Source organism: Capricornis sumatraensis, chromosome 10 (genome assembly GCF_032405125.1).
Source record: "Capricornis sumatraensis isolate serow.1 chromosome 10, serow.2, whole genome shotgun sequence".
NCBI classification, from domain to species: Eukaryota; Metazoa; Chordata; class Mammalia; order Artiodactyla; family Bovidae; genus Capricornis; species Capricornis sumatraensis.
Window position 1 is genome coordinate 31,943,415 of NC_091078.1, and position 144,179 is coordinate 32,087,593.

Sequence of the window (144,179 nt, forward strand, 5' to 3'; positions counted from 1 at the left end):
AGTGCACCAGAGTACTCTTTTCCTCACCAGCACTTGTTAACTGTCTTTTGGAACCCATACCCCTTGCAGTGAAAGCATGGATTCTTAACTGCTGGACTACCAGGGAAGGCCCTGAAATGTCTTTTTGATAAGAGTTATTACTGTGAGGTGATATACCATTGTCATTTTGACTTAATTTTCCTTGATGATTAGTGATGTTATTTCAACATCATTTATGTCTTTTTTGAAGGTATGTCTGTTCAGTTCCTCTGCTCATTTTAAAACAGAATTATTTCAGGTTTATTATTTTTTTGCCTTTGTGTTGTGTGGTGAATTCCTAATATATTTTGGATATCAACCCCTTACCACTTATATTATTTGCAAATATTTGCTTCTTTTTTTGTGCAGCTTTTTAGCTTGATGCAGTCCTACCTGTGATTTTTGCCTTTGTTGCTGGTTATTCAGGTGTCATCCAAAAAATAATTGCCAATGTCAAGGAGCTCTTTATGTATTCACCTGGGAGTTTTATCATTTCAGATCTTATGTTTAAGACTTTAATCCATTTTAATTTTTGTGAGTGATGTAACACAGAGGTCTAGTTTCATTCTTTTGCATATAAACAGTCCAATTTCATTCTTTTGCATAAAGTATACTTTGATTCCCCTTTCTTGAGTGAATCTACTATAGGTTTTTATTTTCTGGTTACCATGAGGCTTATTTGAAACATTTTACTGACCAAACAGTTTAAGCTCAAAACAGCTTCCATCACATACAAAATCTGTGCTTTTTTAAATCCCCCCATTTTATGCTGCTGATTTACATATGTTTGTATTGTATATCCATTTACTATTATAGCTATAGTTATTTTAATGCTTTTGTCCTTTTAGGTTTATACTGATACTAGAATTAAATGTAGTACCTAGTATCTATTAAATACTATCTATTAAATCTAGTATCTATTAACTACTAGAATAATATGTGGTGTATACTGATACACCACATATTATAGTATTAGAGTATTCCAAGTCTGACTTAGAATACCTATATTTACCAGTCTGTTGTATATTTTCATGTTATTAATTAGCATCTTTTTGTTTCTACTTGAATAACTCCTCCAGCATTTCTCGTAAGGGCGATCTGTGAGTGAGTGGTAGTCACTCAGTCGTGTCCAACTCTTTGTGACCCCACGGACTAGAGCCTGCCTGGTTCCTCTGTCCATGGAATTCTTCAGGCAAGAATACTGGAGTGGGTTGCCATTTCCTTCTCCAGGGTATTTTCCTGACCCAGGGATTGAACCCTGGACTCCTGCATTTCAGGCAGATTCCTTACCATCTGAGTCACCAGGGAAGCCTACTATTAAAGAGACTTTTCTAAGTATAAAGACAGGGCAACTCAGAAAGTATCAGCAGATATATACTTGACTTTATCTTATAATCTATAGACAATATATTAGAATATGTAATGAATCCATACATCTTTTCCAAAGGAATACCCAAGACAGAAGTAGCAATAAAGTTATAAGTGACAATCATTAATCAGATGAAATAATTTAGACGAAGGCCAATCTAGTGGTGATGAATTCCTTCAGCTTTTGTTTGGGAAAGTGAAGGACGACTTTGCTGGGTAAAGCATTCTTGACTAGCAGTTCTTTTCTTTCAGCACTTCAAACGTAACCTGGCTTGCAAGATTGCTGTTGAAAGATCCACTGATAGCTTCATGAGGGTTTCTCTTGCTGCTTATCTGTCTTTGAATTCAGATAGTTTTATTAAAACGTATCTTGGAAAAGATTATTTTGGATTGAAATGATTGGGTGATTTATTGGTTTCATGTACCTGGCTGTCCAAATCTTTCTCTTGGTTTGTTAAGTTTCCAGCCATTATTTACTTAAATAAATTTTCTGTCTTCCTCCCTCTTTTTCTGGGTCTACATGATACATATATTGTTTCACTTAATGGTGTCACATTAGTCCCATAGTCTTTCTTCATTCCTTTTTTCTCCTCCTGTCTGGATAAATTATAAGTGATCTTTTTGTGGGGTTCACTCATTCTTTATTCTTTAAGGTACAGTCTGCTGGTGAAGTTATTTTTCATTGTGTTGTTCAGCTAAAATCTTGTTTTTTTGTTTTTAATGCTTTCTCCTCATTGAACTTATTTTGTTTTTGTGTTTTCCTGATTTCATGAAATTCTTAATCTGTGTTCTCTTGTAGCTCTCTGAGCATATTTAGAACAAGCATTCTGAATTATCAAGCAATTCATGAATCTCTATTTCTTTGTGGTCAGTTAAGGGAAAGGCTACCCAATCCAGTATTTTGGCCTGGAGAATTCCATGGACTGTATAGTCCATGGGATTGCAAAGAGTCAGACACGACTGAGTGACTTTCACTTTCACCATAAGTTTACTGTTTCTTTGCTACTGTCATATTTCCCTAATTTTTCGTAATCCCTGTATCCTTGCATAGGTGTTCATACAGGGGTTGGTTGCAGACACACAGTGGTGAGGACCAGGGCCAGCAACAAGGCCCTGCACCAGCTGTGGGCACACTGGCTGCTGTGGGGGCCCTGGCTGTTGGTGTGTACCCCTGTGGCTGCAGGGTGTCTCCACAGGCACTTACTTTCATGACAGCGAAGCCAGTTAAGGGAGTCAGGTTAGGAACATGCAGGTGCACAGTTGCAAGGGTAGTTGCAGGTGAGTGCAGTGATGCAGACCAGTGACAAGAGACAGGGCTGAATCTGGGTCTAGATGCAGTTAATGGGGCCCTATTGCCAAAAATGGTCCATCTAGTCAAAGCTATGGTTTTTCCAGTAGTCATGTATGGATGTGAGAATTGGACTATAAAGAAAGCTGAGCACCAAAGAATTGATTCTTTTGAACTGTGGTGTTGGAGAAGACTCTTGAGAGTCTCCTGGACTGCAAGGAGATCCAACCAGTCAATCTCGAAGGAAATCAGTCCTGAATGTTCATTGAAAAGACTGATGCTGAAGCTGAAACTCCAATACTTTGGGCACTTGATGTGAAGAACCAACTCATTGGACAAGACCCTGATGCTGGGAAAGATTGAAGGTGGGAGGAGAAAGGGACAACAGAGGAGGAGATGGTTGGATGGCATCACTGACATGATGGACATGAGTTTGAGTAGGCTCTGGAAGTTGGTGATGGACAGGGAAGCCTGGTGTGCTGCAGACCATGGGGTTGCAGAGTTGGATATGACTGAGCAACTGAACTGAACTGATTGCCATGCACTCCTATGGCTGTAAGGTATAGCCACAGGCACACAGCAGTAGATGTTAGTGACATCGTTCAGGCCAGAGGAATGCAGTGCACAGCTGGCAGTGTGTTAGCTGCCAGTGAGTTGAGAGATACAGTGCAGTGACTTGAGATATGGCTGAATCCAGGCCCACAAGCATTTATGGGGAACTTGGCTGACAGCATGCACTTCCATGGCCACAGGACAGCACAACAGGTATGAACATGGCAAAAGAAATTGGTGACAAGAGTCAGGCTGGCAAGGACTTCCGTGGCAGTTCAGTAGTTAAGACTTTGCCTTCCAGTGAAGGGAGTGTGGGTTTGATCCCTAGTTGGCGAGCTAAGATCCCAGTGCTTTGTGGCTAAAAAACCAAAACATATAAAACAGAAACAATACTGTAACACATTCAATAAAGACTGAAAAAAAAAAAAAAAGAGGCTGGCAGTATGCAAATGCACAGCTAAAGGAGCTAACCTCAAGGGTGCCTATGGTGCTAGAGGTTAGTGTGGGGTCTAGGCTGGTGTCTTACACTCTCCCAGCTGCAGAGGTCTTCACTATGTGCTCTTGTGGATCCCAGGCTCTGGAGGAGGGGGTGGAGCTGAAAGGAGTAAAGAAGCACTCAGGCAGCTGGTGTCTGTAAATGCAAATATCTGTTGGGCAAAAACTGGTGAAATCTGCAGGGACTCTGTGGCTGTGCTGGCTGTTGGTTTCTTCAGTGGGAAAGCTGCCGAGATCCTCTGCAGAACAGGTGACTCAGAACCATGGTTATTCCCACTGTGTGATTGATACTGGTGGCCCCTGCTCTTCCTTGTTCCTAGCTACCTCTGTTCACCTCAGCTGTGCCAGTTTCTGGGTGGAGTGAAACCTAAGTGAGTCCTTCATGTGATGCCCTGAAAGGCTGGGGAGGCTGGCTGCTTGCCTGCTCCTCCTTTTTCAAGAAAACTTTCTAGCTGGGTTGTCCCGTCTGGCAGTGAGCCTTGCTGGCCAGGGTGAGTGGGATGATGCAGACAAAATGAAGCGGTACTTCCTTTCCTTTTTGAGTTCTTCTCAGGTTTCTTGTTTTGCTCTGTTACTCAGGCTTAACTGGACTCCTGAGATCTCCCAGAGCTGTTTTTGTTCCTGTATAATTATTTTTTGATCTTTGTTGGGGGATGCTGGGGTCTCCTACTTCACCATCTTGGTTACGTAAGTCTCCAAAGACTTTTTTGTTTGATTTTCAAATAACTCCTAATCAATTGTAAAATTGTCTGACTCCTATCTATTGATTGAATGAATAAATTTAAAATTTACTTGCTTATTTAAGTCCTATAACTCTATAAAGTAGGTACCGCTGTCATTCACATTTTAGAGAGGGATAAACTTAGGTTTTCAGTGGCTCAGTGTAGAATGCCTATGTAGAATCACAGATGTATTATTAAGTAGTAGAATCTGGACATGTATGCAGACATGACTCCAAAGTCCATGCTTGTGAACAGTGTGCTTTACTACACACCACTAACACCCCATAGCCTCAGCTTTTACCAGACAGCCTTTAACAACTCTTCTCAATAACAGGCATAGAGCTCATGCCCTGGCATGTACAGCTCTAGAAAGATCTTCTGGAATTAAGATGTATATATTTTACTGCACACATCTGGCTGATGACATAAGGAGCTTTCCTCAAGCAAAGTAACAAATGCAACCACAGCCCATCCCCTGTTTAATTCCAGTCTTCATCCTCTCTCTTTGCATTGTCCCCATTATGCTGAAACACAGACCCTGGAGCACAGCCTGTCTTCAGAGGCCTTTATCTGAAGGTAAGTCCAGGGCAGGCACAAAAATATTATGGGCATAAATTAAAATGTAAATGGACCCAACTGAGAAGCATCTGGAGAAATTTTGGGATCTATCCACTGTAAAATAATCTTCTTTTCTGACTGTCAAACTCCACAGAACCCCAAAGTGCACAAACTTCCTTTCCAGTTCTCTGCCCCAGCCAGGTCTCTGAAGGTGAGACACTGGAACCTTAGGAGGCTGGAGGCAGTGAACTGCACATGTGCAGAGCAGAAGGCTGCACCTTGCCTTCCCAGTGTCAGAGGCCCAGTTCGTCACTTTTCTGGATTCAGTGGACATTAGCCTCTATGGTCCCTCCCTTCAGTGCTTCCTAAATAACTAACCTCTTCTCTCAGGAGATGCTCCTCTTTTATAATCCCAAGAAGATGGTTCAGAAATGGGCTATAATCACACCTTGACTCTATACTAACATAAAACTACCCCAGATGTATGTCACCAATATATCTACTTCATTTATGAATACAGGTACAACATTTAAATGAAGCTGAAAACAGAGGCCAACAATTTAAAAGTGTCATATCTATGGTAATCGGGGTTTCTCCTGGGTTGCAAATTATGTTAAATTGGAAAAATTACACAATTATGAAACAAAAATGAAAACATACAAAAAAACAAATATTACTCAAAAGAAACCCCCTTCTCTCAAAGTTAACTTTAAGTACCAGCTCTTTTTTTTTTTTTAACAAATGCTTTGTGACTATCTTTTCATTGAGCATACAGTGAAAATCTTTATTGGTAAATAAATTTTAATAATTAAAGTGTCCTTCTTATGTCCACAATAATACAGTCAAGAGGTTTACAAGTTCAAAGAAAAATATGTAGACATAAATAACAAATATGAAGAATCTATATGAAGGAAATGAACTTTATTAAACAACCATTTAAAAGATTTGAGTAATTAGAGGTACAAATCATTTTTCTGAATAAAAAATGAAGTATATTATGGCACAACATTCCCAACAAAATCTCAAGTTACTTATTTCTTTTGGTTTCATTGCTAGAACAAATGTAAATTTTATGTGTAATATTGGGAAGAGCCAAACATTTTGTGAAAATGGAGACCAATGCTTATCTGAAAATGTATCTTTAACAACTATAATAATCTAAATATTTTAGCTTTGAGTGGGGAAATATACATGTTAAGTCCTAAGATTGTGATAAGAATTTAGTCTATGATAGTGTTTCAAATGTGGAGAGAAATGGGCCTATTTAATTAGTGGTGTTGGGATGGCAGAGTAAGATAGTGTGAAAATAACAGGGATTCAACAGGATAAGCCTTCCCCAAAAAACACAGATAAAGGTTCAGGGCAACCTACCAATTGGAAGATGCAGTCTCCAATTGGAAGCAATAAACAGGGGTAGTGGCTGAAGACATATAGTTTACCCATGAGTTGAACCCTCCCAGAGTCTATGGCTCTGCAAAGTATACCTTCCCTGTCAAGTATAGACTGGATATGAAGTGATAGGTCGTATCAGGCAAGAGGAGGTCAAGTTCAAGATAGAAAATGGGCCCAATGCCAAAACAAAACAGGTTATACATATATATGCATTATATATACACAGCTTCTTCCAGATACTCAAATGGCTCCTTCCCTCCATGCTGGCCTCCCCACTGAGGTCTTTCCCTTTCCACACTACATAAAATCACTTGTTCTGACAACTTTTCCCATTGTATATAAGTGGGAAAATTTTATACTTATCATCATGTTCTCCCATGGAGATGTATTTTCTTGATATGGCTGCTGACAGCAAGAAGAACACAAGCTATCTGGTCATGATGACTTTTCAATAAAAATACTCTAGAATGGGTTCTCATTGGCTTATTTTTAACAAAGGATTATTCCTGCATGAATACAGACATGGGGCCAGAAGAGATGGTATCATCTGAGGTAAATGCCAACTCCATGTACACAAAAATAGGTTATATTACTAGAAGAATGTATAAGAGTTGCAGTAGCCACTACATAATCTTTTAAAGTACATAATCTCAAATTCCTTCCTTTTGTCTGAGGAACTAAGTCTCCCCTTTCCCAGCCTGCCCCTCCTTTCACACTCAGGCTTATGAGAAACTGGTGTCTACTCTTAGACACACACTGTTTGAGAGCAGATTCCCCTCAGATACTTGGGGAGGTGGAGAAGTGAGGCTTAATATTTTTCATGCCACCCTGAACATGTTTGGAGTCTAGAGTATGGGATGGTTGATCCTCTCTGGGTTCAGAATCCTTATCCACAAAATAGGGGAGGTTATCCCTATGTAAAAGAGGTGATCTTATCCTGAATTTACTTCCAGTAACACACAGGCCAAACGTTCTCAGTTGTCTAACCCCTCAAAAAAGGCTCAAGTCCTTAGAGAATAAAGAGGGTTTTCAGAATTCCTTGAAGGCCCTAGTGATGACAAGCTCTGCTCTTGTCAGTCTTTAATTATATTTCTTAAAATGGAAGAACTTGGTGAAGTATGGCAGTGATGATTTGTGACCATTGGGTAGTGCAATTTCCTAAGCTTTCCTAGGACTATGCTGATTATGCCAGGGCCCATACTGTGAGAAGAGGGCATACATACTCTTTGGAGTATAACAGAAGAGTGTTCTTCAATCTTTACATGTAATAGTTATTGCCCCTAAAATAACAATTGGCTTTTAGATCAGCATGTATCCTGGGTCTTTTGCCATGTAATTTAACACATATATGGGTGCCCCTAGTGGCTCAGATGGTAAAGAATCTGCCTGCAATGCAGGAGACTGGGGTTCGGTTGGGAAGATTCCCTGGAGAAGGGAGTGGCTACCCATGCTAGTATTCTTGCCTGGAGAATTCCATGGACAGAGGAGCCTGGTGGGCTACAGTCCATAGGGTCACAAAGAGTCAGACACACTGAGCAACTAATACTTTCACTTTCTTAACCTTATGTATCTACCTACAGAGAATTTATAACACCCCAGTGTCTTATTTTATGGGCATTTGAATTTTACCAATCAGAAATACTGTCAAAATATTATATTTCAATTAAAAATCCCATAAAATGTATTTATTATAATATGTGAGTAAACATCTGCTATTATGCCACCTAGAGAGGTAACCAGTTACCCCAGTGGTCATATCAAGCCAACAAGAAAAAGAACGAATTAATCAAACAGTGCAGAGAGGACTTGCTATTTATTTGGAAGAACACAGAGCTGCTAACCTCACACCACATATGACAAGAAATATGTGGGGTTATATGAATAATCAAGTTAACAGGTCTGCTTCACATATATCAAACGAGAGACATACCTGCCACAGTGCTCAGTTCCAAAAGGAATTTACTTATGACAGCATAAAAGCACAATGAAGCAGAAATACTTAACTTTCAACTAGAAGAATAATTTTATTTCTAATACTGAGCCATTATATAGGAGTTTACAGGAATAAAAAACACTGTGCTGCTTATTCTCCAATGGCTCCACCCAGACATTCCCCTCTACGTTCTCTGTGCCCATGTGGGCTCACTTGCAGATGGCATCTGATTGGGTTCCAGGAATGTGGTCCATAATTTTGGAGATGACAATATCTCCCATGAGACTGCCCCTCCTCCACAAGAGCAGCAGCTCTTATTGGGCTCTGGTTAACACCTGCTTTCATCCTTTGCCCTTATGGACTTAGAAGGGTAATGGCCTCCTGGGGACACTAATCTCCAGGTGCTTCAATATCCCTTGTTTCTGGCAAACCACTGTAGTTAAGTCTCCCATGAAAGTCTTCTTAGTTGGACTTAGAATTGTTTTGCACTAGAACCATGGCTGATACAAACATCCCTCCCTATATTAATTTGTTAAAGAAAATAATTCATCTCTAAAACTGCTGTATAGAATATTAACACTTCTATTAGAAAAGAATTCATCTGAATCAGGTGAATGCCTTCAGTGCTAAATAACAGACATCTCCAACAATAAACAATAAGCCTCTTTTGTCCCAGTAATACAAACTCCTAGCAGATAGCAGGTCCAGAAAGAGTTGTGCAGTTCAGTGACAGTACCTCTGAGTCAGGTTTTTCCCATCTTGTGTACTGTTCTCTTCAGGCTATTGCCCTACCAGGCCACAACTGTAATCTAGTATAACATACAGCCATGAAAAAGTTCAGCAGATGAGAGAGAATCTCTTCCATGTCATGACAATATTTTATCACTGAGTTCTTTCCCCAAAGCACTGAGAATATTTTCCAAGTATCTCATTATTCACCTGCCCATCCCAACAAAATCACTAGAACAGAATATTCATGATTAACTTAAGACTAATGTGGCTGCTACTGCTGCTGCTAAGTCACTGCAGTCGTGTCCGACTCTGTGTGACCCCACCAGGCTCCCCCGTCCCTGGGATTCTCCAGGCAAGAACACTGGAGTGGGTTGCCATTTCCTTCTCCAATGCATGAACGTGAAAAGTGAGAGTGAAGTCACTCAGTCGTGTCCAACCCTCAGCGACCCCATGGACTGCAGCCTTCCAGGCTCCTCCATCCATGGGATTTTCCAGGCAGGAGTCCTGGAGTGGGGTGCCATTGCCTTCTCCGACTAATGTGGATTTACCCCTAAATCATCCGGGGAAAGGATGGACAAAAAGACAAAACATGGCCCAACAAGGAAGAAGCAGGGAATGGCTATTTGGTGGGCAGTGTTTCTTGGAACTTCTTATCAGTGTTTTCCAAAGAAGCAAAGAAAACAGTAGGACAAAGGAGAGAGAGACAGTATATTACATTCTATTAAAGTAAATACATAGTTCCTGAGTTACATACAACTTGGGTTACACATATCATGCCCAAATAGATACAGCAATAAAGCACCAAGAGTAGGACAGAAGCATTTCATTATACAACACTACTTTTTATTTGCTGAATACTGTGAGCATTACTGTTCATAACTGATGTTAACCTTTGCAAAATTTATGTAATTATCATTGTTATTAACAGCATTCACATTATTGACTGACCCAAGGCAGCTGAATAACCTCAGGAAAATATTGTTTGGCCTTTTTATCGAAGTGGAAGCTCAGTAATAATGGCCATACTCATTCACATATGCCAGCAAAATTAGAAGAAAGGTAAGCAACAGGCAGTAAAACAGCATATACTGGCGACATTACAGAGTCTCTGGTAGTACTGAAAATAGGATTGATGCATAGGTAGTTAAAAACCTCCCCAAAAACATATTTTGGCTTCTTTTTTGAAGAGGCCATTCAGCAGTAATGGACAGAGTCATTTATCTATGGAAATGGGAGAAGGGGTATGTGGCTAGTATTTTAAATTTGCCAAACGTATTTTCATATATACACAGTGATGTACCACTGTAAATACTCCCACTAATGCCACACTACCAACACGATGGCACTGAACATAGGGCTGGTCACAGATGTATAGTACTACATCATTATATAATATTCACCATGCTGATTTAATAATATAGATAACCTAAAGAACAAAGATAATAGCAAAACGCTGTGAAATAATTAGGAAATGATGAGTGTTGAGTATGTATTACCTTTGTTTTTTTAATATTATTTAACTGTAAATTAATACTTTAACTTTAAAATAATGACTGTGTTTAACAACTGGCTCATAAAATTCCTGAAAATTTATCAGAGTGCTTGCAAGTTAGTATAAACTTACTGCAGCACATCACTGTGTATTGTTAAGTGTGTATAAATACATTTACATATACATATATACATAATTATTACAACCTAAAAAGACATTGATGCTATCTAGTGTGGGAAATGTTAATATAGACTATAACAGTTAATTAAGAGTTTAGATTTTCTCTTCATAAGCATGTTAGGCTCTAATATACCAATCAAGAATACCTCAAATTTCTATGATATTAGCATACCCACAAAAGGCCTGCAAACATCAAGGACTCTTCATATAAATGTTTAATGCTGTTGTCATTTAACGTCTTTAAACTTCAGATTCCACTGTGAATATGACTGTAAATGAGTATCATCTATTTATTAACAACAATAAAATTTTTGTATCACATCCAGAATATGGCACTACTACACAACATAAATTCTAGACAAAGGTGTTTTTTTCCACCATATTATGTAATTGAATTTCCCTTCAATATAAATTTTCTGATGAAAAGTTTTACTTTTTTTGGAAAGCTTTTACATATTCAAAACATGAATAAGGTTTTATTCTAGTACTAATTATCTGAATTACAACAAAACCTCACTCTCTAAAGGAATTTGTGATATTCTTTGGGTTTCATTCATCTCATTTTAAAAACCTGTATAACATATTTGAAAGCGTGGATGAAGGCTTCTTAATGTTCAGGATGCTGAAAGAGCTTTCACCCTTGTGTGAATTCTCTGATGTTTAGTGAGTACTGACCTCTGACTAAAGGTTTTCCCACATCCATTACATTCATAGGGTTTCTCCCCTGTGTGAGTCCTCTGATGTTTAGTGAGAGCTGATTTCTCACAGAAGGTTTTCCCACACTCATTACATTTGTAGGGTTTCTCTCCTGTGTGAGTTCTTTGATGTACAATGAGGTTTGATTTCACACAGAAGGATTTACCACATTCATTACATATAAAGGGTTTCTCTCCTGTGTGTGTTCTCTGATGTACAGTTAGGGCTGACCTGTGGCAGAAGGATTTTCCACATGCATTACATTCATAGGGTTTCTCCCCTGTGTGTGTTCTCTGATGTTCGGTGAGGTTTGACTTCACACAGAATGTTTTCCCACACTGCTTACATTCATAGGGTTTTTCTCCTGTATGTGTTCGCTGATGGTTGGTAAGATGTGGTTTCTGACAAAAGGATTTCCCACATTCAGTACATTCATAGGGTTTCTCTCCTGTGTGTGTTCTCTGATGCTGAGTGAGGTTTGACTTCTCCCAGAATGTTTTCCCACATTCACCACACTCAAAAGTTTTTTCTCCTGAGTGAGCTCTTCGAAGTTGGGTGAGATGTGACTTCTTGTTGAAAGTATTTCCATTTTCATTGTGCTCATAAGGTTTTCCCATGTGTACTATCTGATGTTTAAAGAGAGCCGACTTTTCCCAAGTTTTGTGACTGACTTTATATTCATGGGGAATCTTTCTTGTGTAAGTTCCTTGATGGATAACGAAAGCTGAATTGTCGCAGAAAATTTGCCCATATTCATTATATTCATAAGGATTGTCCCCCATAAGAGCTCTCTGATGTCCCAATCTTAAATCCATATAGAAGGACTTACCACAAATGCTGCATTCACATGGCTCCATTTCAAAATGAGTTCTCTGAGATAAACTGAGCTTCAAACTTTGGATGAAGGTTCTTCCACATTCATTATATTTACAGTGTGTCTCTCCTATCTGAACTTTGTTATTTGTGAAAAAGGCTGCCTCTCCATGTTTGCCTCTTCCATCTTCATTATACTCAAAAGGCTGGTCAAAAATTGACTGAGTGAGATCCTGTCCATGATTGAGGACATTCTTTTTTTGATTATAAGATTTCCCTCCAGGAGGAGTTTTGTCATGCCCAATATCAAGGAGCAATTTCTCATATACATTAAACTCATCAGGCTTCTTTCTAGAATAGTTTTTTCTGTTAATAATTAAGCCTGAAATATTTTTCAAACTCACTTCACATGAATCACATATTTTATAGAGAAAATTGCTTGAAGGAATGGAGTCTGTACCTAGATTTAAAGTTTTCCTTACTCTGTCACCACTATCTGTACTTAATGTTTTGTTGCTGGTGAAAGCAAGTTGCCAAAAATGTTCATCTTGATTTTCCTGGGTGCTCTCTATTAGGTCATCAACTTTCCAGTCTTCTAGAAATGAGAAAAATAATCACATCTTATGAATCCTAGTACACTTCTAATGGAATTTGACTTTTACACAAATGCCCTATTACACAGTCAGTTCTTTTGCTTTAGGCTCAGTTTTCTGGTGTGAACTAAAATCCAGCATACATTTTCTTTACTTTTCTGGTTTGAGTGGAAAATAAAAACATGCTTCAGTAAAAATAGGGGAAGGAAACTGGCAATAACATTTAATACTTTATTAATACACACTTTAAAACTAGACAGAAAAAGGTGAAATACATTCAAAACACAGGGAACCAGAGAGTGGCTGATTCAGAAATCAAGAATCTCAAGAGAATGGAGTGAGCCCAACAGAGACATTGAACACTGAATATCATTACACTGAAGATTAGTAGACAAGGGCTTTCAGAAAATGAACTATGTTTGGTGGAAACAAAACAGTCCTAACCCCCTCAGACACTGATTACCTGGTGTGATTCCTACTAGAGTACTCGCTTCTACTCTACACATCAACACCAGACTAAAGTTCTGAAAACACCAACTACCTCAGGTTCAGAAGAATAGTCTGATAGCCCAGGATTCCTTTAAGTCACATGGAATAATTATAATAAGACATGGTAAGCAAGAGATGGAGATTTTGTAAGAGTTATTCATTTAGGGAACAGCAAACTCCAAGAACTGGATGAGTTTAACGAGAGGTTTTTTGTTTTGTTCATTTGTTTTTAAAGAAAACTAGACTGTTTAAGAAACATATTAGAGGATGAACTCAGTTTGACAGAGGCAGATCATGCTTTCTTGTCCTTACCTTCCCACAGCTTGATTACTGTCGTAGGATCCTCACTAATGTGCATGTTGCTATTCCTTTTCCCCATTTGATATTTGAACATCAAAACAAATTTCTGAAGGTACCTACTTCCTCATGCTCTAAAGGATTTAATCCAGACTCTAACTCTCTATCAAGCTGTGATTCACAACAACACAAATGCCCAACAGGAAATACAAAACAGACGATGGACAGACCATCTCTGCAAAAGGACCAGGCTTATTCTGTTTGCTCACAGCTGTTAATGAAGTTGCCCCAACCACAAGACATATGCTTCTTTATTTCAATCTGCTGCCTTACTTTCCCCCAAAACAATTTTGTTCCTGAACCAATACTGATCTTTAAGTCTGCTTTCATATCTAAGTTTTTCATTTACGTCAAGGGTTTTCTGCTTTCATATCTAGACTCATCTGTGGCTTTTACTTACAGATGAGACCTATAACGATCGTATTTTTCTATTAATACATGGTTCTGAGGCCTTCAACAAACTTTATTGTAAAAATTCTTGGCTATTCTTTACTGTCATTACTCAATGAAACTGGCTTCCCAGGTGGCTCAGATGGTAAAGAATCTGCCTGAAAAGGAGGAGACCCAGGTTCGACTGCTGAGTCGGGAAGATCCCCTGGAGAAGGAAATGGTTACCCACTCCAGTATTCTTGCCTGGAGAATTCCATGGACAGAGGCCTGGTGGGCTACAGTCCATGGGGTCACAAAGAGTTGGACATGACTGAGTGACTAACTAGGTGAAACAATATTAATCATATGTTAAAAAAAATCTAAGACAGTCCTGAGCCCATGGCTCCAAAGACTGATAATAGTTACTATCTTGACAAACACAAATTAAAACAAAAACTGAATTCATATTATGAGTTCAAGTCACAATTCTATAAGTCCATTAAAAAATATTTGTGCAGTTCTAGCTGGATATTTAAGAAATTACTCATTCTGAACAACACACCTTTTATGTAATTAGTTACACTCCAGCCTTGGCTCTCCTTGGGACCTGAACATCCTCCAGGAAATGCTACTTTAATTTAAAACAACAAACCACAAAAGTAATAATAAAATAACAAAGCCAACAAACTGTACAACATCCCTATCATTTTCAGTCTCTACCTGCTGCCTTTAGAAGTTACTACCTGTTTAATTCACTGTAAGATGAAACAAGTCCATTGGTCAATGATACACCCTGTGTCATGACCACAGTCTAGGCAGGTGTTAGCAAAATTCTATTTCCTCTAACTTCACTAAGGAGACAGGACATTTATGATTCTTAAAAACTGATGTGCATACGCATTATTTTCAACCTGTACTTCAGGATAAAATAAGGGAATGTGCATTTAGTAAAAATACTATAGAATGCTTTCTGAATGGATGAAAAAGAGTGATCTCTTCTAAACTTGGTTCAACAAAGTAATTATTAAAACATCAGAATCAGGAGAAGTATGAAAGGAAAGTACGGATACTTCTAGTTCTGGCCTCAACTATGTACTTTATACCATATATGGTGTGTACGTATATATATGTGTGTGTGTGTGTATGTATAGATATAGATGTATATCTGTACACACACACACACACACATATTACATATATATCTATATATAATGAAAGTGAAAGTCGCTCAGTTGTGTCCGACTCTTTGTGACCTCATGGGCTATACAGTCTATGAAATTCTCCAGGCCAGAATACTGGCGTGGGTAACTGTTCCCTTCTCTAGGGGATCTTCCCAACCCAGGGATTAAACCCAGGTCTCCCACACTGCAGGCAGATAGATTCTTTACCAACTGAGCCGTGAGGGAAGCCCAAGAATCCTGGAGTAATGTATATATGAAACCTCCTATTCCATCTCAGATTCTAATAATTATCTCAAGCTTCTCTTTGGGAAAACAAAATCTCAGCAATGATAGAAACCCTAAGCAACAATCATATCATCAGGTATGAGTTTTGGGGCTACAGATGCTAGTGGGTTAGGGTTATAAAACAGACTATTTAAGTTACAGCAAAAAAATTGATCACTAACTTAAAATAAGTGAAATAATAACGCTTTACCCTCTGAGCCACCAGAGAAGCCCAAAATAATAACAAGAAGCCATTGTTATAAACCATGCAATGTTTAAACACTTTGCATACCCAATTTTAATTAAGTTACTTAAAAGGCAAAATAAACCAAAGTGAAAATTATAGAAAAAAGAGAAAATATTTAAGAGTGAAATTTAATACATAAGATAGCATGAAGTTTAAAATGAACTCTGAAGAACAGTAAAAAAGATACAGATATGTAAAACAGTGCTAGACTGTGACAGTCACTGAAAGGAGACTCTGATTTCAATTATTAATAAGGATCAACTTTGTTAGGCTAGTGAAAGATTAATTGGATGCTTTAGGTAGAAGAAAACAACAACTAGGAAGATCAAGTCAGGTATCAGTGACAAGTGAGAAAATGAAGAGATGAAGATGAAGAAGATGGAAAAGGAAATAACATTAGGAATTTGAAAAAACTAGTAACGGGATAAAAGGTTTAGGACACTGAACCCATGGTTGCCATTTAAGGTAGTAATGGATGGCTGAATGTTCCTTATTTGACCCCTGGGAAACCAGGCTCTCTAATTTTCAAGTGACTCAGGCTGTTCCCCTCAATCTCCTCTAATGACAAGATTTAGTGGATTTACACACCTTGTAAAAGCACTACTGCACCACAACTACCTCTCTCATTTACAAACAACCACTCTCTAGAAAAGGGGTCAGCAAACTCTGACTGCAAGGTTGTGGGCCTAGAACTAAGGATGTTTTTAAGTTTTCAGAGGGAAATATACAGAAAAGGCAGCAGAGAGGAGTGAGGAGGAAGAGAAAGAAGAGAAAGATGTAAGAGGAGGAAGAGCAGCAGCAACTGAGACCATGTGTGGCCCACAAAGCCTAAAATATTTACTGTGTGGTCTTTTACAAAGAAATTCTATGTATGTGTCTCCCAGAATCTAGCAGTTATCCCAAGCTTCTTGTGACCAACTGTACTAACTCTCCTCTAATCTCTCCTCCAAGTTTTTTCTCTCAGTAAATGGTACTCTAAGTTATCAGAATCATTGGAATTCATGCTCAATTCCTCCTTCTCTCACACTCTATATCTAACCTAGTAACAAATCCTCTTGGCCTCATGTTCAAGATATATGTACAAATCCACTGTTTTTCAGCATTTCCAACATAGCCTGAGCTACTAGCTTCTCTCCTCTGGGTATACAATAGTATCCTAACTGGTATTCTTTCCTTGCTTGTGCCTAAGCACCATCCACCCATCACAACAGAGAAGTCAGAGAGATTCTTTTAAACTGTAAATCCAATCTGCTAGCTTAATTTGGTTTATATATACTGAAAAAAGCCTGAGGATTTCCCACATCACTCAAAATCAAATTAATATATCATACCACAGTCCATGCTACTTATGACATCATCTCCTACCAATATCCCCCATGCCCACTCACCTCCATCTACCATGACATCCTTATCATTCCCCAGATACTCTAATAGCACACTAGTCTGACAAGTTTAACACCAGGACCTGATGTTCCCTCTGCCTGGAGTATTCAGAATCCACAGAGCTCACACTTTAATTTATTAGAGACTCATATCTATTATGTACCTCATAAAATATATTTTCTCTTGAAATGAAGTGAAAGTTGCTCAGTCGTGTCCAACTCTTTGCAACCCCATGGACTATACAGTGCATGGAATTCTCCAGGCCAGAATACTGGCGTGGGTAGCTGTTCCCCTCTGCAGGGGATCATCCCAACCCAGGGATTGAACCCAGGTCTCCTGCTTTGTAGGCGGTTTCTTTACCAGCTGAGCCACGAGGGAAGCCCATTTTCTCTTGAATTCTGTACCAAATAGCATGTTATCATTCTCTAATCCCCTTTTCACTGCTTCAGCTCTTCACAGTACTTACCACCACCCAACACCATGTGTGTGTATACATGCACATACATCTTCATACATACACATGTATGCTTTTCGTCTCTCACTGTAATACACACTCTGATAATAGGGACATTCTTTTAATTATGTATAAACATAATTGGATCATATTGAATGCTCACCATGTATTTGTTAAATTAATATATGAAAGTATTACATGAATCATACCATCTAACAAAAGATGTCCAAAGACAATAGATGGAAGGTGGACAATTTTAAAATAATCAAGAAAAATTATCTCAGATGGAGCCAAATGAGTTTGGATTATGGATATAGGTAGATGACTCTAAAATGTCAAAGAACAAAGGGAAGCATTTATGAGTGAAAGTGACATACAGAAGAATGTGATTAAGGACACATAAGTATGTGGGCCAACTGTCAATCACTTTCAAAGGTCAGGGGTTGGAACCATATACCAATGGCCTAAGATCTCATTTCCTCTGGCTTCCGTCTGCCTGTGAACTCACTAACTCACCTGAGCGGCACTGTTTTGGGAATCTCTCCTCTAGTATCCAAGGCTCTTCTCCTTGCTCGATCTTGAAGATCACTTCTGGCTTAGCAATACAATTCCCTGTAAAGAGAGTAACACAGGACTATGGCTGAACAATCTGGCTTCAGGAACTCTAAAAAAATGATGGGGAAGAAAGGTACAGCTTTGGGAGCTATCTAAAAGAGGTGCCTAAATAAACCAATTCCCAAGGGAGGTAAGACTACAGCATACTTTATAGTGGCCAAAAGGGACCAGTCATCTAAGGCCTTGAATCTCCATCAGAAAATTTCACAGGGAGTTTTTACAATTCATCAGCTAAGAAATGCATGCTACTGGTAATCATGTGGAAAAGAATTCTTACCTACTGAGACAAGGTGGCTATAATTTTCTAGGATCACGTCTCTGTATAATATCTTCTGAGCAGGATCCAGCAGGTACCACTCTTCCTGGGTGAAGTCCACACATACATCTTTGAATGACACTTGCTCCTGTAACAGTACATTCCTTTTCTATAAGAAATTATACGAGTGGAAAATCTTTAAAAGAATGACTTTGCCAACAAAGGTCCGTCTAGTCAAAGCTATGGTTTTCTAGTAGTCAGGTATGGATGAGAGAGTTGGACTATAAAGAAAGCAGAGCACTGAAGAATTGATGCTTTTGAATTGTGGTGTTGGAGAAGACTCTTGAGTCCCCTGGACTGCAAGGAGATAAAATCAGATAAAATCTGAAAGGAAATTAATCCTGAATACTCATTGCAAGGACTGATGCTGAGGCTGAAGCTCCAATAAGCTGGCCACCAGATGTGAAGAACCGACATTAAAAAAGACCCTCATGCTGGGAAAGATCGAAGGCAGGAGGAGACGGGGATGACAGAGGATGAGATGGTTGGATGGCATCATGGATGCAATGGATATGAGTTTGAGCAAGCTCCGGGAGTCGGAGATAGACAGGGAAGCCTGGCATGCTGCAGTCCATAGGGTCACAGAGTTGGACATGACTGAGCAACTGAACTGAAATGAATCTCTTTAAATTTAGGACTGCTTTCTTTAATGCTGGGCTTCCCTGGTAGCTCAGCTGGTGAAGAAACTGTCTGAGATGTGGGAGACCTGCGTTCAATCCCTGGGTTGGGAAGATCCCCTGGAAAAGGGAACAGCTACCAACTCCAACATTCTGGCCTAGAGAATTCCATGGACTTGCAAAGAGTTGGACACAACTGAATGACTTTTGCTTTTGCTTTTGCTTTTCTTTAATGCTATACTATGTAGGATAAAAGTAGTATCTTGTATAAATTGAGTTTCCATGAGAGGGTGGAAGGGTGGTCCTAGTTGCTACAAATATTATTCTTAATGAGGAGACATATACATTAATATGTATTAAACTGGAAACTGTAGGAGCTAGCACTATACAAAAAGTAGAATGGGATGACCAAGAAAAGGTTATTTCATATTATCTTTTGTATTATAAAGTTAACTTTCACTAAGGAAGTAAAACTTTCAGTTGTTAAAATGAAAAGAAGGGTTAAAACTAATATGTTATGGGCCCTAACCAAGCTCACTCATGTCTGATTAAAGTGACAGGTTCTGTATTCTACCTGCCCAGCAGAGAAAAGGATGAATCCTCTCTACTTGAGATAACTTTTGGAGCCTCTCCTAATATCTGTGTTGTTAGATATAACGCTCACCATCCAACAGAAAATTTCATGTTATATGAAGAGACAAGGCCAAAGGAAAAGGACAATAAAAGCATAATCACAATGGTTGTTTGAGGAGGCCTTACAAAAAGCTGAGAAAAGAATAGAAGCAAAAGGCAAAGGAAAAAAGGAGAGATATACCCATTGAATGCAGAGTTTCAAAGAAAAGCAAGGAGAGATAAGAAAGCCTCCCTAAGTGAACAATGCAAAGAAATAAGAGGAAAACAACAGAATGGGAAAGACTAGAGATCTCTTCAAAAAAATTAAGAGAAACCAAGGGAACATTTCATGCAAAGATGGGCACAATAAAGGACAGAAATGGTATGGATCTAACAGAAACAGAAGGTATTAAGAAGAGGTGGCAACAATACACAGAAGAACTATACAAAAATATCTAAGTGACCCAGATAATCACAGTGGTGTGACCACTCACCTAGAGCCAGTCAAGTGGGCCTTAGGAAGCATCACTATTAACAAAGCTAATGGAGGTGATGGAATTCCAGTTGAGCTATTTCAAATCCTGAAAGATGATGCTGTGAAAGTGCTGCACTCAATATGCCAGCAAATTTGGAAAACTCAGCAATGGCCACAGGACTGGAAAAGGTCAGTTTTCATTCCAATCCCAAAGAAAGGCAATGCCAAAGAATTCTCAAACTACAGCACAACTGCACTCATCTCACATGCTAGTAAAGTACTCCAAATTCTCTAAGCAAGGCTTCAACAGTACATGAACCATGAACTTCTGGAATTAAAGCTGGATTTAGAAAAGGCAGAGGAACCAGAGATCAAATTGCCAACATCTGTTGGATCATAGAAAAAGCAAAGGAATTCCAGAAAAACATCTACTTCTGCTTCACTACGCCAAAGCTTTTGACTGTGTGGATCACAATAAACTGTGAAAAATTCTTAGAAAGATGGGAATACCAGACCACCTGACCTGCCTCCTGAGAAACCTGTATGCAGGTCGATAAGCAACAATTAGAACTGGACATGGAATAATGGACTGGTTCAAAATTGGGAAAGGAGTATGTCAAGGCTGTATATTGTTACCCTGCTTATTTAATTTATATTCAGAGTACATCATGAGAAATGCCAGGCTGGATGAAGCACAAGCTGGAATCAAGATTGCCAGGAGAAATATCAATAACCTCAGATACGCAGATGACACCACCCTTATGGCAGAAAACAAACAGGAACTATAGAGCTTCTTGATGAAAGTGAAAGAGGAGAGTGAAAAAGCTGGATTAAAACTCAACATTCAAAAAACGAAGATCATGGCATTTGGTCCCGTCACTTTATGACAAATAGATGGAGAAACAATGGAAACAGTGACAGACTTTATTTTCTTGGGCTTCAAAATCACTGCAGATGGTGACTGCAGCCATGAAATTAAAAGACACTTGCTCCTTGGAAGAAAAGCTATGACAAACCTAGACAGCATATTAAAAAGCAGACATATTACTTAGCCTACAAAAGGTCTGTATAGTTAAAGCTATGGTTTTTTCCAGTAGTCATGTATGGATGTGAGAGTTGGACTGTGAAGAAGGATAAGCATTGAAAGACTGATGCTTTCAAATTATGGTTTTGAAGAAGATTTAAAGTCCCTTGGACTGCAAGGAGATCAAAGCAGTCAATCCTAAAGGAAATCAACTCTGAATATTCACTGGAAAGATGCTGAAGCTGAAACTCTAATACTTTGGCCATCTGATGCAAAGAGCTGACTCATTAGAAAAGACCCTAATGCTGGGAAACATTGAAGGCAGGAGGAGAAGGGGACAACAGATGAGATGGTTAGATGGCATCACAGACTCAATGGACATGAGTTTCAGCAAGCTCCGGAAGATGGTGAAGGACAAGGAAGCCTGGCATGCTGCAGTCCATGGGGTCACAAAGAGTCAGACATGACTGAGTGAATAACAACATAGAGACTCAGATATTGTAACACAAAAGAACTTCAGAATGAATTACAATTAATATAAAGGAGGAAAATATGAACAAAATAAATGAAAGGATGGGAGAAGTCAACAGATACATTTTATGTCTGTTGTAGATAAAGAATTAATAGAGCAGGCCTGAGACTGCTGTCTTCTGAAAGATCTGCTACAAGCGTGTCTTGTGGCTGGTATCTGGGAATTTGGAGTTCATGATGGTTCTTACCAGTTCTTGGTAAGAATGGTTCACTGAGCCTGAACTGTTCGTGTGAAGTATATGGTTTTTTCTGCTCATGCACATTCCTTCTGGAGTCTGAGATTTTGCTATATGTTAAGCAAACAGTACCTACGTGACTAGCCCCTAATAAACTGAAGAATCAAAGCTACTCCATTTTGTAAGGTTCCGGGAAAAGAGCCTTTGGAAATCCCCTGACCTCACCCCACCACCTGCGAACCAATCAGAACCCTTGGCCAGCCCAGGAAATTCGAGTCAAGCCCGGGAAAGGAGAACCAATCAGAACTCAACACCTAACCCTTCACCAGAAGGTGACCAATCAGACCCGGAGACTCCCGTTTTTTCAATTTTTCACGCAATAATACCCTATATAAGCAATGTAACCCAGAGCTCAGGGCTCCTCCCTATAGCTGCTGCGTCGGCATCAGTGGGAGCCCCAGCTCGAGCTTGGTAATAAAAACTCTCTTGCTTTTGCATCGGATATCGGCTCCCTGGTGATCATTGGGAAATTTCACGACTTGGGGATAACATTTGGGGGCTCGTCCGGGATCTCCCACCGGCTCCACGGGAAGACCGATCCGGAGAGTCATCTGCAGCCGGTAAGCTTTTTTCTGTCTTTCTTTTCACTCCTGGTAGGGCCTGGTATCTGAGACCGGTATATGACTCAGGTGGACGCGCCGGAGAGTCACCGGTGGGGGTCGCTGGGAGACGTCCCCGACCCCGGCGTGGGGGGACGGAGTGCCCCTGTTCTCTGTAGACGATAGCGGGTCACTCCTGCTGAATGGCCGGAGGCCGTCGTCATTCAGTTTTACCTCCGGATTCCCGGAGGTGTATTTCTCCTGTCTCTCTGTTCGTGTGGCTGTTCTTATTGTCTGTGTTAATTTACCAACATCTGACTGATCCAGGGACGATGGGGCAACACCATTCTAGCCCCACACCTCTATCCTTGGTTACTGATAATTTTAAGGAGGTCAAGATGCGCGCTCATGACGTCAGTGTAGAAATTAAAAGGAATAAATTAATCACTTTTTGCAGCGCAGAATGGCAGACCTTCCATGTAGGCTGGCACTCAGAAGGCACCTCTGACTTTGGAACTTTACACTGGGTTCTGACCGCGGATCGGACACCCTGACCAAGTTCCCTTTGTCAGCACATGTGTCTCCTCGGACAATTCATTTCCGAGTGTTAGACAAGAGCCCAGTTTCGGGCCCTGGAAGGGGTCCCTCTTCCTGCAACAAATGGCGACTCTGGCGGGGACTCTTCTTCGCCGAGACTGACATCCTGACCACTCGGGGTACTCAGGGGCCAGCTTGCCTGCCAATGAACCAGACCCAGTGGCCGCAACTGGGACCCTTTTGTCCCTGGTCTCCTCCTGATGCGGACAACTGGCCAGAGTGCCCCGACCGGTAAGGAACAAGAGACTTTATTGATCTCTCTCCCCTTCCCTCTCTGTCTCCTCTCCTTAACCCTTCCTATCCTTCCCTGTTTTTCTAGTCCCCCAGTCCTGGATGCAGGAATCTGGTCAAAGGGCCCTCAGCCTGAGCTGAGGATTGGAGACTGATCACCTCCTCTTGGCAGAGAATTTGAATTCTGGTTCTGATTTCTGGTAGGGCCGAGTTCCAGTCCTCCCTTCTCTGGAGGCCCAGGGAAAAGTCCCGTAATGCCTGGCTATCTGTAGGTGGCAGGAGATGTCTGTAAGGCCACCCCTTTTGCCCCCCCTGCTCCTGCCTCCTCTCCCTTCTTCTTCAACCTGGCTTCCTTTCCTTCCTTGAAATCTTTGATGTTAGTACTTGGATCTGAAGTTCTGTGTCTCTATAGAATGTTTTCTGAGAGACTGTATTTAATGGCTTCTCTGGTGGAGCCGAGGTTAAAGCGTCTGCCTGCAATATGGGAGACGTGGGTTTGATCCCTGGGTCGAGAAGATCCCCTGGAAAAGGAAATTTTGCTTTGTCTGGCAACCATGTGGTTTAGACCTGCCGCCATTTTGTTAAAACTTGATTTTCTTTCCCTGTGCCTTGAGACCAGGGCTCTCAGGAACACTTATCTAGACCATCTCTAACTCCTGACACTGAAAAAAAAAAAAAAGACTTAAAGCTAGATCTTACACTGTGTCTGTCTAAATATGTCTTGGTAATATTTTTGTATATGATCTCTATTTATTTGGCTTAAAAAAAAGGTAAGCACTTACAAATCAAGTAATTCTAAATTAAACAATAAATTCCAGGTTTATGTGAACTGGGAAATATTCAGTGTTAAATACCTGATATTAATGTTTGTTTGTTGACCTATTTAATATAGACATGTCTTAGAGTACTTAACGTTAAGTAAAATATTTTCATTGTACCTAGGTTTAATATGAGTTAAATATTATATCTGTTACAAGTCTGTCAACAAGAAAATTACCTCAAGTAAGACAAACTTCTAAAAAATGTAAATGAGATATGAGCATTTAGATAAACTCTATTAAGAATAATTATGCTTTAGGAATGTCTGTCTGAAATAGTCTGTCCAAATTGGGGTAACTTGAATTGGGTTGTGCTAAACTAAGTGATGGAACTTCACTGACTAGCTAGCTCATTTCCAAATAGAGTAAAATTTTGAAACATTTATTACTAAACATTAATTTCCTCTTACAAAGAAGCTAAAAAATTTGGGACTGTTAATGACTAAAAATAAGCTGGTGCAAAAACTTAAATTTGGCTTTTCTCTCTGTTAAAAGGACACACTTTCTTCAGATGTTGAACTGCATTTGACAATAGATTTAAGTTCATTTGCTTCTTAAATGGTCTGTTCTGTATTCGCCTCTGAAATCCCATATTGTTACTTTGGCTGAGTGAATAGCTATTGTTTCACAGTGACCTATAGTTCCATCTGACTGAGTGCTCAAAACCTTTCTGATATTTGTTGACAAAACTTCCTAAATCATTCTATGAAGCACTTTTGGCTTCTAGCTAACTTTGGGGTGCTTCAGAGGGCCCCTGAAGCATCCCAGAGATATTAAACTGTGTTTATTTGGTTGGTTAAATTACATTAAAAAAAGATTATCAAATGAGTAATAAATCTGCTCATATTATAATGTAGGGTAAAGTTACTAATACAGATATCCTAAAAATTATATGGAGTTTTTAACATTCTGATATGTCCTGGTATTTTAATGAAAAACCTGATGACTTCACAAAAGTTAGCAAAAGGACTAAATGAACCAGTAAATATGCTTATAACCTTTATGGTTTCTATCTAAAAAATTATGGGGTTGAATCTTATGTTTTCAGGGAGTAGCGGAAATCTTCCTCTCAAACTAATTATGACAATACTTTGGTAAAATTAAACGTTATAAACAAAACAATTATATTTTCTATCTGACTCCTCCAAAGATTAGAAGTTCTTAGGTTTCCAGTTAAGTTTATCAAATGAGTTAGGAAGGTTTTCTAATGGATACAAAAATCTCAAGAAATTTTTGAGACCTTAAAAGGGAAAAATTCACCTAGATTTGTTATGCAAAATCTGTGATAAGCCTTTGGTGTGAGTTTCCCAGCCCTGTTTTATTCTGAAAGTTCAATCTGAGACTCTATAAATGTTTCAGCAAAATAGAAAGTCTATAATCAATTATGGTTATAGAAATCATCAGACCAAAATTAGTAAGAACAGACCTATTTTGCAAACAAACTAGCCTTAATTTGGTTATATTTAATAAAAATAAGGGTAACTTTAAGGAAAAAAAGATATTTCGAAATGTTAAATACCAGTTTGTTAATGGAGGTCTGCATCTAGTAAGACTCATCTCTTAGTTCTTTACTGTTATGTAATGTTAATGTAAAATTTAATTGAATTCTTGAAGAACACCCTAAAGTTTGTTTCTGAAGCTTATCTCCGTAATCTATCTTTGGATGAAGATCAGATGCCTCATGACCTGCAACCAGGACTGGAAAAAGACATAATTTAAGGGACTGTCGTCTCCAACATGGATGGAAGGACTTTTTTTATCAGGAGAAACTACACTACACCAGGATGAGAAGACAATGACATCAGAGGTAGACAGCTTCCCCAAGATGCGGGACCTGATTCGTATGATCATTTATGTTTTCTTGACTTCTTAGACCTTTGCATATAAGTCAAATGCTTTTCTATCATAGGCCTGATCCTATGCTAGTTTCAAAATCAATCCAATTGTTGGGTTTGTGGCCAATAACCTGTGTCTAGTTCTGGGTTACCTTGGTAAATTTCTCTATTACCAGACTCTAACTGGTTGGCCCTGAGAAAATTTACTTAAAAAATTAAATCAAACTAAAGATAATCAGTCTAGTGACACTAGAAAACTGGGCTATGTTCCTTATAGATGGTGCCAATATATAATTTCCCTGGAAGATAAAGATTCTACAGGGCAGACTAAGTCAGATAACCTGAAGATATACTGGGCTACATCTAATGGAAGTTCTTAACATAAGTCTTACTTGTGACTTTACTAATACTGCTGGCTATGTTATTTGTATTTCACCTGTTTTACAAAATTGCTGTTTCTTACACTGTATGTGTATGAGACCTCTAATAGAATAATATATAGTCCCGTATGAGATCAATGATGGTAACAGTGTAACTCTAGATATGGCAAGAAGCAACAAGAGGGAATATTCTCCTGGACCAAAAAGCTAGTAAGACAGGTGGTCCAGAGAATTTTAGATACTGTTTTATGGGCTAGTCCAGTAACAGCACATTGAGTGGCCTGTTTACCTGAGAATGGACACTCTCAGCACCATGGAATAAAATGGTCATGAACTGCCCCCCTCATAATCACGATCAAGTTTATGAGCAAAAAGGGGCTCTGCCAACTGAAGACTGACACTCGCCATCTGCATCTACAAAGATTAAACCATGGTCGCTGCAACTGCTGACTTTCAACGCCCCTGAGAAAGGAGTTCAGGGTGAAAATCAAGAATGAGGCACTCTGTGCTCTGGGAAAAACTGGCAGAACAGGCCTTCAGATAGTTAGACCTTTTCAGGAAAAGATTTTATGAGTCCCAATTCTTGCATCTTCTCATACCTAGAGAAACTGACGTCATTAACAGTGAAATCTGCTTTGGCTATTAAGGAAAAGTTTACAATTAAAAGTCAAAATAGAATAGCTATGGTTCAGATAATCCTGGGAAATAACTAGGTGATGCTATGAGTGTACTTTCAGATTAGACCTTGTGTTGCTAAACCCTTGAGTTTTCTGAGTCGTGTCAGGCTTGGATGCCACCATTTTCAAAACAATGTCTGCTGGAAGCTACTAACCTGACTTTTTATAAAACTAGGCAACTGGCTACATGGCTACAAGTCTCCCTGATGTGCCAGGTCCAGACTGGGTTTCAGACCTATTCTTCTAAAAAGAAATGAGATTAAGATTTTAATCATACAAAACTCAGATCTAAAACTTGGAACTCAGAAATACTTCCAATTCAGTGTCTATACTCCAAGCTGGGGCAGTCCTATGCCCCATTTTGACAGGAAGTTATCACAGTCACAGTTGCCTAGTTCCCTAAAATTAAAACTGAGCGGGACTCTGGGGCTCTGGAGTGCAGATCTGTTCTGTGTTCTCTATTTCTTATCTGTAGGATATAGACTTTGTTCAGCCTCCTTGGCCTTCGCTGAATTCCAAAGCATGGATTCAAACAATTGCTAAGCAGGGAAGGGAGGGTCTACAAAAACAGAAACAATCAAAGGTTGGTACAGCCTCCAGACAGAGTCCTGGTTCCTACTCAAAGAAATATGCATAACAATGTCTTTGAGCCCCCATTCAGGTGGAAGATGGTAACTTCAGACTGAACACAAGATTCCTGGAGCACAGCTGTTGCCTCACCACCAACCTATCAGAAGGGGTCACAAAGCCTGCAACCCTCACCCCAAATGTTGCCTTCTGTTTCCGGGGACCAGAGATGACCATCCTGTTAGGTCTCCTGTTTGGCCCTTGTCTATTTCATCTCTGAGAGGGGCCAACTAAATTGCTGTTACAAGGGTAGAAGCTGGTTTCAGATGTGGAAAACCCCAACTTAGATCAGGTACAGAGAGACTTCTGCTCTATTAGGCAGGCCTATGCCCATGCACAGCAGGAAGAAGTTACAGAAGAAAGAGACCTCCGCCCCAATTCCCAAAAAGTATCTTGAGTATGAAGTCTCTCAGAGGGCCTATGTGCTGTGTTAGGGGAAGAACGTTGTTTTTATGTGAATCACTCAGGGGTAGTCAAGGAGTCCCTGGCCAAGATAAGAAAAGGGCTGAGTTAAAAAAAAAAAAAAAAAGAGAGAGAAAAATGTCTCAAAATTGGTTTGAATCCTGGTTCAACTCATTCCCCTGGTTCACAACTCTCATATCCTCCTTGGTGGGGCCCCTGATTATCTTGTTACTGCTACTCACCTTCAGGCCATGCTTACTAAACTAACTAGTGGCCTTCATTAAAAACTGCATCAACACAGTGCAGCTCAGGGTACTCAGATCCCAATATGCGGCCCTGCCAACGGTCCCCTTAGCAGGAGACAATATAGAGCTGACCTCAGACCCATGATTGGGTCTGTCCTTGATCCTAGAGAAGGGAATGAAGAATCAAAGCTACTCCATTTTGTAAGGTTCCGGGAAAAGAGCCTTTGGAAATCCCCTGACCTCACCCCACCACCTGCGAACCAATAAGAACCCTTGGCCAGCCCAGGAAATTCGAGTCAAGCCCGGGAAAGGAGAACCAATCAGAACTCAACACCTAACCCTTCACCAGAAGGTGACCAATCAGACCTGGAGACTCTCGTTTTTTCAATTTTTTGTGCAATAATACCCTATATAAGCAATGTAACCCAGAGCTCAGGGCTCCTCCCTATAGCTGCTGCGTCGGTATCGGTGGGAGCCCCAGCTCGAGCTTGGTAATAGAAACTCTCTTGCTTTTGCATCGGATATCGGCTCCCTGGTGGTCATTGGGAGATTTCGCGACTTGGGCATAACAAAACATTTTGAACGCTGAGTGTCTAATGAGCTTCCCTGGCAGACATTTCACATTTGTCATCACATCTCATTGCTATAGGACTTAAAAGCCTGTCCTGGGAAAAGTCTTAGGAGCTTATGCCTGGCATCCTCTACCTGGGACTAAACCCCAAGTATCTTTTCCCTTTGCTGACTGTGCTTTGTATCCTTTCACTTTAATAAGTCACAGCCTTAAGTACAACTACATGCTGAGTCATCCCAGAAAATCACTGCACCTAGTGATGGTCTTGGGGACCTCTGATAAATGTGTATGCAAACATGTACATGTACATACATACATGCATAAAATGGGCATTCCAAAGTAGAAAATTATAATATCTGAAATTAAGAACTCATTAGATGGCTTCGTATGTATCCAACAAAAGTATCAAAATACATACAGCAAAAAGTGACAGAACTGAAAGGAGAAACAGACAAATCTATAACCACAGCTGGAGACTTCAATACCCCTCCAATTGTCCTGAGAAATCAAGCAGGCAGAAAAGCAGTAAGTATATAGATGACCTGACCAGTACTGTCAAGCAACATGATCTGAAATTTCTAGAATATTCCATCCAAAAAAATAAACCACACATTCTATCATTCTATTCTACCTCTTATGAACATTCACCTACATAGGTTATAGCCTAGGACACAAAACACACTGTAACAAATTTAAAACAATAGCTATCATAAATAATATATTCTCAGACCACAATGGAATTAAAGAGAAATCAATAAGCAACAGATAGCTGAAAAATCCCCCAAATACTTGAAAATTAAATAGCATTTAGGTCAAAAAAGAAGTTGCAAAGAAAATTTTAAACTACTTTAAATGAAATGGAATAAAAATGGAAATATGATGTATCAAAATTTGTGGGATGCAGTGAAAGCAGTACACAGAGGGAAATTTATAGCATCAAATGTATATATTAGAAAAGATTTTAAATCAATAATCTAACCTTCTATCTTAGTAAACTAAAGGGAAAAAAAGGCAAACTGAGCCCAAGCAAGCAAAATAAAGGAATTTTTATTAAAATAAATCAGTTAAATTGAAAATGTGAAAAAAATAGAAAAAGTCAATAAACTGAAAGTTGCTTGAAAGATCAATGAAAATTTTAAAAGCCTCCAATCTAACCAAGAAAAAAAGAAGCAAACTGTGAATCTCAGAAATGAAAGACAGATTGATGCTACTAATTCTAATGACATTAAAAAATAATAACAGAATACTACAAACAATTCTGTCCCTGAAAAATTGGTAACATAGATGAAATTAAAAGACACAGCTATGAAATTCACACAAAGGAGATACAGATAATGTGAAAAGATTCATTTCTGCTAAAAAAATTAAATCAATAATTAAAATACTTCCAAAATAGAAAGCACCAACCCAGACAGTGTCACTAGTGAATTCTAATAAACATTTAAGGAAAAACTAATACAATTCTCCATAATCTCCTCCAGGAAATAACACTTTCAAACTCATTATATGAGGCCAACATTACCCTAATACCAAACTAGATAAGGATATTATGAGAAAAATAAAGATCAGATTATCTTTCAATAACAGAGATGCAAAAATCCTCAAACATGGGTAAATCAAATCTGACAATGTATAAAAAGAAATATAAACACAGCCAAGTGGAATTTATTGCAGGTATGAAAGGCTGGGTCAACATTAAAAAAAACACAAGACAAGAACAACATGATGCAACATATCAGGAAGTCAAAGAAGCAAAATGACACAATAATAGCAACTAATGAAGAAAAAACAGTCATTTATGTTAATGAAAAACAAAAACCAACCTCTCAGTAAACTAGGAATAGAGGGGAACTTCATGAAGAAGAGAACATCATACTGAAAGGTTATTGCTGAACCATGAAAGATGCCGGGATTCTTGGCCTCTGGAGGAGAAGAATTCAATCCGGGGCCAGAGATGAGGCTTGATCGCTCAGAGCTTTTGTGTAATAAAGTTTTATTAAAGTATAAAAGGGATAGAGAAAGCTTTTGTCATAGACATCAGAAGGGGGCAGAAAGATACTTGCCTGTTAGTCTTTAGCTGGATGTTATATAGTTACTAGCAGTCTGTTAATGAAAGAAAGCAATGTCTCAAAACTCAGAGAATGACACCAGGCCCCTCACCCACAGGATGCATTTTGAGATAATCTTGGCACCAGGGGGCTCATCGGGGCCATAAAATGATTGACTTGAATCTTGTATAAAGGCAGATTATCATACAAATAGTTTCATTTACATAGATTAGGAGAACAATGTATGAGGATAGCATAGTGGTTTGTCAAGTCAGTTCTAAGCCTTTAGGTGGAACCGACTTGAAGACAGAGTCTGGGGTAAATGTATAGCACATTAACATAGCTTAAGACAAACATTTCCATAAGAAAAATGTATTTGTTAGCTCAAAATTTGAGAAAAGTTAAGTTCAGGTGGAACCAGGTGTCATTATGGCAACACAGTATTTTAAGAGAAACCTCTTTTTAAATTTGTGTAGAGAAGGGGAAAAAATATATCACCAGTTTGTTTCCTCTTGCTGCTTAAGAGAGAAATTTTTAAAAAATGTCTGATACTTGCAGGCTATTTCCTCTGTTTGGAGACCCCTGGCCTTCCTGCCTGTTACCCTCTCAATACTTACTGTTAGGAGATGATACTTTTCCCTGAAGTGCAGGAAAAGAGCAAGGATGCCCTGTTTCAAGACTATTATTCAAGTCCTAGCTAGTACAGAAAGACCTAAAACAAAACAAACAGAAAAACCTGAAATAAAGGTAGATGATTAGGAAGAAAAAAAAAACTGTCTTTATCTGAAGTCAACATGATTGTCTACGTAGAAAATCCCAAAGACTCTGAAAAAAGGAAAAGAATAAAAATCCTGGAAGTAATAAGCAAATATAGCAACATCATAGGATATAAAGTCAATATAAAAAAGCCAACTGTTTTCCCATATCAGAATAAACTACTGGAATTTCATATTTTGAATGAAAAAAAAAAAACCATTTACAATACCACTACCACCAAAAAAAGGACTCAAATATAAAAATAATACAATATATTACAGGGATATACAGAAAAAAAAACTGATGGAAGAAATCAAAGATCTAGATAACAGGAAAGACAGTCCATATTCGTCACTCAAGACAATTCAGTATTGTTACGATGTCAGTTCCTTCCAATTTAATCTACAAATTCAATGCAATTCAAATAAAAATCCCAGCTATCTTGGAGATGCTGACAAAATGATTCTAAAGTTTATATAGAAAGGTAAAGCAACTAGAATAGCCAATGGAATATGGAAGAAGGAAAAGGAGGATTTACACATTACCTGATTTCAAGACTTATACAAAGCTACCAAATAACATGTACAAATAACCAGATGTTCAAGCTGGATTTAGAAAGGCCAGAGGAACCAGAGATCAAATTGCCAGCATCTGTTGGATCATCAAAAAAGCAAGAGAATTACAGAAAAACATGTACTTCTGCTTTATTGACTATGCTAAAGCCTTTGACTGTGTAGATCACAACAAACTGTGGAAAATTCTTAAAGAGACGGGAATACCAGACCATCTCACCTGCCTCCTGAGAAACCTGTATATAGGTTAGGAAGCAACAGTTAGAATGGACATGGAACAACAGACTGGTTCAAAACTGGGAAAGGAGTATGTCAAGGCTGTATATTGTCACCCTGCTTATTTAACTTACATGCAGAGTACATCATGCAAAATGCTGGGCTGGATGAAGCACAAGCTGAAATCAAGATTACTGGGAGAAATATCAGTAACCCAGATATGCAGATGACACTACCCTTATGGCAGAAAGCAAAGAGAAATCAAGCCTCTTGATGAAGGTGAAAGAGGAGAATGAAAAAGCTGGCTTAAAACTCGACACTCAAAAAATGAAGATCATGGCATCCGGTCCCATCACTTTATGGCAAATAGATGGAAAAACAATGGAAACAGTGACAGACTTTATTTTCTTTGGGCTCCAAAATCACTGTGGGTGGTGACCGCAGCCATGAAATTAAAAGACACTTGCTCCTTGGAAGAAAAGCGATGACAAACCTAGACAGCATATTAAAAAACAGAGACATTATTTAGCCTACAAAGGTCCATATAGTCGAAGCTATGGCTTTTCCAGTAGCCATGTACAGATGTGAGTTTGACAATAAAAAAGGCTGAGCTCTGAAGAACTGATGCCTTCAAACTGTGGTGCTGGAGAAGACTCTTGAGAGTCCCCTGGACTGCAAGGAGATCAGTCAATCCTAAAGGAAATCAACCCTGAATATTCATTGGAAGGATTGATGCTAAAGTTGAAGCTCCAATACTTTCACCACCTGATGCTAAGAACCGACTCATTGGAAAAGATGCTGATGCTGGGAAAGATTGAAGGCAGGAGGAGAAGGGGACAACAGAGGATGAGATGGTTGGATGGCATCACAGACTCAATGGACATGAATTTGAGCAAGCTCTGGGAGATGGTGCTGCAGCCCATGGGGAGCAAAGAGTTGAGCACTTTGAGTGACCAAACAACAACAACAAATATCCAAGACAGTGCATTATTGGTGAAAGCCCACAGCTTAATGGAACAGAATAGAGTGTCCAGGTACAGGTCTACTGAAATATAGTCACCTGATGAAATAAAAAAAAGTATAGATGATGTATAATACTATGTAATTTTAGGTGTACAACACAGTGATTCACAAGTTGTAAAGACTATATTCCACTTATATGGTTATATAATATTGACTATAGTCCTGTGTTATACAGTATATCTTTATAGCTTTTTTATTTTATACATAGCAGTTTGTACCTTTTAACCCCCTACTACCATGCTCCTCCCCACTTCCCTCTCTCTACTGATAACCACTAGCTTGTTCTCTGTATCTGTGAGTCTGTTTCTTTGCTGTCGTATTCATCAGTTTGTTTTAGTCAATTGATTTTCGACAAAGCCCCAAAGGCATTTAAATTGAAAAAAGACCGTCTTTTGACAAATGATGCTTCAACAACTCTACATCTATGCAAAAAAAAAAATGAACCTAGACACAGACCTTACACTTTATACAAATGTTAACAAAAATGAATCACAGACCTAGATATAAAATGCAAAACTATTAAATTTCTAGAATACAGAAGATGGGAGATCTATGTGATCTTGGGTTTCATGAAAAGTTTTTGAATACAATAGAAAAATCACATTCCATTTTTTAAGAAATACATGGATTGGCTTTCATTAAAAATATTTTACCCTGCAAAAGTCATTTCTAAGAAAATGAAAGGACAAGCCATAGACTGGGAGAAAATATTTGCAACATATATATCTAATAAAGAAGTTGCATGTAAAATATATAAAAGAATTCTGAAAATTTAATAGTAAGAAAATAAATTGCCTAATTAAAAAATGGATAAAAAATGTGAACAAACATGTCAAGTAAAGACATACAGATAGTTCATAAATTTATGAACAAATGCTCAATGTCATTTGTCATTGTTGTTCTTCAGTTACTAAGTTGTGTCTAACTCTTTGTGACCCCATAGACTGTAGCCCATCAGCCTCCTTTGTGCATGGGATTTCCCAGGCAAGAATACTACAGTGGATTGCCATTTCCTTCTCCAGGGGATATTTCTTACCCAAGGGTCAAACCCACATCTGCTGCATTGGAGGCGGATTCTTTATCACTGAGTCACCAGGGAAGCCCATTATGTGTATTAGGGAAACGTAAATTAAACAAAAGTGAGACACCATAACACATTTTTTAGAACCATTAAATCTAAAACAATGACAACATCAATTTCAGGTCCAGATGAAGAACAAGAGGAATTCTCATTCATAATTAGAAATATAAAATGATACAGCACTTTTATAAAATAATTGGGCAGTTTCAACTTTGTACAAAGCTGAAGTCTTAACATATGATCAAGTATTTTTAATTTCACACTCTAGCTATTTTAAAACATGTATCTATGTAAAAACCTACATATGTTTCTAGCCGCTTAATTCATAATGACCAAAAACTAGAAGGAACCAAGAGTCCACAGGTTAGTAACTTTGAAATAACTTATATATGTATGCTGGAATTCAACAATTAAGTAAATGAAATGAGGATGGTGGTGGCCAAAATGCTGGAATGGGAGTTATAGACAAGCAAGGGGACAAGGTCAGAATGTTTCAGGTGATAATGATTATAGCAGGAGACATTAATGTGAACTAATACTTAGCTTAATATAAATACAGATGGTTACACACTGAAATATTCATAGATATATGTTAGTATACATATATATTTTCTTGTTCAGTCAGCTGACAGGATCTATAAGGAATTACAAACCAATAGCATACTCAGCCCCCCAATCTTGGTTTCTAACACCAAGCTCCAATAAAAGGAAGCAGAGCTCTTCAGGGGAAAATGGCTTATTCTAGGGCAGGAAATATGAGCCTGGACTATCTTCTAGCATCAGAAAGTATAGAAGAAGTACTCAAACAGAAACACAACAATGGGGTTTGTTGAAAGTGCTCTATTTAATAACCAAGCTGGAACAAACAATTTGAGCAACAAAGTGAACAAGGTAGTACTGGACTATAATAAGTAAAAAAATAACTAGCCATGAGTTCATATTGATATTAAACACTGACTGAGTTTGCTTGCTTGCTAAGTCGCTTCTCCGACTCTGTGCGACCCCATAGACGGCAGCCCACCAGGCTCCCCCGTCCCTGGGATTCTTCAGGCAAGAACACTGGAGTGGGTTGCCATTTCCTTCTCCAATGCATAAAAGTGAAAAGTGAAAGCGAAGTCGCTCAGTCATGTCTGACTCTGTTACCCCATGGACTGCAGCACACCAGGATCCTCTGTCCATGGGATTTTCCAGGCAAGAGTACTGGAGTGGGGTGCCATTGCCTTCTCCGCTGACTGAGTTAGTAAATATTAAAATCTCCTGTGCAGAATGCCTAATAGTTTATGTGGATACTCCACTGAGAAGGAGGTGTGGTATAACCCCCCACTTCCCTCCAAATAGTATATTATGAAAACAGAGGGGAAAAAAGAGTGACTTTACAGTGGAGAAAGTTAATACTACACAGCTTCAGGCTGATGATCAACAGTGGTACATCATTTTTTGAAAAGTGAAAAGTCATGTGAGAGCATTTACCCCTGATAAGACATGACCAAATGACATTTTACCTCTGTATCTTTCTCCAAGAAAACAATTACCCCAATATAATCATAGGAAAAACAGTAGACAATTCCCATGTGAAGGACATTCTACAAAACACCTGATTTATACTCCTCAAAACTGACAAGGTCATCAAAAACAAGGAAAATCTGAGGAATTGTCACAGCCAAGGGGAGCCTAAGGAAACATGATGACGAAGTGAAATGTGGTATCCTGAAGCAGAACACCTGCATGGGGAGGGGAGGGAAACCAGGAACACTTATCAAAAGACAAATGATATACAAGAAAATAATATTCTGTAACTTATATGAAAGATAAGCATTAGGATCACTAACATGCAAAGAGCTAACCAGACATTGGAAAAAAGAAAAAAAAGCCAGAAACCTAAGAGCAAAATGGGCAAAAGATATGAACAGATCACAGAAACATAAAAACAAGACATCTTTTAGATATGTGAAAAAAATCTTCAACCTCACTGAGCATTAGGATAATTACAGATGTAAACTACATAAAATACTAATTTTTACCTATCAGATGTCAAAATCCAAAAGTGAACTACATTATATTTATGGGAAAAGCTGTGGAGAAAAAGCACTCTCATGCAATGCCAATGTAAATACAAAGTATCTATAATCCCACCAAACAGATCAAGTTTATCAATTGTAGTCAACCCTTTGGGAATTTATATATTCCCAAATACCACCTCTGGGAATTTACCTGACAGAATTAATCTCATTTCTGGGAATGTATATGACAGAATAAACCCAATGTACAAAGTTATTCATTAAAACATAGTTTGTAGTAGCAAAAGGTTGGAAATAGTTAATTACTAGTTTAATAAACTGTGGAACATTCAGAATTGAATTTCCATGTGATTACAACAAAGAAAGAAGAAATCTATGTTCTGTTACAGATTCCCTGGAACAAGCTGAAAAAAGAAGTGAAAAAAGCAACCAAAAAAAGAAAGAATGGGAAACAGTGTTTAGACTCACTAGTGTCTAGGTTCTCTGAGCAGCAGAATCAGCTCCAGGTATGTACAGGTACATCTAAACTTAAAAAGCCCTAAGTATAATAGATTCCCATTTAAATAAAAGAGGGCACATACTTTCTTTCAACTGAATAAAGAAACACTGGAAGAACAAACAAGAAATCAGAAATACTGTACACCTATAGCTGAGTGACAATACCCTGCAGTTCATCTGGGACTGTCCTAATATATGCCAGTTGTTCCAGCATAATTGTTAATAAAACCTCTCTCACTCTCAGTGAAAGAGACACAGTTTAGATGCTAAACAAATCCTACGTGGAGGAAGCCTAAGGTACAGAGACGAAGGGATGTGAATTTTTATTTTCTCTGTATCACTTACATTTCTTAAAAACCATGTTAATATACTAACAATTTTAAAGTATTTTAATTTTTAAAGACAAAAGTTGTCAGGAAAAATAGGTATCTGAGAAGGGCAGTTGTCTAAGAACAGAGAAACAATGGATAAGCAATAAACCCAGGGATAAGCAATGTTGAGGCAAAAGGCAAAGACAACTAACTTCATGAGGCACAGAAGTTACGAAAGGGAGAACTAGGAGCTTAGCGTCATAGACAACAGAGGAGACTTTCAAAACAGACTCCACGTAATAGTATCAAATGCTGCAAAAGGGTCCACTAAGACTAAGACAAAGACAAAAACTGGATTTGACTACAATCTGGTGGGTTTTTCAAGAAATGATTCAGATGGAGAGGTATTGAAGGAGCAAGACTGCATGTATTAGGTTGAAATTTAAGTGGAAATGCAGAAACAAAAGCCAGGACTATCTGCTACTGAGGCTAAAAACACAAATGAGCTGACACACGGTTTAATAAACCTTTAAAAACTTTGGAAAACTCATTTTAGATAAAGTGGGGAAAAAAAAAAACTCACCTGAGATTTGTTCATTTTTCACTCTTAGTGGAAGAGGGAGAGCTGAGGGAGAAAGAAGGAAGTAAGAACTTGGCTTGTCCTGTAGTTTCTAGATTCACCAGCCTACACAGCTCCACACACAAGACACTTACCTGCTCATATGTGGCTCCCATTTATGTTGACCTTAGACCTGATACTTTTCACTGAGTGAATGTAAACTTTTGCTTCTTACTGATTTATTACCAGATTTCCCTGGTGGCTCAGTCCATAAAGAATGGTGGAGACCTGGGTTCAATCCCTAGGTTGGGAAGATTTATTACCAATTTAGGTTTTGTGACACAGAAAAATTAAAAACATGAGAGGATGCTTAACACAGAACAGTAACCTAAAAGATACACTAGGGATTTGTCAAAACTGAGGTTCTAAGGGGTAAAAACACCTTCTTACTGTTGTTGTTTAGTCACTAAATCCTGTCTGACTCTCATCTGCTGACACCATTAATCCTATAAGATCAAATAATCAAAGAAACCTCTGAAAAAAGGGATGGGGGTGTTTAAGGCAAGATTTATTTTTTAAAAAAAGTTTGTTCTAAGCCGCTTACAATTTTCAAAAGGATCTTTTAATAAAAAACTAACTCTGATCTAACAAAATGACAAAATGGGCTGTGGCCCAAGAATCTGCAGACCCGACTTTCAACTGTGATTCTGTCCCTAACAAACTGCATGATCAGAGCCAGTCATCTTCTCGGGCTCATTTCTTTTTGCATCTTTCAATAAGAAACTGATAACCCAAAAAGGACCTGTCTGCACTACCATCCTGTGTGTCTGAGGCTAGGGGGAGCAGGAACCTTAGCATGTCTCTAGATGCCATCAACAATGGAACACTGCTCGAGGACAGCTAACCCTCAGCAAAGAATGAATGGAGAGTTAGGAGAGGAAGAGGTGTTAGGGACGGATAATGACAGAATTTTAACTATGGCTGGTGAGCCTTTCAACCCCAACCATGGCTTCACAAATTTCTAAAGCGGTGTCATTTCCTGTGTAGCCTGTGTGTCCACCCCGCTCATCTCCAGCTCACCTCTCTCTTCTTAAATTTGTCCCATCACACAGCCTTCGATGGCTTCAGGACACCGTGTCATGATTATATACAACAAATAACAAATGAAGATATAACAAATAATAACTTAGGATCCGAGTAATGTTAACAGAGCCAGGAAAAGGCTTTGGTGGCTAGGTGGTCCAGCCCCTCCCAATCCATTTCACAAACGACTTAACTGAGGGGCCCAAGCTCCAGCCGCCTATACAGAACAAACACAACAGCAGCTGACAAAACGTGGGCGCTCAGAACAACCCAAAGCGGCAAGCACTATAGAGGTCTGCATTTTACAGATAAGAAAACCAAGTCTCTCCGCGGCAATTTGGTCCTGGAAATTCATTTATTTCGGGGCCCTGCAGGAGACAATGGTCTATAGCCTCCCGGCTCCCCGTAAGCCTGGCGCAGGAGAAACGCAAACGTCACTACGTGAAGTGCGCACAAACATGTCACACAGGCGCAATCGCTCTTCCCCTACCTCCTACCCGCCCGCCCGCCCCCCACCCCCGTGGGCCCGGCGCACACTTCACGCACGCGCACTCCCCACCCGCGGCCACAGGACAGCGCCGCCCGCTCCGCTGAGGGGCGGAACACCTGCAGACCGAGTGAGCCTGAGAGGCCGCGTTCCCACACGGGACTCTGGCCCCTTAAGGCAGAAGCGCCCCCGCCTGCCGTCCCTTCAGTTCTGCAGACGCTGCAGACTCCCGGGGTCGCGCAGTGTTCGCGGGGCTCCAACCCACCACCCGGCACCGCTGCCTCGGCCGGCTCTCCCAGCCGCGCGGAGCCCGCTCGGCCCTCGCCCCCACCCTCCGGGGCTCACCCGCAGCTCCCTCGCCTGTGGACCTGGAGGCCAGGGATTGTTTCCCACGAGGGGCTGGAGGCCGCGGAAGGACGAGCCAGGCGGAGAAGGCGGGGATGCACATGCGCAGAGGGAGGGAGGGAGCGGCGCGGCGCGGTGCGGTAGCAGAGAGCTGGAATTGAGCTCCTGGTAGTTTGCTTTGGAAAAATGGCTCTACCTATACAAGCATGCCTCACTCCTAAATTGTAAAAGTAAGCTAATAGTAGTACAGTACCTAACTAACGGTTTTTATGAAGATCCAGAATGTTTGTCTTGTAAAAGCACTTAGGATGAGTTCCAGCACATAAATTGTTCAGTATGTTTCTTAAGATTCTTTCCAAATATACACCATGCCCACTCTAGAAATCAGCTGGAGAGTTTCTGCGTTATTGACTGAACTGAGAGATTGCTATCTGTTATACTCACTCCTGCTACCTGAACCCTGGATTCTGTCCGTGTCCCATAGATATATGTCAAAGCAGTGTGCATTTTTGACTAAACACATCAAGTGGTACCTGAATTTTATTTATGAAAGTGAACAGATGTTATTTTAGTTTTGATAAACTTATCTTCTAGCAGTTTAGACAGCAAATTTATGTAAACTAAAATGATATCTGTGAGCAGCAGAGTTGTTCTCTGGAATGAGGAAAAAAGCGACCTAGCAGTTCAGTATTAATAAAAATTGTTCATATATGCGAAACTGTTCATACATTAAACTTAAGGAAGAAAGCACTTCCTCATCTTTCCAAACCAACTATATTTTCCCTGGAACCAAATATATATTCTTTTACGTGGGCATTCTCATGACATTTTAAACACAGTATAATCATATGAGCCTGTTAGTTTATGATGCACTTTTCATAAAAGTATATGTAGTTAAGTCTTTCCGGCCAACGTCGTTTAAAATTTTTTAATAACTTTAAGTTGCTCAGGTTGGTGCCATGTACTCTTCACCCAGTTTCCCTTAATTGTTAACATTTTGCAAAACCGTGGTACATTTAGCAAAACTAAGAAAGTGATATGAGTGCAATTCTAATGAAACTACAGAGTTTATTCGTTTTTCCATTAATGTCCTTTTTACTGATCTAGGATTCAATCCAGGATACCACAGTATGTTTAGTCATCACATCTGTTTGGTCTCATCCAACCTATAATAGTTTCTTGGTCTTTGTCTTTTATTACCTTCAGATGTTTGAAGAATAGTGGTCACATATTTTGAAGATTGTCCCTGAATTTAACTTTGTCTGATATTTTCTCCTGATTGGACTAAAGTTTTAGATTTTTAGAAATATCTCAGAGAGGATGTGTCCTTCCTGTATATGAGGAGACACATGATTATCAACATAACTTATATTAGCCTTGGTTACTTCATTAAGGTCGTGTCTGACGAGTTTCTCCACTATGTTTAGGATTTTTCCCTTTCCAATCTATGCTTAGAAGTCCAGTGTATACACTGGTTACAAAGTCCAGTCCACTCAGTGGGGGCAGAAATAAGCTGCATCTCAAATTTAGGGTGATATTTTTAAACTGCCACATTTAGTAGTAAATTTGGGTTGAGAACCTTTGAGGTTATGCAGATATACTCTTCCTACTTAGAGTTTTGGCCACTAATTTTACCTTTCATTGGTGGATCTTGCATGCAACAGTTATTACTGTGGTATTCCAGTTGGTGATTTAATATTTCACCTCTTTCTTCTTTATTAATTGGAAATCTTCTGTAAGGGAAGATTTTCATTCCCCAAATTTATTTATAACATCATTTATTTATATCAGTATGGATATTTGTTTTATTCCCAACTGTCGGGGGAGTGTGTAATTTCCTCTGTTCTGTCTCAATGCAAAGATTTGAAATGGCAGATCAGTGTTACAGCTTTGTTACAGCCCAGTTTTCTTTGGTGAGCAAAGGATAGTACCTCCTGGGGGTGTGAAGACAGGCTGACCCAAAAAGGACAGAGGCTCAATCTTGGCTCCTCTTTTTATAAAAATGTTTTGTCTCCTTCTGCTGAGCCTGTCCTATGTAAATTGGGCTAGAGGTCTGTTTGTTTCACCTGTGGTACTCACTCTGGTCCTCAGATTTTCTTTTGTTCCATTTTCACGAGCTTTTTCCTTTCTTTGTCTTTCAGCCACTGCCATTTTGGACTCTTTTCCATTCTAACTACCTAACATTTCCCCCTCAAGAGATGGGAGGCCCAGTTCCTTGGGAATAGGGGTGTTGAGGTCTCTCTGGCTACTTCCTGCTGAGCTGGGATGACTAGGGGCTTTGGGCCTCCCTCTCTTGCTAGTCTCAAGCTTCAGAGTCCTTACAGCAGTGTCCATCTAAGGGTGAGTGCTATTTTCTGTGGTTGGGTGTAGTTTTCTATATCCTTGTTGAACTGGCATTGCATGTTGTAGCTTGTTGACCCGGGCAGACAAAATGGGTTAGACAATTGCTAATACATGGAGCAATCATAAGCAGCATTAATATGGTGATAACATGGGTTAATAGATGCATTAGCCAACTCCAAATTCCACTTCGCCAGGAAAAGGATCCCCCAAAGAGAGATTATAGCCACCTTGAGGACTCTCCAGCTCGTTGAGATCCCATAGGATCTGAATGTTTTTCTTGAGGACTGTGAGACTTTCTTTAACTTGGCTGGAGGTATTTACCCAGCAACAACACGTCTCATTCAAGATGGCTCAAGTCCCTCCTTGTTCAGGGATCAGGAAATCTGTCTTCTATCTATTTTGGAGTACAACCTCTGTCAAGCTGTGTTGGCTCTTTAGAGCTATTCTGAGAAATCTTATTCCTGGAAACTTAAATTGAGAATGTTCATTAGAATGACACTCATTTGTAGTCCTGGATAGATATCTCAGATCTCCCAGGGGCTCACAGGTGTACTGAGTGCCCTCTTCTGTTTTCTTCCATGGCTTGACTCGTGAGTAGTGAATCCAGGATTTGTGCCCTGGTACCTTGACTGCTGTGGGGGTAGAAAGTATTACAGGGTAGGGGCCCCTCCATGTGGGCTGGAGTTGAGCCTTTGGGGACCCATCTTTCCAGACTTTAATTAGGACTTGAGTCCCTGGAGCATATAGTGGTGGCTCTTAAGAATCTTTTGGGTCCTGGTTGACACCCCACAAGGGTATTTCTTGTTGGAATTGCCCAGTGGCCATGGTGTAAGACCAGAGGGTCTGAGCCTCTGGATCTAGGAAGAGGTCATTGATATAAAACAAAATGTCTCCAATATAGGATCTCATAAGGGCTAAGACCAACCTTTTCCTTAGGGGCAATATGGGTAAAGCCTCCTTCCATTCATGGGAAGTCTCCTGGGTTATCTTTGTTATTGGTGACTTTAAGAATTAGTTGGCTCTTTCTACTTTTCCTGAAGGCTGAGGCCTCCAGGCACAATGGAGGTAATAAGTAATGCCCAATGCTTTAGAGACCCCTTGGGTGACCTTAGAAGTAAATGATGTCCTATTGTCACTTTGTAATAACCTGGGCAGACCAAATCTTGGAATGATTTCATGGAGCAGTTTTTTTTTTTTTTTTTTTTTTTACTACGTCCTCAGCCTTCTCAGTCCAGGTGGAAAAATCTTCAATCCACCCTGTGAATGTGTCTATCATGACTAGTAGGTATTTATACTCTTGAGAAACTGGCATCTGGGTGAAGTCCATCTGCCAGTCCTCTCCTGGGTATGTCCCACGCTGTTGGACAGGCTGGAGTCTTCTAGCTCCTTGGAGTTGTTTAAGTGGCAAGTGGGACAAGAGGAGACCACTTGACTTATAGTCATTTTGGAGGCCTGTTCCTCTGAAGGACCTTGCTAGTAATCTTTGGAGGGCCTTCTCCCCTAAATGAGTGGTGGCATGTAAGGAGTTAACCAACTTCCACTGGAGGTTCCCAGGCAGAAAAAAGAGTCAAGGAGTCCCTCCTTTTGGAACCACCCCATATCATCTTCTTGAAAGCCCTCACTCTTAGCTTTAAGAGTCTCACTTTCAATATATGAAGGAGTTTCTGGCAAATTAGTCTGTGGAACTAAGGTGGCAGCCCCTACTAGGTCATTGTTGTGTAATGCTGCTCTCTTAGCTGCCTGATTGGCTGCTTGGTCCCTTGTGCCACTTCCATGCTCCCCTTTTGGTGTCCTCTGCAATGGGAGACTGAAATCTCAGTGGGCAGATGGACTGCCTCCAAGAGCCTAAGGATTTGATCACCATGCTTGATTTGGGACCCTGGGGTGGTCAAGTAGCCTCTTTCTTTCCAAATAGCAGCATGTTCATGTAGCACCAGAAAGGCATACTTGGAGTCAGTGTAAATGACTACTCTTTTTCTTTTTCCCAGCTCTAAAGCTTGAATCAGGGCTATGAGCTCAGCCAATTGGGCTGAAGTACCGGGGGCAAAGGTTTAGCCTCTGTGATCTCAAAATCGGAGACTACTGCATATCTGGCTCTTCTTTTTCCATCCAAGACAAAGATGCTTCCACCAGTGTGCCAGATTTGCTGAGAATTGGTCAGAAAATCTTCTGACAATCTCTCTCGGCGTTTTGAACAACGGTCCAAAGATTCTAGGCAAGAGTGAAGGGAGAGAGCCCTTGAGGGTAGACAGGAGGATGGCTGGGTTAAGAACCTCACAAGGGGATAGATATAGTGAGGCCTGGATTTTCCATCAGCACTACTTGATATCTGCGGATCCTTTGATCAGACATCTATAAATGGCTTCTGCCATTCAGGAGTTATTTCATTTGGTAGCTGGTAAAAATAGTTTGCCCCCAAGAGAGAGTTTTAAAGCATCTTCTATCAGGACTGCAATAGCTGCAAGATTTCGAAAGCAGAGAAAGATCTCTTCCCAATAAGGGAGTAGGACACTCAGGGACCACCAGAAACTGGTGGGAAAATATTTGTCCATCCAAGCAACAAAGAAATGCTCAGGTGAATCTTTTTGTAATTGTTTTTCCTGTAGTACTCAAAATGGTACAGGTTTGGGAGGAGAAGGCTCCAGAGTAGGAGGTCAGGACAGAGTAGGTAGCCCTTGTGTCAACCAAGAAATTCTCGGCTCTACCTGCCACATCTTGCCGCACCCTTGGCTCCAGCCCCATGAAGGTTATCTGTGACCGGTGGGCTGGCTGGAGTGAGCCACTTCAGTCCTGTCAAACAACCATCGTGAGGGAAAGCTTGGCCCTTAACCCTGAGGCTCTTGGGTCCCAAGGACAGTGTACAGTCCAGAGTCCCAGTTGATAGCATTTGTAGCAAGCCATTTTAGGAGACTTGCCACGATTTGGACACTCTTTGGCCCAAGGTCCCGCCTGTATATAGATTAGGCATTTACCTCATGCCTTGTCCTTCAAGTACTCGGGGTTTGCCATAGGGCTTCCCTGAAGGGCGGCCAGCATCTGGGCACGCCCTGTCTCTTTCCTTTTCTCCCTTTCCTGGGCCTTGGCCTCCCTCTCCTGTTCTAAAAGGTATTGGTGGCTGTCTGGACCATCTCATCTAAAGAGGCAGCAGGGTCCTGCTTCTCCAGCTGTTATAACTTTATCCTGATGTCTGATGCACCTTGGGAAAGGAATTTGTCCTTTAAAATCACCTGTCCCTTGTAAGAGTCTTTAAGTCCATATTGGTAAACTTTTGGAGGGCCTTTTTCAGACTTTCCAGAAAGGCAATGATGTTCTTGTTGGACTCCTGAGTTATTGCTGAGACCAGGCACATTCCCACAATTAATAGGCTTCCTTCTATTTCCATGGGTGGACTTCCTTAGGGGTGAGTTTTTCTGAAGCTTATCCTACGCAGTACTGTTGCAACCTGAGAGCTGGGCATCCCTGGGTCAGGTGCAGATCCCCAGGCAGACTGAGGCATAATAGCCTCCTGGAGATCAAATCCCTGGGCAGGCTGAGGCAAGTCAGCCTCCTGAGAATTGGGTCCCTGGGCAGGTCGAGGCATGTCGACTTCCTGGGACCCTTGGACTGGCAGATTCCTGAGCAGGTTGAGGTGTGACAACCTCCTGAGGACCTGGTTCCTAGGCAGGTCGACCTCCTGGGACCCCTGGACTGGCGGATCCCTGAGCAGGTTGAGGTGTGACAACCTCCCAGGGACCAGATCCCTAGGCAGGTCGAGGCAGGTCGACCTCCTGGGATCCCAGGCTGGAGTTGGGCATTCCTAAGGTAGCTAGCATGACTACTGCTGGGTAGGATTAAGGGGTTGTAATCTTAACTCATTGCCAGTTTCTCCACCACAGATGGAAACAGGTACCATGATGTAAAGCAATCCAAGCCTGTGGCCTGCGACTGAACCTGGCAAAATAGCCATGAGCCTTATCCTCTTATTGCTCTGAGATAGTATAATTTCCTCACTGATTTCCTCCTCTAGTCCTCAATAAGAGCAGTTTAGGGTGTTTCTAATGGTAAACATTTCATTGTAATAGACCCACTTTAGCTAATAACAGAAGTAATGACAAATGAGTGGGTTAACTGGTCCTGTTAGGGGCATTAAGAAATTTTAATAATAAGCTTGGTGGGGCGATGTTGCCTACAAAGGGGCAGGGTCCTGGTTGTAGGAGTTAGTAAGTGGCTTAAGGACAAATTGATAATAGGCAACAGACCATATGTTCCATAAAAGTGGAGTGGAGATTTGATCTGAGGGTATGTTTGTAACTTTAGGAGAAGGATGGTAAGGGTTTGGGCCCACACAGCCTGCAGGGCTAACTCCCAAAGTGATAAACATTGTCCCTGGAAGCCCAATTGCCCTTGAAGGGATGCCACCAACAGATGGACTTCTGGCAGGTATTGTGTGCCTGTCACCCACCCTAGCAGGTCCATTGAGAGGTGCTGTTGTCACGCATGTAGGAAACATGGAAGATGAAGGCCTGACTCTCTAGAGGGATTGGATACTATACAGTATTTCCCTCCCCAGGGCCAGCTGTTTTCTGGTTGTCCTTCCAGAAGATTATAGACGCAATATTGTGGGCCCAGATGGGGCTCATGAAAAGAGCACGAAACAGGACTGAAGGGGGCAGGGCACAACTTTTGAAAGAATAACATAGCCCAAGGGCATAGCATAAAATGATTAAAAACAAATGGGTCCAAGATAGCAGACAAGTCAAATTTAACTAAACCTTGATCCTCAATCTGCAAGCTAAATAACATACCCAGAGGCACCAGAACAGTTCTAAGGCACTATCAAAAGACCAAGGACTGGGTGGTTCCCCAATTGTTGGAATGATCCTCCCACTCATTAGCATATGAAATCACCCAGCTCACAAAACTAACCACACATTTCATGGCTGCCATACTCACCCTCTGTGATGGCACACACTGTGGACTGTGCTGCTTTCTGAATCCAAACAAATCTACCTCTTACCTATTGCTGTGTCTCTCACTGAATTCTTGTTGCAATAAGATATCAAGAACCTGAGCTTCATTATGTCTTGAAACCAGGCACCGTGGGCTTTGGCCTTGCTCAAGTCCTGGTAGAACCCAACTGAGTGACTGAGCATAGCACATAGTACCTGCCAAGTGGGTTTGAGTCCCAGTCTTAGGTAAACAGTTTCAAACACAACTTTCAGAAATGGAAAGATGGTGACCTGCTCTATACTTTGTAAACAGTGGCATAGATGGAGAGAGAAACTGAAGGATGGGAGGAAAAAGCAGTGGGAAAAATGTGCCAAGGAACCCTTCAAAACTCGCTGGAAAATCTGCTATATACCTGACCTGTGCACACAATTTTTGTTGGCCTGATCCTTGGCACAAAGGAGGTTAAGGACAGAAGAACCCTCACCCACTTGGGCAACAGCTACTAGGGTGCAGGACACAGCAGAGCCTTTGGGACACACTGGGGAGTATCCCCTGCCAGAGTCCCTCAATTGCACCCACTGCTGCTCGTCTGTTCTCAGGGGGTTTGAGGAAACAAGAAACGAGAGATTGTAAAGGAATTAAGATTTTGTTAGCCATATGTCCTTCCAGACATAGGGGTGAGAACCTCCTACCTTAACTGGAGGTCTTCTGGAATCTGACACTGAGCCACATGAGCTTTCTGCTCTTTGTTCTTGTCCCAGTTGCCAGCACGCTAGGCTTCTTGTCACTTCCACTGCACTGGGTTTCCTTTGCATTCAGCTTCCACCATGTGAGTTTTCACCAAGTTGGGCTTCTGCTGTGCTTGGTCTCTGCTCGCTGGGGCTGAGCTGGGGTTGTTTCAGCCAGGTTCAATCTGAGACATGTCGGATTTCAGGCACCAGATATGTTGGGGGGAGTGTGTAATTTCCTTGGTTCTGTCTCGCCACAGCAAAGATTTGAAATGGCAGACCTGTGTTACAGCTCAGTTACAGCTCAGTTTTATTTGGCAAACAAAAGATAGTACATCCTCGAGGCATGAGGGTGGGCTGACCCAAAAAGGAGAGAGCCTCAATCTTGGCTCCTCTTTTTATATGTTTTGTCTCCTCTCCCTGAGCCTTCCCTATGTAAACTGGGCTAGCCAGGAGAGCTGTTTGTTTCACCTGAGGTTCTCACTCCATCTGCAGATTTTCTTTTGTTCCATCTTCATGGGCTTTTTCCTTTCTTTGTCTTTTAGCCACCACCATTTTGGACTCCTTTTTCCTATTCTAACTGCCTAACACAACCATGGTTATTCAACCTGTTAATGAATCACAAGTCTCTGCCCGACACACAGTGAGGCCCATCAATACTAAAATAGAGTTTAGTACAGAGAAAGGCTTATTACAGATTCATGCAAAGAGATGGGTGACTGATGCCCTCAGAATCCCAAAGTTACTGAAAACTTTCGACAAGCCCCTTTAAAAGCAAAAGGTGAGGGATGGGTGTGGTTGTTGCAAATTTTCTTGCTGTAGGATCTTCTTGAGGTCAGGTCATGGCAGATGTTCCTGTAAATCTCTACCAAACGAATGTTATTCTCTGTCCTGAAAGAAAGGGTAAAATCCCAAGGCATAGCTTTCACCCTCCAAAGTCCCAGTCCTTGCTAAGAGGAGGCAGATCTCAGTTGGTATTTCCTTCAGGCCAGGTTCCCACACCCTACCCAGTTGTCGTCCCCGAGGGAGTGAGGCACCCAGCCCAACTGGCCCTCAATCTATTCAGGGTGCCTAAATGGGAAAATCATGTCTCAGAGACTGTGACCAAAACAGACAGCCACTGCTATTAGGTCTCAGAGACAGGGATCAGGGAGAGGGTCACTGCTACCTCAATACCTGTGCCAATACCTAGTGAAGGGCCTTAGCAAGGGCTCTGGGGCCCTACAGAACATAGTTCCCACTCTGTTCCCTGGGCCTTTCAACCCAAGGCTGGATGAGCTGGAGGGCCTCAAGGAGAAGACCTGAGTCTGACTCTTACCTCACTCACCACCTGATGACTGCCACACCACTGAGCCTTGGCTGAATCACTTCCCTAACAGTCCCTTATTAACAGTTACTTGTAGGCAGGGCCCATTGCAGCATTGAACACTAGCTGAGCGGGACAACTAATGGTCACTTATTGACAGTTGGTTGCTTGTGGGAGGGGCACCCTGAGGCATCGAACAATGGCTGAGTAAGACCTATTGCCTGGTAACAGAGTGCAGAGTAATAAGGCACAGCAATGGCTGCCTACTAAGGGCTGTGCTCAGCCTGCTTTGATGCACCCTCTGATATGTTTTCTTTCTGTAATTTTACCCTTTTCAGAATGTCACATGGAATTATGTGTATTGCCAGGGTTTGGCTTAGCAAAATTCATGTAAGATTCATTTATGTTGTCACTCCCCACTTTTTTAGGTCAGCTCTTTTGCTCCCACTCTTTTCACTTCATTCAGTACTGCTATATTATTATGTTGTTCAAAGTGTTCTATGTTTGGGCATTGAGAGCTATCATAGGTTAGCTTTTGGATCATATTAAAGAATCGAGCAAGAGAGTTCCAGAAAAACATCTATTTCTGCTTTATTGACTAGGCCAAAGCCTTTGACTGTGTGGATCACAATAAACTGTGGAAAATTCTGAAAGAGATGGGAATACCAGACCACCTGACCTGCCTCTTGAGAAATCTGTATGCAGGTCAGGAAGCAACAGTTAGAACTTGACATGGAACAGCAGACTGGTTCCAAATAGGAAAAGGAGTACGTCAAGGCTGTATATTGTCACCCTGCTTATTGAACTTCTATGCAGAGTACATCATGAGAAATGCTGGACTGGAAGAAACACAAGCTGGAATCAAGATTGCCGGGAGAAATATCAATCACCTCAGATATGCAGATGACACCACCCTTATGGCAGAAAGTGAAGAAGAACTAAAAAGCCTCTTGATGAAAGTGGAAGTGGAGAGTGAAAAAGTTGGCCTAAAGCTCAACATTCAGAAAACGAAGATCATGGCATCTGGCCCCATCACTTCATGGGAAATAGATGGGGAAACAGTGGAAACAGTGTCAGACTTTATTTTTGGGGGCTCCAAAATCACTGCAGATGGTGATTGCAGCCATGAAATTAAAAGATGCTTACTCCTTGGAAGAAAAGTTATGACCAACCTAGATAGTGTATTCAAAAACAGAGACATTACTTTGCTGACTAAGGTCCGTCTAGTCAAGGCTATGGTTTTTCCTGTGGTCATGTATGGATGTGAGAGTTGGACTGTGAAGAAGGCTGAGTGCCGAAGCATTGATGCTTTTGAACTGTGGTGTTGGAGAAGACTCTTGAGAGTCCCTTGGACTGCAAGGAGATCCAACCAGTCCATTCTGAAGGAGATCAGCCCTGGAATTTCTTTGGAAGGAATGATGCTAAAGCTGAAACTCCAGTACTTTGGCCACCTCATGCGAAGAGTTGACTCATTGGAAAAGACTCTGATGCTGGGAGGGATTGGGGGCAGGAGGAGAAGGGGACGACAGAGGATGAGATGGCTGGATGGCCTCACTGACTCGATTGACGTGAGTCTGAGTGAACTCCGGCAGATGGTGATGGACAGGGAGGCCTGGCGTGCTGTGATTCATGGGGTCACAAAGAGTCGGACACAACTGAGCGACTGAACTGAACTGAAAGAGTCAGACATGACTGAACGACTGAACTGAACATATTCTTATCATTAAAAAAAAATAATAGTTTTTTTTTTTTCCTTCGGCTGCACTGCATGACTGTGGGATCTTAGTTCCTGACCAGGGATCAAACCCATGCCCCATGTATTGGAAGTGCAGAGTCTTAAGCACTGGATCACCAGGAAAGTGCCAAAAATAGCAGTTTTCTTGAGATATAATTCATGTAACATACAACTCATTCATTTAAAGTGCACAATTGTACAATTCAGTCATTTTAAGTGTATTCACAGATAAGAGTGATCATCACCACAGTCAATTATAGAACAGTTTCATCAACTCAAAACAAATTCCCTATGCTTTAGCAGTCATCCCCAGTGCCTTCATCCCCCAATCCTGTGCAACTACTAATCTATTGTTGTTTCTATATAAATGGAATCAAACAATATATGGTCTCTTGTGACTGATTTCCTTCACATTAGCATAATGTTTTTCAAAATTCATCCATGTTTTAGCATGTATTAATACTTCATTCTTTTTTATGGTTGAATAATATTCTGATATGTGGAATAATTTTGTTTTGTACCACATTTTCTTTATCCCTTCATCAGGTGATGGATGTTTGGGTTGTTTCCATCTGTTAGCTCTTGTGAATAACATTGCTATAAATATTCATGTCCTGCCTCTTGAGAAATCTGTATGCAGGTCAGGAAGCAACAGTTAGGACTGGACATGGAACAACAGACTGGTTTTAAATAGGAAAAGGAGTACATCAAGGCTGTATATTGTCACCCTGCTTATTTAACTTATATGCAGAGTACATCATGAGAAATGCTGGACTGGAAGAAACACAAGCTGGAATCAAGATTGCTGGGAGAAATATCAATCATCTCAGATATGCAGATGACACCACCCTTATGGCACAAAGTGAAGAGGAACTAAAAAGCCTCTTGAGGAAAGTGAAAGAGGAGAGTGAAAAAGTTGGCTTAAAGCTCAACATTCAGAAAATGAAGATCATGGCATCTGGCCCCATCACTTCATGGGAAATAGATGGGGAAACAGTGGAAACAGTGTCAGACTTTATTTTGGGGGGGCTCCAAAATCACTGCAGATGGTGACTGCAGCCATGAAAATAAAAGACAGTTACTCCTTGGAAGAAAAGTTATGACCAACCTAGACAGCATATTCAAAAGCAGAGATATTACTTTGCCGACTAAAGTCCATCTAGTCAAGGCTATGGTTTTTCCTGTGGTCATGTATGGGTGTGAGAGTTGGACTGTGAAGAAGGCTGAGCATCAAAGAATTGATGCTTTTGAACTGTGGTGTTGGAGAAGACTCTTGAGAGTCTCTTGGACTGCAAGGAGATCCAACCAGTCCATTCTGAAGGAGATCAGCCCTGGAATTTCTTTGGAAGGAATGATGCTAAAGCTGAAACTCCAGTACTTTGGCCACCTCATGCGAAGAGTTGACTCATTGGAAAAGACTCTGATGCTGGGAGGGATTGGGGGCAGGAGGAGAAGTGGACGACAGAGGATGAGATGGCTGGATGGCATCACTGATTCGATGGACGTGAGTCTGAGTGAACTCCGGGAGTTGGTGATGGAATGGGAGGCCTGGCGTGGTGTGATTCATGGGGTCGCAAAGAGTCGGATACAACTGAGCAACTGAACTGAACTCAGCTGAAGATTTATTTGAACATGTTTTTGTTATTCTTGGGTATTTACCTAGGAATTGCTGATTCTGATGTTAATTCTATGGTTAATATTTTGAGGAACTGCCACTTTTTTTCACAGTGATTGCACCATTTTTCATTCTCACCTTAAGTGTATGATGGTTCCTATTTTTCCATATCCTTACATACACTTTAAAAAAAATTTATTTTGGGTGTGCCCCATGGCTTGCATTCCCAAATAACTTTGCAAGGATGCTAAACATTTAAGTCCTGACTAGGAGAGCAATGGTCTAAAAGATAATACCTCAGAGGAAATGGTTAAGAACCTGAGGTTTTTATGGGGAATGTTACCTCAGGCAGATGGTGCCAGGCAGTTAACAAGGCCCAGCTCCTCCCCAGGGCCAGGCTCTGAGGGGCACCTTCTGAGGTCCTTACTGGGGATGCACTTCCTGACTGGTGCTCAATGTCTCTGCTTTAAAGCAATTATCCATTCCTCCTCTCATATGTGATGGCAGATGTGCCATCATCATTTAATATGGCATCCTTATTAATAAGGCATCATTAATATGGCAATATCTCAATGGCCATCATTTAAATATGGCATTGAGATCTGAAGATTACCAGTCTGTATTGAGTACCTTTTGCCATATAAAGGTGCAGGTTGTCAAACTAGAAATGGTTCAGAAAGCCATACATGTGAAATGGATTCATGTGGCTGGTGTTGGTTGGTCAGGAACCAGAAGAAAATGTCAGCAGTGGTAAGGTGCCAGATAGTCCCCAGAAGAGGTCAAATACTGAAGCTGGCATCTGCCAGGAGTGGGCAGGGAGGGCATGCTCCATTTAATGTGGGCTCACTACCGAGAGACATGCAGGCCCAAGGCTGCTGCTTCTTGAAAGAACTCTAGCCTCACAGACACCCTTACCCCACCCAGCCTGCCTGGCCCGTTTCCAAGGTTGCCTGCACTGCCTTCCTGCACACATGCTCACAGGCACGTGTGTGTCCACAGGCCCTGAAATGGCTGGTCCAAGCCTGGCTTTGACAAGAGTCACAGGTGTGGCATGAGCAATAGCTTCTGCATCAGCAACAGTCTTTTCCCTTTAGCCCAGTCTGTGGAGGTGGACTTGTTGCCATGTTCAGAAAGGCAATGAATCCAGGCAACATTTGTTGCAACCTGGATGCTGGGAGCTGATTCCAGTTGGTCTTAGAGAGGTTATGGTAGAAAGTGAAGAAGAACTAAAGAGCCTCTTGATGAAAGTGAAACAGGAGAGTGAAAAAGTTGGCGTAAAGCTCAACATTCAGAAAACTAAGATCATGGCATCTGGTCCCGTCAGTTCAGTTCAGTTCAGTTCAGTCGCTCAGTCGTGTCCGACTCTTTGCGACCCCATGAATCGCAGCACGCCAGGCCTCCCTATCCATCACCATCTCCCGGAGTTCACTCAGACTCACATCTATCAAGTCAGTGAGGCCATCCAGCCATCTCATCCTCTGTCGTCCACTTCTCCTCCTGCCCCCAATCCCTCCCAGCATCAGAGTCTTTTCCAATGAGTCAACTCTTCACATGAGGTGGCCAAGGTACTGGAGTTTCAGCTTTAGCATCATTCCTTCCAAAGAAATCCCAGGGCTGATCTCCTTCAGAATGGACTGGTTGGATCTCCTTGCAGTCCAAGGGACTCTCAAGAGTCTTCTCCAACACCACAATTCCAAAGCATCAATTCTTTGGTGCTCAGCCTTCTTCACAGTCCAACTCTCACACCCATACATGACCACAGGAAAAACCATAGCCTTGACTAGACGGACCTTAGTTGGCAAAGTAATGTCTCTGCTTTTGAATACACTATCTAGGTTGGTCATAACTTTCCTTCCAAGGAGTAAGCGTCTTTTAATTTCATGGCTGCAATCACCATCTGCAGTGATTTTGGAGCCCAAAAAATAAAGTCTGACACTGTTTCCACTGTTTCCCCATCTATTTCCCATGAAGTGATGGGGCCAGATGCCATGATCTTCATTTTCTGAATGTTGAGCTATAAGCCAACTATTTCACTCTCCTCTTTCACTTTCCTCAAGAGGCTTTTTAGTTCCTCTTCACTTTGTGCCATAAGGGTGGTGTCATCTGCATATCTGAGGTGATTGATATTTCTCCCGGCAATCTTGATTCCAGCTTGTGTTTCTTCCAGTCCAGGGTTTCTCATAATATACTCTGCATAGAAGTTGAATAAGCAGGGTGACAATATACAGCCTTGATGCACTCCTTTTCCTATTTGGAACCAGTCTGCTGTTCCATGTCCAGTTCTAACTGTTGCTTCCTGACCTGCGTACACATTTCTCAAGAGGCAGGTCAGGTGGTCTGGTATTCCCATCTCTTTCAGAATTTTCCACAGTTTATTGTGATCCACACAGTCAAAGGCTTTGGCCTAGTCAATAAAGCAGAAATAGATGTTTTTCTGGAACTCTCTTGCTTTTTCCATGATCCAGCGGATGTTGTCAATTTGATCCCTGGTTCCTCTGCCTTTTCTAAAACCAGCTTGAGCATCAGGAAGTTCACGGTTCACATACTGTTGAAGCCTGGCTTAGAGAATTTTGAGCATTACTTTGCTAGCGTGTGAGATGAGTGCAATTGTGTGGTAGTTTGAACATTCTTTGGCATTGCCTTTCTTTGGGATTGGAATGAAAACTGACCTTTTCCAGTCCTGTGGCCACTGCTGGGTTTCATGGCAAATAGATGGGGAAACAGTGGCTGACTTTATTTTTTGGGGCTCCAAAATCACTGCAGATGGTGATTGCAGCCATGAAATTAAAAGATGCTTTATCCCTGGAAGGAAAGTTATGACCAACCTAGATAGCATATTAGAAAGCAGAGAAGAGACATTACTTTGCCAAAAAGGTCCGTCTAGTCAAGGCTATGGTTTTTCCAGTGGTCATGTATGGATACGAGAGTTGGACTATAAAGAAAGCTGAGCACCGAAGAATTGTTGCTTTTGAACTGTGGTGTTGGAGAAGACTCTTGAGGGTCCCTTGGACTGCAAGGAGATCCAACCAGTCCATCCTAAAGGAGATCAGTCCTGGGTGTTCACTGGGAGACTGATGTTGAAGCTGAAACTCCAATACTTTGTCCACCTGATGCGAAGAGCTGACACATTTGAAAAGACCCTGATGCTGGGAAATATTGAGGGCAGGAGGAGAAGGGGACAACAGAAAATGAGAGGGTTGGATGGCATCACCGACTTGATGGACATGGGTTTGGTTGGACTCCAGCAGTTGGTGATGGACAGGGAGGCCTGGCGTGCTGCGGTTCATGGAGTCGCAAAGAGTTGGACACAACTGAGCGACTGAACTGAACTGAACTGAGAGCTCTTTGTGGGCACCTACATGAGTGAAACAGTTCCATCATCACCTGCAATTTGTTTCCAGTTTCCCAATTTCCTGGCCCCAAAGAGAGTTTCTTTACTGGGTTAAAAGAAAAAAAAGAAGGAAAGAAAAGTCTTCATTCTGCCCACAGTAGGAACAACCCTAAGCCCTTTCAGTCTGTATAGTTGTTCAAGCTGGTTCTGAGGCTATTAGTGGACAATATTGAGTTTCAATTTAGTTGGAGCATTAGTAAACCAGGACCTAGCAGTCACAGAATCATCTGTGAAATGAAAGCCCCAAGGAGCTGGTGACTTTGGGCGTTTTTGAGGCAGCACAGAGGGAGATACAGTTTTCTCCACAGAGATAGCTGCAAGTAAAGCTGAGATGCTACTGCATTTTCCAGTGTACATATCCATTTCACAAGTGAAGGTTTCTTTGGTCCTTTCCCACCTTATCCATCATGGATTCAAGGTTACTCACCCTCAAAATGGACATAGGAGGCTCACAAGGTCTCTAAGTATCAGGAATTTAATTGGACAACAGCTCAGGAACAAGGTATTGTAATAGCTGTAGTACCCATGCCAAAACCCAAAGTCCAAAGCCATAAGAAATACCAGTCCCTTTGCCAGAGGTTCCAGTAGGCAAAAGGCATCAGTGTCAGAACCTTGTACCATCTCCAATTTCTAAAGAATTCAATAAGGTGAGGGGAACTCGTGTTAAATCACGACCTGATCACTGGTGGCTAATGACCAGAAAGTCAGGCCCAATATTCTTCTCTACCTGCAGCTCTTCAGCCATGGGATGAATATCCTGTGAAACTTATGAGACAGGGAAGTAGAGCTTATAATATTCTACTATAATTCTAATGCAAAAACAACAGTAAAAATGTACATCAAGGGACTTCCAGGGTCCAGTGGTTAAGATTCCAGACTTCCAACACAGGGGGCATGAGTTATATCCCTGCTCAGGCATTCTACGTGCCGCATGGATGTGGCCAAAACATTTAAAGAGGAAATGAATTTTAAAAAGTCTTGTTTTAAAATATTGTACATCAAATCTGTCCAAAGGGCCCCACCCACAAAGTCACTTTTACATTTTTTTCTTTTTCACTGCATTGTTTCTTTGAACTGGCTCAGTTGGACACGTGTGGTTTTCTGTTTGTTTTTCTCCTACAGGAACACAGGCGCTTAACATCTGCTTGTTGCAGGCGTTAACAGCTTCCAGATCTTGCTACCTCTTGGTTGGGGGTTTGAAGGAGGGGATTGAAGGATGGAGAGTATTGGATGCTAGGTTAAGGAGATGGCTGAAGCATTTGAGATTTAATTTTTCTCTTTGGTACATATCCCCAATCTTATCTCCTCCTGTGTGCCTTCCGGCATCTGGGGAACACTGGGCTCAGGAGCTTTTTCTTTACGCCCCTTTACATGAAGCAATGGCTCTGCCCTATAGTCCACAGCACCTTCTGCATCCCTGTCCAGAGCCTTTTTTCCCCCAGGGGACCAGGTAGGGTGGGGACTAGGCTGCCTGTATCCCATACAGCTCTAAAACTTTAAGACTCTTCCCTGAGGTCCCCCAGCATATTCAGATTGATCTATTAGGGTCTTTGATCCCCTTAAGGATAGGAAGAACCCATCCCTCATTTGAAGCAGCTGAAGTTAGGGTAGATGGCGGATGAGGAATCAGTGAGACATATAGAAAATACTAATATCTCCGCACAAGAGAGACACATTTACTTTCAGATTTGAGCAGCTGCTTGCGGCTCACTCCTCCCAAAGCCCTATAGATGCAGCTCTGGAGACTCCTTAACTCTTCTTCCATGTCCCACACAAGTTTGGTTTTTGTTGTTAGTCGCTCCGTTGTGTCCGACTCTTTAAGACCCCATGGACTGTAGCCTGCTAGTCTCCTCAAATTCTCCAGGCAAGAATACTGGAGTGGGTTGCCCTTTCCTTCACCAGGGGATCTTCCTGACCCAGGGATCAAACTCCGGTCTCCTGCATTGCAGGCAGATTCTTTACCGTCTGAGCCACCAAGATTTCTTGTCCCATGTGAAGTAAAGAACAAATAACAAAATTGTAATTCAAGATGCTTGTTTCAGTCCTAATTCCTGGTACACGGTCAGCAACCACCTTTCGTATGTTGTGGCTTTTGATCTATTAACAAGTTCTGCCTTTCCATTTGTTTATACTTTTGGTTTTCTTTCATAAGTTGCTAGCTTTACATTTACACCTGAATATTTCATTTTCTATGGAGTAATTGTAAATGGTATTGTGTTTTTCAGTTCAGTTCCCATATGCTCCTAGTTAGTATATGAAAATGTGATAGGTTTTGCACCCTATGATCCTTTTTGTACTTGCTTATTAATTCTCAAAGATTTCTATAGATCCTTGGGATTTTCTACATAGACTATATACAATATACAATGTCATTTGCAAACAGGGATAATTTTATTTCTTTTTCCTCCCAAACTGTATGCCTTTTATTGCTTGTGTATCTATATGTATGCTTTATTGTACCATCTAGTACTTCCAGTATTATGCTGAATGAATAAGCATGGTGAATGATGATGTTCCTGACTTTAGGAGGAAAACATTCAGTCCCTCAACACTAACTGTGATGTTAAATGTAGGATGTTTTGTAGATAATCAAGATGAAGTTCCCCTCTACTCCTAGTTTCCTGAGAGTTTTTATTTTTATATCATAAGTAAATGTTGGATTTGATTAGATGCTTTTTCTGATATGATCATATGACTTTTCTTCTTTAGCCTGTTGATATGGTGGATGTCACTGATTGATTTTTTTAAAATCTGAACCAGCCTTCCAAACCTAGAATAAACTCCACTTGGTTATGGTGTATAATTCTTTTTATACATCATTGGATTCAGTTTGGTAGTATTTTGCTGAGGATTTCTGCATCTAAGTTCATGTGAAATACTTGTCTATAGTTTTAGTTTTGTACTGTCTTGATTTGATATTAATATCAGAATAATACAGATGTCATAAAATGAGGTGAGAAGTGTTCTGTTTCTGAACAAGATTGTATATAATTGATATGAATTCTTCTTTAAATTTTTCATAGAATTCTTCAGTGGGTCTGGCATCTTCTTTTTAAAGGGAATTTTTAAAAGTACAAATTCAATTTTAAAAATTGGCTATAGGACTCTTCAGATGTCTATTTCATCTTGGTCGAATTTTGTAAGTTTGTTGTTTTTGAGAAATTGATCTGTTTTTTCTGTTTTTGAATTTATGCTTATAAAGTTGTTCACAGTATTCTCTTATTATCATTTTAATGAATAAATGAGCTATAGTGAAAGTACCTGTTTCTTTGCTCACATTAATGTTTTATGTCTATTTTTATCTTTGTCAGTCTTGCTGGAGGTTTACCACTTCTATTGATTTTTTGGGGGCACCAACTTTTTCTTTCATTGATATTCTCTGTTGCTTTCCAGTTTTAAGTTTCATTGATTTCTGCTCTATCTTCAGTATTTCCTTTGTCTACTTACTTTGGGTATATTTTGTTCTTCTTTTTCTTAAGTTTCTTGGAATAGAAACTAACATAATTGATTTGAGATCTTGCCTTGTTCCTGAAGTAAGCATTTGGTGCTATAAACTTCTCACAACTCCGCTTTAACTGTCTCAAATATTTTGATAGGCTGTATTTTAATTTCCATTCAGTTCTATATATTTTTAAATTTTCCTTTGAGACTACCTCTTTTATCAACTGTTATTTAGATATGTTGTTAAAATTTTCAAGTGTTCAGAGATTTTCCTATTGTCTTTCTGTTACTGATTTCATTTTATTACATTGTGATCAGAGAGAATACTATGTATAATTTCAGTAATTTTAAATTTTATGAACTTATTTTATGACTCAGTATGGTCTCTCAGAGTGAAGGTTTCTTTGGTACTTGAAAAATATATATATTCTGTTGATTTTGAGTAGAGTGTTTTATATATTTCACTTATGTCCTGTTAGTTGACTGTGTTGTTTTTCTGTATTCTTACTGATTTACTGTTTAGTAGTTCTAAGAGTGGGGTGTTGAAATCTTGAACTATTAATATAATTGTGGATTCATCTGTTTCTCCTTTCATCTCTATTATTTGAGGAGAATATCAATTCAAATGACAGTAACTTTCCAAGTGTCTTTTTTCTCTGTCTGCTTTCAAGGTTTTTTCTTTGTCTATAGATTTTTATTTTAAGTTTAATTATGATGTAACTTGGTATGGATTTCTTCAGGCTTATTTGAGATTTGCTCAGTTTATTTTATGATTATGGCTTAATTTCCCCCCCCCCCCAATTTATGAAAGCTTCAGCCATTATTTCTTTAAGTACTTTTTCAGTTCCTCTCTCTCCTCTTCTTCAGGGATGTTAGCTCTTTTATTGTTATCTCAGAGATCCTGAGACTGTTCATTTTTTCAATGTCAACTGAGTAAATTCTATTGATCTCAGATTCACTGATTCTGTCCTTTTCATTTCCACTCTACTATTGATCCCACACAGCTATTTACAAAATTTAGTTATTGAATTTTTTCAGGTCTCTAATTTCCATTTTCTTCTCTCTCTCTCTCTCCCTTTCTCTGTCTTTCTCCCTGTTCCTCCCTCTCTCCCTCTCTTAACTTTTATCTATTTGCTGAGATTTTTCTATTTTTTCCACTGGGTTTCAGGCATATTTATAATTTTGGTGATTGACAGCTGCTTTAAAATCCCAATCAGACTATTCCAGTATTTAATTCATCTCAATGTTGGTGTCTGTCTTTTTTTCATTCAAGTTGTTATTGTCCTAGGTATTGGTATGATGAGAGATTTGCAATTGTAGCCTGGACATTTGGGATATTATATTTCAGGACAATTGGACCTATTTCATTTTCTTTTTAAACAGGCAGTCCCATTGTTTAGTTGCAGCATGAAAACCTGGTTGGAAGTGTATGTTTTGCTTCTTGCTGGGCTTTGCTGATACTACCCTGGAAAAAGTGGAGTTCTGACTCACTTTGCCTTTTTGTAGATGGGTGGGATATATTGTCAGTCCCTGCCTCAGTCTCATTGACATCTTCTTTGTAGAAAAGGGCCCTGACTCACACCATCTCATTGTCTCCAGTTGTGCATGTAAGCTCGCTCCCTGGTGGGCCTTGCTGATACCAGGGGAACAAAGTAGCTCAGTACCTGCCTTCCACCCATAATTCTTTTTTGATGCTGAATTGTGGAGGCTCAGCTTCTTCTGTGCCACCTGACACGAAAGAAATGGGAAGTGGAGTGTCAACTATCTCTCCCTTGAATCACTTGCTCTGCCTCATTGTTGCCAGTGGGGGTAGATATTTAGCTGCTCATTGGGCTCCCCTGACATTAGGTGGTTGGAGGCACCAAATTAAAAGAACTTATATTGCCTTATTTAATCTTATTGCTGCCAGGTCACTAAATAGCTTCAGCTACCCACTGGGCCTCACTGACACTAAAGATGGAAAGAAAGTGGAGTGCTGAGTTGTATTACCTTGCTCAGTCGGATCAGTGACAGGACTCCTGTCATTACCTTTGCAGAGGAATCCAAATACCACTTGCTTCCACTAGGTGAGAGATGAAAAATCAGCTCCTGGCTCAGCCCCATTGACACTTCTGTGGTAGCTTAATCAGAGAACCTTCTGCTTCTTATTGAGTAGAGATGGAAATTCACATCCCTGCTTGTGTTGCATGGCCCAGCAGGGGAAATTGAAACACGGCCTACTTTCACTAGGAAGGAATGGTGGATGAGTAGGGGAATCAGAGCACCATCATCTGCTACCACACAGCACAAAGTGGGTGAGTGGGTTCTGTTAGGCATCTCTTTTCTTGGCCCTTTGGCTAGAGGGAAAAAGCTTGGCTTTTGTTTTATTTTTGGGCTTCTCTGGTGGCTCAGAGGTTAAAGCGTCTGCCTGGAATGCAGGAGACCCAGGTTTGATCCCTGGGTGGGGAAGATTCCCTGGAGAAGGAAATGGCAATCCACTCCAGTACTCTTGCCTGGAGAATCCCATGGAGGGAGAAAACCTGGTAGGCTACAGTCCATGGGGTCGTAAAGAGTCGGACACGACTGAGCGACTTCACTTTCACTTTTGTTTTATTTTCGGGCTTCTGCAGTCTGACATGTATAAGAGGTAACAAGAAAACCAGGGGAAATCATCACCATTGCTCTAGTGGTACTATATGCCTTGGTAGTCCCACAGACAGTTTGCCTTCTTTCCACCTTTCAGAGACTTTCTATGGTTTCTTGTTGTATTATGTTCAGGATATTTTGGTTGTAAGAGAGAATAATTGTAAAAAATGGGATTGACTCCACCTTGGCCAGAAACAGAAGTCTGTTTGAATTTTATCAGTGTCAGACATAACAGCAGCAACGAATAAGAGCTTCTTTTAGGGCTGTCATGGAAATTGTCTGGTTCTCACACTGTGATTTTTGCTGAGAAATCTCACACTGTGATTTTGCTGACAGACCTAAGTTTGTTATTTCCTCTTTGTAAATTCCCAAAGGCACTCAGAAGAAATTTTTCCACATCACAATCGTTATATTCATCATTACTGCTACAATAGTCAAGTTCTATAGCCTTTTGGGCCAGCAAGACACACGTTTCAGTTAGTGCTTCATACATGGTAGATTCATTAATTGTGATGTCTCTACATATCATGCATTACATTGGCAAGGAGAGCAGTACTGTATTCAAATCAAAAGGCAGAGCCAAACCAATCCTAAAATTCCATTTTGTGTGAGTGTCTCCTGAGATCACTCCTGGTATCAGTTCTGTATTGATCACTCCTGATACCAATTCTGTATTGATCAGAGCCAACATAGCACTTAGTAACTTGAACTGGGAAATTTTAATATAAGGAATTATTAATTATAAAGCAGACTGTAGTATTGAAGGATTAACTTCAATTAGTAAATATTAACTCTCATTAGTAAGAAACAATGAGAACTTTCACATTCTTGGTTGAACTACAATTTTTATTAAAAACATGTAAAACCACTCCCACTTGTGAGTTAGTATATCTATGTTATTACTTTTATATGCCATCTACTGTTTCATGTTATGCATCAGTATAGTTTATTTTTAAGTTGCTCTCAACTGTTATTATGAAGCAATTTGCAAAATATGCAAGATGGCTAATTGTATGTGATAGCAACTCTGTATGTTAAATCACTTGTATTCCTGGAATGAATTCTACTTAGTATGGTGTATAGTCTTTTTTGTTTAATATGGTGTTGGATTTATTCAATAGTTCGCTAGTATTTTGTTGAGGATTTTTATTTCCATAGTGATAAGGAATTGTCATCTGTATTTTTTCTTTTTTGATGTCTTTGTATCAAGGATAATGCTAGTATCATAGCATGAGTTAAGAAGTCACCTCTCTGCTATTTTATGGGAGAGTTTGGAAAATTCTTTAAATATTTGATTTTGTTGTTGTTCAGTTGCTAGGTCATGTCTGACTCTCTGTGACCCTGTGGACAGCTGCACAACCAGGCTTCCTTATCCTTCACTATCTCCCGGAGTTTGCTTAAATGAATGTCCATTGGGTTGGTGATGCTATCTAATTATCTCATTCTCTGCTGCCCCCTTTTCCTTTTCCTTCAGTCTTTCCCAGCATCATGGTCTTTTCCAATGAGTCAGATTTTGCATCAGGTGACCAACGTATTGGAGCTTCAGCTTCAGCATCAATCCTTCCAATGAATATTCATGATTGATTTCTTTTTGGAGTGACTTGTTTGATTTCCTTTAAGTCTCTTCTTCACCACAATTCCAAAGCATCAATTTTTGGGTGCTCAGCCTTCTTTATGGACCAGCTCTCACATCCATACATGACTACTGGAAAAACCATGGCTCTGACTATATGGACCTTTGTTGGCAAAGTGATGTCTGCTTTTAATACACTATCTAGGTTTGTCAGAGCTCTCCTTCCAAGGAGCAAGCATCTTTTAATTTCATGGCTGCAGTCACCATCCACAATGATTTTGGAGCCCAAGAAAAGAAAAAATTTCCCCTTCTATTTGCCATGAAGTGATGGGACCGGATACCATGATCTCAGTTTTTGAATGCTGAGTTTTAAGCTAACTTTTTCAGTCTCCTCTTTTACCTTCAGTAAGAGGTTCTTTAGTTCCTCTTCTCTTTCTACCATTAGAATGGTATCATCTGCATATCTGAAACTGTTGATATTTCTCCTGGCAATCTTGATCCAGCTTGTAACTCATTCAGTACAACATTTCATATGCTGTATTCCGCATATAAGTTAAATAAACAGGGTGACAATATACAGCCTTGTCGTACTCCTTTGCCAATTTTGAACTAGTTAGCTGTTCCAGGTAAGGTTCTAATTGTTGATTCTTGACCCACATACAGGTTTCTTAGGAGACAGGTAAGGTGGTCTGGTATTCCCATCTCTAAGAATTTTCCACAGTTTGCTGTGAGCCACACATTCAAAGACTTTCTCATAGCCAATGAAGCAGATGTTTTTCTGTAATTCCCTTGCTTTCTCTATGATCCAGTGAATGTGAGCAATTTGATTTCTGGTTCCTCTGCCTTCTCTAAATCCAGCTGGTACATCTGAAAGTTCTCCGTACATGTATTGCTGTGGCCTAGCTTGAAGGATTTTGAGCATTACATTAGTAGCATGTGAGTGAGTGCAATTGTATGGTAATTTGAACACTCTTTGGCATTGCCTTTCTTTGGAACTGGAATGAAAACTGAAATTTTCCAGTCCTGTAGCCACTGCTGAGTTTTCCAAATTTGCTGGCATATTGAGTGCAACACTTTAACAGCATCATCCTTTAGAATTTGAAATAGCTCAGCTGGAATTTCATCACCTCCACTAGCTTTGTTCCTAGTAATGCTTCCTAAGGCCTACTTTACTTCACACTCCAGGATGTCTGGCTGTAGGTGAGAGACCACACCATCGTTATCCAGGTCATTAATATCTTTTTGTATGTTCTTCTGTGTATTTTTGCCACCTCTTTTTAATCTCTTCTGCCTCTGTTAGGTCAGAATTGCCTCTGTTAGGCTGGAGTTAATATTGTCTTACAATTACCACTGGTGGGTTTGTCTTTAAATTATGTGAGAAACAAAAGAGTTACTACCAAAAACCCCCAAAATACTGGTTTTTATATTTACTTATGTAATCTTCACTGGTATTCTTTATATGTTAATATGACTTTAATTTATTGTCCTGTTGTTGAGTAGCCTTCCTTCTCAGGCTAACAGACTCAGTTAAGAATTTCTTGTATGGTAGGTGTAGCTTCGGTCAAACTTTAATCAGACTTCTCTCACCCTCATAAGCCCCTGAACTTTCTCCTAGTCTGACCAAACACAGATATACAGAATATCCCTCTGTCCATTAAGGGCTCATTCTAAAAACAGCTAATCAGAATCAGACAAATTTCCTGTCAGACTACCCTATCCTGCTGTTTTTTCACCTCCTCCACTCACTTCCCCAATTAGTTCCTGTTGTTCCTGTTAATCCTTCTTATTCCTTCCTAGGAAAGAAAAGCCTTTTTCTATTTAATTTTGAGATGCTTTCTGATATTTAAATCAGGGCATTATTTCTACTGCAATAGTCTTTTAAAAATGTTTCTCTTTACCTGAAGCCTGGATTTATTTTTACTTGATAGCTGAAGTGCCAACTTACATTTGTCATTGCTGAAAGAAAGGCTTTTATTTATTGCTTACTTTTAAAGAGTACCATCTTATTGATACTATTTCCTAGTATTTAATTCATTTATGTCTTGGGATTTAAAGTAACTTTCCTATTTTTATTCATAATTTACATTGATTTGCAACTTTGCTTCTTTGGGCAACTTGCTGTTTTAAAAGGCACATTGGCTGTGAGACTTTTTCTGAGGTACTAAAAAACCCCAAACAAACAAACAAACAAAACCCCTCAGGGCTGCATATAGCAGAAGTGATAACCCTAGCCCAGAAACTCTGAATTCCTAAAGAAGGTGTCGGATTTCTAAAACTCTCTCAAGGTCCTCCGGGAGCCGGCTTCTGGGAAACAAGAGTCTGGAATTTCGAGAGCTCGCCGCGCGTGGTTATGGGACTTGCTCGTCTGCCGCTCCTTCTGCGCATGTGCAATACCCTTTAGGCTCTACCTCTAAAATGTCTCAGGAGGTATTGTGGGAGACGGTTCTGAAGCGTCTAGGTCTGCGTCCTCGGCTTTGAGTAGGTGCCGCCCGAGTGGGAGTGGCAGACGAAGCAGAAAGGTTGGGCGACAGCTGAGGGGTACCCTACGCGGCTCCAGAGAGCGGGCGGGGGGCGGGACCCTCGGCGTCAGAACCTGAGACAACGGACAGGTAGGGGCTGCCTAAGCGGAGTCTCTGTCAGAGGAAGTAGCCAGAGTCGGACGAGGGGACAGGGGACCTCGGTGAGGCTTCGGTTCCGCATGTGTCCGGCCTCTCCGCGAGGTGGACTGCGTAGATGCGAGCCGGGCAAGTGCATAGGCGTGATGGGTGAGCCCTGCCTGAAAGAGGGGGCGGGTTTGAGGGACGCTGCGGTTCAGGGCAGAACTTAGTACATAGGAATTATCCGGCAGTTACCTCTTGGCACTTCATTTCCTCATGTGTAAAACTCGAGGAATTCATAACATGTGCCTCGTGGGGTTGTTCAGAAGATTAAATAACATAACATAGTGCCTGGCAGTAAATATTAGCTGCTGATGTTCATAGAAATAATCATTCTTCTCACTCATTAGTTTGTGGCTCACACCTTCTCATCTAGGATAGTGTAACTCTCCGCACTGTGACAAATTAGGACATTGAGACTGAAAGGACAGTTATATATTAAAAGTCATGAAACTATCTGGTAACTAGAAGACAAACATTTTCTCCAAATGTCATGATCTTCTGCCTTTACTATCTTGATTATGAAAGCCAGCTTTGCATCATCCGCAGCACTTAGCAGAAATAATTTGACGTGTTAATACATAGTTTGAACGTTTGAATATTTCCATGTAGCACCTCTGTATCTGAGATTTCTGAATGCTTTTGAAGTCCTTGGGAAGGGCAGCATAATTGTTTCTGAGTTCTGTAACAGTCTAGCTTTCTCTGTGATCTGAGCAGCATGCGTTTGAGTTTATTCAAGGTCTTACATGATAGTCTGTGGAATAACGTGTACAAAGAGTTGAACTGCGAGCTTTGGTGAAGGTTCCAGTTAAATGAATTTGTCCCTTAGGCGCATTTCTCATCTATTTTGGAATAAAGTGCCTCTTGTGAAGTAAGAAGGAGAAGCCTCTATGAATAGAATACCACGTGGGAGAGAACTGCTCCACCATTTGAGTGAGTTTCTTAGCAGAGCAGGTCCCAGGATTGAAGCGCCTGTTCAGAATGAATGAAATTTGGATGATGTTGCCACATTCAGAAGCCATCATAGGCTGCCTAGTGAAACAAAGTCCGGACCAGGCTTTAGAAGAGAGGGGGACTGGGCTGAGAGGAATGAGGGAGGGTTAGGCTACTCAGGAAACTTAACTTCCTTGGAAAGGTTTTGAGGAAAAGGTATGGGGAAAGGAGATTTAAGCTAGATTGGAATAAATTCTGTTTTACCAATCCTGGTTTAATCCTCAGTTCAGTTCAGTTCAGTTGCTCAGTCGTGTCCGACTCTTTGTGACCCCATGAATCGCAGCACGCCAGGCCTCCCTGTCCATCACCAACTCCCAGAGTTCACTCAGGCTCGCATCCATCAAGTCAGTGATGCCATTCAGCCATCTCATCCTCTGTCGTTCCCTTCTTCTCCTGCCCACAATACCTCCCAGCATCAAAGTCTTTTCCAGTGAGTCAGCTCTTTGCATGAGGTGGCCAAAGTGCTGGAGCTTCAGCTTCAGCATCATTCCTTCCAAAGAAATCTTAGGGTTGATCTCCCTCAGAATGGACTGGTTGGATCTCCTTGCAGTCCAAGGGACTCTCAAAAGTCTTCTCCAACACCACAGTTCAAAAGCATCAATTCTTTGGCGCTCAGCCTTGTTCACAGTCCAACTCTCACATCCATACATGACTACTGGAAAAACCATAGCCTTGACTAGACCGACCTTAGTCAGCAAAGTAATGTCTCTGCTTTTGAATATGCTATCTAGGTTGGTCATAACTTTTCTTCCAAGGAGTAAACTTCTTTTAATTTCATGGCTGCAATCACCATCTGCAGTGATTTTGGAGCCCCCCAAAATAAAGTCTGACACTGTTTCTACTGTTTCCCCATCTATTTCCCATGAAGTGATGGGGCCAGATGCCATGATCTTCATTTTCTGAATGTTGAGCTATAAGCCAACTTTTTCACTCTCCTCTTTCACTTTCATCAAGAGGCTTTTTAGTTCCTCCTCACTTTCTGCCATAAGGGTGGTGTCATCTGCATATCTGAGGTGATTGATATTTCTCCGGCAGTCTTGATTCCAGCTTGTGTTTTTTCCAGTCCAGCGTTTCTCATGATGTACTTTGCATATAAGTTGAATAAGCAGGGTGACAATATACAGCCTTGACGCACTCCTTTTCCTATTTGGAACCAGTCTGTTCCTTGTCCAGTTCTAACTGCTGCTTCCTGACCTGCATACAGATTTCTCAAGAGGCAGGTCAGGTGGTCTGGTATTCCCATCTCTTTCAGAATTTTCCACAGTTTATTGTGATCCACACAGTCAAAGGCTTTGGCCTAGTCAATAAAGCAGAAATAGATGTTTTTCTGGAACTCTCTTGCTTTTTCCATGATCCAGCGGATGCTGTCAATTTGATCTCTAGTTCCTCTGCCTTTTCTAAAACCAGCTTGAACATCAGGAAGTTCACGGTTCACATACTGTTGAAGCCTGGCTTGGAGAATTTTGAGCATTACTTTACTAGCATGTGAGATGAGTGCAATTGTGCGGTAGTTTGAGCATTCTTTGGCATTGCCTTTCTTTGGGATTGGAATGAAAACTGACCTTTTCCAGTCCTGTGGCCACTGCTGAGTTTTCCAGATTTGCTGGCATATTGAGTGCAGCACTTTCACAGCATCATCTTTCAGGATTTGAAACAGCTCAACTGGAATTCCATCACCTCCACTAGCTTTGTTCGTAGTGATGCTTTCTAAGGCCCACTTGACTTCGTATTCCAGGATGTCTGGCTCTAGATGAGTGATCACATCATCATGATTATCCGGGTCGTGAAGATCTTTTTTGTACACTTCTTCTGGGTATTCTTGCCACCTCTTCTTGATATCTTCTGCTTCTGTTAGGTCCATACAATTTCTGTCCTTTATTGAGCCCATCTTTTCATGAAATGTTCCCTTGGTATCTCTAATTTTCTTGAAGAGATCTCTAGTCTTTCCCATTCTGTTCTTTTCCTCTATTTCTTTGCATTGATCACTGAAGAAGGCTTTCTTATCTCTTCTTGCTATTCTTTGGAACTCTGCATTCAGATGCTTATATCTTTCCTTTTCTCCTTGGCTTTTCACTTCTCTTCTTTTCACAGCTATTTGTAAGGCCTCCCCAGACAGCCATTTTGCTTTTTTGCATTTCTTTTCCATGGGGATGGTCTTGATCCCTGTCTCCTGTACAATGTCACAAACCTCATTCCATAGTTCATCAGGCACTCAATCTATCAGATCTAGGCCCTTAAATCTATTTCTCACTTCCACTGTATAATCATCAGGGATTTGATTTAGGTCATATCTGAATGGTCTAGCGGTTTTCCCTGCTTTCTTCAATTTGAGTCTGAATTTGGTAATAAGGAGTTCATGATCTGAGCCACAGTTTAACCCTACTCTATTTTTCACTCATTGGTCCCAGATTTTGAGCTCTTATCATAGTGAATCTGGCATCTAAAAATATTCTGATGATTTTGTTACACACATCAGTATAAGAAGAGTTTTCTATTTGTCTTGTTAATAAGTTGGGAAAAATTGGTCCTGAGGGTGCAAGTGAATTTCCCTGGTTTTGTCTTAGTGGCAGAGCCAAGAAGATATGTTGAGTCTCCTGATACCCAGGCCAGTGGCTGCTGCATCATCACTGGTAAAACGTTTATTGAAAGGCAACTTTTTGAGGATCTATACATACTTTTTTTACTTTTATCCATTTTAATGGTTTTTTTTTAATTTTTGATTTTTTAAATTAAAATATCATTGACTTACAGCACTTCAGGTGTACAGCAAAGTGATTCAGTTATATATGTATTTATACCTATATATACACACATACACAAACACATATATATGTATGGGTGCATCCTTGCTAAGTCACTTCAAGCATGTCCAACTCTTTGTGATCCTATGGGCTGTAGCCTGCCAGGCTCCTCTGTCCATGGGATTCTCCAGGCAGGAATACTGGAGTGGGTTGTCGTGCCCTCCTCCAGGGGAACCTTCTCAACCCAGAACCCATGTCTCTTATGTCTCCTGAATTAGCAGGTAGGTTCTTTACCACTAGTGCTACCTGTGAAGCATATGTGTGTATACACTTTTTCATATTCTTTTCCCTTATAGGTTATTATAAGATATTGAATATAGTTTCTTGTGCTATACAGTAAGTCCTTGTTATTTATCTATACATATACATTGGAAAAACTTAAAAAGTAATGTTACCTTAAAGTGCCTCCTTCCCTTTTTTTATAGCTTTGGGTGAATTCTCTGTTTCAAGTAGTAAATAAGAAAATAACCATGTACGTTACAATATTTGCTATATAACTTAATGAAGGCTTAGTGTTCCTTCATTTAGAATATTGTAATTTAACCAATTTCCTTATAATTTTTAAATTTCTTTCAAATAAAGAGCTACATATGTTGTTTTTAAAAAGTAGAAACTAATTTCATTCAGCCAGTGAAAATTTTTCACACCCAATATCTGCATGACCATATCACAGTCACACATAGACATGTGGATACTTTTTCCATATGTCCCTTCTTGCCCCTTCCCCAGGATGTAAAGGATAGTCCTTCACAGAGAAGCATTTTAACCAGGTGATGTTTGCAGCTATTTAAATATGCAAATCCAAGAGTTGCAGGCAATCTGTACCTCTAATGATTTTATTCCTCTTTTTCTATTCCAGCTATACCTTCAGGGATTTCAGCATTTTCCCAAGACCAGCCAAATATGAAGAAATTCTGTGTGAGTTGTTGCAAGTCTTTCTACAGTTTGTTTTACATTGTATTTGAGGTTAATGACTCCTAGACTTGAAACAGAACAGTAGAAATATATCAAATGAACCTGAGGGAAACAGTCTAGCATAATTGTCCTCAAACTTTAATGTGCATTAAAATCACCTGGAAAGTGTGTAAAATCCAGAATGAGACCTGATATTGCAGGTGATGGTGATATTAACCTTTCCAGGCCAGTAGCATTGGAATAGTAGGTCACTAGAGCAGAGTTGGCAAGGAGACACACACTCTCTCTCTGTCTCTGTCTGTCTGTCTCTCTCTAAGAGGTTATGTGGTTATCAGAGTGAGCTGCAAATATTTCTGACTGTTCTGGTAGTCATGGCCAAAAATTAGACTCTGTGTTACATGGCTTTCATTGATCATGTGAATAAAGCTGCCTGATTCGTTTTGGAACCTAAAGACTTTCTGGCATTGAAACCTGAAAAAAAAAAAAAAAAAAAGCTTTTGTTTCTTTTCATGTAAATGATGAACAACTTTGTGGTGGCAACCATGAAATAAATGCCTGAAATCATTCTTCAATGGATGCAAATAATGGTCCCAAGTAAAACTCAGTTAATGAGGTTTCTCAGGAGACCATATTACTGATGCTTGTGTAGACAGCTTTCTGTTGTCTATAGGATGTTTTTTTTCCCCACTCCTGGATAAAACTATTGTTAGAACATCTACAGGATAAGTTGACTGCATGTCCTTATAATAAACTTATAAAATTCTCTATCTTGCTCGATATGTAGTGTTCAGTTAATAGAAGACATTTCTGCACATAATCAAATTTCAGTCTCCTTCATGCAGAATGAATTCTTCCTCATCATTTGCTAGAATTTGGTCAGTAAAAGTCACCAATAATATATATTATTTAAACACACAGAAACAATTAGCCATTTTAATTTTAGTTTTTAGTTTTTTTTTTGGCTGTGCTGTGTACACAGCATGCAGGATCTTAGTTCCCTAACTAGGATCAAACCCGTTCCCCCCTGCAGTGGAAGCAGAGTCCTAACCACGGGACCTCAGAGTCCCCTACTTAGCCATTTTAGAGTGTAAGTTCAATGACATTTAATACATTCACAGTGTTGTGCAAGCATCATCATTATCTAGTTCCAGAACATTTCCATCATCCCTGAATAAAACCTAATACCCTTTAAAGTCATTCTCTATTCCCCTTTTACCCCAGTGGCAACCACTAATTTATGCTTTGATTTTAAAGACTTGCCTCTTCTAGCTATTTTATATAAATGTAACCATACAATATGTGTTTTTTGTGTCTTCCTCTTAATATAATGTTTTCAAGTTTCATCCATATTGTTGTATGTATCAGACTTTATTCCTTCCCCAGCTTTGATAAGGTATAATTGACAAAATTGTAAAATATTTCAGTTGTATATCATGACAGTTTGATATGAAAGGATTCCTCCCATCTAGTAAACACATCTGCCACCTCACATATTTATCTTTTTTTGTGTATGAGATATTTAAGTTCTCTCTTAGCAAATTTCAGTTATATAGTAGTGTTATCAACATAGTCACCATGTTATACATTAGATCCTCAGACCTTTTTCATTTTATAGCTGACAGTATCCTTTTACCAAGATTTCATTTCTTTTCATGACTCAATAATATTCCACTGTATTGGTGTACCTCATTTTGTTTATACAGTTATCAGTTAATAGACACTTTACAGCTATTGTGAATAGTGCTGCTGTCGTGTTCGAAAACCTGTCTACTCCCTGTATCACTGCATCTTTTCCTGTCTTGAATGTTCTCATTAAAGTAATTGTATTTCATTTTTTTTTTAAAAAGAAAGAAAACCTGTTTTCAACTGTGGTATTGGCTTAGTAGTGCAAGTGCTGGGTCCTGGGTTAATTATTTTTAACTGCATGAGGAACCACTAAACTTTTTCTGTAAAATGGCTGCACAGTGTTACATTTTTACTAACAATGTATGCGAGTTCCTGTTTTTCCTCATCCTCAACAGCACTTGTCTACATTTTTTTTATTATAGCCTTCCTAGTGTATGTGAAGTCATATTTTACTTTTCCCTAGTAACCAATGGCCACCTTTTTATGCACTTGTTGGATAGTTCTATATATCTACTTTGTAGACATGTCTATTCATGTCTTTTGTCCATCTTTAAATTGGGTTGTTTATTATCAAAGCATTTTGAGTTCTAGGCTTTCATCAGATATGATTTTAAAGTATCTCTTCCCATTCTTTGACTTGTTTTTTCATTCTCTTGATTGTATATACTTTGAATCAAAAAAGATTTTAATTTTGATGAACTTAGTTTATATATTTATCTTTTGTTGTATGTGCTGTTGATGTCATATCTAAGAACTTGTTGCCAAATCAGGATCATGAAGATTTACTATGTTTTCTTCTAAAGTGTTACAGTTTTAGCTCATATATTTAGGTCTTTGAGTTAATTTTGCATCTATAACAGGAAGGGATCCAATCTTGTTTATTTGTATGTGGATATCTCCTTGTCCCCACACCATTTGTTGAAGAGACTGTTTTTCCCCTATTGAATGGCCTTGGTACTCTTGTTGAAAATTAGTTGACCAGAGATGTATAGGTTTGTGCTAAATTACTTCAGTCGTATCTGACTCTTTGCAACCTATGGACTGTAGCCCGTCAGGCTCCTCTCTCCATGAGATTCTCCAGGCAAGAATACTGGTGTGGGCTACCATCCCATCCTCCAAGGGAATCTTTCCAACCCAGGGATTGAACCACATCTCTTATGTCTTCTGCATTGGCAGGTGGGTTCTTTACCACTAGCCCCACCTGGTAAGTATAGGTTTATTTCCAGACTTACAGTTTCATTCACTGGATTTATATGTGTTTCGTTATGCCAGTTCTGTACTGTGTAAATTCTCTAGCTTTGTGGCAGGGTGTGAAGTTAAGATGTGTTAGTCCTGTGATTTGTTTCTCTTTGTCAAGGTTGTTTTGGTTATTTGAGGTTTCTTGCATTTCCGTGTGAATTTAAAGATCATGTCCATTTCTGCAAAAAAAGTCCAGTGGATTTTTCATCAAATATGTGAAACCCTGGGAAGTATTGTGATCTTGACTATATTAAGTATTTTATCCCATGAACAAGGAATGTCATTCCACTTATTTAGGTCTTTAATTTCTTTCAACAAAGTTTTGTAATTTTCAGTGAATACAAGTCTTATACTTCATTGATTAACTCTGTTCTGAAGTATTTTATTCTTTTTGATGCTATCATAAGTAGAGTTGTTTTCTTAATTTACTTTTGGATTGTTCATTGTCAGTGTATAGTAAAACAACAGAGTTTTTTTGTATTAATCTTGTGTTCTATAATTTTATTGAATTTATTAGCTCTAATAGTTTTTTGATGGATTCTTTGGGATTTTCTGTGTATAGGATTATGTTCTATAGATAGAGATAGTTTTACTTTACTCTTTCTAATTTGGACACCTTTATTTCTTTTTATTGCCTGATTTTCTCTAGCTGGAACTTCTTTTACAGTGTTGAATAGAAGTGCCCAAAGTGAATATTCTTGTCTTATTCCTCACTTCAGTGGGAAAGCTTTCAGTCTTTTACCCTTAAATATTTTTAGCTGTGAGTTTTTCATGCATGCCTTTTTATCATGTTGAGAAGTTCACTTCTGTTCCTAGTTTATTGAGTGATTTTATCCTGAAAAGATTTTTGATGTGGTCAAATGCTTTTTCTGCTTCACTTGAGCAATTTGTGGGGATTTTTCATCATTATTTAGTATATTAAATTGATTTTCTCATGTTGAACTGCTCTTGCATTCCTGGTATAAATTCTCCTTCATCATGATTCATGATTCATTGATTGCTGCACCAGACGACTTGTGGAATCTTGGTTCTTCTACCAGGGGTAGAATCTGTGCCTCCTGCAGTGGAAGTACAGAGTCCTAACTACTGGACTGCCAGCAAATTCCCCATGACCCTTTTAATATGTTGTTTGGACTCAATCTTATAGTATTTTGTTGAGTATATTACATTTATATTCATAAGGCATATTGACCTGTAATTTCATTTCATTGTGATTCCTTTATTTGGCTTAAATATTAGGGTAATCAATATTTACCCTAACTGGGCTCATTGAATTAAGAATTACAGTTTACCCTTGAACTGCATAGGTCCATTCATGTAGATTTTTAAAGTGCTAAATATTACAGTACTGCACAATCCACAGTTGGTTGAGTCCACAGGTGCAGAAACAGATAAGGAGGGCCAACTCTAACTGCACTGAGGTCATCACCCCTAACCCCTGTGTTTTTAAGGGGTCAGCTATATTTCTTCCACTTATTTTTGGAAGAGTTTGGGAATAATTAGTGTTAATTCTTCTTTAAATGTTTGCTAAAATTCACCAGTGAAGTCATCTGGTTCTGGACTTTACTTTGTTGAGAGATTTTTGATTACTGATTTGATCTCTTTGCTTGCTATTCACTTTTTGTATTTCTTCCTGAGTCAATTGGTTACTTCTGTGTTTCTAAGAATTTATTCATTTAAGTTTCTAATTTTTTGACATATAATTGTTTGTAGTATTGTCTTTTTATTTTCTTTTTATTTCTGTTAGGTCAGTAAAAGTATTTTCATTTCTGATTTTAATATTTTGAGTCTTTTCTCTTGTTTCTTTGTCAGTCTGGCTAAAGGTTTGTTAATTTTGTTGATTTATTTTCAGAGAAGCAACTTTTGACTTTGTTTGTTCTATTTTTATACTCCACTTATTTATCTCTCTAATTTTTATTATGTCTTTCCTCTTGCCAGAGACAAGAATATATAATCCTTACTATATCACAGTATCACCAGGATAGATACAAATGGGGAAAACACTGATGACAGTTAAGCAGAGACTGGAGTATTGCACCTTCAATCCAAAGATTGTCACCTGTTGCTGGCTACCATCAGAAGTGAGGGGGAGGCAAAGATAATATCTGTCTAGAGTCACAGAGGGACTTTAAAATAATTCTAATATTTATTTAAGATTGGTCCAAATTGATTAATACTTTATTTATTAAAGCCATATAATGTTTTATTATGAGACCATACCACATTTTAGTTTTCCATTTCTTTACTGAAAGACACTTGTCATTTCCGTTTTTTCATTGTCATGTATAATACAGGCATACCTTGTTTTATTGTGCTTTGCTTTATTGCACTTAACAGATACTGCATTATTATTTTTTTAAAATAAATTGAAAGTTTATGGTAACCCTGCATTGAGTCTTTGGCACATTGTTCCAAAAGCATACACGCTTCATATCAATGTGTCATATTTTGGTAATTTTCACAATATTTCAACTTTTTCATTATTATTATATTTGTCATGGTGATCTGTGATCAGTGATCTTTGATGTTACTATTGTAATTGTTTTGGACCCCCACAAACCGCATTCATGTAAGATTAACTTACATATTGTATGTGTTCTGGCTGTTCTGCCAGCCAGCTGTTTCCCAGTTTCTTTACCTTTCCTCAGGCCTCCATATTCCCTGAGACATCTCTCACTGTAAATCAAAAGCTGGAAATGATTAAATTTAGTGAAGAAAGCATGTTGAAAGCCTAGACAGACTAAAAACTAGGCCTCTTGCACCAAACTGTTAATCAAGTTGTGAATGCGAAAGAAAAGTACTTAAAGGAAGTTAAATGTGCTACTCCAGTAAACACACACATGTTAGGAAAGTGAAACAGCCTTATTATGATATGGAGAAAGTTTTAGTGATTTGGATAGAAAATGAAACAAGCCACAACATTCCCTTAAATGAAAGCCTAATCCAGAGGAAGACCCTAATTCTCTTTTCTTCAATTCCATGAAGGCTGAAAGAGGTGAGGAAAGCGTCAGAAGAAATGTTTGAAGTTAGCAGAGACTGGTTCATGAGGTTTAAGGAAAGAAGCTGTCTCCATACCATCAAAGTGCAAGGTGTAGAAACTGCAGTAAGTTATCCAGGAGATCTAGCTAAGGTAATTAGTGAAGGTGGGTATACTAAATAGATTTTCAGTGTAAACAAAACAGCCTTAAACCAGAAAAAGACAGAACTTCCCTGGTGGTTCAGTGGCTAAGACTCCATGTTCCCAATGCAGGGGGCCCAGGTTTGATCCCTGGTCAGGGAACTAGATTCTGTATGCCACAACTAAGAGTTCACATGTTGCAACTAAATTTCTTACATAATGCAACTAAAAGATCCCACATGCCACAGTGAGGATTCCATGTGCTGCACCTAAGATCCAGCACATCAAAATAAATAAATCTTTATAAAAAAATCATTAAAATGTCAATAAATTTTTTAAAAATTTGAAGATGCCATCCAGGACTTTCATAGCTAGAGAGAAGTCAATGCTTGGCTTCAAAGGACAGACTGACTCTTTTGTTAGGAGCTATTGCAACTGTTGACTTTAAGTTGAAGCCAGTGCTCATTTGACATATGAAAAGTCCTAGGTCCCTTAAGAATCTACTCTGCTTTTGCTCTGTAAATGGAAGAACAGAGCCTGGATGACAGCACATTGGTTTACAACATGGTTTGGTAAATATTTTAAGCCCATTATTGAGACTTACTGCTCAGAAAAAAAAAAAATTCCTTTCAAAATATTACTGTTCGTTGACAGTGCACCTAGTCATCCAAGAGCTCTGATTAAGATATACAATGAGATTAATGTTTTCAATGCCTACTAATACAACATCTGCAGCCCACAGATCTAGGAGTGGTTTTGCTGTTCACATCTTATTATTTAAGAAATACATTTTGTAAGGTTTTAGCTGTCATAGATAGTGATTCTTCTGATGGATCTGGTAAAGTAAGTTTAAAACCTTCTGGAAAGGATTCACCATTTTGGAAACCATTAGGAATGTTTCTGATTCATAGGAAGAGGTTTGTGTATCGACATTAACAGTCATTTGGAAGAAGTTGATTTCAGCCCTCATGGATGACTTTGAGGAATTGAAGACTTCAGTGGAGGAAGTAATTGCAGATATGGTAGAAATAGCAAGAGAACTAGAATCAGAAGTGGAGCATGAAGATGTTACTGAATTATTCCAATCTCTTGGTACAACTTTATTGATAAGGAGATGCTTCTTATAAATGAGCAAAGAAAGTGGTTTCTTGAGATGGAATCTACTCTTGGTGAAAACTGTGAAACAGTCTGTTCAGTTATGGGAAGTAAATATTCAGGTGCCTACCTACATTTTTTTCTAAATCATAAATTTGTAAATAAATTTCCCAGATGCAAGAGTAACCAGATATTTTGGACACCCCTATTCTCAGGTGTTAGGTCCAAAATTATTCAATAACTCATTCCTTGAGTACCTCTATAGCTTTTTATCTTATCATAGTCCTGAATGGCACTCTCTTATGTGCTAATTGTTATTCTTTTAACTATATATTTTAGATGCATACATGGTTATGCTGTGGCCCTATGTTCATGAATGTTACTCTAATATTTTTTTAATCTTCTCAGTGGAACCTACCCTAATAGCAGGAATAGGTCTTTTGTCCCCTTTGTAACCTCTATCAACTTTGCACATCTTTTCACTGCAATAACCTTTTATTGTAGTTATATGTATGTATGTTTGTTTTCAGATTATATGCACCTTGATAAAAGTAACATTGCTTTGTCTTCAGATTCCCCCAAAGTAGGAGAGTTCTTTATGGCTTGCAGGCACCAATAACTTATAACAATAGTAGGGAATATCTATTATGATGTCTCTCTCTCCAACCAAGTAGAATGCAAAAGTAGACATCACACACATTTTTATTAATTCTGAATAGTGAACAGTGTAACCACTTCATGCATATTTTCCATGTCTTCCAGTTATGATTACTTGAATTTGAACACAAATGTGCTATTTCAGGGATCCTTATCATTTGAGGATGTAACTGTGGGCTTCACTCAGGAGGAATGGCAGAAGCTGGACCCTGCTCAGAGGACCCTGTACAGGGATGTGATGCTGGAGAACTATAGTCACCTCATCTCAGTGGGTAAGGATTGTTTTCCATGTAGATTCCTAGTTGCACATTCTTGCTTATTGCTAAATTCTGTGGGAGCTTTTTTAGATTTGATCATATTTAGGCTCCAGATTTAGGGTGATTAGAAGGATTGTTGAAACACTATAAAGAATATTTTTCTTTCTCTAGTAAAAGTTTGAAATGGGTGTCTGAAGTTTCATTTTCTGTTTTCTTCAGAAGCCCTAAAACCTGTGAGTCTATCCCAATTCCCATGTCATTTCCTGTTCACAGGGTATTGCATCCCTAAACCAGAACTGATCTTCAAGTTGGAACAAGGAGAGCAGCCATGGGTATTAGAGGCAGAGTTTCCAAGCCAGAGCTACCCAGGTGAGTTAGGGTGTGTTTAAATAGGGCACCTGGTGACAGGTATGAATTCTTTTTATTCTTAATTGTTGCTCATATGTTCATTTTTTCATTCAACAAATATTGAGTACCCATGAGCATCACTCAGGTTTTAGATGTTGGAAGTACATCAGTGAACTGAATTTTGTCCCTGACCTCATGGAGCTTACATTCTGATAGGGAGAGAAGGACAACCAACAAACAATAACACATGTATATACATAAAATATGCCAGTAAATACCAAGGAAATTGAGAAGGGTAAGAATGATGGAGTGTTATACTTTAGAAAGAATATCAAGAAGGGCTTTCTGATGATATCAACTTGAATAAAATGAGAATGAGAATCATGGAGAGTCTTGATGGCAAAGGTAACATCAAATGTCAGTCTACTAAGGCAGGGATGTACTTGATGTGTTTGAGGACACATAAATATCACTCTGGATTGGGGGAAATGAATGAGCAATGAGTAGTAAGAGTTGGCATTGTAAAGGCACTGGGAGCTCAAATTATGTAAGGCCATTTGGGCCATGATAAGGACTTTGATTTTATTCTGCGTGAGATGAGAAGCCATTGGCATAATTTAACCCAGTAAGCAACATACATTGATACGTCTTTTATTTATTTTTATTCTTTAAAAAATTTTTTTTTAATTTTTTTACTTTATAATACTGTATTGGTTTTGCCATACATCTACATGAATCTGCCACAGGTGTACAGAATTTCCCACTCCTGAACCCCCCTCCCACCTCCCTCCCCATACCATCCCTCTGGGTTATCCCAGTGCACCAGCCCCAAGCATCCTGTATCCTGCATCGAACCTAGACTGGTGATTCATTTCTTTTATGATATTATACATGTTTCAATGACATTCTTCCAAATCATCCCACCCTCTCCCTCTTCCACAGAGTCAAAAAGTTCTGTACATCTGTGTCTCTTTTGCTGTCTCGCATACAGGGTTATCGTTACCATCTTTCTAAATTCCATATATACGTGTTAGTATATGTGAGAATTGGACTATGAAGAAGGCTGAGCGCCAAAGAATTGATGCTTTTGAACTGTGGTGTTGGAGAAGACTCTTGAGAGTCCCTTGGACTGCAAGGAGATCCAACCAGTCCATTCTGAAGGAGATCAGCCGTGGGATTTCTTTGGAAGGAATGATGCTAAAGCTAAAACTCCAGTACTTTGGCCACCTCATGCAAAGAGTTGACTCACTGGAAAAGAGTCTGATGCTGGGAGGGATTGGGGGCAGGAGGAGAAGTGGACGACAGAGGATGAGATGGCTGGATGGCATCACTGACTCGATGAACGTGAGTCTGAGTGAACTCTGGGAGTTGGTGATGGACAGGGAGACCTGGCGTGCTGCAATTCATTGGGTTGCAAAGAGTCGGACACGACTGAGCAACTGAACTGAACTGAACTGAGCTGATACTGTATTGGTGTTTTTCTTTCTGGCTTACTTCACTCTGTATAATTGGCTCCAGTTTCATCCACCTCATTAGAAATGATTCAAATATATTCTTTTTGATGGCTGAGTAATACTCCATTGTGTATATGTACCACAGCTTTCTTATCCATTCATCTGCTAATGGACATCTAGGTTGCTTCCATGTCCTGGCTATTATAAACAGTGCTTAAATTGATCTCTCTAACTGCTGAGTGAAGAAAATATTGGGGGAAGAGGGCTGAAAGCAAGAACATCAATCAGAATAGTATTTCTGTCTGTGTAAATGTGACGGTAGCTTATCCTTGGTTGAAAGTGGTGAGGAAGAATAAAAGTGATTGGCTTCTGGATGTATTTTGAAGGTGGGAACCTATAAGAGTTGCTGTTGAATTGGACAAGGAATATGAAAAAAAGAGGAGTCAAGAAAGACTCCAAGGATTTCATCCAGAAAAACTGGATCAATGAGCACCAGTTGCCAAGATTGGGAAAAAATGGGGAGAAACAGTTTGGGAGGAGTTAATAGGAGTTTAAATTGCACACATCAAGTTTCAGGTGACTATAAAATACCCAGGTTTACTTGTGAATCAGCATTTGGGTATACAAGCAGAAGTAGATTAGGGAAGAGTCCAGGTGGTAGATATTTATTTGAAAAGTTTCAGCTATCACAGTATTTAAAGCTTCAAAATGTAGTATTTAAAGCTTCAAAATGTAGTATTTAAAGCTTCAAAATGTAGTATTTAAAGCTAAGGGATTAGATAACATCTGTCCTTAGGAGGAGGAATGCACATATTTGAAAGGTCTGAAGGCTTATACCCTGCGACACTACCTTTCAGAAGACATGAGAATGAGATGGCTCAGCAGAAAAAAGAGAAGAAGCATTTGCAGATTGGGTGGAGAATGTGGTATCCTATAGCTAAGTGAAGATAATATTTAAAGGACAGAGTGAACTTCTTTGAAGAAGGATGTGTGAAGTCAGCATTTTCTCCATCCTTGCCTTCAGGTCATCCAGAATCATTAATATAAATGAGCAATACAAATTTAGTTTATGACATTAGAGAATATCTAAAATCGCAAATCAGCACAAGTATAAAAGTGTCAAAATCACTGAAAAACTCAAGCGGGAGTATATTTATGGCAGATGGATGGAAAACAAAAGCATTTCTCTTAGTAAGAGAAATTGGCAAAGTACTTTTTGGGGACAAAATCAAGTAAGTACTCCTGAGGTGTGAAACCTAAATCTTTAGATTAACCACAATGTGGAACCCAGGGAGGTAGAACTTTGGATACAGTTTGATTCTGCAAAGCAGACTCATTAGGGCTAAGTGTGGAAACAGATACTTAAACCATATTTTTCAGTGGTACTCTTATTTCTCTAACAATGTAAGAAAAGACTCTGTTTGTGGGGGGGAAAAAAACCCTCTCAGACACCTAAATGTGGGTTAATAAACTTACATGCTATCTTAGTGGGTAATCCTAGAACACTGAATTTAAAGCAAAAACTTACTTGATAGTAATTAGCTAGGATGTACAGTCAGTTCAGTCACTCAGTCATGTCCAACTCTTTGTGACCCCATGGACTGCTGCACGCCAGGCTTCCCTGTCCATCACCAACTCCTGGAGCTTTCTCAAACTCATGTACAGACCACCTTAAAAAATGAGAAAATGAGGAGTAAGGCTGGTAAGAGGAATGGTAGGTACAAAGGGGCCATTACCTAGTTAGCTATGGCTCTATGATAAGCACCTCTGGTTTCACAGTCAGCAAGACTTCATAGTCTTCATGTGAGCCACTGTGACCTCAAACAGTCTGCCAGAGAGGTGGAAGGGAAGTTTCTGTCTTCTTGTTCCTCTCTCTCATTAGATAAGACTGGTCTGTAGAGTTTCTAACTCCCTCTCACTTATGGATTACATCAGACAGCCTCTCTAGGTAACTGCTGGGAAAGCCAGAGTCTTCATGGCTCCAGTTAGCTCCTTAGGCAATGTAGTCTCTGTGAAGTCAGCACAACATTTGGTGTTCCTCAGTCAGTAGCTGCAGTGGTGCCAACCCTGACTCCATGATTACCAACAGAGCAAGCCATTTGCTACTCTGTTGAGAAAGGAATGCAGATCTGAGTTGATCTATATACCGAGTCTGGTATGTGTGTAAAGCACTTGTTCATAAGGAATTATCCTGTTGGCCTAAGACATGGCTCTATTCCCTCTCCCAAGTAAATCTTGTCTAGTTGGCTGTTTCTTAAAAAGCTCATGTTCTTTGAAGCTGAATAATCAAAAAGGAACCAGCACAAATTCATTCAAGACAATTATAAGAAAAAAGGGGAGGAAAAGGTAACAAAAGTAGTAGATTAGATAGAGTTGTCTTATGATCATAGGGGGAAGGCAGTGGCAACCCACTCCAGTACTCTTGCCTGGAAGATCTCATGGACGGAGGAGCCTGGTAGGCTACAGTCCATGGGGTCTTGAAGAGTTGGACACGACTGAGTAATTTCACTTTCACTTTTCACTTCATGCATTGGAGAAGGAAATGGCAACCCACTCCAGTATTCTTGCCTGGAGAATCCCAGGAACAGAGAAGCCTGGTGGGCTGCTGTCTATGGGGTCTTACAGAGCTGGACATGACTGAAGCAACTTAGCAGCAGCAGCAGTATGATCATAGTAGTTATAAAGTACATAAGAAACGTTATAAAATATTTAACCATGAATTTTAAATAGGAGAATGCATTGATTACTTCTGTGATAGAAGAATTCAAGAAATATGCTGCTGCTGCTGCTAAGTAGCTTCAGTCGTTTTCGACTTTATGCATCCCCATAGATGGCAGCCCACCAGGCTCTCCCATCCATGGGATTCTCCAGGCAAGAACACTGGAGTGGGTTGCCATTTCTTTCTCCAATGCGTGAACGTGAAAAGTGAAGGTGAAGTCGCTCAGTTGTGTCCGACTCTTCGTGACCCAATGGACTGTAGCATACCAGGCTCCTCCACCCATGGGATTTTCCAGGCAAGAGTACGGGAGTGGGGTGCCATAGCCTTCTCCGAAGAAATATGCTAGTAAGGTAGAAAACAATTATGGGATGTCAAATTCAGAAAACAGTTGAAACAAAATCAGTGAGGTAAACAAACTGGAGTAATCTTAAGGAAGAATAGGTACTGCTAAAATTATATTCAGAAAGATGAGAAAGATGAGCAAGAAGAAACTGACATAAAATTTGAAGTAAATAACAAGGAATAAAAGAGATTCAATATGCATTCCATAAAAGCAATTCCTTCTCCAAAATAGAAAATCTTAATAACAGCCAGAGGGAGAATCACATTGCCTCCTAAGGAATGAGACACTGCTCAGTTCAGTTCAGTTCAGTTCAGTCGCTCAGTTGTGTCTGACTCTTTGTGACCCCATGAATTGCAGCACGCCAGGTCTCCCTGTCCATCACCATCTCCCGGAGTTCACTCAAACTCACGTCCATCAAGTCGGTGATACCATCCAGCCATCTCATCCTCTGCCGTCCCCTTCTCCTGCCCCCAATCCCTCCCAGCATCAGAGTCTTTTCCAATGAGTCCACTCTTCACATGAGGTGGCTAAAGTATTGGAGTTTCAGCTTTAGCATCATTCCTTCCAAAGAACACCCAGAACTGATCTTTAGAATGGACTGGTTGGATCTCCTTGCAGTCCAAGGGACTCTCAAGAGTTTTCTTCAAAACTACAGTTCAAAAGCATCAATTCTTCGGTGCTCAGCTTTCTTCACAGTCCAACTCTCACATCCATACATGACTACTGGAAAAACCAAAGCCTTGACTAGACGGACCTTTGTTGGCAAAGTAATGTCTCTGCTTTTGAATATGCTATCTAGGTTCATTATAACTTTCCTTCCAGGGGGTAAGTGTCTTTTAATTTCATGGCTGCAGTCACCATCTGCAGTGATTTTGGAGCCCCCCCACCTCCCCCAAAATAAAGTCTGACACTTTCCACTGTTTCCCCATTCATTTCCCATGAAGTGATGGGACCAGATGCCATGGTCTTAGTTTTCTGAATGTTGAGCTTTAAGCCAACTTTTTCACTATCCTCTTTCACTTTCATCAAGAGGCTTTTTAGTTTCTTTTCACTTTCTGCCATAAGGGTGGTGTGAGACACTGCTAGAGACATCTAAATTGAAGGAACAAAAAAAAGTGTCAATCTAGAATAATTAACTCTGGAAACTATTTTTTAAAGTATGAGATTTGTCTAAGAGAAATAAAGCCAGATACTAGTTAAAGGCAATATAGATTTTATTCATTAGCTATTGCAGTAAGGGGATAAAGTTTTGTTTTTTTTAAAAATAAAACTGACTTCAACTCTAAATACAGCAAAGACAGCTGAAGATTTGTAGCCAACAGAGTGAAGGGGTAAGTGAATAGAAAATTACTAAGAGTTAACATCAAGGGTAGGAGATTCTTGCTAATACTTGCTAAATTCAGGCTAAGGGTTTATATATCAAGGTTGAAACATGAGGAACTTTGGGTGAGGAAATACCAAGGGTGAGGAGATTCTCCCTAGACTGACAAGGATTCTTGCTAAAACTGCGCAGGATAAACAGACACGAAAGGCCAAGGTTGAGACCTAGTCAAGAACAGGTCTCAGAGGAGCTTAACTAAAATTTAGTCAAGGAGAGAATCTTTGTCAGGATATATTGTTACATTTGGATTGGTCCTGAAATAAATTATAGAAGCAATACCTTTTATTGTATAATTTCGTTAGTAAAATTGTAACAGAGATACTACAGGAAGAGAAAGAAAATGAAACCAAAGAATACTTGAGAGGAGTGGTAAGTAACAATAAATTAGTAAACTTATTGGTAAGTCTAAGCAATATATGGGTAAAAATAATTATGATACCTAATTTCTAAGGCTAAAAAAGACTATGATATACTAAAAGACAGTTTCATAATTGAATTGGGAGTTGATCAAATTGCATTTGATTCTTCTGTTAGAAAAAGAGGTTCAGATTATAGAATCACTTTAGATTTTAAGTTAAATATTAATGACAAAATTTAAGGGACAGCCACCTAAAGTGGAGAAACAGCTGTGTATAACCTTCAAAGTTATATAGAGGAGAAAATGAAAAAGATAACAAAAAACCAAATCAGTCTAAAACAAAGGAAGAAAGGTACAGTAGAAGTAGTGGTAAAGCTGACAGATATAAAGCAGAAGTAAAATTTGGCCGACAATGTGATATAATAATGACCATAATTGTATAAGGACTAGATTTACCAATCAGAAGTAAAATTGTCACATTGGATCTTCAAAAATAAAATAATCTATAAGACATCAGGTTTTAGTGACTTGATATTTGTCTTTAGCATCTTTTACTTTTGCAATATTCAGTGTTTTACCTGTCTGCAGAGTGTCTCTCACAGGATACTCCAATTCCTCCAGTATGGCAAGAACTACTGTTGAAATCATCATTCACAAAGCACAATCTTCCCTGGTGGCTCAGATGGTAAAGCATCTGTCTATAATGTGGGAGACCTGAGTTCAATCCCTGGGTTGGGGAGATCCCCTGGAGAAGGAAATGGCAATCCACTCCAGTACTATTGCCTGAAAAATCCCATGGACGGAGGAGCCTGGTAGGCTACAGTCCACAGGGTCGCAAAGAGCTGGACACGACTGAGTGACTTCACTTTCACTTCCATGAACTTTCTACTGTTACAACTGACATATCATCATTTTATTTTTCTCTCATCCTTTCTTACAGATATTATTGTTATACTTTTGTAAAAGTGTTAAAAAATATTTTTATTTTCTCATTTTCCACTGAGACCACCCAAAACACTAACTATATTCTTTTAGTTTGTTCTAATTTCTAAATGAAATTATATCATGTTATTAACTTGAGTTACCTTTTTCCCAAAAGGTAATGTATGACATTTAAGTTTTTCTCTTTTAATCATGCTTAAAATACTGCTATATCTCATCTCTGTGGAGCAAAACTGGGAGTGCTAAACTCCCATTTAATCTTTCCTGAATATGATCCATATATATGCTTTCCTTTCCTACAGCTGTGTCTTGGATTCTGTGTACTTAATGATTCTCATGAATTAGTATGTGAAAGTACATGGACCAGAGCCTGGGTTGTGGTGATAGTTTGTTAATTTTCCTGTTATTGTCATTATTAACATTTTTTAGCTTTTGTTTTTTACTTTCCTTTTTAGATTGTTTCTTGATTTTGATTTTGTTTCCCCAGCTTTTATGAAATATTTCTTGCTTGTTTTGATTTGCCTTATCAGCTATAAATTCTGATTCTTGATAGTGTATGGATACTGAATGAGGCTATTTTCTTATCTATGTTATGCTGTCTCCAAAGAGAGCCTATCTTATTTTGTTATATAACTTATGTGTGTTGTGTTAGTCGCTCAGTCATGCCCGACTCTTTGTGACCCCATGAACTGCAATCCACCAGGTTCCTCTGTCCATGAGATTTTCCAGGCAAGGATACTGGAGTGGGTTGCCATTTCCTTCTCCAGGGGATCTTCCCAACCCAGGGATCGAACCCAGGTCTCCTGCACTGCAGGCAAATTCTTTACCAACTGAGCTACAAGATATTAGATCATTTCTTAATTGTAACTCCTGATGAATGAGAGGCCCTTCATATTGATTCATTCAGAAAACACTGAAAGAAAATAACTTTCCAATTCAGATATTGAGTTATAAACCTCTAGATTCTTGTTCAGAAATTAAAGGTTTGAATAAAACTTGAGATTTGTGTTTTGAAAAACACACAGCTTGTTAAGGACCACTAATTCCAGTACTCAAAGGAAACCAGAGGTAAATACTTGTAATCATAGGTTACAGTTAGAAAAAGGAGGAGAAAAAAAAGACAGCTGAATATTTTAAATTTTAGCAGTTATTAGAGGGTATTTATGCTACAAAGGAGTATTGTTCAGTGTTGTGACAGAATTAGATGTACAGAATGTAATTATTTTTAAATTTCAATTAAATATAACTTGAAATTATAGAGATATTGTAAAGATTTATTTGGAAACAGATATGACACAGTGTAATTTCCCTGATGTTTAATGTTTAGGTTCTGAGCAAAGCCAAAATGGAAATGTAAGCCTGTTTACTGAAAGTCTTGGTTGAACTTGAACAATTTCTGGCAACTTAATAGTCTGTCATTTTGAGAAAGAATATATTTATTATGGCTTTATGGAATGATAGTATAGATATCCAATATGAATATAGTTGGTAAAAAAGTATTTTTCCCCTAGAATTGTACCTATAGTCTATTTAGTCTAATGGTGCTTGGAGACAAAGGGCTCTGGACAGGTTTTTGAGTAAGGTCATCGTTGTTGTATTGGACATACTGAATAGGAAGATAATAAGGTGAAGTCTGGCTGAGAATTCTTAGGGTAAATAAATATAAGTATCAGTAATTATTTTAGGTTAGGTCCTCCATGGTTTTAAATATAAATAAAACCCAGAAATGCACAGATCTGTTTAGAAGTTTTAAAAATGTATTAATGTATTAAATTCATCACAGCAAATTTAAGATGAGGAAAAGCTAGCATTTGATAGTAGGTAAGATAACTTTTGCAGAAACTTAGAGAATCAGATGAATATACCAAAACTGAAAACAAATAGATCTGGCCCTCTTTCAATCTTTTTTGTCTCTTTGATTTTACATTGCTGGTAGACATTTGTAGACTGTAAGTCACATGAGTAGAGGGAGAATAAGTTAGTAGGCTGTTACAGGTCTTCTTAAGCAGGAACAAATTGGTGCTTTTCTATAAATTTAATTTGGAATTAACAGTATAATAATATATAAAAATTAAAATAATTTAAAGAAGAGAATTCAACTAGAAACACTGGAAACATGTAAAGCATAGAGATTTAGCTATAGTATATTAAGTATAAGGAAATTAGATAAAGTCTAATTTGTTTCCTTCAAAAGATCAAGTCAATCCTCTGATGTCTCTCCAGGGTACTCTTATATACTAACCTTCATTTCTTTTCTGGTTTTCTGCATTTCCCAGACCTGACTCAGTCTTTTTTCCCCAAAATATGTCTTCCTTTATTCACTGTGCTTTTATTTATTTTTAACCTCCATATTAAGTCTTGAAGTATTTACCTATGTAAACATTGTCAAATGTAGATGTCTTTATTCTGAGTTTTTATTCCCCATTTCCACTGTGTCAAGTTTTGTTTCTTTCTTCTAAGCTAAAAGAATGGGGCACACAGACATCTTGTATTACTCTTATTTAAAGAAACTGAGTCAGTCATATAAAAGGGTATTTGTATATAAGGGTAAGTTTATCATAATTATAATAAAATTAATAACATACAATTTTTTGCTCATTTATAGAAGTCTGCAGGATTGTTAACCAGCTGGAACAGAGTCAGGAAATGCACAACAGACATTTCTGGCAAGCTCCATTTATCAACAACAAAACACTGACTATAGAGAGAAGTAATATATTAGGAAAAATGTTTAATTTCAGCACATACCCCTCTTTCATAAAAATACCCTGTAAATGTGACACAAGTGGGATGAATTTGAAATATATTTCAGAATTAATTATTGAGAAAAACAATTTAAGAAAGAAGTCTGATGATCTCAGTGCATATGAAACTTATTCCTTCATGTTAACCATGTAAAAGCTCATGTAAGAGAGAAACCTTATGAATTAATTAGGAATAGAAAGTATGTCAGTCAAAATGAAGACTTCTTTCCATATGAGAAAATTAAACATGTAGAGCAGTCTTTTGAATATAAAGAATGTGGTGAAAATTTCTGTGAGAAGACAGTTTTCATCACATATAAACAAGCTCACAAAAGACAAGGTCCTTGTGAACATAATGTATGTGACAAAACATTCTGTAATTATTCAATTCTTATGGTCCATAAGATAGAAAGTCTTTATGAGTTTAATGAATATGGCAAAACCTTTGAAAAGGTATCTCTCTTGAAACATTTGAAGCTGAAAGATTATGAACATAATGGCAAAGTGGATAATTTCAGCAGATCAAACTTTCTTGACACAGGAGAGAGAACATTTGAATGTAACAACCTGGGGGAACCTTTCTGGAAGTCAGTTCTTAATGTAACTCAGAAAACGTGCATAGGAGACAAAGTCTATGAATGTAATGAATGTGAAAAAGCATTCTGTGAAAAGTCAAAACTCACCAAACATCAGAGAGTACATACAGGAGAGAAACCTTTTGAATGTAATGAATGTGGGAAATGCTTCTCTAGGAAATCCCTTCTCACTTTACATCAGAGAATCCACACTGGAGAGAAACCCTATGAATGTAATGTATGTGGGAAATCCTTCTCTAGGAATTCACACCTCATAATTCATCAGAGAACTCACACAGGAGAGAAACCCTATGAATGTAAAGAATGTGGAAAAAGCTTCTACCATAAGTCATATCTCACAGTACACCAGAGAATTCACACAGGGGAGAAACCCTATGAATGTAGTGAATGTGGGAAAACCTTCATAAGCAACTCAGTTCTTACAGTACATCAGAAAACACACACAGGTGAGAAATCCTATAAGTGTAATCAGTGTGGGAAATTCTTCTCCAGGAATTCATACCTCACAATACATCAGAGAACTCACACAGGTGAGAAACCATATGAATGTAAGGTATGTGGGAAAACCTTTTGTCCTAAGTCAGATGTCACCAAACATAAAACTCACATGGGGGGAAACCCTATAAATGTAATGAGTATGGGAAAACCTTCAGTCACAATTCAGGCCTAAAAGTACACCAGAGAACACACCCAAAGGAGAAACCCTATGAATATAATGAATGTGAGAAATCATTCTCTGAGAAATCGGTCCTCACGGTACATCAGAGAATACATACCGGGGAGAAACCTTACAAGTGTAATGAATGTGGAAAAACCTTTTACAATAAGTCAGATCTCACTAAACACCAGAGAACTCACACAGGTGAGAAACCCTATGAATGTAAGGAATGTGGGAAATTCTTCTCTAGAAATTCATATCTTACAGTTCACCAGAGAACTCACACAGGGGAGAAACCCTATGTGTGTAAAAAATGTAGGAAAACCTTCTACTATAAGTCTGACTATATGGTACATAAGAGAACACGCAGAGGGGAGAAGTCTTATTACTGTGATCAGTGTGGGAAAACCTTCACTTGAAATTCGGTCCTCAGATCACATCAGAGAACTCACACAGGGGAGAAGCCCTATGAATGCAACGATTGTGGGAAATCTTTCTCTGAAAAATCAGTCCTTATTGTACATCAGAGAATACACACAGGGGAAAAACCTTATAAGTGTAATGAATGTGGGAAGCCCTTCTGTCATAAGTCAGATCTCACTAAACATCAGAGAACACACACAGGGGAAAAACCCTATGAATGTAGTCATTGTCAGAAAACCTTCAGTTGCAACTCAGGTCTCAAAGTACATCAGAGAAAGCACATAAGGGAGAAAGCCTATGAATGTACTGAATTTGGGGAAACCTCCAATAAATCAGTTCTCACAGTATATTCAAAATTACATACAGGGGGAAAATCTTTTAAATATATTAATAGCAATGAGAGAAATCTTAGTACCTAGCTATTCATACCTTGAAGTACTGTGGGAAATTCATACAGGACATGACCCTTATTAATGTAAAGTGGTAAATTTTTTACTCTAAGTCATATTCCAAAGCAAATGAAAGAGTTACCATGGGAGAAATTACTATGAATGTGATGAATATTGTTAATAAGACAACTTTAAATGAATACATGTGGAAGAAACCCTACTAATATATGTAGGGAGTATGTGGAAATATAAATTAAGGCTTATTAAATAACTTAAGTGGGAGATAATCTTATGAATCAAACAGGTGTGGGAAAATTTTCTTCCAGAAGTTGGCTACTACTAATAGATATACCACAACTGGGAAAAGCTGTCAACATCTTATATATTTTTTGAGACCTTCATACACAAGTTGTACTTATTGCATATCAGGCAAATAATAGGGATGTGGGAAAGGTATGTGGGAAAACCTTTTGTCCTAAGTCAGATGTCACCAAACACCATAAAACTCACATGGGGGGAAACCCTATAAATGTAATGAGTATGGGAAAAACTTCAGTCACAATTCAGGCCTAAAAGTACACCAGAGAACACACACAATAATACAGCCTATGTTAAAAAAGTGCCATTTTATTGAACAAAGAAACTGATACTGAGATGAAATCTTAAAGATTCTTTGAATGTGAAGGTTTTAACAGAATTCAGATTTTATTATAGCTGGTTTGTTTTGAAGGAAGTCTATCAACTTAGGAAATATGGACAGAAATTTTCCTCTTTTTAAATGTTATGTTTTGTACTAATTTCAAAATTTTTCATAGAAATAAAACTGAAAATAGACATTTACAAAAATATTAACTGTGGAATGTGAAGCTTTTTAAAAGCACACATTGAATAATCTTCTAAGTCTCTGATTTTACTTTTGGAGAAACATATGTCAGCTCATGGTCCTCCCCATCATGAGTTATTACATGTGTTTGATGAATTTAAACCCCAACTGTGTTATTACTCATGCAAATACAGTTCCTGCATGTCTGTGTTTTCCTATCTGCGGTTCTGTGGTTGGTTGAATCCACAGATGCAGAACCTGAGGGTATGGAGGGCCTACTGTGAAAGACTTGAGCATCAGCTGATTTTGTTATTTGAAGAGATATCCTGGAGCCAATCCCCAGCAGATGCTGAGGGGTGACTCTACTGCATAATGGTTTGGTTCAGCCCCAGGCCTACCTCTGGGGCATCTCAGAATGGACTAGATACACATCAGGACAATTGCCAGGATCAGCAAGAGGTAGCTTTGAGACTGCTTCTGCTTCCTCTTACTATGTTCAGTAACCAGAAACATTGAGTATGAATGAAGCTGGTGTACTGGCTAGAATACTCTAGTATATATGACCTCAGTGCCCCCCATCCAGATTCATAGGAAGCTTTTCATAATCCATTCTGCAAACTGTAACCATTGCCATCTTCCACAGATTCTAAATTTGGTTAATACTGATCCCACACATCTTATACTTTTACAATAATGCACATATATCATTGCATGTATATATGTGTAATAACATTGTTTTACAAGTAATATCAGTGAGAATGTTTTATACAACTTGCTTTTGTCTTCAAATGTGTGGTTTTGGTATTTATACATGTGGGTATATTTTGCTTTAGTGGATTCACTTTAATAAAACAACCCAAACTAAAAAGTGGCAAATGATTTGAACTGATGCTTCACAAAATAAGATATGCAGTGGCCAATAAATAAGTGAAAAATGCCTAACATCATTATTCATTAGGGATATTCAAATGAAAACCACAATTAAATAAAATAGCTATTAGAATAGCTATATTAAAAAGTGACAATATGAAGCATTGACAAAACTGTGGAACAACTGCAACTCCTGCACACTGCTCACCGAAATGTAAAATGGAACAACCATGTCAGAAAAGCTTGACACTACATATAATAACTGTAACAACCCAGAAATCTTGCTCTTCAGTATTTAACCAATCAATATAAAAACAGATGTCTACACAAAAATACACATTAAGTTCATTACAGCTATAATCAAAAACTAGAAATAATAGATGAATGAATAAATAAATTGTAATATATGCATACAATAGAATACCACTCAGCAATAAAAATGAAGGTGTTCACTGCTCCTTTCAAACTGAGTGACTGCATTTCTATAGTATGGTTAGAGGGACAGCCACGAGCCAGAATATGGGAAACCAGTAAACTTTTGTGGAAGAATGAGGGAAAATGACAATCTAGCATAAGTTAACAGTTTCCTAAATATAAATCATATACTTGACAGTTACATATTTTTAAAAGTTCTTCTGTCATTGTTAATGACATAAAACTTCTCGTTTGAAGGCAAGACCACCACATTTTGTTTGTGTAGGGAGGGTGAGTAGGGGAATGTTCTTAAAATTGGTATCAGTTCAGTTCAGTTACTCAGTTGTGTCAAACTATTTGTGACCCCCACGGACTGTAGCATGCCAGGCTTCTGTGTCCATCACCGACTACTGGAGCTTGCTCAAACTCATGTCCATCAAGTCAGTGATGCCATCCAACCATCTCATCTTCTGTCATCCCCTCTCCTTCTGCCTTCAATCTTTTTCAGCATCAGGGTCTTTTCTGATAAAATTGGTATAATTATTCTTAAAAAATAGAAGTACTTCTTTGGTGAAGCCTCAGTACCCATTCAGTTTGCTGCAATAATCTGTAAGCAGAACAGCAATACAGTGCTGGGCCTTGATTCCAGTAATGTCAGGTACCACATCCTTTTCTCACAGTCCTCTGAATGATTTTTAAGAAAATATTCTAAAGGAGGACAAGTAAAAGCAAAGAAAAACAAAGGATTTCAAGATCCCTGTTTAAGATTTATTTTTAAAAAGTGCCTAGTATTTTGAATTACAAAAGCTGTCATCCTGTGGGCCTGCTGGACACTAGACTATGTTTTCTACCCCTTTAATGATAAAGATCACCTCACAAAAAGAGAATTTCTGCTTACTGGCTGGAAAAATGTCCCTTTACTTGATTTTCAAGTGCAATCAGTTGTCCAGTTCCTCTAGATAAGTCTTTCCGTATTTTAAACAGATACCATTTCCATTTTGTAATTACATCTAGGTTAAAATTTATTGTCTTATACTGCATCTTGAAGTAGAGTCATTAGTTTTCGGAGTTCTCATTTTAAGCCCTCAATGCTGCCACATTCAGTGCATCCACCACCGGCAATGGATTTGGGGCTAGGAAAACATACATCCTGGTACAGAGGAACTTGGGAAAAATGGTCATTCTCCAACAGTAGTAGTCCATCTCTGTGCATGGATGGGTGTGTGCTCCCTTTTGTAAGATTTTGGAGGGAGTTTAGGGAATATGTTGAGAAGTGCTTTGTCATCAAGGAACAGGTGACCCAGCAGTGGAATGCAGGTCCACTTCTTGTGTCGGTGGTGATGGCAGATGCCTTCTTGTGGCATGTGAAGAAGGTATTTGAGGAGGAGGTGGTGTAAAGGGGAAAGGGCCCTTTGGGACAAAGACATTACTATGGTCACTTTTTTCTCCAAAGTGGGAGGTTGGAGGTATAGTGGTGAGTTTAAGAAAACATCAGGTGTCCTCATGGGTTCTCTTGGAGGTAACAAGGAAGAGCTTTCAGGAGGGCCTGAACTAGAGGTCTGATCTGATACTGAATATTGTGGTGAATGGGCTTTTGGCATGGGTTGCCCCGGAGGAATTGCTGGGTGGCTGTCTAAATGCTTAGATGTCATCTTTGATGGTGAAGATTCTGCTGGAGCAGATTCTTGTCATTTTAGTGAAGGAACAGGAGGGTAGGAACAGGCACTTCATCAGTACTCTTGGTTAAACTTATAGATGATACTGAAGCAGATCTTGAATGAAAGGGCTTAAATGGTCAGAGTCAGGTATGCTGCAAACATCTGTGGTACTGGAAGCACCAGAAGCAGGAGAAGGTGTTGATGGTGTTCTTGGAGAATTTGGTGCAGATGCTATATTTTCTGTTTCAATTTCAGGGGTTCTACTTTAACTATTTTTCCTTGGCTCTTGCTGTGGAGATGTGGGATGTCTCATAGTACCTGGTCTTGGCTTTAATGGACAAATACTGGGAGATTTTAGTGAATGGCTATATTCTTTTGGAAATCTTGGGAGAGGCTTAGGGTTTCATGGTTCTGTTTCTAGGCATTTGTTGAAAAGATAGTCTGTAAATTCTTTTTCCATACTGTTTCCCATTGGATTCAAGTTTTCAAAGAACTTTTTGATACCTGATTTTAGTCGTAAACAATAAGACTGATTTTGGTATTTCTGGATTTCACCTGCAATTTTCTGCAATGTTCTTCCCTTTACTAAAGTTTATAAGCTCTTTTCCATGCCTTTTTAGGACCTCAGGACTGCCTTCTGTTTTCAAGATATTAGATAAATTCCAAAGAAAGGCACATATGGTGGATTAACAGACCTGAGTTTTGCCAAATATTTCTCTTTTTTTCCCTTCAAATGTTTCTTACAGTGATCTTCCCATAGTTCATGAACTGTTTGTAAAATTTTCTTTTGGCAGCTTTGTGTTTGCTCAAACATGTGGTCTAGTCTGTAAACAAGTAATTTAACAGCACAGCCAACCTCAAGGACACCATTGACGTTCAGCTCTTGAAAGACTTGCAGAATTTCAATTATTCAGCTCACAACAGCTACTTTTTCTTCTAAGTTTTCAGTCTTTATATTTCTCAAACCACAGAGTGAAATTAATGGTATGCTGGATCATTTTCAGAAGGGTAGGAGAATTAATCTCTTTGTTTTCTTTTGCTCACATACTTTCAACTAACTCTGATGACTGTACAGTTTGATATAAATCTGATTCAAATAGAGTGAGCTGTCGAGCAATTTCTGTTGGTTTAAGGATAGCAGGTCAAAAGTCTATGTGGTCAAAATTCTCTCTTTCCACCAGGTCTGCTTATATGCCATTCATCCGTGGGAAGTGAACTCTGAAATGTAATATTATGACCTGGTCCATTGTCTCTTGCAATTCAGTTCTTTTCCCTTTGATTTTTTTGGTGATGGATTCGACCCATTTTTTCATTGCTTTACCTCTTACTGTTCCAATAAATTTCTCCATTATCTGCAAGTGATCTGAATCTCTTTCAAAATCATAGTGGTGCACTACTCAGTGCCAGCATACATTTAATGCTCACACCTGCACAGGCTGTATATATATTTTTCTAAACCTTTTTCAGTTCTGCACTCAAGGGCTAATCTCTAAAGCTATGCAGTCAGCTTCTGTTGGCTCAGACTCTGGAATTTCAAACCTTTCTATTAAAAGACTCAATAGTTCTTAAGGTTTACAAAAGGATCTATATGTTGTAAGAAATGTCTGAACAAAATTGGGATCTATGTATATTTGGTATGTAAACCTCTCTGTAAGTTTAATAACAATTCCTGCTTTGATGACTGGAATTCCAGCTTTGGGCTACTTGTTTTCTTCAAATATGATATTTTCTTCAGAATCAGGCTCTGCAAATCTCTAAACATCAGCACTAGGGAGCCTCATCTGCTCCTCCTTTTCTTCCTAAAGTATTGTCACATCAACCATTCTTTCCAGTGTTCTCTGATATGATAAAAATATCAGTGCTGCCATCCAACTGTTTTTCTCTTCATCTGACTTGGCAGAAAACATAACAGTATTTTCATCTTTTAAATTATTTCAAAAGCATGCTTGTACTCACTTGTGTTTTCTTTGTCATTAATTTGTAGCTTTCTCATAAAAAACTTTTCTTTAAGGTGATATTCTGCATTGCTAGCACCGGGAAGTTTTAGCTACCCATGATTTGATTTACAGCAAATCATTAAGCCATCAAAGAGAAATACATTTCTTTCATGTTTCTCCTACATGTGTAAGAGTTCCTTCCATTGCAAATTCATTGCAGCACTGTCCAGTGTCCTTTCCTCCCAACCATCAATATTTTTCTGAATCTCATTCATTTTCTTGATTGCTAGTTGTTTCCCCTTCATTTGCTGACTGTAAATCCAACATGCAGATTCACCCAGTCTACATTTTGCAAGACTTTTAGAACATACTTTTTTCCTATACCACTATGAACATTAAGCAAAGCTGTTATTGCTTGTTTCAAACATTCCTTGTCTTCTTGTTCTTCACTCTTATTACTTCTTCAGAAATTTGAAGTAATGTAGACAGTGGTAAATGGGCTAGAAGTAGCTTGGGTAAAACATATTGAACAGCTTCTTTGAAACCTTTGCCTATTGACTGAGAAGACTGGGGGCAAGAGGAAAAGGGGGTGACAGAGGAAGGTGGTTGGATGGCATCACTGACTCAATGGACGTGAATTTGAGCAAACTCAAGGAGATGGTGAAAGACAGGGAAGTCCGGCATGCTGCAGTCCATGAGGTTGCAAAGAGTTGGACATGACTTAGCGACTGAAAAACAACAAGAGTGCCACTCCAGGCTTTGATAACTGACTAAGGAAATGATCATGAAAACCAGGTCATAGAATATCTTGAGTGTATGATTCAAATGGATCAAATGCCAGTTCCTCTGCTGTCTTCAAAGCAGCTTCCTACTAATGGATGGTGACTGCCTTCATCTGTCATTTCTACAGTATCTTCTATATGGCCCAGTAACTTTCCATGAGGTTCTTATATATCCACTATATGACCAAATGTATTTTCTACATCATTAGCTGAAAAACAGTTTTGTGTTAATGACAAAATGCTCTCTAAAATCGTTTATAATTTAATTTCCCTTATGTATGTCAAAATTCCTGCCATAAATGCTTTTACAAAATCATAATAACATTGCTCTCCTGAGGTGGAAGGCTCTTTCATAAGTTAAAGATAATATATCTTCTACATCTTGCTGAACCATATCCATCAATACTTTATCAGCATATATTGCCACTTTAATATCTTGTTTTATAATTTCATAATGCTGTATATTTTGCACCAACTTTTAAAATGTCTGCAGAAATCTATTCTAACTCTGTAAACAGAAACCTGGTGGTCAGTTTTATAATCTAGGACCTCCTTTAACAAAAGATGAATTTTTTTCTACTGGGAGAGAGAAGAAATTTCTTTGCTTCCTCTTTTCAGTAGCCGACTGGGCATCAACTATTGCCCATTTATCAACTGGATGAGGGAAACGTTTTTGAACATGTTCCTCTACATCTGAAGAACTTAGGGGCTGAGCTTGACATTGCATATTTAATTGCTAAATTAGTTCTTCAGCATACCAAAGAGCATCATCACTAGACTCAACGGTAGGATGAACTTGCCCCTGAACATTTTTCAATGCAGACACCAGCAGCCCCTACTTGGGCGCGTTCTTTTCATCTAAAAACTCAGAGTAGCTGCTGCGCCAGCATGTCTCTGCCTCCGGGCAGGGAGAGGGCCAGCGGTGGCCGGGCTGGGGGAGTCATCAGAGGGTGAGCTCCTAGCACAGAACGGGGCCACAGTCTCACCAGATGGCCTGAACGCCGCAGTGGGCCGAGCTGCCGGGCTAGCCCTGGAGATGAGGCTGGTGCCTGGCCACCCATCCCATAGGCACCGGCTGAGGAGAGAGAACGCAGCCGGTAGGCGTTGGTGGCGGCCTCATCGGGCAACACCACCCAAGGACCCGGCCTCTCACCCATCTCCGGCCCACCGTCGCCTCCCTAGGTTGCTCTCCACTGCAATCGCTGGACTCCGGGCTGGTCGGCCCCGGTTGCAGAGCCGGTGGCTGTGGGAGGGGTGCGGAGGAATGCTCCAGCCTGGCCCATTTTCTTTAAAATTGTTTTCTGTTGCCATATACTCCATAGCTATTTCCCATTAAATTCTGAAAGAGATGGGAATACTAGACCCCCTGACCTGCCTCTTGAGAAACCTATATGCAGGTCAGGAAGCAACAGTTAGAATTGGACATGGAAGAGCAGACTGGTTCCAAATAGGAAAAGGAGTACGTCAAGGTTGTATATTGTCACCCTGCTTATTGAACTTCTATGCAGAGTACATCATGAGAAGTGCTGGGCTGGAAGAAGCACAAGCTGGAATCAAGATTGTCAGGAGAAATATCAATAACCTCAGGTATGCAGATGACACCACTCTTATGGCAGAAAGTGAAGAGGAACTAAAAAGCCACTTGATGAAAGTGAAAGAGGAGAGTGAAAAAGTTGGCTTAAAGCTCAACATTCAGAAAACGAAGATCATGGCATCCGGTCCCATCACTTCATGGGAAATAGATGGGGAAACAGTGGAAACAGTGTTAGACATTTTTTTTTTTTTGGCTCCAAAATCACTGCAGATGGTGACTGCAGCCATGAAATTAAAAGACGCTTACTCCTTGGAAGGAAAGTTATGACCAACCTAGATAGCATATTCAAAAGCGGAGACATTACTTTGCCAACAAAGGTCCGTCTAGTCAAGGCTATGGTTTTTCCAGTGGTCATGTGTGGATGTGAAAGTTGGACTGTGAAGAAAGCTGAGCACCAAAGAATTGATGCTTTGGAATTGTGGTGTTGAAGAATACTCTTGAGAGTCCCTTGGACTGCAAGGAGATCCAACCAGTCCATTCTAAAGGAGATCAGTCCTAGGTGTTCTTTGGAAGGAATGATGCTAAAGCTGAAAGTGCAATACTTTGGCCACCTCATGCGAAGAGTTGACTCATTGGAAAAGACTCTGATGCTGGGAGGGATTGGGGGCAGGAGGAGAAGGGAACGACAGAGGATGAGATGGCTTGATGGCACCACTGACTCGCACATGAGTTTGGGTGAACTCTGGGAGTTGGTGATGGACAGGGAGGCCTGGTGTACTGAGTGACTGAACTGACTGACTGACTGACAGAACATTTGTTACAGTTAGTGAACAAATATTGAGACGTTATTGTTAACTAAAGCTCATACTTTAATATTTAGATTTCCTTAAGTTTTCCCTAATATCCTTTTTCTTTTCCAGAATCCCACTTATTCCCTCATCCTCATCCCTAACAAGCCACTAAATCTCCTGTCTCTATGGAGTTGCCTATTCTGAACTTTTTATATGTAGATGGAGTCATATGCTTTTTGGCTTTTTTTCTCTGTTTTTTTTGACTTAGCATGAGGCTTTCAAGGGCCATCGTTTTAATAACATATAAGAATACTTCATTCCTCTTTATGACTGAATAATATTCCATTGTGTAGTTACTGTATTTTGTTTATCCATCCCTCAGTTGGTAGACATTTGGATTGTTTCTACTTTTTGCCTACTATAAATAATGCTGCTATGAACAAACATATTACGTATTTTGGGTGAATACTTGTTTATAATTAGAAGTGGAATTGCTAGGAACAACCAAACTTTTCTACAGTGGCTTCACCATTTTACATTCCCACCAGAATGTATGAGGGCTCCAATTTTTCTAATACTTAACTGCACTTGATATTGTGTATATAAAACATTTACTCATCCTCTTGGGTGTTGGTATCTTACGGTGGTTTTGATTTGCATTTCCTTAATAACTTATAGTATTGAGCCTCTTTACATGAACTTCTTGGCCACTAGCATATCTTCTTTGGTGAAATGTCTATTCAATAGAGTATTTTCTCATTTTTAACTGTTTTTTGTTTTTGTCTTGAGGTATAACAGTTCTGTATATATTCTGGATTGCATACCTTTATTGGATATATAATATGTAAATATTTTCTCTCATACTGTAGGTTGTCTTTTTACTTTTGATAATGTCATTTCTTTGATGCAGAAATGTTTTCAGTTTCAACAAACTCCAATTTCTGTTTTTTGTGTGTTTGAATTCATATATATATATAAGAAATTGTCTAATTCAAGAACATGATGATTTTTGCCTGTTTCCTTCTGATAGTTTCATATTTTTTAGCTTTCACAGTTAGAGCTTTGTCTATTTTGAGTTAATTTTTGTATGTATTCTCAGGTAAATATCTAACTTCATTCTTTTGCATGTGAAGAACCAGTTGTTCCAGAATCATTTGCTAGAGACTACTGTTTTCCTGTTGAATGATTTGGTATTACCCCTTACTCCTATTGAAAATTAATAGAGCACAGATGTATGGCTTTATTTCTTCACTCTCAGTTCTGTTTTATTGATCTATATGTCTATCCTTCCATTAGTACCACACCATTTTGATTACTGTAGCTTTGTAATCAGTTTAAAACCAGATTGTGTGAATTTTGCAACTTTGTTCTTTTTCTTTATTGTTTTGTCTGTTCCGGATCCCTTGCAAATTACTTATAAATTTGAGAATCACCTTTTTCATTTCTGTAAAAAAAAAAAAAGCTTTGAATTTTGATAGGGATTATAAATCTGTGATTGTCTTGGGTCATATTGTGATATGAACAGTATTAAGGACTTCCAATTCAGAAACATGAGATGTCATTTCACTTATTTAGGTCTTTTAATTCTTTCTGTGATATTTTGTAGTTTCAGTGTTAAAAGTTTTGTACCTCCTTGAGTAAATTAATTCTTGGTATTTATTATCTTTGATGAAATTGGGGTAAAATTAATTTCCTTTTTAGATTTTCATTGTGTATAGAAATAATTGATTTTGCCACTTGCTGAATTTTTTTTTTTTTTTAGTTTTAATCCCCTTTGTGTTAATTTATTGGGATTTCCTAATTGTAGCTTCACCTCATATACCACTCATCTCTTCAGGCAGCATCAGTCTATAAATATTTTTGACAGATTCTCCCTAGGAAGCAGCTTTAATACGGGACCAGTTTTGAATTAGCTGAAATAAACTTAAAGCTTTTAGCTGTGCTATCAGACAGGTCAGATAAATAAATTATAAGTGTTTGTGAGTGGGGTCTGCTGTGATTCTTCTAATACTGGAAATGTGGGATGTCATTTTGACACTTTATTCCTGAGCTGGAGAGTGGAGACTGTATTGGCGGCAGTTTAGAATGAACCAAAGTTTCACTGTTCTTACCCAAAATCAGCCATGTTCCTTGAATTAGCACTCTCTGACTTGGGTACAGGGTTTTAATTTAATTAGATTTCATGAAGTTGATTCTGACAGTTTTTACCCATATTTTTGTTGTTTTTATGGAGTTGCATAATTTTGAATTTCTTATTCCACCATTTTTGCTGAAAGCACTATGATTTATTTTGCATTAATTTTTATTAAACATGTAGGTCTGTGTCCATTCTTTTTTTTTTTTGGATGTGGATTTCTAGTTGTTCACACCCATTTGTTGAAAAGACTACCCTTTTCCCATTGAATTCTGATAAGAATGACCTGGGTTCCTAGAGATGACTCTCTAAAGGTACAGAGAAAGAATATAAGTTCCACCAAGCAGAACTTTTGTTTCCTAAGTCCAGATCTTTTACAGTATCTATAAGGCTTTTGAGATGAATAGGGAAGATTTTGAGATTGGTAAAAAGGATAAGTGAGATTTGAATTGCTTTTGCAGCTGCATTTTTGTTCTTGTGAAGATTAAATTTATAAAATAATAGCAGCTATTTTTTTTAATTCCTCAAGAAATTGGTTTGCAACTTGAATCATATCAAGAAGCAAACTCATCCATCAGACTACATTATCTTTAGTTTGCTCCTTTATATTAGAGAGAAGATCCTCAACCAAGATGGAAATCAGAAAATTCCATTGGTCTAGATTTATAGCTATTTCACTTTGGATATAATGCTTTTCTTTCCTTCTGGTTACACAGTTTCATTTTAGCTTAGGGGAGAAGGCCTTAAAAAAGTTCCTGTGAGGCTCTGAGTATCACTTTCCAGTTTGGCCAACTGCTGACAATTGAGCTACTTAAAACAAAAAAAAAGTTATTTTTCAAATAGCTTGCCAGGTTTCAGCAGAGACAAACAGCAACTATTTCTGGCAATATTGAACAACCTCTTGGTCATAAAAGGCCTTGTCAAAGAGTGTGCAAAAGATACTACCCTCTCAAGATCCAGAACCACTCCAAAGATAGCCAAGAAAGTTAAGACAGTTCCTGAAAGCTAGCAGTGGTTGATAGGAACCTAGCCACAGATGAGGTGCAACCCACCTTTTCTGTCTGGCCATATTTTTTGGCCCCTAGACTGACAGTTGGGCTGCCTACATATGTAAGAATCTATAGTTTGCATGTACCAGTGATAGCTTATGGCAAACGATGTCGGATTCGTAATCTCCAAAGAAGAAGATTTAGCTTCCAGACCAGGGACCAGGCTTGATCACTCAAGAGCTTTTGTGTAGCAGAGTTTTATTAAAGTGAAAAAGGGACAGAGAAAGCTCCTGACATAGACATCAGAAGGGGGATGGAGAGTGCCCTGCTTACTAGTCTTAGGAAGGGAATTATATACTTTTAAAATTGGTTATTACAATAAATCAAAAGAATGTCTCAAGGTTGTAAAAATCTTACTAGACCCACTCCCACAATTTACATTTTAAGATGACAGAATTAGAACTAACAATAGATTTTACTCAGTTCAGTTCAGTCACTCAGTCGTGTCTGACTCTTTGCGACCCCATGAATCGCAGCATCCCAGGCCTCCCTGTCCATCACCAACTCCCGGAGTTCACTCAGACTCACGTCTATTGAGTCAGTGATGCCATCCAGCCATCTCATCCTCTGTCATCCCCTTCTCCTCCTGCCCCCAATCCCTCCCAGCATCAGAGTCTTTTCCAATGAGTCAACTCTTCGCATGAGGTGGCCAAAGTACTGGAGTTTCAGCTTTAGCATCATTCCTTCCAAAGAACACCCAGGGCTGATCTACAGAATGGACTGGTTGGATCTCCTTGCAGTCCAAGGGACTCTCAAGAGTCTTCTCCAACACCACAGTTCAAAAGCATTAATTCTTTGGCTCTTAGCCTTATTTATGGTCTAACTCTCACATCCATACATGACCACAGGAAAAACCATAGCCTTGACTAGATGGACCTTAGTCGGCAAAGTAATGTCTCTGCTTTTGAATATACTATCTAGGTTGGTCATAACTTTTCTTCCAAGGAGTAAGCGTCTTTTAATTTCATGGCTGCAGTCACCATCTGCAGTGATTTTAGAGCCCCCCAAAATAAAGTCTGACACTGTTTCCACTGTTTCCCATCTATTTCCCATGAAGTGATGGGACCAGATGCCATGATCTTCGTTTTCTGAATGTTGAGCTTTAAGCCAACTTTTCACTCTCCTCTTTCACTTTCATCAAGAGGCTTTTTAGTTCCTCTTCACTTTCTGCCATAAGGGTGGTGTCATCTGCATATCTGAGGTGATTGATATTTCTCCCGGCAATCTTGATTCCAGCTTGTGTTTCTTCCAGTCCAGCGTTTCTCATGATGTACTCTGCATAGAAGTTTAATAAGCAGGGTGACAATATACAGCCTTGAAGTACCCCTTTTCCTATTTGGAACCAGTCTGTTGTCCCATGTCCAATTCTAACTGTTGCTTCCTGACCTGCATACAGATTTCTCAAGAGGCAGGTCAGGTGGTCTGGTATTCCCATCTCTCTCAGAATTTTCCACAGTTTATTGTGATCCACACAGTCAAAAGCTTTGGCATAGTCAAGAAAGCAGAAATAGATGTTATTCTGGAACTCTCTTGCTTTTTCCATGATCCAGCGGATGCTGTCAATTTGATCTCTGGTTCCTCTGCCTTTTCTAAAACCAGCTTGAACATGTGGAAATTCATGGTTCATGTATTGCTGAAGCCTGGCTTGGAGAATTTTGAGCATTACTTTACTAGCATGTGAGATTTTACTAGACTCACTCCTATAATATACATTTTAAGATAAGAGGATTAGTCAGAAAGTTTTCAGGAAGGAGAAACTGCCCTCAAGCAGGATACATTGTTGTTATATAATCCTTAGTACAGAGTTTGAACTGAGTTGTTGGTTGTGTAACCATCAGTTCCAGGCTTAAAGAAAAAAACGTTTTATGTGACTAAGACTAAGGAATATAGAGAAGAAAAAAAAATCATTTGTCATTTCCTCCTTGAGAATTCCAAACCCCTTTCTCCTCCTTGGGGACCCTGGACTTCTCATCAACCTGCCTAGGAATTGACTCTCATTCCCCCCTTTTCTTTCAGGACAATATGGCTGCCAAGGGAAAGAGGGCATCTCTCTCATTCTGTAACTACTTCCTGCTGTGATGGGGCACTGTCCCTAACTTGTAGAGGCAACATATTTTCCTAACTCTCATATTGAGGGTCTCTGATCCAGGGACCCCAAGTAATAGTTGGAAGAGACTGTGGCACTCATAGGAGCCTGGACAACCATTTGTAACTTAAAAGCTTTCAGATGGTTAGAAACAAACCCAGTTGTACAGTTACAGATGTAAGGCAAAATAGTCATTAAACCAAGTTAAAACATAATCAAAATTAAGACACGTTATGTCCATAGTTAAGGTACAGTCTGTTATACCAATCCATCTTAGGATTGTTAGATGTCATCAGATCAAGAAGAGGCATCACACATGATTGTTGTTGGTGAAGGTATTCGCAGAGCTGAAGAAAGTCCTTTCCTTGAAGCAGAGAAACACACCATGCAAAGCCTTGAATTGATGAGGAGGTTGAAAAGCTGAAAGCTGAGTCACATAGTTAATTTTAAGGCTTCAGGATTTATGACAATCAGTCAGTCAGTCAGTTCAGTCACTCAGTCATGTCTGACTCTTTGCGACCCCATGGACTGCAGTATGCCAGGCCTCCCTGTCCATCACCAACTCCTAGAGCTTACTCAAACTCACGTCCATTGAGTGAGTGATGCCATCCAACCATCTCATCCTCTGTCATCCCCTTCTCCTCCCACCTTCAATCTTTCCCAGCATCAGGGTCTTTTCCAATGAGTCAGTTCTTCACATCAGGTGGCCAAAGTATTATCTGTGCACAAAAACAGTCTGCCATAGAGACAGTCCCTTTACAGTTCAAGCTTTCATTAAAGCTATGGGTAAAACTTTAAGCCAACTGTCTTGGGTTTCCTGAGTTAGTTTACATGGGTATCTTTTAATAACTTCACTAGCCTTTTCAATCTTTCCTGAAGATTGGGATCTCTAGGAACAGTGTAAATGATATTCTATTCCTAGACTTTTGACACCCCTTGAGTTACAGTAGATTTAAAGATGGAGCATTGTTGCTCTGAACTTTAGAGTTTAAGATCCCTCTTACATCATGAAAAATCAGTACAGTAAGATTTTGCCCGTTAGTAAACTTATGAGCTTTCAGTTCAGTTCAGTTCAGTCACTCAGTCGTGTCCGACTCTTTGTGACCCCATGAATCGCAGCATGCCAGGCCTCCCTGTCCATCACCAACGCCCGTCCATCGAGTCAGTGATGCCATCCAGCCATCTCATCCTCTGTCGTCCCCTTCTCCTCCTGCCCTCAATCCCTCCCAGCATCAGAGTCTTTTCCAATGAGTCAACTCTTCGCATGAGGTGGCCAAAGTATTGCACTTTCAGATTTAGCATCATTCCTTCCAAAGAACACCCAGGGCTGATCTCCTTCAGAATGGACTGGTTGGATCTCCTTGCAGTCCAAGGGACTCTCAAGAGTCTTCTCCAACACCACAGTTCAAAAGCATCAGTTCTTCAGCTCTCAGCCTTATTTATGGTCTAACTCTCACATCCATACATGACCGCAGGAAAAACCATAGCCTTGACTAGATGGACCTTAGTCAGCAAAGTAATGTCTCTGCTTTTGAATATGCTGTCTAGGTTGGTCATAACTTTTCTTCCAAGGAGTAAGCGTCTTTTAATTTCATGGCTGCAATCACCATCTGCAGTGATTTTGGAGCCCCCCCCAAAAAAGTCTGACACTGTTTCCACTGTTTCCCCATCTACTTCCCATGATGTGATGGGACTGGATGCCATGATCTTTGTTTTCTGAACGTTGAGCTTTAAGCCAACTTTTTCACTCTCCACTTTCACTTTTAACAGGAAGCTTTTTAGTTCCTCTTCACTTTCTGCCATAAGGTTGGTGTCATCTGCATATGTGAGGTGATTGATATTTCTCCCGGTGATCTTGATTCCAGCTTGTGTTTCTTCCAGTCCAGCGTTTCTCATGATGTACTCTGCATATAAGTTAAATAAGCAGGGTGACAATATACAGCCTTGACGTACTCTTTTTCCTATTTGGAACCAGTCTGTTGTTCCATGTCCAGTTCTAACTGCTGCTTCCTGACCTGCATATAGGTTTCTCAAGAGGCAGGTCAGATGGTCTGGTATTCCCATCTCTTTCAGAATTTTCCACAGTTTATCGTGATCCACACAGTCAAAGGCTTTGGCATAGTCAATAAAGCAGAAATAGATGTTTTTCTGGACTCTCTTGCTTTTTCAATGATCCAGCAGATGTTGTCAATTTGATCTCTGGTTCCTCTGCCTTTTCTAAAACCAGCTTGAACATCAGGAAGTTCACAGTTCACATATTGCTGAAGCCTGGCTTGGATAATTTTGAGCAGTCCTTTATTAGCATGTGAGATGAGTGCAATTGTGCGGTAGTTTGAGCATTCTTTGGCATTGCCTTTCTTTGGGATTGGAATGAAAACTGACCTTTTCCAGTCCTGTGGCCACTGCTGCGTTTTTAGGCATTAGCAAAACAATGGTAGCAATTACCCTCAAGGGACATGGCCATAGTCTTTTTTCAGTAACAAACTAAACTCTGATCCTGTGGGCAAGCTCAAAGTTGGAGACTACAGGAGAGCAGTTTGAAGAGCTTCAAAAGCCTTTTGAGTCTCTGGGGACCAAATCAGCTTGTTGGTTTGTGCCTGCTGAGTCTCAGTTATAAGTTTATATAAAGGCTGGGCAAGTTCCCTATAACCTGGAATCCAAATGTGGCAGTAGCCAGTAATGCCCAATAATACTCTCAATTGTGTTAAAGTCATAGGTTCAGGATGATTTAGTATAGGTTTAACTCTAGAACGTATCCTTCAAATCAGTGACTGAAAAATATTTGGCTGCTTTAGGAATTTCAGATAATAAAGTATAAGGATTAGGTACTTATTATTCATATATCTGGAACAAGTCTCCATTTATTTTTGACTTTTTTACACACAAAATAGGAGTGTTGCATGGACTATTACAGGGAATTAATAGCCCTTGTTCCTTTAAATTTTCAATTATGGGTTTTAACTCTTCCTTAACCTCAGGCTTTAGTGGGTACTTCTTTTGATGTGGAAATAGGCGAGGTCATTGAGCTTGATAACAACAGGGATAGCATTTTGTGCTCGACCTACTGTTTTCCCATCAGCCCACACTTTAGGATTTACATTTTGTTCAATTAAAAAGAGTGGGTTCCATATTCACGAAAACAGAAGCAGAAGCCTGGACCTTGCTCAGTATATCCCTACCCAGAAGGGGTAAGGGAGACTCTGGCATGAAATAATAGCGTTTGGCTTGTCCTGATAGTCCCATTGCAGTAGTGGATCAGGATGAAAGTGGACCAGGGGTTTCAATGAGCACAAGGTTGCCCCAGTGTCCAAAAGAAAATTGATTAGCCCCTCACAGTTGTTAATACCCAGGGTTCCTCGGGTGTAATTAGGATGGGGACCCCTGGGCACCTTCGGTCCCAATTGTCTTGAGAGTCCAACCCGTGGGGCCTAAACCTCAGAGAGCAGTCTCTTTTCCAGTATGGTCCTTTGCAGACTGGATATGGGGCCTCAGGTAGCTTAGAAGCCTGAGGGCAATCCCACTTGAGATGCCCCTCCTTTCCACAGTAATAACAAGTCCTTCCCTTTTCACTGGGGTCCCTCTGTGCATTTTTCCTCAGGCTGTTTCAGAGTGGATCTAAAAGCCATTGTTGGGGCTTTAGTCTTTTGTCTGGTTCTGTTTTGCCTCCTTTTTTCCTCCTCATATTCTCTACCATAATACACCATCTGAGCTAGCTGCAACAGTTTTTCTAAAGACTGATTTGGTCCAAACGCTAGTTTTCGTGACTTGCAGCAGATATCTGGAGCTGAATGAGTGAGAAATCTATCCTTTAAGGTCATTCCTCCTCTGCACTTTCAGGATCAATGTCAGTAAACTTGCAGAGAGCCTCCCATAGTCTATCTAGGAATTTACCAGGAGTTTTCTTCTCTCCTGTTCTATGTCAGCCAACTTAGCATAGTCTAAAGTCACAGCGTGCACTCGCTTGAGTCCTTCAAGATTACTTCTAACAAAGTGGTTCTGATATAGGAACTACTTGGCTTCCAGGAGGGAGGAGGGCTATTTCATGTTCCCTCTTTCCCCTTATCTCATATTCAAGCTATTCATCTCCAAAAGTAGTAGCTTCCCCTAAACTTGAGCTCTCAAGTCAGGAGTCAGTGTCTGTCCCAAGACGTACATCTCTCCAAGTAAGGTCACAAAGTAAAGTTAGTCCTGTAAAGTCTTCTATGTACTTTTGGGATCTTCTAAATAGTCTTTAACACAATTGTGACTGTTTGAATTTCTATCTAGATGGAGGCAACCCCTCCTGGAAGGGTGCCCTGATTCTCAGCCTGTTCAGTTGGGAGTCCCAGATATAGGGGCAAAGAAAGAGGACAGGAGACAGCTGTAGCCTTCACACCCAAATCTGCACCCTTAGAACATAAGTTCTAGCATGTCTTATAGAGAGATAAAGAGCAATACATATGTCACTTCTACCCATTTCTCTTCTTTTCTACAGAACTGATCTAGTTGTAAAACAGTATTATAAGTAAGATCCTTCAACTGGCCAGTGTTCCCTGTCTTCCAAAGGATACTGTGGCCATTCAGTATCACAGAGGAAGATCAGGCATGTCTTTTTAAACTCTGGGAATCAAACATGTCCCAGTTTTTAAAAAATACATTGTAAAGGAGTGGTTCTGGAACTGCTAGCTCCCATCTGTAAGAGAGAAAAAAGCAGCATCCACAGTGGTAGCTTCTTTCCACTGGAGGTGTCCCTCCCTGCTCTAGATGGGGGTGTAGACAGACTTTCCACTGAAGCTTTCCTTCCCTGGTCAGACTACTCTGTCCCTTACAGATGTAGGCACCTTACTCATCCCTTCCGGTTCTACCACCAAGGTGGGGTGGAGATGCACCAGGGGTAGACCTGATGGCATCCCAGGTTGATTTTTAGTTCCTTATCACAAGATCTTTGTTTGATTTGTCCTTTTCTCTGGTGCCACCCAGAGTGTAACAGAATAGCTTTCCTAGAATGTTTCCCAAGCTAGGACTATCAGGGGAAGCATTCATCTTTCGTGTGCCTTTGCACATTCCTGAGTACAGTCTTGACCACAGTAGAAGCAGTGAGTCATTGCCACATCAGCATATGTGATAGTGAAATGGTCGTCCAGTGAGGAAAAAGTGATTTTTGTCCTCAAGCTACTAGGGCCAATCCTTCAAGTTCATTTCCATAGATTCCACAGAAAGAATATCTAGGGAGTTGAGACAGAACCCATCAGAGTGCCTCCTCTGGTCTGCTAAGAGCTAATACTACCAAAGGAAAAAGCCCATTGCACTTCCAATCTGAACAGATCCTGCAGTTCCTGATCTACATCCTCAAAAACTTCATGGCCACCAGCAGTGCTTCCATCCATATAGTTTGGAAGCACAACTATGACAAGGACTCACGAGTTCCACTTAGTTCTTAAATGTGCTCCTAGCAAGTCTGGGTTTCTACTGTCAAGCTTGGAATCTAAGTAAAAGTACATAGTAATGGCATGGATCACAAGCCCCTTGAAAGTGTATGATCTGGCAGATTAGGTTAGTAGTTCTAATTCCCCAAGCAATTATGAAATGGTCAAAGAGAACAGGAAAACTTGAGTGAGAAAGGAAAGTTCAGTCCACACACTTTGCTTATTTCTGGCCGTTCCCCTCGTAGGGACGTTGAGTATCTCTTGGCATTGGCAGGTGAGTATAAACCCCTGGCAAGGCTCCTGTTTTGGGGGCTGCCTTCAGTCATTACGAGGCACTGCAGAGCAGGGCTCATCACTCATTTTGTACTCATTTTGGTACGTCTCTTTCATTCTATATTGACACAGACAGGCACACGGTAGAGTTAGTAAAGTAAAGCAGAAAACGTGTATACTGAGAAAGCAGAGAGGCTAGAGCTCTGAGTGTTCTTACCTTGTCCTGAAGATCCTGGACAAGCCCATAAAATGATAGCTTATGGTGAACGATGTTGGATTCATAATCTATGAAGAAGATTTAGCTTCCAGACCAGGGACCAGGCTTGATCACTCAAGAGCGTTTGTGTAGCAGAGTTTTATTAGAGTGAAACAGGGACAGAGAAAGTTCCTGACATAGACACCAGAAGGGGGATGGAGAGTGCCCTGCTTACTAGTCTTAGGAAGGGAATTATATACTTTTAAAATTGGTTATTACAATAAATCAAAAGAATGTCTCAAGGTTGTAAAGATCTTACTAGGCCCACTCCCACAATTTATATTTTAAGATGACAGGATTAGAACTAACAATAGAAAGATTTTACCAGACCCACTCCCATAATATACATTTTAAGATAACAGAAGGTTATCTGATAAGATAGTCAGAAGGTTTTCAGGAAGGAGAAACTGTCCTCAAGCAGGATACATTGTTGTTACATAATCCTTACTAAGACTAAGGAATGTAGAAAAACTGTCCTTTCCTCCTTGAGAATTCCAGACCTGTCTCTCCTCCTTGGGGACCCCGGACTTCTTGTCAACCTGACTAGGAATTGACTCAGCAGGCAGGCAGAAAACCAAGCTAGGTTCTCAGGACACAAAACAAGAAGGCAATAGTTGTCCTTGGGAGAGAAAGGATGACAACCAGTCAATCAGTCAGTTTAGTCACTCAGTGTGTCCAGCTCTTTGTGACCCAATGGACTGCAGCATGCCAGGCCTCCCTGTCCATCACCAACTCCTGGAGTTTACTCAAACTCATTTCCACTGAGTTGGTGATGTCAACCATCTCATCCTCTGTTGTCTCCTTCTCCTTCCGCCTTCAATCTTTGCCATCATCAGCGTCTTTTCAAGTGAGTCAGTTCTTTGCATCAGGTGGCCATAGTATTGGAGCTTCAGCTTCAGCATCAGTCCTTCCAATGAATATTCAGGATTGATTTCCTTTAGGATGGACTGGTTGATCTGCTTGCAGTCCAGTAGGTATCTCAAAACTAAATCCATGAAAATCTGAATTTGGAAAGAAAGGGACAATGTGAAATTTTACCTTCCTCTCTTAAACAGGCACTGTATAGATCCAGGACAGTTGACTCTGGTAGGAATTCTTTGCTGGCTTCTGCCAGTTTTCCTAGGATCCCATCTGTAGGTTCTGGAGCAAGTGGGGTTTAAAATGAAGAGTGTTGCCCCCAAATCTACCATTGTTTGCAGAGTTTTCCACTAATTTTAGTTTTGTTACAAGAGAGAGAAATGTCACATCCTGGGACACATGGATGAGTCCTTGGAACACACCATCAAGTGAAGGTCCTTGGGTTCAAGCAGGAAAGAGTTCAAGAGTGAGACAAAGTAAAGGGAAAGCATGTTTATTTAGAGAGATACATATTCCACAAGCAGAATGTGGACTAGCTCAGAGACTGGCTCTTGGATATAGGGTTGTTGGTTTTTATGGGATGGGTAATTTAAAATGCTAATGAGTGGAAGAAATGTTCTAACTGTTTTGGGGAAGGGTGGGAGTTTCCAGGAATTGGGCCAATGCCTGCTTTTTGGCCTTTTATGATCAGCCTTGGAGCTGTTGTGGTGCCTGTGGCTGTATCGTTTAGCATATGCCAATGTTTTACAGTGAGCATAAAATGAAGCTTAAGGTATACTGGAAGTCAAATCTGCCATCTCAGGCCTGACTCTACCAGGCTCCTCTGTCCATGGGATCTCAGACCTAGTTGGTTCTAATAAGTTTTTTGTCGTATCCTGTTTTTCTTAAAGGTTGTGTCCTCCTCCTCATTCTTTTAATATTTGTGCCCTGTCCCTCCATTCTTTCCTGTCTCAGTTTCTCTAGGCAGTTTAAGGAAATAATTGCTAACAGTTTACTGTCAACCCTGGGAAAGCCCCATATGGGGATTCTACTTTGGGAGTGAAAATGGGGGTGTCCAAGTTGTTGTGGATGATTTAACAAAGTTTTCAAGGACATTCTTTTTTCCACTATCATCAGTTCAGTTCAGTCGCTCAGTCGTGTCCGACTCTTTGCGACCCCATGAATCGCAGCACACCAGGCCTCCCTGTCCATCACCAACTCCCAGAGTCCACTCAGACTCACGTCCATTGAGTCTGTGATGCCATCCAGCCATCTCATCCTTGGTCGTCCCCTTCTCCTCCTGCCCCCAATCCCTCCCAGCATCAAAGTCTTTTCCAGTGAGTCAACTCTTCGCATGAGGTGCTCAAAGTATTGGAGCTTCAGCTTTAGCATCATTCCTTCCAAAGAAATCCCAGGGCTGATCTCCTTCAGAATGGACTGGTTGGATCTCCTTGCAGTCCAAGGGACTCTCAAGAGTCTTCTCCAACACCACAGTTCAAAAACATCAATTCTTCGGCGCTCAGCCTTCTTCACAGTCCAACTCTCACATCCATACGTGACCACAGGAAAAACCATAGCCTTGACTAGATGGACCTTAGTCGGCAAAGTAATGTCTCTGCTTTTGAATACACTATCTAGGTTGGTCATAACTTTTCTTCCAAGGAGTAAGCGTCTTTTAATTTCAAGGCTGCAATCACCATCTACAGTGATTTTGGAGCCCCCCAAAATAAAATCTGACACTGTTTCTACTGTTTCCCCATCTATTTCCCATGAAGTGATGGGACCGGATGCCATGATCTTCATTTTCTGAATGTTGAGCTTTAAGCCAACTTTTTCACTCTCCTCTTTCACTTTCATCAAGAGGCTTTTTAGTTCCTCTTCACTTTGTGCCATAAGGGTGGTGTCATCTGCATATCTGAGGTTATTGATATTTCTCCCGGCAATCTTGATTCCAGCTTGTGTTCCTTCCAGTCCAGTGTTTCTCATGATGTACTCTGCATAGAAGTTAAATAAGCAGGGTGACAATATACAGCCTTGACGTACTCCTTTTCCTATTTGGAACCAGTCTGTTGTTCCATGTCCAGTTCTAACTGTTGCTTCCTGACCTGCATACAGATTTCTCAAGAGGCAGGTCAGGGGGTCTGGTATTCCCATCTCTTTCAGAATTTTCCACAGTTTATCGTGATCCACACAGTCAAAGGCTTTGGCATAGTCAATAAAGCAGAAATAGATGTTTTTCTGGACTCTCTTGCTTTTTCCATGATCCAGCGGATGTTGTCAATTTGATCTCTGGTTCCTCTGCCTTTTCTAAAACCAGCTTGAACATCAGAAAGTTCACAGTTCATGTATTGCTGAAGCCTGGCTTGGAGAATTTTGATCATTACTTTACTAGCATGTGAGATGAGTGCAATTGTGCGGTAGTTTGAGCATTCTTTGGCATTGCCTTTCTTTGGAATTGGAATGAAAACTGACCTTTTCCAGTCCTGTGGCCCCTGCTGAGTTTTCCAAATTTGCTGGCATTTTGAGTGCAGCACTTTCACAGCATCATCTTTCAGGATTTGAAACAGCTCAACTGGAATTCCATCACCTCCACTAGCTTTGTTCGTAGTGATGCTTTCTAAGGCCCACTTGACTTCACATTCCAAGATGTCTGTCTCTAGATTAGTGATCACATCATCATGATTATCTGGGTCGTGAAGATCTTTTTTGTACAGTTCTTCCGTGTATTCTTGCCACCTATTCTTAATATCTTCTGCTTCTGTTAGGTCCATACCATTTCTGTCCTTTATTGAGCCCATCTTTGCATGAAATATTCCCTTGGTATCTCTAATGTTCTTGAAGAGATCTCTAGTCTTTCCCATTCTGTTGTTTTCCTCGATTTCTTTGCATTGATCGCTGAAGAAGGCTTTCTTATCTCTTGTTATTCTTTGGAACTCTGCATTCAGATGCTTATACCTTTCTTTTCTCCTTTGCTTTTTGTCTCTCTTCTTTTCACAGCTATTTGTAAGGCCTCCCCAGATAGCCATTTTGCTTTTTTTGCATTTCTTTTCCATGGGGATGGTCTTGATCCCTGTCTCCTGTACAATGTCACGAACCTCATTCCATAGTTCATCAGGCAATCTATCTATCAGATCTAGGCCTTTCAATCTATTTCTCACTTCCACTGTATAATCATAAGAGATTTGATTTAGGTCATACCTGAATGGTCTAGCAGTTTTCCCTACTTTCTTCAATTTGAGTCTGAATTTGGTAATAAGGAGTTCATGATCTGAGCCACAGTCAGCTCCTGGTCTTGTTTTTGTTGACTGTATAGAGCTTCTCCATCATAGTTTATTACAAACGAGACACTGATTTCTGGGTCAGTGTGTTATTCATTGACAGCAAAGAGGGTGAAACAGAAGGCTTGCGTGTTCTAGGTTCTGGATTTGGAGCTGTTGCAGTTATAAGACCACTAATTTGGTGGTCTTTTAGTTATGGTATTATAGTTTCTTTAGAGTAGAAAAGCAATTCAGATAGTAGACTGAATATTCAGGTAAAGGAGAATTCGAAGGGATGTGGTTGGAGTCACATTAGTCTTTTAGGTACCTCTTTTGTCTCTAATTTTTTTGTTAGCCTTTTGCAATGAATCTTTCAGTGATGCTGTTTTGGAATCTTAAAGTCCTTTGGAGGCTTCCTTGTATAAAATAAGTATCTATTCTGTTTGATTTGGTAGCTCTTGCTTTCAAGTCCATTTCTTAAATGAATGATCTTATCTAGTTGGAACATTCCTCATAATGGCCATTGTAATTCTAGATTATCTCAGTAAAAGTTTGCCATTTGGAGGGACCATAGCTTTTGAGACCCACAGTTCTTAGACATAAATAAGAATTGTTCTGGAAGGTGGCATACTCAATTCTTTGAAATTTGAAGATCCCATTTCTTTAGCTAATTTTGGATCTCTAGGAACCATACTAATACTAAGAGAAATGTGCCATTTGGTTGAGGATTTTTTAGTGCTTTACAATGTACTTTATTGCAAGGAAGTTTTTTTGAGGTTGGTAGCTGACTTAGTGTCAATCTAACCCATTCCATGACTAGCTTATTCTAGCATGGGAGTTCTAGAGTTAGGTGATGACCACACCATTTAAGTGTTCAACTCATGCTCATCAGTTTTGCAGCTTTGGTTTCTGAGTGAGATTCCCATTAATAATAAATGTGTTATTCCTTTACTTCATGTGTACATTAGTGGAAACCAACAGTAATCAAAGAAATGGAACTGAAGACACCAACAGTAATCAAAGAAGTGGTCCCATGGACTGGTTAAGAAAAGGTCTTAGGTGTGAACCAACAAAACCAGCATTTCTCAAAGTGGAACTAAGGACTGATCCAGTAGAACACAATAAGCAGAACTGTGGACTAACCAAGACTAGGAACTCAGATTTCAGGTTGAACTATCTGCCAGCTCAAAATGATCTGCTAAGCCCTATCCTGGGACCTCAGATTAAGGGCTAAGAACTGGTGCTCTATAAAAGGCCCCTGTCAGTCTTGACTGACTTATTAACCCTGGCCTGGAAAACCAGTTATATCAGTACTTCAACATAAACAGCAGAACTTGAATTGAAAAGGAACTTTATCCACAGTCCTTGAAAGTGGTGGGAAGAAAGAAAACACAAGTAGCAGCACTTGTGTTTCTCTGCATCCCCAGTGCCATCAGAAGTTTCCTTTGGATCCCATCATTGCCACCAGAACTATTAAAAAGTAAAATTCAATGAGTAATGTCAAAGATCATATGGCTTTATTCAACAATTCATGAATCAAACATCCAATCAGTAGATAGAAAGAATCTCTAAGGAACTGTACAAAATGAAAGACTTTAATGAGCAGAAGGGAACAGAAACAGGGAAATTGTACTAGTCAGAAAAGGTGATTCGTTATTATAAGGTTAGCCTCCTTTAGGGCTTTCCTGACTATCTCATTTGGTAAAGAATCCCCCTGCAATGTAGGAGACCCTGGTTTGATTCCTGGGTCAGGAAGATCCCCTGGAGAAGGGATAGGCTACCCACTCCAGTATTCTTGGTCTTCTCTTGTGGCTCAGCTGGTGAAGAATCTGCCTGCAATACGGGAGACCTGGGTTCGGTCCCTGGGTTGGAAAGATCCCCTGGAGAAGGGAAAGGCTTCCCACTGCAGTATTCTGGCCTGGAGAATTCCATGGCTGTATAGTCCTAGCTTCCTTTAAGGGTTGGCAAAGTTCTGTCAGGCAAATTACCTAACTAGTGCTGATCAGGCAGTTCCTGATTGAATTGTTTAAGATTCTATTTCTGGGAGAGCCAAAAGTAGTTAAAGTCAATAGTACATATACAATCCTGTCATCTACAAAGTTGTTGTTTCTTTTTTTCCTCACTTTCTGTTCTATGTACCTTTTGTTTCCTTTTGCATTTGCTAGGAGTTCAGTATGATGCTGACTAGTGGTGAGAGAACATATCCTTTTCTTTTTCCCAATCTTAGGGGGAGAGCCTCAGTTTTCTCACTATTAGGATGTTTGCTTGTAGGGGTTTTGTGCATATTCTTTATCAAGTTATAGAAGCTCCCTTCAACCCTCTTTTATTATGTATTGATGCTGAATTTTGTTAAGTGCTTTTTCTGTATCAATTGATAGGTCATATACGTCTTTGTTAACCCACTGATGTAGTAGATTATCTTGATTGATTCTTCTTGCATATTTGGAAGAAATCCTACTTCATCATGGGATATAATTATTTTTGTACGTGGTTGGATTGGATTTGTAAGGGGTTAAATTTTTGAGGATTTTGACATCTATGTTCATGAGAGATGTGTCTGCCTACAAGGTGGGAGAGCCGGGTTTGATCCCTAAGTCTGGAAGATCCCCGGAGAAGGAAATGTGAACCCACTCCAGTACTCTTGCCTGGAAAATCCCATGGACGGAGGAGCCTGGTACTGTCCATGTGGTCGTAAAGAGTTGGACACGACTGAGCGACTTCATTTTCACTTTTCCTTTTTAAAAATGTCTTTATCAGGTTTCAGTAGCAGGGTAATACTAGCCTCTACAGTGTGTTAGGAAATGTTATTTTGCTTTTTTCTTAAAGGGATTCTGTAGAATTGTTATTTCTTTGTACATATTTGGTAGAATTCACCAGAGAAACCTTCTTTTTTTTAAAGTTTATTAAGTATGGACTCAGTTTCCTTAATAGAGGCTATTCAGATTATCTCTCTCATCAATAAAAGATAAAAATAGTTTAGCCCTGCTACTAAACTGTATCCTTCCTTGAGTTGAGTGTGCAGGATGTAAAAGAAGGACTCTTCACTCTGGATTGAGCACAGCTTGAATGTCTCTGTGCCATGTGTGAAGAGTGGGAATTGTTGTGCCTCAGCTTCCCCAGTGAAGTTACATTCCACTCAGGTGTGGCTTAGACTTTGGCTGGGACTTAAGGGAACCTATGCAGGCTTCCCAGGTGATGCAGTGGTAAAGAATCTGCCTGTCAATGCAGGAGATGTGAGTTCAATCCCTGGGTCAGGAAGATCCCCTGGAGTACGAAACGGTAACCCACTCCAGTATTTTTGCCTGGAAAATTCCATGAACAGAGGAGTCTGGTAGGCTACAGTTCATGGGGTTACAAAGAGTTGGACACAGCTGAGTGACTGAGCACGCATGCACACAGGGAAGCAATTCGCAGATTTCTGGAGCCACTATTCTTTTTTTATAAACCTTTTTATTTTGTATTGGAGTATAGCCAGTTTCAGGTGAACAGTGAAGGGATTCATATACATGTATCCATTCTCCCCCAAACTCCTGTCCCATCCAGGCTGCCACATAACATTGAGCAGATTTCCATGTGCTATACAGTACGTCCTTGTTGATTATCCATTTTAAATAAAGTAGTGTGTACATGTCCATCCCAAGTTCCCTGACTATCCCTCCTTCTGTTCTTCCCTCCAGCAATCATAAGTTTGTTCTCTAAGTCTGTTTCTTTCTGTTTTGTTAAGTTCACTTTTTAGTGAACTTTTTAGATTTCTTTTTAGAGTCCACATAAAAGGGATGCCATATGATATTTCTCCTTCTCTGTCTGACTTCACTCAGTACAACCTCTCGGTCCATCCGTGTTGCTATAAATGGCATTATTCACTCTTTTTAATGGATGAGTAATACTTCCTTGTGTGTATATATATATATGTGTGTGTGTGTGTGTGTGTGTGTACCTGATGTGTGTGTGTATATATATATATATATATATATATATATACACACATACACCTTGTGTGTGTATATATATATATATGTGTGTGTGTGTGTGTGTGTGTGTGTGTGTACCTGATGTGTGTGTGTATATGTGTGTATATATATATATATATACACCTTCTTTATCCATTCCTCTGTTGATGGACATTTAGGTTGCTCCCATGTCTTGGCTGTTGTAGACAGTGCTGCAATGAACATTAGGGTTAGGGTCCGTATATCCTTTCAAATCATGTTTTTCTCTAGATATATGCCCAGGAGTGGGATTGTAGGGTCACGTGGTAGCTCTACTTTTAATTTTTTAAGGAACCTCCATACTGTTCTCCATAGTGGCTGTACCAATTTACATTCCCACCAATAGTGTGGGAGGGTCCCTTTCTCTCCAAATCCTCTCCAGCATTTGTTGTTTGCAGATTTTTTGATGATAACTGTTCTGGCTGGTGTCAGGTGATATCCCTCATTGTAGTTTTGATTGGCATTTCTCTAATAGTGATGTTGAACATCTTTTCATGTGCCTCTTGGCTATCTGTATATCTTCTTTGGAAAAATGTCTGTTTAGGTCCTCTGCCCATTTGCTGATTGTTGTTGTGTGTGTTTTTTTTTTATCTTTTGATGCTGTTAAGGATCACAAACTGTTTATAAATTTTTGAGCCTAATCCTTTGTCAGTCATATCATTTGCAAATATCTTCTCCCAATCTGTGGGTTGTCTTTTCATTTTGTGTGTGTGTGTGTGTGTGTGTGTATATATATATATATATATATATTTGTTGTTTTATTGTTGCGCAAAAGCTTTTGAGGTTAAGTAGGTTCCATTTGTTTATTTTTGTTTTTATTTCTACTATTCTGGGAGATGGATAAAAAAAGGTATTTCTGCAATTCATGTCAGAGAGTGTTGTACCTATGTTTTCCTTTAGTAGTTTTATAGTATCTGATCTCACATTTAGGTCTTTAATCCATTTTGAACTTATTTTTGTGTATGCTGTTAAAGAATGATCTAATTTCATCTTTTACATGTCACTGTCCAGTTTTCCCAGCACCATTTGTTGAAGAGACTGTCTTTCAAACACTGTGTAATATTATTTTTTTAAACACTGTGTATTCTTGTCTCCTTTGTCATTGATTAATTGACCACAGGTACATTTGTTTATTTCTGGGTTTTCTATCCTTGATCTATATTTTGTGCTAGTACCATACTATTTTGATGACTGTAGCTTTGTTGTATAGCCAAAAGTTAGGGAAACTGATTCCTCCAGATATGTTTTTCTTTCTCAAGATTGCTCTGGCCTTTCAGGTTCTTTTGTGTCTCCATATAAATTTTGATATTTTTTTTTTCTAGTTCTGTGAAAAATGCTATTGGTAATTTGATATGGATTGTGTTGAATCTGTAGATTGCCTTGGGTAGTTTAGTCATTTTGACAATATTGATTCTTCTGATCCATGAACCTGGTATATCTTTCTATCTGTTTATGTCTTCTTCAGTTTCTTTTATCAGCATCTTATAGTTTGAAGAGTACAGGTCATTTGTCTCTGTAGGTAGCTTTATTCCTAGGTATTTTATTCTTTTTTATGCAATGGTTGATGGAATTTTTCACTGAATTTCTCTTTCTGATCTTTCATTGTTCAGTTCAGTTCAGTCACTCAGTCGTGTCCAACTGTTTGTGACCCCATGAATCGCAGCACACCAGGCCTCCCTGTCCATCACCAACTCCCAGAGTTCACTCAGACTCAGGTCCATCGAGTCTGTGATGCCATCCAGCCATTTCATCCTTGGTTGTCCCCTTCTCCTCCTGCCCCCAATCCCTCCCAGCATCAGAGTCTTTTCCAATGAGTCAACTCTTCCCATGAGGTGGCCAAAGTATTGGAGCTTCAGCTTTAGCATCATTCCTTCCAAAGAAATCCCAGGGTTGATCTCATTCAGAATGGACTGGTTGGTCTCCTTGCAGTCCAAGGGACTCTCAAGGGTCTTCTCCAACACCACAGTTCAAAAGCATCAATTCTTCGGCACTCAGCCTTCTTCACAGTCCAACTCTCACATCCATACATGACCACAGGAAAAACCATAGCCTTGACTAGACAGACCTTAGTTGGCAAAGTAATGTCTCTGCTTTTGAATATACTATCTATGTAGGTCATAACTTTTCTTCCAAGGAGTAAGCGTCTTTTAATTTCATGGCTGCAATCACCATCTGCAGTGATTTTGGAGCCCCCCAATATAAAGTCTGACACTGTTTCCACTGTTTCCCCATCTATTTCCCATGAAGTGATGGGACCGGATGCCATGATATTCGTTTTCTGAATGTTGAGCTTTAAGCCAACTTTTTCACTCTCCTCTCATTTTCATCAAGAGGCTTTTTAGCTCCTTTTCACTTTCTGCCATAAGGGTGGTGTCATCTGCATATCTGAGGTTATTGATATTTGTCCTGGCAATCTTGATCCCAGCTTGTGTTTCTTCCAGTCCAGCGTTTCTCATGATATACTCTGCATAGAAGTTCAATAAGCAGGGTGACAATATACAGCCTTGACGTACTCCTTTTCCTATTTGGAACCAGTCTGTTGTTCCATGTCCAATTCTAACTGCTGCTTCCTGACCTGCATACAGATTTCTCAAGAGACAGGTCAGGTGGTCTGGTATTCCCATCTCTTTCAGAATTTTCCACAGTTTATTGTGATCCACACAGTCAAAGGCTTTGGCCTAGTCAATAAAGCAGAAATAGATGTTTTTCTGGAACTCTCTTGCTTTTTCCATGATCCAGCAGATGTTGGCAATTTGATCTCTGGTTCCTCTGCCATTTCTAAAACCAGCTGGAACATCAGGGAGTTCACAGTTCATGTATTGCTGAAGCCTGGCTTGGAGAATTTTGAGCATTACTTTACTAGCATGTGAGATGAGTGCAATTGTGCGGTAGTTTGAGCATTCTTTGGCATTGCCTTTCTTTGGGATTGGAATGAAAACTGACCTTTTCCAGTCCTGTGGCCACTGCTGAGTTTTCCAGATTTGCTGGCATATTGAGTGCAGCACTTTCACAGCATCATCTTTCAGGATTTGAAACAGCTCAACTGGAATTCCATCACCTCCACTAGCTTTGTTCGTAGTGATGCTTTCTAAGGCCCACTTGACTTCACCTTCCAAGATGTTTGGCTCTAGATGAGTGATCACATCATCATGATTATCCAGGTTGTGAAGATCTTTTTTGTACAGTTCTTCTGTGTATTCTTGCCACCTGTTCTTAATATCTTCTGCTTCTGTTAGGTCCATACCATTTCTGTCCTTTATCAAGCCCATCTTTGCATGAAATGTTCCCTTGGTATCTCTAATGTTCTTGAAGAGATCTCTAGTCTTTCCCATTCTGTTCTTTCATTGTTAGTGTATAGACATGCAACAGATTTCTGTGTATGAGTTTTAGTAGTTTTCTGGGAGCATCTTTAGGATCTTCTATGTATAGTATCATGTCATCTGCAAACAGTGACAGTTTAACTTCTTCTTTTTCCAATTTGGATTCCCTTTACTTCATTTTCTTGTCTGATTGCTACTAGCTAGAATTTCCAAAACTATGTTGAATAAAAGTGGCAAGAGTGGACATCCTTGTGTTGTTCCTGATCTTAGAGGAAATGCTTTCAGTTTTTTACCATTGAGTATGATGTTAGCAGTAGGTTTGTCATATATGGCCTTTATTATTTTGAGGTATGTTCCCTTTGGGAAGCCCTGATGGCTCAGCAGGTAAAGAATCCACCTGCAACGCAGGAGGTGCAGGAGATATAGGTTCGATCCCTGGGTCAGGAAGATCTCCTAGAAGAGGAAATGGCAGCCCACTCCACTATTCTTGCCTGAAAAATCCCATGGACAGAGTATCATGGTGGACTACAGTCTGGCGGGTTGCAAAGAGTTGGACACGGCTGAGTGCTAAGCATACATGCATGCATGTTCCCTCTATGCCCACTTTCTGGAGAGGTTTTTTTTTAAATCATAAATTAATTAGAGCTTGTGTTATTTGTAGCTCCCACTTCTTAGAGCTCTGCCTTATGAATCTCTGCTTTGACTTGGTATTTGTGGTCCTCTGCCTCTTCAACTAAACAAGATCTCTGTGTTCTTGTGTTCAGTTTCAGGTCTCCTTACCTCATCATGTTCTGTAATATGGCTCCAGGCAGACAGCCGGAGTGATCAGGGATTGCCTCAGTTTTTTCCTTCTCCTCTGGTCAGTGTCTGAAATCAGTTGTTTCATATATTTTATCTTGTCTGTTTGCTTACCACAGTATAGTGAGTTTCAAATCTTTAACTTCATCATAATTAGAAGTGGAAATCCTTTTTTTAGACATTTTTATGTGTGCCTCATGTAGATGTGTAATTCTGTAGAGCAAGCCAAGGTTTTCAGACTTGTTTATCCTTCATACACTATAGGAATACATTTTACTTCTCAACAATATAAATTACAGACAATTTGTTGTATATATTTATTAAGTACATTTTATTAAGTACCTTCTTTCTGCTTGAAAGAAGATCAAAGAATATAGCTGTGAACAAAACAGAAGTTCTGCCCTCATGGTGCTTTGATTCAGGGTGGTGGGGGTGTGGATGCACCATAGAGGCAACTGACAATAAGAAGATAATTAAACTATATGGTGAGTTAGATGGTGATAAGTGTTGTCAAGCAGAGAAAATAAGTATAGGTAATTGCTAGAGTGGAGATTTATTTTTAAATAGAAGGCTCACGACTTTGGAGACTAACCAGTCTTGGGATCTGCAAGGTGAATGAGCAAGCTGGTGATCCACGGGAGATGATGGTGTATATTCTGCTCTCAAAGTCAGCAGGCTCAAGGCCCAGAGAGAGCTAATTTTTTAGGTCAAGTCTGAAGGCAGGAAAAGCCAATAGTCTTAGTTTGAATATGGCTAGGCATAAGGAATTGCCTCTTACACAAAAGTCAGCCTTTTTGTCCTAGTCATGCCTTCAACGGATTGGAAGAGGGCTTTCCACATTATGAAGAGCAATTTGCTTTACTCAGTCTTTTGATTTAAATGTTGGTCTCATCCAAAATAGATACACCAAGAAAATGTTTGACCAAATATCTTGGCATCTCATGGCCCAGTCAAGTTAACACTTCAAATTAATCATCACAGAAACCTAACTGACTAAGTTGACTTCACAGCTCATGAGTAGATGGTATGCACTTTTCAAGTTATTTTTATAGTTTGTAAACCTACTAGTGGGATTGTATCATCATAATGTTCCTGCATTTGAATATGGTTTTTCTATTTGTACTCCCAGTTCGTGATAAGGTTAATTTAATAGAAATTCCAAGAGTTGTTTTCCCCATGCTCCAGCGACGTACATTTTCTACCCTGGACTTAGCCTCCCCTTTCCTAGTGTGTCTATCTTCCTTTATGTCATGATTATTCTATCTTGGTCTTGTTCTAGAAAAGAAGTGCTGTTACCTCTGAAGGACATTATCTCTTGAGTATCATCATGATCTCCTCCTCCTCCCAATAAAAGCCTGTCTTTTGCCCACAGTCAGGGTTGTTACAGATCTGGATACAGGATAGGTTATGCTTAAAAATCTTTCACAAATCAGTGCATGGTTTAACGGCAAGTTAGATAAATTTCCAAATTGAAGGACTTCTTAAAATAAAGATTGGAAAAATAAAATGATTTTTTAAAAAACTGATGGGCAAACTGATGGATACATGCAAAACCAAAATGACTAAAGAATAAATAGAAAGTCTGAATGGATCTGTAGTTACTAAAACAAATTAAGTCAATAATCAAAAGCCTCCCAATAAAGAAAACCCAAGATTAGATGGCTTCACTGTTGAATTCTACCAACGTTTCAGAGGAGAAAACGACTATTTGAAAAATACGAACTGTGAAAGTAGTAAGTTTGGGGAAGAAGAGAATTGGAATGCTGGTGCGTTGCTGATAGAATTGTAAAATGGTACAGGTGTTTTGGAAGCCAATATGCTATTTCCTCAAAAAATGAAATGACTGGTACCATATTATACATCTGTTACACTTCTAGGTATATACCCAAAAGAACTAAAAGCAGGGACTCAGACACTTGCACATCACTGTTCATAACCATGTTATTGACAACAGCCGAATGGTTGCAACCCATTGACAGATAAATGAATAAACAAAATAGGGTATATACACATACAGTGGAATGTTATTCAGACTTTCAAAGGATGAAAATCTGACACATGCCACAATATTGATAAATCTTGAAAACATTTTGCTAAGTGAGATAAACCAGGCACAAAATGACCAAAATTGTATGATTCTATCTATATGAAATACCTAAAATAAGAAAATTCATGGAATAGAATAAATGTTCATAGGAGTTGGGGGCATGAGGGAATTGGGAGTTATTGTTTAATGGGTACAGAGTTAATATTTTGATGATGAAAAGTTCTGAAAGTTGATATTTGTGATGGTTGTACAACAATCTGTACTGAAAATCACTGAATTGTATGATTAAATATGGTTAAAATGCTAAATCTAATGTTACATGTATTTTACCATAATGAAAAAAAAACCAATCAGAACAACATCAGAAAATAGACTAAATAACTAACACTAACCCTAACCCTTGGTGTCCTTTGGTGTCCTTGAGGCTTTGATTCCTTGTAGCCCTGAGTGTTGGAACACAGAATGAAGCAGGGCAAAGACTAATAGAGTTTTGCCAAGAAAATGCTCTGGTCATAGCAAACACCCTCTTCCAACAACACAAGAGAAGACTCTACATGTGCACATCACCAGATGGTCAACACTGAAATCAGATTGATTCTATTCTCTGCAGCAAAAGATGGAGAAGCTCTATACAGTCAACAAAAACATGACCAGGAGCTGACTGTGGCTCAGATCATGAACTCCTTATTACCAAATTCAGACTCAAATTGAAGAAAGTAGGGAAAACCGCTAGACCATTCAGCTATGACCTAAATCAAATCCCTTATGATTACACAGTGGAAGTAAGAAATAGATTTAAGGACCTAGATCTGATAGATAGAGTGCCTGATGAACTATGGAATGAGGTTCGTGACATTGTACAGGAGACAGGGATCAAGACCATCCCCATGGAAAAGAAATGCAAAAAAGCAAAATGGCTGTCTGGGGAGGCCTTACAAATAGCTGTGAAAAGAAGAGAGGCGAAAAGCCAAGGAGAAAAGGAAAGATATAAGCATCTGAATGCAGAGTTCCAAAGAATAGCAAGAAGAGATAAGAAAGCCTTCTTCAGTGATCAATGCAAAGAAATCGAGGAAAACAACAGAATGGGAAAGACTAGAGATCTCTTTAAGAAAATTAGAGATACCAAGGGAACATTTCATGCAAAGATGGTCTGGACCTAACAGAAGCAGAAGATATTAAGAACAGGTGGCAAGAATACACAGAAGAACTGTATAAAAAAGATCTTCACGCCCGGGATAATCATGATGGTGTGATCACTAATCTAGAGCCAGACATCTTGGAATGTGAAGTCAAGTGGACCTTAGAAAGCATCACTACGAACAAAGCTAGTGGAGGTGATGGAATTCCAGTTGAGCTGTTTCAAATCCTGAAAGATGATGCTGTGAAAGTGCTGCACTCAATATGCCAGCAAATCTGGAAAACTCAGCAGTGGCCACAGGACTGGAAAAGGTCAGTTTTCATTCCAATTCCAAAGAAAGGCAATGCCAAAGAATGCTCAAACTACCACACAATTGCACTCATCTCACATGCTAGTAAAGTAATGCTCAAAATTCTCCAAGCCAGGCTTCAGCAATACATGAACTGTGAACTCCCTGATGTTCCAGCTGGTTTTAGAAATGGCAGAGGAACCAGAGATCAAATTGCCAACATCTGCTGGATCATGGAAAAAGCAAGAGAGTCCAGAAAAACATCTATTTCTACTTCATTGACTGTGCCAAAGCCTTTGACTGTGGATCACAATAAACGGTGGAAAATTCTGAAAGAGATGAGAATACCAGACCACCTGACCTGCCTCTTGAGAAATCTGTATGCAGGTCAGGAAGCAGCAGTTAGAACTGGACATGGAACAACAGACTGGTTCCAAATAGGAAAAGGAGTACGTCAAGGCTGTATATTGTCACCCTGCTTATTGAACTTCTATGCAGAGTACATCATGAGAAACACTGGACTGGAAGGAACACAAGCTGGAATCAAGATTGCCAGGACAAATCTCAATCACCTCAGATATGCAGATGACACCACCCTTATGGCAGAAAGTGAAGAGGAACTAAAGAGCCTCTAGATGAAAGTGAAAGAGGAGAGTGAAAAAGTTGGCTTAAAGCTCAACATTCAGAAAACAAAGTTCATGGCATCTGGTCCCATCACTTCATGGGAAACAGATGGGGAAACAGTGGAAACAGTGTCAGACTTTATTTTTGGGGGCTCCAAAATCACTGTAGATGGTGATTGCAGCCATGAAATTAAAAGATGCTTACTCCTTAGAAGAAAAATTATGACCTACATAGATAGTATATTCAAAAGCAGAGACATTACTTTGCCAACTAAGGTATGTCTAGTCAAGGCTATGGTTTTTCCAGTAGTCATGTATGGATGTAAGAGTTGGACTGTGAAGAAGGCAGAGCACCAAAGAATTGATGCTTTTGAACTGTGGTGTTGGAGAAGACTCTTGAGAGTCCCTTGGACTGCAGAGAGATCCAACCAGTCCATTCTGAATGAGATCAACCCTGGGATTTCTTTGGAAGGAATGATGCTAAAGCTGAAACTCCAGTACTTTGGCCACCTCATGCCAAGAGTTGACTCATTGAAAAAGCCTTTGATGCTGGGAGGGAGTGGGGGCAGGAGAAGAAGGGGATGACAGAGGATGAGATGGCTGCAAGGCATCACTGACTCGATGGACGTGAGTCTGAATGAATTCCGCGGGTTGGTGATGGACAGGGAGGCCTGGTGTGCTGCGATTCATGGGGTCGCAAAGAGTCGGACATGACTGAGTGACTGAACTGAACTGAACTGAAGCCCTTAGGGTTGGCTGAATCAGTGGATGTGAAACCCAGGGATATGGTGGGCCAACTGCTATTTTCTATACTTGATTTGAAACCATTACCAATAAACTATGAGCAAATGCTAAGAAAATGGTACAAAAAATAGACACTGTGTTGTTTTTTTTTTTTTTTTTTACCAAAGGTCACCTTTCAACACGATCTATTCTGAGGTGCCTCCTTTAGAATTTTTCTTAATTGCTTCTCGGCCTTTTGGCTAAGATCAAGTGTAGAATTATTCTGAGAGTTCTCAGAGGTTTTAAACACTGTTGTCCCCAGTGACACTATTAACTTTCCCTCCTTTCCTGTCACATTCTCTTCATTCCCTCGATTTCCCCAAGATGACTTCCAAAATAAACTATACCTAACTCCTGGCCTCAACCTGTGGTTTATGGGGAATCCAGCAATGTGGGAGACCTGGGTTTGATCCCTGGGTTGGGAAGATCCCTTGGAGGAGGGAATGGCAACCCATTCCAGTATTCTTGCCTGGAGAATCCCCTTGGACAGAAGGGCCTTGTGGGCTACAGTCCCTGGGGTTGCAAAGAGTCGGACACAATTGAGCAACTAAGCACAGCACAGAGCAGTACCGTTGATTCCAAAAGTGACTCTAGAAATGAGATCTTCACTTTTGGAATCTAGAACTTGTTGTTCTTCAGTCAACTCAGTCATGTTCAACTCTTCACAACCCATAAACTGCAGGACACCAGGCTTCCCTCTCCTTCACTGTCTCCCAAAGTTTGCTAAGACTCATGTTTATTGAGTTGGTGACACTATCTAATCATCTCATCCTCTGCTGGCCTCTTCTCTTTTTGCTTTCAATATTTCCCAGCATTAGGGCCTTTTCCAATGAGTTGGCTCTTCGCGTCAGATGGCCAAAATATTGGACCTTCAGCTTTAGCATCTGTCCTTCCAATGGATATTCAGGGTTGATTTCCTTAAGGATTGACTGCTTTGATCTCCTTGCAGTCCAAGGGACTCTTAAGAGTCTTCTCTAGCACCACAATTTGAAGGCATCAGTTCTTTGGTGCTCAGCCTTCTTTATGGTCCAACTCTCACATCCATACAGTAGGTCACTTATTGATAAAATAACATTCAAGGTCACATTGCTAATGGTAAGTGGTATGAGGATGATCCTGTTATTCTATAATATCACATTTACTATCACATACCACATTTATTCTTACATGTGGTAGATTAGGATGAGTAAAGGTAGATGTTTTCTGCAGTAGCTCTATCTCTTAAACAAGATGCGCAATGGTAAGTTTATGAGTTGTGGAGTTGCTGACTTTTCTGCCATAGAAGCCTTGAAGACAGGTTCAAGTTACCTAATTATCTATACAAGACACACAGTGAAGGATAATAGACCTGTGTAAAAGCATTCAAAATATCCATTTATCCTGAGATATAAGCCAAGTCCTATAAATCATGCCTGGTGTATAATTGATATTCTGTAGGATAGCAGTATTGCAAAGATAATTACAGTGGTGTAGGTCTGGTAGATTTCTTGTACAAAATTCAGAAGTCTCATAAAGGAGTGGAAAATTGAGACCTAGAATGGGGAAATTTGTAGCAATACACTTGAGACTCTTGAATCCATAGGCTTCTTTTAACTCTTTAGGCTGGCAGAAGTGATTTCTCTTTGAAAGAGAGGAACACTGTACTATTTCCTTAGAGACTCTGCAGATACTGAACATGACACAAATCCCTTTCAAGATGATTCTTGGCCTTCTCAAAATCTACTCTACTTATTGCCTCTATTAATGTTTAATGTAATTATTGATATGATGAATTTGATCCTATAATTTTATTTGTTTCTGTTTGACCTGTCTGTATTTTTGTTGTTGTTGTTGTTCTCTGACCTCTTGCCTTTTTTTTTCTGTTGAATTTGCTACAAATTAAAAAAAAAAACTATAGCTGAATCACAGAGTTGTGTTAATTTCAAAGTGATTCCGTTACACACACATATACACACACACATATTCTTTTTTTAATATTCTTTCCCATTATGGTTTATCATAGGATATTAAATAGTTTTCTGTGCTATACAGTAGGACCTTGTTGTTTATCCATTCTATATATAAAAGCTTACATCTGCTAACCTCAACCTCCCACTCCATCCCTTCCCCATGCCCCTCCCTGTTGGTAGCCACAGTCTGTTCTCTATGTCCCTGGTTCTGTTTGTGTTTCATAGATAGGTTCAATTCTGTCATAATTCAGATCCTAACTATTTTTTTGTTCAGTCACTCAATTGTGTCTGACTCTGTGACCCCATGGACTGCAGCATGCCAGGATTACTAGTCCTTCACTATTTCCCTGAGTTTGCTCAAACTCATGTCCATTGAGTCCATGATGTATCTAACCATCTCATCCTCTGCTGGCCTCTTCTCTTTTTGCCTTCAATCTTTCCCAGCATCAGGGTCTTTTCCAATGAGTCGGTTCTTCACATCAGGTGGCCAAAGTATTGGACCTTCAGCTTTAGCATAAGTTCTTCTATTGAATATTCAGGGTTGATTTCCTTTAGGACTGACTGGTTTGATCTCCTTGCAGTCCAAGGGACTCTCAAAAGTCTCCTCCAACACCACAGTTCAAAAGCATCAATTGTTCAGCACTCAGCCTTATTTATTGTCCAAATCTCACATCCAAACATGACCACTGGAAAAACCATAGCTTTGAGTATACAGACCTTTGTCAGCAAAGTGATGTCTCTGCTTTTTAATATACTAAGTTCTTCATAGATTTTTTTCCCAAGGAACAAGCATCTTTTAATTTCATGGCTGCAGTCACCATCTGAGTGATTTTGGAGTCCCCCAGAATAAAGTCTCTCACTGTTTCCTTTTTCCCCCATTTATTTGCCATGAAGTTATGGGACTGGATGCCATGATCTTAGTTTTCTGAATGTTGAGTTTTAAGCCAACTTTTTCACTCTCCTCTTTCACCTTCATCAAGAGTCTCTTTAGTTCCTCTTCACTTTCTGCCATTAGGGTGGTGTCATTTGCATATCTGAGGTTATTGATATTTCTCCCAGCAATCTTGTTTCCAGCTTGTGCTTCATCCAGGCCAGCATTTCACATGATGTACTCTGCATATAAGTTAAATAAGCAGGGTGACAATATATGCTTGGATGTACTGCTTTCCCAATTAAGTGATATCACGTGGTACTTCTATTTCTCTTTCTCACTTACTTTACTTAGTATGATAATCTCTATTTGCATCCATATTGCTGAAAATGGCATTATTTCATTCTTTTTTATGGCTGAGTCATATTCCATTGTCTATATATACCACTGCTAATTTAACTTCTATGCAGAGTACATCATCCAAAATCCTGGGCTGGATGAAGCACAAACTTCTATGTATTGTCTCTATGTACCACTGCTTATTTAACTTCTATGCAGAGTACATCATGTGAAATGCTGGCCTGGATGAAGCAGAGGTGGAATTAAGATTGCTGGGAGAAATATCAATAACCTCAGATATGTAGATGACATCACCCTTATGGCAGAAAGTGAAGAACTAAAGAGCCTTTTGATGAAAGTGAAAGAGGCGAGTGAAAAAGTTGGTTTAAAATTCAGCATTCAGAAATCTAAGATCATGGCAATGGTCCCATCGCTTCTTGGCAAATAGATAGAGAAACAGTGGAAACAGTGACAAACTTTATTTTCTTGGGCTCCAAAATCACTGCAGGTGGTGACTGCAGGCATGATATTAAAAGATGCTTGCTCCCTGGAAGAAAAGTTATGACCAACCTAGATAGCATATTAAAAAGCAAAGACATTACTTTGCCAACAAACATCCATCTAGTCAATGCTATGGTCTTTCCACTAGTCAGGTATGGATGTCAGAGTTGGACTATAAAGAAAGCTGAGCATCGAAGAATTGCTGCTTTTGAACTGTGGTGTTGGAAAAAACCCTTGAGAGTCTCTTGGACTGCAAGGAAATGAAACCAGTCTATCCTAAAGCAAATCAATCCTGAATATTCATTGGAAGGACTGATACTGAAGCTGAAGGTCCAATACTTTGGCCACCTGATGTGAAGAACTGACTCATTGGAAAAGACCCTGATGCTGGGAAAGATTGAAGGCGGGAAGAGAAAGGGATGACAGAAGATGAGATGGTTGGATGGCATCACCGATGCAATGGACATGAGCTTGAGCAAGCTCTTGGAATTGGTGATGGACAGGGAGGCCTGGCATGCTGCAGTCCATGGGGTCGCAAAGAGTTGGACATGACTGAGTGACTGAACTGAAGTAAACTGAGCTGATATGTACCACATTTTCTTTATCCACTCACTTGTGGATGGACACTTAGGTCATTTCCATGTCTTGGCTATTGTGAATAGTGCTGCTATGAACATAGGGTGAATATAGGGGTGCATTTTTCTGTTTGAATTTTTTCTAGATATATGCCCAGGAGTGGGATTGCTGTATCATATGGTAGTTCTATTTTTACTTTTCTGAGGAACCTCCATGCCATTCTCCACAGTGGCTACACCAGCTTACATTCCCACCAACAGTTTAGTAAGGTTCCCTTTTCTCTACACCCTCTCCAGTATTTGTTATTTGTAGATTTCTTAATGATGACCATTCTGACTGCTGTACTTCATTCTAGTTTTTACTTGCATATCTCTAGGAAATAGATGGGGAAACAGTGTCAGACTTTATTTTTGGGGTCTCCAAAATCACTGCAGATGGTGACTGCACCCATGAAATTAAAAGACACTTACTCCTTGGAAGGAAAGTCATGACCAACCTAGATAGCATATTCAAAAGCAGAGACATTACTTTGCCATCAAGGGTCTGTCTAGTCAAGGCTATGGTTTTTCCAGTGGTCATATATGGATGTGAGAGTTGGACTGTGAAGAAAGCTGAGCACTGAAGAATTGATGCTTTCGAGCTGTGGTGTTGGAGAACTCTTGAGAGTCCCTTGGACTGCAAGGAGATCCAACCAGTCCATTCTAAAGGAGATCAGTCTTGGGTGTTCTTTGGAAGGAATGATGCTAAAGCTGAAACTGCAATACTTTGGCCACCTCATGTGAAGAGTTAACTCATTGGAAAAGACTCTGATGCTGGGAGGGATTGGGGGCAGGAGGAGAAGGGGACGACAGAGGATGAGATGGCTGGATGGCATCACTGACTCGATGGATGTCAGTTTGAGTGAAATCTGGGAGTTGGTGATGGACAGGGAGGACTGGCATGCTGCGATTCATGGGGTCGCAGAGTTGGACATGACTGAGCGACTGAACTGAACTGAAGTGAACTGAACTGAATAATTAATGATGTTGAACATCTTCTCATATGGCTATTGGCCATCTGTATGTCTTCTTTGGAGAAATATCTCTTTGGATTTTCTGCCCATTTTTCAGTTGGGTTTGTTTTTGTTGTTGTTGTTGTTAAGTTTTATGAGATATTTGTATTAATATATTTTAGAAATTAAGCCCTTGTTGGTCACATCATTTGCAAATATTTTTTTTCCCATTCTTTAGGTTGTCTTTTCATTTTGCTCATGGTTTCTTTCCCTGTTAAATTTGAATATTTTAAAATTCCACTTTATCTATTGACTGTTTATGTATATCTCTTTTCAGTTCAGTTCAATTCAGTTGCTCAATCATGTCTGACTCTTTGTGACCTCATGAACCGCAGCATGCCAGGCCTCCCAGTCCATCACCAACTCCCAGAGTCCACCCAGATCCATGTCCATTGAGTCAGTGATGCCATCCAACCATCTTATCCTCTGAAGTCCCCTTCTCCTCATGCCCTCAATCTTTCCCAGCATCAGGGTCTTTTCAAATGAGTCAGCTCTTTGCGTCAGGTGGCCAAAATATTGGAGTTTTCAGCTTCAGTATCAGTCCTTCCAATGAACACCCAGGACTGATCTCCTTTAGGATGGACTGGTTGGATCTCCCTGTAGTCCAAGGGACTCTCAAGAGTATTCTCCAACACCACAGTTCAAAAGCATCAATTCTTCGGCGCTCAGCCTTATTTATGGTCTAACTCTCACATCCATACATGACTACTGGAAAAGCCGTAGCTTTGAGTATACAGACCTTTGTCAGCAAAGTGATGTCTCTGCTTTTTAATATGCTATCTAGGTTGGTCATAACTTTCCTTCCAAGGATTAAGCATCTTTTAATTTCATGGCCACAATCACCATCTGCAGTGATTTTTGAGCCCAGAAATATAAAGTCAGCCACTGTTTCCACTGTTTCCCCACCTGTTTCCCATGAAGTGATGGGACTGAATGCCATGATCTTTGTTTTTTGACAGTTGAGCTTTAAGCCAATTTTTTCACTCCCCTCTTTCACTTTCATCAAGAGGCTCTTTAGTTCTTCTTCACTTTCTGCCATAAGGGTGGTGTCATCTGCGTATCTGAGGTTATTGATTTCTCCTGGCAATCTTGATTCCAGCTTGTGCTTCCTCCAGCCCAATGTTTCTCATGATGTACTCTGCATATAATTTAAATAAGCAGAGTGACAATATACAGCCTTGATGTACTCCTTTTCCTATTTTGAACCAGTCTGTTGTTCCATGTATCTCTTTTGCATTATGTATATTGTAATTTCTCTATCAGTTACAATATACATCAACTTTTCACCATCTATTTAGAGTTAATAATGTACCATTTCTCATAAAATATAGAAACCTTGCAAATATAAAAGTCCATTTCCAGCTACCTGGCACTGTTTGTTTTGTTCTTGTTGTCATACCTACATTATAAGCTCAAAATGAGAGGTGAGTTTCTTTTAGTTCTGGTTGTTATGGACTGAATGTTTGTCCTCACTCCCAAATTCATTTGTTGAAACCCTACCCCAAGTGTGATGGTGTTTGCAAGTGGGATCTTTGGGAATTAATCAGCATTAGATGAGTTCATTGTACCTCCTAGGTACAATGGGATTAGTACCTTTTAAGAGTCACCAGAGAGCTTGCTCTCTTTTCTCTGGTCTCTGCTACATGAGGATATAATGACAAGTGTGTACTTTTTATCCCAGAAGTAGGCTCTCTTCAGAACTCTACTGTGTTGGCACCCTAATCTCAACCTTCCAGTTTCTGGAGCTGTGAGAAATAAGTTTCTGCTGCTTATAAGCTCCCCAGGATATGATACAACTCATTACATTATTCCTAATATGAAGGTGAAGGTGAAGTCGCTCAGTCATGTCTGACTCTTTGCGACTGGAACCTACTAGGCTTCTCCATCCCAAGAATACTGGAGTGGATTGCCATTTCCTTCTCCAGGGGATCTTCCTGACCCAGGGATCGAACCCGGGTCTCCTGCATTGGAGGCAGACACTTTAACCTCTGAGCCACCAGGGAAGCCCCTTATTCCTAGTATATGATACCCCATATATGGTACATTTCTCATGTTCACAACTGGAGAAGGAAATGGCAGCCCTCTCCAGTATTCATGCCTAGAGAATCCTGTGGACAGAAGAGCCTGGTGGGCTGCTGTCCATAGTATCACACAGAGTTGGACACGACTGAAGCGACTTAGCATGCATGCATGCATTGGAGAAGGAAATGACAACCCACTCCAGTGGTCTTGCCTGGAGAATTCCAAGGGCAGAGGAGCTTGGTGGGCTGCCATCTATGGGGTCGCACAGAGTCAGACATGACTGAAGTGACTTAGAAGCAGCAGCATTGTTCACAACAAGCAAAAAAACTGAACAAGCATTGAAAAATCAACAATTTTTTTTTAGGTCAGTCAGAACATTGAAGCCACATGACAGAAGCCCAGGAGGAGAAGCCTACCACTGGAACAAGTATTTTACAGCAGCATTCCTGTAATTAATGAATTGTAGGCTAAGTTGAGAGTTAAAAATTCCGAGGGGAGGCAGTCTTTGATCAGTTTGTCCTCCAAGAACATGACCAAATTCTCCCTGTGAAAATCATGGAAAAATCCCTCTGTGCTTCTGGCAGGGAGAAGGGAAAAGTAACCGCTTAAAATATGCCTTTAATTAGGGCAAACCATTTTCTCCTTAACAAGGCCTGACCTCAAGATAAACTGTTAAACCAGAGCCTAACCTGAGAGAAGAGACTCATCCCAGACTCCTCTAAACTTACTATCTCACCTAAGTGTGGCAGGGGAGAACAAAATTGAGCAACACTTATTAAGGTGACATCATAGGCACACATGCTCACTAAAAGACTGAGACTTAATCATAGAACTATAAACACCTCCTTCCTCTCATACCTTATCAATGTATCAATTAACTTCCTATGGAATACCAAGAAACTGAAAGAACTAAAAGCTAAAAGAAGCTAAAATACCAACAGCTGAAAGAACTGCAAAGATTTTATTTAAGAAGGAGTCTTTAAGGAAACATAAGGACAACAGAAGAGAGAGACAAAAAGACACTAGAGGGAATTTTAGCCTCTGATGCACAGCTATAACAAACAGTAAACAGAGCCTACCTCGTAGCCACATAAAATCAAACCTCACATTAAAAGCTTATTACATCAGTTCCTTTAATTGAATACATAATTTCTTGCTTTTAAGCAAAAAATTACAAAGCATGCTAAAAGGAAAGAAAAAAGGTTCAAAAGGCAAAGCATGTTTCAGAACATGGTTCAGATATGGAAAAGATTTTAGACAGAAATTTAAAATAATTATGATTAATATATTAAGAGCTCTGCTGGAAAAAGGGGACAGCATGTAATAACAGAAGGTTAATGTAAGCAAAGGAATGGAAACAATAATAAAGAATAAATGGAAATGCTAGAAATCAAAATCACTCAGTAAGAATGAAGGCAGTATGCTGAGTATAACAGGGAAAGAATCTGTGGTCTCAGTGATGTCAATAGAAACTTGCCACACTGAAAATTAGAAAAAGGATAATAAAAAGAATAAAGGAACACAATTTTGAAGAACTGTGGAACACTTACAAAAGTTAACACGTTTTAATGGGCATATCAGAAGGAGAAGAATGAGAGAAAGAAGCAGAAGAAATATAAAACCACAGATCCAGGAAGCTCAGGGAACACCAAGCAGGATAAATATGGGGGGAAAAATCTATACATAGGTATCTTATATTCAAACTACAGAAAAATAAAAGGTAAAGAAGAAATCTTGAACAAAGCTAGAGGAAAAATATAGCTATAGAGGACTAGGGATAAAAATTACATTGTTCTTCTCTTCAAAAACTATGCATGTGAGAGTGGAGCAAAATATTTAAAGATTTAAATATTAAAAAAATCTAGATTTCTATATCCAGTGAAACTGTCCTTCAAAAGTAAATAAGAAATAAAAACTTTCTCAAGTAAACAAAATTGAAGGCATTTTCCACCAGTAAACCTTGTGAAACATGCTATTAGGATTCTTAAGAGAGAAGGAAAATGATATTAGAAAGCTCTACCTGTGTAAGGAAAGGAAGATATGAACAGGAATTATTAAAGGCCAAGTAATGTCTTCCATGTTTCTTATTCTTAATTAATCTAACAAATAACAATTTGTTCAACTTAATGCTAGTACCAGTAGTCTTAGTAATTACAGATCTGTGTAAATGAAGTGAATGGCTGCAATATTATAAAGGGTTGGAGAGATGAATTGGGAATACTCTGTTATAAGGTACCTGCACCACCTGTGAAGTGATACAGTGTTGTCTGAAAGTGGACTTGAATTAGTTGTACACGTATATTTCAAATTCCAGGACAACGAGTATAAAAATTTTCAAGAAGTATCTTGAGATAGAGAACACAAGTCACAAAGTGGGAGAATATATTTGCAAAAAGCATGTCTGATAAAGGACTGTTATCCAAAATATACAAAGAACTCTTAAAACTCAAGAATAAGAAATCAAGAAACCCTATTTAAAAATGGGCAAAAGACCTGTATAGATACCTCACTAAAGGAGACATAAAGATGGCAGATAGCAATATGAAAAGACACTCAACAAATGTATCATAAGGGAATTGTAAATTCAAACTATTCTCAAACTACACTGGACATCTATTAGAATGGCCATAATTCAAAACATTGACAGCAAACTCTGGCAAGGATGTCAAGAAACAAGAACTCTTCTTCATTACTGAAAGCTTTAGCTTATCTTGGGATCCCGGATGAGCCCCCAGGATGGAACCTTTATGCTTAGCCGCCATGATGATAGCTTACATCTTGTCTTGGGATCCTGAGCGAGCCCCAAGACGATAGATAAAAACTTACAGTGTTCCACCACATTCGTTGCCTCCAAAGGAGAAGATTTAACTCTGGGACCAAAGACAGTCTCAGTCACTCAGAGCTTTGTGTATTATAAATTTTGTTAAAGTGATAATGGCAGAAAAAAGCTTCTTACATAGACATCAGATGGGGGTAGAAAGATGATCTGCCTTGCTAGTTTTAAGCAGGAAATTATATACTTTTCTGCCAGCTGCTGAGAATAGAAAAAAATATCTCAAGGCTTTTAAAATTTTGCCCAGACCATTTCCCATAGCATACATCCTGGGATGACATCAGCACAAGACTAGCCAGAAGGAAGGGTTAACCCAGAGCTCAAGGCTGTGGACCCAGAACTTCTCCCATAACACATATTCTGAGCTCAAAAAAGGTATGTCCTTGAACAAGACTTACTGCTGCCTACAAGGCCTATGTGTCTAAAGCAAAAGAATGTGAGAAAGAAAGATGTTCACCTCCTCCTAAAAGGGGCCTTAGGCTTGGATACCTTATAAAGTGCCTAAGTTAACCCTCTCCTTACTAGTGGGAATCCAACGTGGTACAACTTTGGAAGATACTTTGGTAGTTTATTACAAAGCTAAATATACTTCTTTTACTATATAATCCAGCCATTGTGGTGCTTAGTATTTCCCCAGTGGTGCTGAAAAACATATGCTTACTCAAAAACTAGCACACAGATGTTTATAATAGCTTTATTCATAATTTCCAAAACTTGGAAGCAACCAAAATGTCCTTCAACAAGAAAAACTGAATATCCAAACTCTGGTATATCCAGACAATGGATTTCGTTCACTGCTTAAAAAGGGGGGTGGGGGGGAAGGTGCCAAGTCATAAAAAGACATGGAGGGACCCTAAATGCATACTACTAAGTGAAAGAACCCAATAGACTAAATATTGTGTGATTCCAATTATATAAAATTCTGGAAAATGCAAAACTGTGGAAACCATAGAAGAATGAGTGGTTGCCACAGATTGAAGCAGAGGGCTGAATACGCGGAGTACAGAGGATATTTAGGGAAGTTAAACTATTCTATATGATGTAATGGTGGATACATTTCATTATACATTTGTCAAAACCCACAGAAGGTACAACACCAGTAGTGAACCCTAATATAAACTGGACTTTGGTTAATAATGATGTCTGTATGAATTGTAACAATTACACCACTCTGTGCAGATGGAAGCAGGGAACGTTGATGATGAGGGAGGTGGTATATCGTAGAGGCAGATAATATACTGAAAATCTTCATATTCAATTGTGCTTTTTACCTAAATGTGCTCTTAAAAAGTCTATAAATTATAAAAAAGTTATGAAATCAATAAAAATATGTGTAACTGATATGCAAAGAGAGGAGAGAATATGGAATAATATAAAATACTAAAAACCAGAGAAAACATAAAAGAGTGAAAGACAAGAGAAAGAATAGGGTAAAAAAGGGAAAACAGTCAAAAATGTGGTGACTATTACTTCAGCTATATCAACAATAAATTTAAATGTGGGTGACCTAAATACAGCAATGAAAAAGAACTATCAGAGTGGATAATGAAAGCAAGACCCAACTAAATGTTTTCTACAGAAAGCCCACTTTTAAGCAGTGGAGAAAGATATACCATGCTAACACTAATCATAAGAAAGCTAAAGTAGCTATATTAATTGTTGTAGACATCAACACTCCTCTATTAGTAGTTAATAGTTCCAACAGTCAGAAAATCAGTAAGGCTATAGTTAATATAACTATCTAATTGACATTTGTAGAATACTTCATCTAACAGCAGCAGAATACACATTCTTCTCAAGCTTGTATAGATCACACTCTGGGCCGTTAAAATGTACCTTAACAAATTTAAAGGAATAGATATCAAAGTATGCTCTCAGAACATGGAATAAAGCTAGATATCAATAACACAAAGATAGCTATAAAATTCTAAAGTAGTTTGTGATTAAATACACTTCTGAGTAATACATGGATTAAATCTCATAAGAAATTTTAAAATATTTTTAACTAAATGAAAATACAACCTATCAAAATTTATAGGATAAACCCAGTACAATGTCATGTTTTTTGCTTTAATCTGTTATTTGTATCTTCAAGAAATTAAGAGAAAAACTGTTCTTTAATACTTATCCAGTTATTTACATTTCTGGTGCTCTTCATTTGTTTTTAAAAAATCTGAGTTTTTTTTTTTTTCTGGTATCATTTTCTTTCATCTGTATGAACTTCATTTAGCATTTCTTACACTTTAAGCCTGGTATATAGGAGTTCTACTTGTTTTCCATTATCTGAAAATGTCTGCTTTTAGCTTTTATTGTTTAAGGATACTTCTGCTGGGTTGACTTTTTTTTCCTTAAAAGATGTTGCTTCCCTGTTTTCTGCCTGTGGTTTCTGGTTATTCAGATTATTTCCTCCCCTGAGTGTAATATGTCTTGGATATTTTAAATATTTTCTTTTTATTCATGTTTTTAGAAGTTTGACTCTCAAATATCTAGATTTGATTTTCTTCATATTTATCCCATATGGAATTAAATATTGTTTTTGTACATTTCTCTATTTCTAGATTCAAATTTTGCATGTTAGACTTTTGGATGTCATACAGGTCTAGTATTCTATTTATTTTTTTCAGTGTTTTTTTCCCTACCTCTTCTTTAAATACTTCATTTTCTTTTATTTTTTCCCTCTCCAAAATTACTGATGCTTTGCTTTTCCATTTTGTTCCTGCTATTAAATCCATCCAATGAATTTTTTATTTCTGATTTTGTTTTTCGGTTCTAAATTTTCCAATTTGTACTTTTTCATCATTTCTATTTATATGCTAGAATTTCTTATTTTTTCACTCATCATGAGTATATTGTCCTTTATGTCATTGAATTAGTTATAATGGACACTTTAAAGTTCTTATCAGACAGTTCCAACACTGAGTAATCTTGATACTGGCCTATGTTAGTCATATTTTTCCTTCAGAATGAGTAACATTTTTTTTGGTTCTTCATATGTTGAGTAATTTTATAATGTATCCTGAACATTTAAAATGTTGTTTGTGGAGATTCTAGATTCTGTTAAATTCCTCTGGATGACTTTGTTTTAGTAGGCAATTTAACTTGGTTAGACTCAAACTGAAAACTTATCTTAGTTGCAGATCAGTCAGTTCAGATCAGTCACTCAGTCGTGTCTGACTCTTTGCGACCCCATGGACTGCAGCACACCAGGCTTCCTGTCCATCACCAACTCCCAGGGCCTACTCAAACTTATGTCCATCACATGGGTGATGCCATCCAACCATCTCATCCTCTGTCGCTCCCTTCTCCTCTTACCTTCAATCTTTCCCAGCATCAGGGTCTTTTCCAATGAGTCAGTTCTTCACATCAGGTGGCCAAAGTATTGGAGTTTCAGCTTCAGCATTAGTCCTTCCAATGAATATTCAGGATTGATTTGCTTTAGGATTGACTGGTTGGATCTTCTTGCAGTTTAAGAGACTCTCAGGAGTTTTCTCTAACACCACAATTCAAAAGCATCAGTTCTTCAGTTCTCAGCTTTCTTTATAGTCCAACTTTCACATCCATACATGACTACTGGAAAAACCACAGCTCTGACTAGATGGACCTTTGTTGGCAAAGTAATGTCTCTGCTTTTGAATATGCTATCTAGGTTGGTCATATCTTTTCTTCCAAGGAGCAAGTGTCTTTTAATTTCATGGCTGTAGTCACCACCTGCAGTGATTTTGGAGCCCCCCAAAATAAAGTCTGTCACTGTTTCCATTGTTTCCCCATCTATTTGCCATGAAGTGATGGGATTGGATGCCACGATCTTAGTTTTCTGAATGTTGAGTTTTAAGCCAACTTAAATCAGACACATCACTTTCTGTGTAATAATCAACATCAATTTTATTTCTTAGTATTCTTAGCATTCATTCTCTAGCAAGTGAATTTTTAGTCTGTAAGACCTGTACAGTTTAAGCTGCTTTATTATTTGTCCCTAAGTCAGACATAAATAATGGATCACACATTCTGGTAATATTCAGCCATGGTTTTATTCTTGTAGCATTTATTTGTGATTAAGAATGTAAATACTGAAAATGATCCTTTTCAGTGTGATTTTAAGGCTTACATTGGTTGGTGTCTCTTTTCACATATTTAATCTGTTCATTATATAAGCATAAATGTTTCTGGTGACCACTTTTGGAAATGCAGTTTTCACCTGTTGGGCATATGACTGTGTACATGTTATTAGATATTCGATAATCTCAATTTGGAATCTGTGGGGAGAAAATTCAATCCAAGTTTCAGATCATTCAATAACAATTTCATGAGAATTTATAGAGATTTTAAGATATAATCACATTGTCTTTATCATCATAAAAGCTGTAGAACTTTAGCTCTGAGAAATATTAAGCTTTTTTAAAGCATAGTGTATTAAGCATATTTTTAAATTTTATGTATCTTATGATGTTTTGACATCTTATGCAGCTTGCTGACCAGGGAGAGACTTTGTCTCCTAGGGCTAGCCATTTCTTAGAGATAGCAAAGGGATAGAGCCAGGCCTGGAGCATATCTTTCCTATACAAAATAACCAATCTCTCACACCAACCCAGTATTTTCTCTGCCCTAAATTATCATGAGACCATGTACCAGTCAACTACATACAACTTTATAGCCCATGGCTATAATACTCTATGAAGGAGTGTCCAACAACATCTGAACTTTACAGATAAGGCAAGATCTTATCACCTGTTGAATTTCTTGAGTAGAGTATTGTAAAACAAACAAACAAAAAAAAGTATGGATAATTCCCCCCTTCCATTGGGGTTTATTCTTTGCTATATAAGTTTCAAGGTCTGGATATAGTTGGGATGACACCATGCAGTATGAAATAGTCTAATTTAGCCAAGATTGCTTCTCTTTCATGGAAACAGGGTGGTGTTTGGGAGGTAAGTCCTTTTTAGAAACTAGACTAAATAACTGTCATAGTATTAATGGTGGTAAACTTCTAAGGGATAATTATACTGCATAAGTATTACTGTGAAAGACGAGTCTAACCAACATTTGAAACCAAAAGCTTGACTTATTGCTTTTCTGTTTCAGCCATCTATTACTATGTAACAAAAACACCTAAAAGGCTTAAAATAACAACTTATTATTTCTCTATAGATAAGAGTGGGTGATTTTTCTTCTCCACTAGTTAATATCTGTAGCCTCTCATTCAGCTAGCATTTAGCCAGTGATGGGGCTAGACTGGAAGGTCTGAAAAACTTCACTTGTATGTCCAGCACTGTGGGGTTTCACCCCCAGTAGCTTGAGTTTCTTCACAAATTGGCGATCTCAGACTAGTTGTACTTTTTCCATGTTATTAGCTTTGAGAAGTAAAGTGGAAGCTGCCACACTTCCTAAAGGGGAGGCCTGACACTTCTGTAATATGCTAATAAGCCAAAACAAGTCACAAGACCAGTCCAGATTCAAGAAGATGGGGAAATGAATCTGTCTCTTTATAGACTAGCATGAGGGAAGGAATTGATACTGTCCATCTTTGACCATCAAACTAACCAAAAGAGGCCTATATTTGTAAATCAGTCAGAGAAAGAAATGATACAAGGTTTGGGGAAATGGGGGATTCAGGGATTTGTAGACTT

General features: G+C 39.5%; 2 protein-coding genes, 1 non-coding gene and 1 pseudogene across 3 annotated transcripts; 2 read left to right on the forward strand and 2 right to left on the reverse strand.

Moving 5' to 3' along the window:
- Positions 1-11,344: 11,344 nt before the first annotated feature.
- Positions 11,345-38,182, reverse strand: LOC138087736 (zinc finger protein 248-like). The gene is made up of 4 exons (XM_068983078.1): positions 38,162-38,182; positions 18,469-18,616; positions 18,093-18,188; positions 11,345-12,834 (listed from the first exon to the last, which is right to left on the reverse strand). The coding sequence occupies exons 1-4, from the start codon at positions 38,180-38,182 to the stop codon at positions 11,345-11,347; spliced, it is 1,755 nt and encodes a 584-aa protein (XP_068839179.1).
- Positions 38,183-45,842: 7,660 nt separating this feature from the next.
- LOC138087737 (zinc finger protein 33B-like) lies at positions 45,843-94,824 on the forward strand. Its single transcript, XM_068983079.1, is given in 13 exon segments — positions 45,843-45,976; positions 65,893-66,034; positions 66,090-66,216; positions 70,918-70,976; positions 77,868-78,048; positions 78,582-78,634; positions 78,854-78,980; positions 79,239-79,334; positions 89,116-89,376; positions 89,379-90,446; positions 90,527-91,275; positions 93,985-94,085; positions 94,668-94,824. Coding segments are annotated over 13 exon segments (3,255 nt in total).
- TRNAS-GGA (transfer RNA serine (anticodon GGA)) lies at positions 61,786-61,857 on the forward strand. Its single transcript has one exon. It is a non-coding gene; the product is annotated as a tRNA-Ser (tRNA).
- Positions 94,825-95,228: 404 nt separating the features above from the next.
- Positions 95,229-98,961, reverse strand: LOC138087738 (son of sevenless homolog 1 pseudogene; annotated as a pseudogene).
- Positions 98,962-144,179: the final 45,218 nt, after the last annotated feature.

Bases quoted from the DNA above. Each gene is read 5' to 3' on its own strand.
- LOC138087736 (XM_068983078.1), bottom strand. From the start codon at position 38,182: ATGGGAGCCACATATGAGCAG. The intron at 18,617-38,161 runs GTAAGTGTCTTG...AATTTCTTATAG, and splicing joins TGGGAGCCACATATGAGCAG to AAAAGGAATGTACTGTTACA. The intron at 12,835-18,092 runs GTGAGTTAGTGA...TCTCATTTCTAG, and splicing joins CCCAAAACAGTGCCGCTCAG to AAGACTGGAAAGTTGATGAC.